Here is a 118,181-nt window from a genome sequence, read left to right as displayed (position 1 = left end):
TCTTTTGGTAGAAATCCTTGTGTGATTTGACATCAGCTGCAGAGTTTGTTTTACACTTTGTGCTGCTCAGTGTCTTGCGACAATTTTTTTGTGTCCCTTAGATTTTCCATGGGTAAAATACTGTGGAAAAACTTACATGGTGATCAGCTGTATTCTATAGCATGAGGTTATCTAATATGTTGCAAGTTTTTTCTATAAAACCATTGTTTACTTAAGCTTGAGTGACAGTGGTTGGTATATAGCTTTTACCAGTGTCCAGAGCACTTTGAGTTATTTTCTCTTAACCTCTAACTTATACTGAAACTCTTTTATGCTATAGAGCTGTGTGACAAATTGCTTTTGGGGTGGGTTTTGCTTTGAAGTTCAGCTGAAATATTCTCTTGAAACTTGCTTATGATGGCATTTGTCTTAATTGTGGTTCTAGTGACTTTAATTCCCTGCAAAGTCATCAAATAATGTAGAAAACATGCATGCTGCTCTCTTTTTCATTACTTGTATGCTTAGGCACAGTGTAAGACTTCAATAAAAATTTCATGGTAGTCTTTTTAATGATTTAGGGTTATTTTTTGTCTTGTTTAACACTGGCTATTATATGTATGTGGCCTGGTTGCAATATTCCAGAAAAATGTCTAAATCATTTTATTAGGCTACAGTCTAGAATCAATGTGACAAAAAGGAACCAAAACAGATTTTTGTAAGCTAAATACCTACATCCATCATTTACTGTTCTATAAAGAAATTTATGCATTAAACCCTTGAACCTACCCTAACCATTCACTGGGTTACACTGACAGACCAGAACAAGTCTCTAAACCCTGAAACTCTATTGCTGTGTATTGTTTCAGTACTGCCTTGGCCCTTTCCCTGTTAATGTCATCAAAATGGGGGAAGAGACTTAAGGTGATTGTTTCCCCTGTTGGAAAGGAAATTACTGTAGTCCTTTAGTAACAACATACCCTAATGAAATAGAAAAAATCTTACTGCCTTAATGGTGTCAGGGGGTTGCCAGGGAGTGGGGTGTGTTTTCAGAAGGCTGTCATGTTTACTGCCTTGAATTTGGCCATTTTAAAATGTAACAGTGACACAGTATTTGAACAGAAACCAAATAGGAAAGCCATTGATCAGCAAGTCCAAAACACTTGCTTTTAAATTAGTGTAAAATTGGAGATTCAAACCGCTGTGAATAACTACATATTTGGACTGGCCTAAGGAAGTGTTCCTCTGTGTAAAAGAGTGGAGCTGATGTGAAATCTGTACTGTGGGAGAGCTGAGGCTTTAAACAAATACTGGGCTGGATGCTGGACAAGTAATGCTCAAGTTAAGGTTCACTGAAACAGCAGAACTTCTCCGTTACCCATCTTCCCCTGTTAAATACACAACTTGATATTTTAAAACTAAGTGGAAAAAAAAACACCTTTAACCAGTTGTTAAATATACGTGAAGTCCAAGGAAGTAGAAGACTTTCTTTTTGAATTTTCTATAAGATTGCTTGCTTATTAAACTTGGTTTTATTTTGTATACTTTAAAAAAGATTCTAGTGAATGCTAGTTGTCTCTAGACCTTTTAGAAGTTTAACTTTTAAGAGCATAAATAGTTGCCTTATGCAAAATTATCCAGGTCCAACCCTGCAGCCTCTGCACTGACTGTAAGTAATAAAGGCAATTCCTTTGCAGAATTATTCAGATGAAAGCATCTGCAGAGCAACTCTGTAATAAAACATTACTTTTAACTTATTACAACATGGGGCATACACACAAACTCACTTCCCTTTGCTTGAAGAATGACACAGTTGTCAGAGAATAATCAATTTTACTAATATTTACAATAAAAACCATTTACACTATCTCTGTGAAAAATAATGCCATTTTAAGACTGGCACAGATGTTTTCCATTATCAAAGAGGAAGCTAATGTAAACTTTTTTTTGCCTCAAAGACTTCATAAAGTCATTTAAATGTTTAAAAAAAAGTCTCTTTAAAAAGTCTACTTTACACAACACTAACAAATCAGCACGCATGCAAACCTGTTTAAACCGGACCAGCAGTGCTTGAATTAACCCTTAAAAATAAAAAATCACATGAAGGGAGAAGGTGAAGGTAACTTTAGCTACATGAAAATTCCTTTGGTTATTACCGCTCAATAAGCCTGAACTCTGCTAGCAATGGCAGATGGTCAGAAGAGTTATTTTCATTGGGCAGACCATTAACAGTCCAGAGATCTTTCTCTGTTAGAAGTGCCAGCCTACCAAGAAGCTTCAGACCTCCATGAAAAGAATCCACTGCTCCTAATATTAAAAAAAAAAAGAAAAGAAACATTCATCAGTGTGGACTAAATGTTAAAATAAAAGTCACATTCATACATATTCAGAAAGAAGAAAACACAACAAAAATAATCTGAAGTGGTTACCATTCCATGCAAAATCACCAATAAGGTGTTTTGGAAATTCTTTCAGTTTATTACTGTACCCTCACAAGAGGACTTACTTATAACCAGTAGAGCTCAAAGTACTCCAAAAGATACTGCCCCTCCATTTTGCAGAAGGAGGAATGGAGGTAGAAAGGGAAAGGGATTGATTTGTCCATTGTAACTTCCCTGAAAAAGCCTCATACAATCCAGTCTTAGACTCCAGCATAACAGCATGGTTAAACAGAGCTGACATTTGCAAAATGAAGGATCTTTTGAGAGTCTCCATTTCACATAACATTTTATTTCTGTATCCTCAAGCATACAATTCTCCAGCAGGCAGCAGATATTTTCACTGCTGAGGATGAAAGTCTTCTGGTATCTCCCTTCCGAACTGCCCATGGTAAGAAATGGATCTCTCTCTGGTGTTTCCTGCCACTTTCAATAATGGCAAAAAGACCAACAAACAAACCCAAACACCCCGAAAACTCCCCCCCAAATATCAAAAGCACCACATTTTTCATGGAAGAGGGGAAGATGACTGACAGCCTTGTTATTATTACACATTACTATTACAATATACTTAAAATGTGTCATCAAAAAAACCAAAATCTATCAGCAGCAAGAATTAATAAGCTTTTTTTTGAGTCAAGTAAAGGAATTCCATTAAGAATAAGATCCGGCAGTGACGTGTCAACAAACTCAGGCTTCTTAAGCTGTCTCTTTGAGGAAGTCGACTATTCAGCAGCCCTAGCTATTGCTTTCAGAGTGCAGAGAGAATACTGAAGGGCTGACTGCTTTTCAGGTACAGCACAAACAGCAGCTCCAACTTTGACAGAAAAAAAAAGTCTGTGTGAAAATGATCAGCAAATTTAGATCCTTCTGACTGGACCTTTTTAGGTACTGTCTTAACAGTAGGGGTATTTAAAGGATTATCCAGCAACTGTTAAACTCCTCAGATAGTTCAACATCTTCACTGCTTAGCCAACTGCCAGCTTTCCAGGCCTTTAACAGCCCAGCAGCTGTTTACTACTGCTTTGAAGAAAAGCCTTTTCGCTGCAAAGATGCCTCAATAGCTCCAGAGCACGTCTGCCCAGCTCTTGAGCCAAGTTTATCATTTGGCACAGCACCCGAATGTCTATAAAGCAGCAGTTTGGTGCTACAGACAGCTTGGTCTGCGTGCAGCAATTAATTTCAGCTCAGGGCACTCTGCAACCAGCAAAATCGAATCCCGAAGAAGCCAGGTAGGTACTGAACCCTGCTTTCACAGCAAGTCCAAAATTCTGGACTAAGCATAACACAAACCAAAGCATCAAAACTCTTCCAAAAGAAAAAAAAAAAAAAAAAAACACCTTTAGTGGGAAAAAAGTGACCAGCCAGCCTCAGACCACATCTAAGTCACTTCTTCTGACTTTGGACCACTTTCCATGATGGACATCCAATGACAGTCATCAGACAACTGAAAATCCAAACTGAGAACTAATGAATAAGAACTACACTAGTTTACGTTACTCCGAGAACTCAAGTTTGCTCCTCTTCTATGCTCTGACATGGGGTGAAAGATCTATTTGAAAAACCATGCAGGAAGAAAGAAGTGCTATAGCTCTGCTGGGCCACTGGTACTGAAACAAAATCTATGGGCATGTGAATTAGGATTCCGTTTTGCAAGATGCTGCACTGAAACCACACAGCACTCAAGTCACACAATCCAGGCTGAGTTTAGACACTTGTCATCCAGCTTTTCAGAACTTTTATTTCTGTGTTTTAAAGCTTTTGTATTTGTTACTTTACACTAACACAGCATTTGTTGTGCATGTTAAGACAAATGAGACTTTTGTCTATTGACTCAATGAATTTTAACAGCCTAGACTCAAGGTGAGAGAGATGAAGGTGGTATTTTCATTTCAGATACTGAAATGAATGTTAATTTATAAACATCAGTTGCAACCTACACCGGGAGCAGGAGCGGAACCCAGCTTTCTTTGCTCTGAGTTCTGCAAAGCCATTTATTTATCTCGTAGTGCTGCACTGTGCAATGTTCTTTGACAATGGCATAAAACACACAGCTAAGTATAACGTGGAAGGTCTGTTTTCTTTTTTGTAACATGGAAAGCCTCACATGGAAAGTCTGCTCAGGAATATCCATGGTAAGAACACAAAAGCAATCAAGGACGGTACTGTTACTACCCATGAACAAATACACCCGCAGAGGCACCGTGTCTTTCTTGCACCATCTGGCGAGTTTCAGCCGCAACTGCAACGGGAGAGGGACAACTGGGCATGTGCCAGTGTCTGCTCTCAGAGGAAAGACACATGAGGTCATTTGCTGGACAGACATTACATCAAATCTATCTTAAAAGTGATTTTCTAAGAAATCGTTCATTAATAAACTTTAATGCACATCATAAATTGCTATTTTGCCACTGAGATCCTGCATGAGTTACTGACACCAGTATTTCCTAGGTGCTACTTACGTTGCTGCTTTTCTGTAGCCTCGGCTCTTGGTCTCTAAGCTAAGATGGCAACTACAGGAATGTTTAGCAAGTTGAAAGAGTTTGCCCTGTGTGGGACTCTACGTCCAGCTGTGGTAAGTTTACAAGGCCAGACACATTTCTCTGGTAATTTCTAAAAGGTAAAAGTTTTTTGCTTCAAAACAACACCACAAACCTGAGATACTTGATACAGATCAAATTGTTCCTGTGTTTCCCTTAGAACAGGATCTGGAAGTTTCCTTTTAGCATTTCTTAAAAAAAAAAAAAAGATGGTTTCTTTACCTGGCTGGGTAGCATCATCATCATTTGCTGCAGAATAGAAAATATAATCCACTGTGACTGCACTTCGGGAGTGACAAGTTGTTACTTCTGGCATCCCAGTTTCAGGGAAGTAGTGAGAATACACTGAAGACAACTTAAAATGGTGCTGCAATTTTGAAGACAACCTAAACAGCGTCAAAGAGAAACATTTCATTTTCTTGCATTTCCTAGAAAGAACAAGCAATGAAGAAACACCAAACAGTTCCTAGTTCAAACAAAATCATCATCTGGATATGTAGGTTATACAACCTTAAGCAATCAATCCCACTACCTTCTGCATTAGGGGCCCAAACCTCTGAAGGTAAAATGAAAGCAGCTTTTTTCAAGTAAATGGCAGACACCTAAAAGCCTATCAAAACTGGATTAACTCCATCCACACTTTTTTAAGATTTCACACGAGCTCATTGTGCTATCTCTCCCTGAAACATGGGTAGAAGTATCTATGAGAATAGCTTACATGAAAGAGACTAACTCAACTCATCTAACTGGGCCCTTCAGCATTCAGAGAAATTAATTTTTTTTTCCTAAACAAAGCTATCAGGTGTTTTTACATTAGGCTATGCTGATCTTCTTCTACTCAGGCTCCCATTTTGTGTCTCCCCATCACCTGTCAGACTACTCCAGTTCATCCCACCTCATCTCACCTGTTTTTGTAATCCTGAAAACAAAAGACACAACTGCATCTTTTAGCAAATCACCATTCCCTCAGCTGTACCTGCCTTGCCCTGCATGGGCTGCATTTTAAACCTAATCTGCAATATGCTCTGGTTGAAACCAAGTTTTTTTTTTTTTCTTTTTTAAAAATCAGTGTGTCACCTGCCTGGGTCACAGTGAGTACAATACAGAGGGGTAGTAATTTCTGCTCTGGAAATTGATGGGGAATAAGCTCCTCTCTTCCATTGATTCTGCTACTATAGGGTATCCATTGCAGCTTCCATGGGTTTCTGCTTCCTGTATTTGGAGGAACATTTTCATCCACAGTTAGCAGAAGCACAGCGTTCCTGAGTCATCACAGCCTGCCCTAACTGCCTGACACCAGTCAGCAGCAAACACAGGCTGGGAGTAACGACTGTAATGGTGATGCATATAAGAATACAGGTCACTGGAGAACATCCCAATTTTCAACAGTCCTGCAGCTCACAACCTAGCCAACAATCATTGCATCCACACTAGGCAAACCACATACAACACACTTTTCTTCTGTGTGCTTTCCTTACTATTTCTTAGAAACTTCTACAATGCTTAGCAGTTAATTTTAGTTGTGCTGATAGAGGAAGACCCTCTACCTGTTTTATAGCTACTGCCTGGAAATTTGTCATGATCTGTATACCCACTGCTTACCCTTGTCCCTTCCCAGCTGTCTTCTTTCTAAGCCAAGAGCACCCAAGTCCATTTAATCACTCTTCAGATCAAAGCTATTCCCTAACTTTGATCAGCCTTGTTATTTCATGTTCTTTTTAAGATGAAGCAAAAAAACCTGCAAGCAGTCTTCAACATGTGGCATGCTATGGATTTACACTGTAGCAGAGGGTTTCCTGGATTACCTTCTTTTCTCAGAAATGCCATTACTTACCTTTTCTATTACCAGGGGTTTTAAGGTGACTACCAGTAGTGGTACCGAGACCTCATTTCTGATCAGAAGAAACAGCTAACTTGGAGCCTGACATCACACATACACAGTTACGGTAGCTTCCTCCTTCTGTGCCTTATTTTAAATACTTATACCAGTTTGGTAAATGCAAATATATTCTTCCTTTCAAAAAGCAGCCATATATTTCTTCAAAACAGTCTAGTGATGGCTTCTTCCTTCAGTTTAACTGGCAATTATTTTATCTGAATAGGAATCATACTACCAAACCAATAATTACATTAAAGATCCCTCTTCCATACCCTCTCCCCCCAAACAAACAAACAAAAAACCACACTACAAGTTTTTGGGACTCCAAAAACTTCAGTTCTCCCACAGAACTCCTGGCCTTTCCGGTTCCCTATTTTATCCAAATGTCACACTGTATTACAGGATTTAATTAGCATCTGTAAACCAGCATCTCAAGAACAGGAGAGAGAGAAGCGTACCAACACAAGCAGCAAGACAACACTCCTCTAAAAGCAAACAAACAAAACCAACCATGACTACATGATTTACGCATCTGGACTGCAGTTCACCACTTTCCTACGATGTGATTACAGAGCAAGCTGAGATGTCCTGCTTATGCCAAGAAGTGACAAAAATATCAGATGCATTCTTTTGAGAAGCAGACAGAAAATACCCTCTAACCAGCACTGATACCTCTTCTCTGCATTCTGAAATAATACTTGCAAGTTCCTGTCAGGACACACACTGATTATTTTGCCAGATGGACAGATTGAGTTGGGTGAGCATCTTGTATCCATGTCTGGAATCAGATACAAGTTTGGCCTAAAAACAAAACCCAAACGACACCCCTCACCCCAAAAACTAAGAACCAGTCCATGGTTTCCATTTCTTCCCCCCCACAACACGTACTTTTCAGATGCTCTTACAATCTCCTTGGTATTGTTCAATTTTGCTTCTTCCATTTTTTCTCCTGCAAAACAAAAATACATTCAATTTACATTTAAAGAATAGGATGTAGGTGAGACCAGTATTGAAAAGCTACAGAATAATACAGCCACCTGTTATATCTCTAAGTACACTTATTTCTTGCAGCAAGCAAGATAAAATTCACGAAGCTGGATTAATTATTCTGTTCCATTACTAAGAGTCCCTTCAAAGAATCTTTCAAGGTACATCCCGTTCATTTCAAATTATTTTGTTTGTCACAGAAAAAAGGTGGATGAGAGATGTGATAACACTCAGCAAGGAACCACTTGCTTTTCCCCTTTGTTCCATGAAGTTCTCTCGCTGTAATACATCAGCACTGGTGCAGAACGTAGGCTGACGCTACACACGTGCTGCTGCATTCCTCTCTCTCTGCCTATTCACAGCACAACTGCCTGTACTGACACAAACACAGCAGTTTAATTATTATGGATCAGCTCCCGAATAGTATTTCTGTGTCTTCTAAAAGATTCAAATCTGCAAATACTTCTGTGAACAAATAACTTCACACTCTAACAAGCCCACCAATGAATTTTTTGCAAGCTCTCAAGGCTCATTTTTCCCCTCTACTAGAAATGATCTGTTTTTCAGTGCTACCTGCAGGATGTTTTCAAAGGACCACAAAATTCATCAACCCAAAAACTGACCTGCATTTTCTTCTTTTTGTTGCTGTTTTATCTCATATACACAGTTCTGTGAAATACCTAATTTTTTTGGCCAAATTGGAATAGATAAGATTCTTTGTCCCCTTGGAAACTGTTCTTGTCCAGAAACCTAAGAAAGACAACAAGCTTTTTTTCATATAGAAATCTGGTTAAAAAACATTGAAATGAATGGAAAAATTCTGTAAATTTTAAATTTTTACACAAAATTCAGCCTCCTAGAATAAATCTTTTATAATGGTTTGTCAAGTCTCTATAAAAATACCAAACTCTCCTTATGTACACTTCTTTTGTTAACTCTTATCAAACTTTTTGCAGATATCTAAATTTCCAAGACAGTTCTTGTGACACAAAGCTGAGAAACTACCAAGAGCACTTCTAGCAACGTAACAGGACCGAGTATAAACATCTCCCTAGCAGACACTTACTTCATCTTCATGATGCTTATTCTTCTCGGTGCAAGTAAAGTCAAAGAGGGGCTAGAAACAACAACCCACTAGCAACAAACAAAAGCTCCTGTCTTCCTATTGTCTCACTGTACGTACTCCAATTACTTTCTATTAAATAGCTTTCGACATATCCAACAGCTACATACAAGAATTTACAAAGAAAACCATATAACCTGACACAGTTTATGTTCAGCATCTAATCATAGTTTTAATTTTACAGTTATTCTAACCACTGTAATTCACGGTTCATCCAAAACAGAAGTCATCTTTCCAGAGAGAACACAGTACATATTTGATTAAGTACTTATTTTATCCTATTTAAAGACCAGGACACTTAGAAACAGTGATACAATCATCTTGTGGATAACTGCCTTTTGAGAACAATTAATTTGCTTGGCAAATTCTTCTCGCATGCTGAAATGAAACAGACAGCATTCTGTAAGGCACAGCTAACAGACCCAGGCTTAATTCACAGTAACTTTTGCTTTAAAGGCTTTGTGAAGGGCACCAAGATTGATACTGCAATGTTAATAATCACAAATCCAGCTATCATATTCTAGCGTCACTTAAATATTTCTCTTTAATCGCATTAACCTTTTTTTTTAAATGAGAAACGAAAAGCACAGCTTACCTTCCCTATAGCAAGTCCTTCATAATTTAACTTTCCTTCCTTTATAAATCTGTACAGTGGAGAACCAGGAACAGAATTGAAGTCACCACAGATGATAATTGGACAGAAGGTACCGTCCTTCTGAGGGGCCACACTAGCAATCTCTGCCAAGAGCATTGCAAGCTGGGTCAGTTTGATGTCCCCTCTCCGTGGGTTATACAACAGATGTGTATTGGCTATACAGATGGCAGCATTAGTTTTACACTGAAATTTAGGCTGCAAAAGCAACACCAGTCCCACATTGTCCCTGTCCAAGAGTGGAATATCATGGCGAAAAAATTCCACGGGGTTTGATGAGATCAGGCTAAATTTGGAAGTTTTGAAGCAAATAGCACAGCCATCAGGTTTTCTCCCAGTCCTCATTTTATACTCACAGTGATACCCTGCAAGAAAGGCAATTAAAAACATAAAATGCCATTGTATAAATACAGGTAAGTTAAAAAAAAAATTAGAAAGACTTCATGCTACTTTTCTCCCACAGCAGTGAAGACCCAGTCTATTTCTACCAAAGATAAGGGATGTCCACTGTGTTTCTTCAACGTCCGTCATGGACTTCTGAGGTAAAATTCTCAGTTGCTTTACCAAGGGAAGCAGTTTCCCCAAGACAGGAAACACTTCAACATTACCTGCCCAAAATAAAGTTCAGCTAAAAATGTAAAGAAGTTTATGTAAAGGTATTTATCTTGTGTTCTTTAAATGAGAAATTATTTAATGTCACTAACAATTCATATATGAAGAGGTATCCTTAACATTCATTTTATTCCTTCTCTGTATGCTAAGAAGCAACTTCTTAAGAAAGGCTTCAAAATATGATTCAGGACGGAAAGTGTACACAAAGCTTTGTCCTAACTTCAGTTTAAAGAAACAACTACAGTAAATTTGGTCTAATGCCTTTTGCAATGTATAAGCATCAAAATAGTTTAAAATACCGATCATGTTCTTCTCTGCTCATGTGGAAAAACAAAACGAAACAAGAAACAAACAAAAAACACAAACAAACAAAAAAGAAAAAATCTAAACCCCAAGCCCCATAAAAGTAGACTTGTGTATTGAAGTTTTTTTTCTGAATGTTACTATAACGGTTTAAAAATACTAGCAGTGAGGTCTTCCAACCAAAAGCAATAATCACTGTAAGTCATAAATCACTGTCTAAAATGATTCATAGACCATCAAATGCTTAAACATATTTACACAATTATGCAATTATCCAGTTAGCAGCAATAGGCAAGCTTGCAACAGGAAAACTGAGACACCTATCAAATGACAGAACTGGAGTTCACGTAAGTCCGCCTGAAAATAGTAATTTTCCAAGTTCTTTACTCTATGCAGAGCTGAAACTCAGATTTTAATGAGACCTTATCTGTGTAAGAAAGAACTAAACATCTTGCCGCAATACTTTTTTTTTTTTTTAAACACTTCTCTGCCCAGCACATGCCATATAAATTCATGAAGTACAGCCCCATAAAGCGGAGTTGACCGAACGCTCCCTTGCCCACAGGAGCCTGGCCTTGCATTGCTATTCCACATTCCAAGCTGATTTAAGTCAGGGCTGCCATTACTCTGCCTTCTTTACATGCACTTGGTTCTGGGAGCTAGACTACCAAGACATAAAGAAAAAATAAATAAAAAAAAATCAGCCCAGGCTCCTCCTGGCATCAGACAAGTACCAGTGCCAGGAAGGGAGTGGGGCCCTGGGACTGGGTGCAAATAAAACTTCAATGAGTTTAAACCACCATAGAATGACATCCCTATCAGCATGTCCCTTGCCACCGATTCCTATGACAGAGTGACAAGACACTGCTAGTTAGGCTGACCGACAGTACTAGTATAAAAACTAACGAACATAAACTGACCACGGATAAAATTTACTGCTGATACTGCAAGGTTGCAAGCTGGAAGAAACGAATACTTGGGAAAAGCTATCCAACAGGAATACTGATAGAAAACACTATGGTAGTTTCAAGAGAGTGCTTGATGAAAATATAAAAGGAGGTATATAACATTTTTGCATATAAAGGCTGGAGACATGTTTCTATCATCTAAGAGATTTGGGGAGGTGGAGGGCAGTATCAGAAGGAAAAAAAAAACAAAGTGTACTGGTCATAAGAATTTCAACATACCCAGGGATTCCAAACTTGACTTGATCTCTTTTCTATAGTGGTCTTCTTGGACTTCTTGTAAACAAAGTACCTAAGGCAAAAGTTTACAATTAAAAGATGTCAGTAGGTCAAAGTGTTAATTCATCCCTTTGTTGGCAGTCTTTATAGGCTTAAACAAAAAAAATATGTCAGATATAATAAAAAAATATTTCAGACCCTTCTAGGGGCTGTGAGCAGCTGCCTGCTGTGACTCAGTGCAGGCAATACAAGGTGTCACCTCCATCCCAGTCTTGTGTTGTGTGGCTCTGCAGGCCTTAGCACCTACCCCGGACCGCTCTTTGCCAGAGGGGCTGGCTTTCGCTCCAACCCTTCCTCCTGGAGAAGTCTGTTACCGCTGCTAGCACCAGGCAGATCCCCACCAGAGCCCCTCCTGAAGAGGACTTTCATCTCCAGCTTCCTGCCTACACACTCACACAATTGCATTTTCCACGTGGTACAACAAAGCAGCTTTTTGGTGGCTTCTCTAACACAATTACTTCAATTTGCTCAGCACTGTTTTCTGACACGAACAGGTTGAACTCTATCACCAAACTTTCATTGGCCTGAACAATGACTGAAGCAAAGTTTGACTTGACTTCCTGATTAACAATAAGCACTGAGCGTGCTTAAAACAAACAAAAACACCCATGACCAGCCAACCAAGAACATGTAAAGCCCTACAAGACAAGGTATTTTTTCAAACCCTGCTGTAAGCAGAAGTTCAGAGGTATGTCTCAGTAGTGAAGAGCAGTAAGCCTGTTCACAAGTCAAATGGTGCAGAATACCAGGTGAAGAGAGAAAATAACAACCACAAAGAATACTTCTGGATCAGAGTCTCACTTGAAATAGGTACTACTAACAGCTGCATCTTTCTCACAACCTCCAACAGTAATCTCAAGAAAACAGCAGTTTCGTCACTCAAGACCTCACACAATCAGAAAAGTAAACACAACATTTGAGTCTGCCTGCCTGCCAAACCAAGGATTCCCACCCAACAGCAAGTTCTCTATTACCTGGTCTAACAAACAGCTCTAAAGGATGAGCAGCCAGGTTTTAGAAATGGACTTTTGATTTACTGAAGATGGACACTTGATGTTACCACTATCTAAACAAATCTGAAGTCAAAGTCACACACCTGAAAGACAGAAAATGCCAGTCCTGGCGATTGCCTTAATTTCACCCTGCTGTGTGCACACATACTACTAATTCCTTCCACAAAAGCCTGGTATCCAAGATTAAGTATTTGCCAGTAATGACCAACTGTTTGTGTCCTTTGCACTAAATAACTTCAGGTACAGTTGAAGACACAGACTTCAATTCGAGGTTCAGAAGCTGAGACTATCATAGAGAAAAGGTGCCCTATTCTACTCGACAGCTGTCATTACATGTGTTGAAGACATGACAAGACCAAATAGACCTTTGGCCTCTGAAAGTGTAGTTGCTTGTACGTTCAGTGCCTTATTTATGTGAAAGTTTTGTTTTTTAAAAAAAATTACACCGTATGAACAGAACATCAAAGTCATGTCAAAAAGGCCATTCTAGGTGTAAGATAGGGGAAAAAAAGCAATCATGAGTAATATATACTCTAGAGTTTGCCTTTGCTGCAAGTTTGGATCACGCGGAATACACTAATTGTGTACGCATAAAGCAGAACCACTGTTAAGCATGAGATAACTAAAAGCTCAGTTCGATCCACTAGACAACCCACCTACTAAAAGAAAATACAACAGAAGTTTGCTGCCTCATTTCATCAGCTCTTACTAACATTCGCACGCTCGTTTTGTACTCACATCCGCATCCAGCTGTTTGATTTCTTGCAGAATGTTGGGAAATCTGTACGTCCAGATTAACAAGCGTTGCCTGCAGTGTTTGTACAGGTGGGAGTTATCTTCTAACAAATTCTGCGAGAGGATATTGTAGGACATGACTGTAAAATCAAATTTTGCTTCACATTCTCTATTGCTTTGGTCAGTTTCTTTATTTTCAAAGACCTTCATTGTTTTACTGTGCTGACAGAAATATTCCCAGTGCCTTTTGATGGTTCCTGTTAAAAACACATGCAGCAGAAAACAAGTTATGTAATACACCATATGACTTCTTACCGCTATTGGAAATCATTCTACTGACAACTATTTGCCTGTGAGATTACTTAAGCAATTCTCAAAGCTCATTTGATTAGCAGTGATTCAGACCCTCCATTTAAGATAAACTTTATATAAGCATCAGTAAAAAACACACCAGAAAACTATTACATGCTCTCGATTTCAAATGACTTTGAAATTAGGAAACTGGCATGTTCTAAGGAGATCACTGCTGTCCTACCACACCATCTTGCTTGTTGGAGCCTGTCAAACCAGTAAGCCAAAGCCAGACTCTGACGCAGGCTTATGCTACTGCCTCCCCAGTGGACATGGGGTATGGCAGCCTGGGGCACACCCTCAGAACAGCATACATGCTTCTTCATCTATTTTGTACCAAAACAGGTACCAAAGTTGATTTTCCTCAGTGAGGTTAAGAAATTTTAAGAAATTATAAGCCTCAGAATTAACAAAGACTTCTGAAAAGGCTTTGCCTTTCTGCCATACCTAGTTTAGTATCTATTATTTGTGTATGAAAGTTTATAAGAATATCTGCCCCTCATTAAGTGTCCAATTGTTTTTCAGGTATGTATTTGTCCATTTAAAAAGATTGTGATCAAAGATGCCTTTCAGCTATGTGCCAGCTCATCCAAGAGAGTGCCAAGGCCCAGTTATCTGTGTTATCGACAAACAGCAGACTGCAGCAAGAGCTGTTAGTATCTGCCCTACCTGGGTAGTAGATTTCAGCACTGTGCTCACATTATTCAGGACTTTATCCACTATTTGCAAGAACAGCAAAATACTGTTTTTATAGTGGGAGAGAAGCCACACTGCTCCTCAGTGAGTGCCTTTAATTACCATCACCTTACAATGTGTGAATGAAAGATAACTAGGATGGGCCACAATGCCCACCACTCTCTCAGATAAAAAGGTAAGTCAAGACATGCTTGCTGGGGGGAGGGTGTTTAAGGCAGGACTCAGCAGTAATGACATGGAGCAGCCTCCCTTCCTTCAGCTCCTGATAATGGATGACTTTTCTAATTCTTCAGGAAGGAATTCTTCACGTTTATGGATATTTGTGTCCAAAAAGTCCTTTAGGATCCTGATGGCATCTGTTGTCCTTTTCAGGCACAATACAACTTCTTTTACTTTGCTATGCAAGTAATTTATTTAAGAGGGCTGCAATCTTGATGGTGCCCCTCCGTTTGTTTCACAGTTGCCAAAACTGTTAATACCCTAAACACTTAGTGAAACATTTGATGTCATGTGTAATAAGTTAACACAGACACTTCCAAGTTCCATGAAAGTGGATTATTGAGTTGGGTAGGTGTATTTGTGCTTCACATTTGCTGTTTGCTCTGCCACCAAGTACAGTATACCTTTCTTTCTGACAGGCTGTTTGACATCACAGAATAAAGCAATTTACTGACAGCATTACAGAACTGTAACATTAAGACAGATGTTTTCTTGGGAGAGGTGCCAAGAAAAATAGTAACTCAAAAGTTGCAAGAAATATTGCGTCTAACAAGTTAAGTTCATAGTAATATAAATAAGCAAGCAAAACAGACAAAGAGCTTTTTTTTTTTTTTTTTTTTACCTTTCTTGCTGCTATCACTTTTTTCATTCTGTGCTACAGAAAGACACAATGCTTCCTTCTGATTAGCTAAGTTTGCTTCTTCCTCAGGAGTTGGAGTATCATGCTGACCACTAAGTCTTCTCTTCTTTGTCAGTGGCTCTTCTCCCTCAGATTTCATACTGGGGTTCGGTAGATGAAAACAAGAACTTTGTGCAAAGTTATCAAGCTGCCAATTGGAGTTCTGAAATTGCCTCCAAGGTCCAAAAAATGGAGGGAACCTCCAGTTTGCTGAGAAGTCAACTGGAACAGGAAGAGGAAACGAGGCCCGAGGATAATGTCCGGCCCATCTCATGCAGGTGGAAACTGGGCCATTCGAAGTGAATACCTGAGAACTATTCAAGTGGGCAATCCAGTCTCTGCCCAGCCTCTGCATGTGACGGGGCAGCATGGAGTGTCTACCAGAGAAAGCATAAGGTTTATTACTTAAATGCAACTAAATCTGCATGTAGAAGACTGTAGATGCAAGTCACCCTGATCATGACATATGAAAAGTAATCTTTCTCTACAAGTTAACTCATTTTCCTATGAGTTCTAACTCACCTACACAGGATAAGAATCTTATTTTTAGATACCAATTATATGTTATGACCTTTTATGTAGCATTACACATGTAACTGGCAAATGTGTAAATCATTCAGGTAGAAGTTGAAGTTTCTAAAGGGGAAGTTTACAAACTGATCTTGTCTTCTTTTTCCCCTTCAGCATAACAAATGTAATTTAAATTTTCAAACTCTCCATCTTAATAACTATCCACAATTTATTCCCTGCCTTGTTAAATTCAATATCACATCTTTCAAGTGCTCAGCAGAATGATCTTTACAAAAGATCATTTCTGCATGCTGTTTTAACTTTATTATTAGGTTATCTGAAAAGAATCAGAAAACTGCTTTGAGCAAGTTTCTGACTTCCTGAAAGAGTCACAAACTTGGCTCCAGCCACAAAGCCAACAAGACAGGGAAACAGAGGGTACTAACGCTCTCCCCCTTTCTGGCACCAGCGTATACAGTAACTTTTACTACATGAATGCTTAATGTTTGCTTTCTAGGTGAGAAAGTCGCAGCTTAACGATTGACGCCACGAAGATAAAATGTTTGTTCCCCACCCACTCCGGAAGAAAAGTCTTAGTGTCAACAAAAACGTAGGAAGCTAAGTGACATCAGTCTGTCTCAGCTTCCTCATTGTTTGAGCAACAACACATATTTTGATGTTATGAGCTGAAGACATCAAAGCTCGATGTGCCTGAAGTCAGAACCCGCTGCCTGTCATTCAGCCTAGCAAATAAACTTAAATACAACTCTGCAAAACCAGCTTGTTCTGAAATAGTTTTCACCGTGATGCGCTAGAAGTAGCTCCTTTGTCACACAAGTGAAATACCGCCCCAAAGCACCGCAGCGTTACGATGCAGCCCTAGAGCAAGAGCCGTCCCTCCTTTGAGGATAACTCCTGGAACTCTTGCTTCACAAAGATTTCTGAAAGACTTCGTTCTAAGGGAAGCCTTTGTCAAAGCACGGCCGCAGACGGACTTCCGCAGCGAGCTGCGACCGGCGGAGCGAAACACCTTCCATTACTCCCTCCGGCCGCTGCCCTGCATGCCGCCGGCTGTTTACAGCAAAGGACCGCCACCGCCGGGCCTCCGAGGTTTTAGGGCTGCTCGCGAACGGGCAGCTTCACCGGCGCCAGCCCCCAGCCCCGGGGCGGCTGCCGGGAGGCAGGGAAGGAGGGAGGCCGGCTCCCCGCGCACCACAGCGCCCAGGCGGCTCCTGGGCCCGGCGAAGGCCCGCAGCGCCCCGCGACCCCGACCCCCGCCCGCATCCCTTTACCTCCCAGCGGGCCGGGGCCCCGCTGGCGGCTCCGCGCAGCCCCGGTGCCCCCCGAAGGGGTCAGCCCAGGACGGAGCCAGCTCCGCCCGGCGCCGCCGTGCTCCCTGCCTGCCCTTACCCGGCACGGCAGGCGGCGGCCAGGCCGCGCCCCGCGCCCCGCTCGCCCCTGGGACTTGTAGTCGGAGGGCGGCCATCTTGGCTCCGGGGCGCTGAAGCCGGGCCGCCATCTTGGGCCGGGCGCCATGTTGTGCCCCGAGGGATGGGTTGTTGGCTGCCTCGCTTCTCACTTTCGGCCTTTTTTTATTTTTTTAAAAGCAGATGTAACGCTCTTTTTATGCTGCTTTTTCCATACACTGTCTTCTCTGTGGGATGCTGTCTTTAGCACGTGTTCCCCATGGCCTCAAGCATCTTGAGGAAGAGCTGCAGGTTGTTTCAAGGTGCCACTCGCTGTTTGCAGAAAAATAAAAGCCACTCACCCAAGACTGTATTTTAACATTCCTGTTTAAAATGCTCCACATGTAAGCGAGTGTTGCTCTGTGGTGGTAGAGAGTCCCAATCTTGTGAAAGAAGTGGAAGCCTGCCTGCCCTGGCAGCCCTGCAGATGCACACGTAGCTACCAGCCGCATAAACCACCAGGTCTGCTTCTGCCAGCGTTGCACGAATACGGAGTTAAATGCATTCTGGAGGTCTTCTGAGGACAGAGCACATGCTGGCTCTGTTTACTGTAAGAAAATATAGCACAAAGCATATGAAATATGATAGTGCTGCATAAGGCAGATGTTGTACAGGAACTGTAATCCAGCAAAATACTGTTTCTCTGCATTCCTTTTTTTTCATACAAGTGACTTTAAGTAAGCAATAATTTTAAGCTTTTCCCAGGACTGGTAGGGAACACTTAAACTGGAATAATGTGATTACGTTACGAGTATTATGTTAGGCAATGTGTCTGATTCACTTTGGGTTTTTATTCTTGAACACAGCTTACTTAATGGCAAAAGGTAAAGATTTTCTGTTAGTTTCTTCACAAGGTAGTAAGGGAGTGAAGCTACTAGCTCTGTAATTTGTCAGCAGTAAAAGAACTCTCAACTGTTATTTTCCATACATACATTATTTCTGTAATTTGTTCTTTTCTGTATTTTTGAAGTATTCTTACTTCTTGGATATATTTATAAGACAGAAGACAGTAACCCATAGCTTCAGCACCAAAAACTGCTCTTATTTTTAGGAGCAGTGGGAATCTTCCTGTAGAATGTAGTTATTCTCTCCATTTTGACAACCAATGCTGTATAAGGCACCCAGGTTACTCTGTCGCTTTGAAAGTTTTTGCATAATAATAATCTCAGTAGCGAGGCTAGAAAAGGGGAAAGGGTGAAACTTTTTTTCTTTTTAAGACAAGACTTTAAAAAGACAAAGATATGTTGGTAAGCATAAAATTAACTGTGAAAACACAAAATAGAAGATAACTAAAAGATTAACCTATTCATGTGATACAAATTGTTTCTCTTCTGAATTTTGCAATTATTTTTTGCTTTGCCCTAGGTTAAGTCTTAATAAACCAGTAACACTTAATTACAGATTACTCTTCTCTACTTATTATTTTGTATATCTAGGTCAGCCATCCTATGTTAAGAGTTATTCTTCAAAATAGGTATCTCCAAGTTCTCTGATTTGTAACTAGAAGCCAAGTTTTTCATGAGTCATTTGAGCTTTTGAAACGCCCTAGTGAATGGAGGCTACTGACTCACTGAGGGATGTTTTGATTGATTATGCTGAATACAAGAACAGCCTTGGTGGTTCAGCTCAGTGGTCTGCAGAGCTCAGTTTCCTGCTTTCTAAAGGTGGATAGCAGGAGATGCCTAAAGATGTGCAGAGACCGGGCAAATTTCAGCTGAATACTCCTGCATCTAGTTGTTTTGAGCTTAGCAGATTTCCTAAGACTGATGTGTTTGTCATGTAAGTATCTCTCAGTGACTCCCTCCCCCAAGTACTCGAACTTGGAAACTTTTTGCATTGACAACACCCTTTGACAAGTCCTGCAATTCTAGCCCTCGTTATGTGACAAATGATTTTTTAAGTTGTTATTTTTTAACCTCATTACTACTAGCTTCACTGGCCTTTAAAGAGACACTGAACAGTCCATTCCCATCCATCTTCTCCAAGCCAAACACGATTTCATGGACCACTATAATATCCCCTCATGTTATTTCTTCTTCCATGCCAGAAATTTCCAAACTACTGCATTGTTCCAAACGAAGAGGCTATTCTGTAGATCTGATCATATTTACTGTCTTTCTCCTGAGGTTTTCCAGTTCTAATATATGTATATTCTCTGGTAGATAAAGGAGATGGAAACTGTACAAAATATGTAAAGCTTGTTTCAGACATGGAGTTAAACAGCTGCAACATACACTTCTGTCTTCTCAACTCCTAGTGGTTCTTCTCCATTTCTCCTCCCACCAAATTGCTAACTTTTGAATTTTGAGTTAGCTATTAAAATTTAAATGAGATCTATTATATCATTCATTAGGGATTAATCAATGATGACTTCTATTCCACTGATTTCTGCTTGTAGCATTAAAACTTCAAAGCTACCACGTCTTATATTATAAGCAAGTGCTGCTTCATAAGCAAGTTTATACTGGAATTGGTTGTCTAATCATGTAGTATTAAGTATTGCACTGGAAGGTTGTATGAACTGCATGTACCAAATACGTGCATAGTATATCATGTTGGAAATTGTTTCCACATTTCCTTGTGTAAGCCTATTTTCAACCAGCTTTGGTTTTTGGATGTGGTGCCACCACAAATGTGATCTGAGTAGCCACAAGTTTCCTACAGCTAAAATTAGAGAAGATGAGAGTAATAAAGTATCCTCTGACATCATTCTAACCCCTTCATTTCAGATTTAAAGAAAACTCAGAGTATTTCCATCACTTGTACATTAAAAGTACTCCAAACAGAGGATCTCTTTTTGGAATGTCTCTTTCAATGAAACTTCAATTTCACTGAAAGGATTATGTTTCACTGTAAGAATTGTTTCCTCTCTTCCCCATTCCTTAAGAAAATGTTCCCTGTGTAAAGCAGACAAAACCAAGCAATTCTCAGAGATAAAAACAATAAAGAATCTTTCTAGTAACTTGATAGCTGGGAATGCCAAAGTAATCCAAAGAAAATCAAGAGACAGGATGTTGTAAAACTCACATTTGTTTTGTTTCTGCCCTATGAGTTGTTAGGAACAGTCACTGTATTCTCCCACAGAAAAAATGACCTTCCTCTGGGATTGCGCTTTTCAAAGATGAAGCTGTATGTGGATACTAGAACACTTCTATTTGGAGACGGACCTGAATTTGCTAGACTTTTCGGGGTTTCACATGGAAAACCACTGTCAAATGAGCTGTTTTTTCTGTCAGACCAGTCCAAGGAGAGGAACTGCTGGTCCACTTGTGCCTGTTTCTCTGACTCTGTGCGTTTGCAGGACCTACTTGCCTCTGGTACTCAGGCTGGAATTCCCATTGTAATAAGAATGAAGTCAGGGCAATGTCCAAATTAAGAGTAAGAGTACTCTTGTAATTGCTAGTAATAAGGATGAGGTGAAACTATGTCAGTACTTCCAAACAGTGAAATGCTGAAACTGCTCACTCAAAGGTGAGCTTCCAGAATGGTGCTTCCAGATCTGCAGAGGTGAATCTGATCTGGAACTCAGGATTAATATGAAGGAAACACCTTCACATTAATCCTTTCAAAGGAAACACCTGCTTACTATTAGTTTCATGACAAGAGTCTCTAATATTTTACAAAGAAAGCCAGTTAAATACTTCTCTTTATGTCAAAGGTCTGCATGAGATCAGATATTAATAACCTGTTAATGAGTAGCTTTTTTTTTAATAGCAGACTATTAAATGAATGAAAATACTGTGATAAAAACAAATCTTAACAGTTCAAATAACCTCAATTGCGATCTGTATTTGTATAGATCTACACTGGTACAGATGCCACTGCAGCCAAGTAGCTGAAGGTTCAATCCATGGAAGGAGAACATCTCACAGCACGAATTGCTCCTTTGGATTGCGGCAATATGCCTCTCTCCCTGAAGAGTTATATGAGACCTCTATGTGCACAAGAGCCCTGCTACAAAGAGAAGTCCAAGTACTGTTTAGAAATCTGGAGAAGAGAGGAAACATAAAGCAATGTGATTTAGAATCACAGAATCATAAAGTTTGGAAAAGCCCTTTAAGATCATCCAGTCCAACCATCCCCCTACCACCAATGTCACCCACTAAACCATGTCCCTAAGCACCACGTCCAACCTCTCCTTAAAAACCCCCAGGGACGGTGAATCTACCACCTCCCTGGGCAACCCATTCCAATGCCTGACTGCTCTTTCTGAGAAGAAATGCCTCCTAATTTCTAACCTAAACCTCCCCTGGCGCAACTTGAGGCCATTCCCTCTACTCCTTTCACTGGTTACCTGTGAGAAGAGGCCGACCCCCAGCTCCCCACACCTTCCTTTCAGGTAGTTGCAGAGAGCAATGAGGTCTCCCCTGAGCTTCCTCTTCTCCAGACCAAACACCCCCAGTACCCTCAGCCGCTCCTCACAGGACTTGTGCTCCAGGCCCTTCACCAGCTTCGGGGCAGCACATGTGAACCCCCCCAGCCACCCGCGGAAGCGGCACACCCCATCCCGGGCTCCCCATGCTGCGAATCCGCCGCAGCCCTGCCCAGAGGCACCCCCGCGGGACCGGCCCTTGGGGGCGGCCACCGCACGCAGCCCCCGGCACCCCCCTGGCGATGCCGCGGGGCCGGGGCTGGGCGGAGCTCCCCGCGGCGGCGGCGGGGCGGGCCCGGCCGGGCCGGGGCGTGTCGGGGCGTTCCTGGGCGCCGCTTCCGTCGCTGTCGGGGCCCGGCTCTGCCCGGCCCGGCCCGGCCCGGCTCTGCGGGCAGCATGCTGAGCCCGCGGGAGCGCGGCGGGGACCTGGCCCGCTTCTACACGGTGACCGAGCCGCGGCGGCACCCCCGCGGGCACACCGTCTACAAGGTCACGGCGCGGGTGAGTCAGCCGCGGCCCGGCCCCGGTCCCCTCCGCTCCGTGCCGGCCGCCGCTGCCGCCCTTCCCCTCGTCCTCCTCCGGCCCCGGGATCCTGCTTCCCTCCTTCCCGTGCTGCCTCTTCCTTGGGCGTTCCTTCTTCTTCTTCTTCTTCTTCTTCTTCTTCTTTTTTTTTTTTTTTTTAACTATTAAATCTGCGGTTGCGTGCGGATTGGAGCGCTTGGCAGGGCTGCTGGCAGGTCCCTGCGGGCCTCGGGCTGGGCAAGGTGTGGTGGAAAATCCCCCTCGGGGGGAGGCAGGAGGGAGCGAAATGGGAGGCGTCGCTTAGCTGGGCTTCATCAGCCTCTGCCAGCGGCCTCACATGGCTTGTCGTCCCCCCAAACACGCCTTGGAGTTCATTTCCTTTCCTGTTCGTTGCAGGGCGCGCATGGATAGCTTAAAAAGAAGCGTCTCTTTTCTTCTTTCTTCCTTTTTTTTTTTTTTCCTTCTTCTCCCCAAGATCTCCTTGGAGAGGTGGCAGCTGAATGGCTCTGCCTCGCTGTCAGCTCTCGAGGAGAAATCAGTGAGCAGCGGATGTGCACCCAGCGCGCCCACACTGGGCACAGCTGTTTGACCCGAGGGATATCGGGACAGCCCCGTCTGCAGGGCTGCGGGTGTCTGGTCTCTGGTCTTTGGCCCTGTTTGGGTAGAAGAGGGTACGGGGGAATGAGAGAGGCCTTGTGGGAGAAGAAGGAAAGCTGAAGCAAATAACCAGATTTTGAGAGAGCTGGCTTGGTGCTCGTTCTGCCAAAGGCTCTTTCTGTTCCTCTGGGGAAGCTTCTTGCCTTCTTTTCTCCTCCATTTCCCTACTTAAGCCAGAAAGGGAGGGGGAGTAAGTGAATACTCTGGGATAGCTGCAAGAGAAGTGGGAGTTCAGGTCGCAGATTTGGTGGGATATACTGAGAGCATCAGAAAGGCTTTGTTTGAATGACCTGTGATCCCAAAGTTACTGCAGCTGCAGATGTTCTGCCTGCGAGATCAGTGTGTTCATATGTATCCCTTCCCTTAACTCAATTTTTCACTTTGTGAAATTAAAAATCCATTTGTTTTTACCTTTTTTTTTTCCCCGAACATTTACAAGCCCACCAAACACAAATATGGCACGTTTCAAACATTCTTTTTAGTCAAATGAAATGTAGTTTTTGTTAAGAGCTAGAAAAAGGTTATTTTTCCCTGGGAGATTTTAATCTAAAAGGGAGAGATTAGACTGTTCAGCACTTGCAGTTAGGGATGATGCAGTAGAGAGCCTCTTGATGAGGATTAAGGGGATGGAAAGCAAAGCAGATGTCGTGGGTGACTGCTATCAACTGCCCACTCCAGATGATAGCATGGATGAGCTGTTCTATAGGCAATTAGGGGAAATCTTGGGATCGGTTACCTTGTCCTTATGGGAGTTTTCAACTTCCCAGGGAGTTTTCAACTTCCCAGACACAAATTGGGAATATTGTACTGCTGTGACATGCAAGTCTGGGGAATTCCTAAAGCATGTTGACAGCAATGTCCTGTCACAAGTACTGAGCAAGCCAACTAGGAAAGGTGCCCTCTTAGATCTGTTTTTTGAGAATAAGGAAGGCCTTGTGGGAGAGGTGATGTTAGGGAGCTCTTTTGACCATGCTGATTGTGAAATCGTTGAGTTCAAAATTTTTGGTGTAATAAGAAAAAAAGGTCAGCAGATTTGCCACCCTGGATTTTAAGAGAGCAAACTTTAAGGTATTCAGGGAGCTAGCAGTGTTCCCAGGGAATCAGCTTTAGAGGGTTTAGGGGTCCATGAGAGCTCCTTGCTTTTCAAGAACCACCTTCTACAATCCCATTGTGTCACAGGTCAAGCGAGTGGGACAGAAGATCGGCTTGGCTGAACAGGAAACTAGGACAGAAAAAGAAAATAGATGATCTCTGGAAGCAAGGTCTGGCTTCACAGGGAGAGTACAGAGCTGCAGTTCGTATCTGTAGGCAGAAAGCAAGAAAAGCTGGTAGTGGCCGCTGTAGTGTCAGACAACAAAGAAGGCCTTTTTATATATGTCAACAGCAAGAGAAGGCCAAAGGAAAACATTGGACTGATACTTGGCGAAGATGGTCACCTAGCAAATAGGAGTGAGGAAAAGGTGGAGGCATTTAATGCCTTTTTTGCCTCAGTTTTTAATATTAATAATAGATCTTGGATTGCCTGGTCCTCAGCATTGACAATCCATGACTTGGGTTGCAATGACTTTCCATTTGTGGTCACAGAAATTGTAAGGGGCCAGTTGTATGAATGTTCATAAATCCTTGGGGCTGACAGGATTCACCCCCAGAGACCTGCAGGAGTTGGTGAATGTTACAGCTGGAGCCCCCTCCACAATTTACCAAAGGTCGGGGCAGCCTGGGGAGGTCCCTGCTGACTAGCAGCAGCCAGCACTACACCCGTCTGCAAACTGGGCATGAGAGAAGGCTCAGGAAACCACAGAGCTGCCAGTCAAACTGACAGAGAGAAACGTGTTCAGACTTGGCTGGGCGATGAACTGGCTTGACGGTAGAGCTCCGAGGGTTGTAGTGACTGGGGCTGCGTCTGGCAGGGAGGTGCTGGGCTCTGCTCCTGGGAACTGATGGCAGGATGCATGGGAACGGCACGGAGCTGGGTTGGGGCGGGTCAGACTGGGCATGAGGAAACATTTATTTACCCTCAGGGTGGTCAGACGCTGGGACAGGCTTCCTAGAGAGGTGGTTGATGCCCCACGCCTGTCAGTGTTCAAGAGGCAGTGGGGCAGCGCCCTCAGTAACATGCTTCAACTTTTGGGCAGCCCTGAGGTGGCCAGGCACTTGGACTTGATGGTCTTTGAAGGTCCCTTCCAACTGAACTGCTCTAATTCCAATATTGAAAAGGTTTTCCTGAGGTAAAGACAAGAGAAACAGTGCCTTCAGGTGCTTCTGCAGAAGGTCACGATGGGCTGAGTGTGTGTTTTGTTTCTTTTTTAATGTTGGATTCTGTCAGTGCAATAGGGAGTAATAGGAATGAGCCGAGACTTCTGCTTATTTTACTCTAATGACCTTGTTCTTATTGGCTGAAGATAGTTAAGATGCTCTACAGATACTTTGGTATCTGTAGAACTGTTCAGGAGCAAGTTGTGGCACGCAACATGTGGCTGCGTGTACCGTACCAGGCCGCGCAGTTCAGAACTGGGGAGTGTGCTGACTGTGAGGGGTTTTCTACAGAGCAAGGGCCTGATGGGTTTGTGAACTGTCCAAATTAAACCAAGTTAACCAGAGATCATTAGTTCTTCAGTGTGTTTGGATGTCTGAAGTCCTCAAAGTGCAAAAATCTCTCTTTTATGCGGCAGAGCATGTGTTGGGTTCACAAATGTAGAAGTATGAATAGCTTTTGTCTCAGTAGGGCTCTATCTGGTAATCCGTTATGTAGTACTTGGAGTGAGGATTTGGAGTGTTAGAAACTGAACAGAATGATTCACAAATAATTCAATGAACATATCTGCTGCCCTCCCCTTTCCTCCCCTCCTGTTCCTCCCTCCTGTTCCTGCCGCAATCTGGCTCCACGGTCGGTATCACAGCGCTACAGCTGCGTTGGCTGAACTGATGCGCAGCGACTTTGGGGGATCGCCAGGAAAAAAAGTGAGGTGGATCTTCCCCTTGCACTGAATACCCTTCGGACGGAGGCCTAGGTACTCAGCATGTGTTAGTGGAGATTTCTGGTCCTTTCAGGGGCATGCAATTGGATACTTTGTGAAACTGCATTAAGTTAAAGGAGCTTTCTGTTCCAATGTTAGGATGGGTTAATTATGAAAGAGAAAACCACTTGTTTAGTGTATCCTAAGTGATGGGCACAGTCACCAATGCTATGGGGACAGAGAGGTTCCTTAGGGATCCTTGGCAGAAGGATGCTACTAAGTTGTAATTATAATTGTGAGCTTTATTATTTCACAGGGTTTTATGACCAGTGTAGCTTAAGGTTCCTCGATGTTTGTTCTAATCACGCAGGACCTTCAAGGCTGGTGAGGAGCAGGAAAGGGGGACTGATACATGACCGGCTTCCCTACAGATAATGGCCATTTACTTTACAAAATGGCACTGGTTATGCTAACCATGTTATCCTGCGTTAGGAGCAGGGGATACTGGTCACGGCTACCCGTGCAGTCCCTTCTGAGTGCTAAGGTCTATCCTTATTGCAGATTTTTCTGAAAGCTTTTTGTTTAGGAGTCTACTTTAATAAAAAAAAAAAGTCAATCTGTTCTGTGGTTTTTGCAAGGCATGTATTCTGCAGAAACTGACTGTGCATGAGTATTTACAGAGAATATGTATTTTATTTACTTGTAAACAGTGAAATACTTGGAGTGTAGACAAGATTAAATGAAAATTGGCCTTTTTATACCCATTCCCAAAGGCTAAAAAACAGAAAGAGAAATCAGCAAGTCCTGATGCCAAGAGTATTGTTTGAATGATATCTGAGAATGTAAACTACTAATAGAAGTTCAGATAATTTGGAGGATTACAATTATTAATGATAATTAAAATTCTAATGAGTTACATTTGGCTATCTGCAGGAATAGGATAATCTGAAATACTTTGCTCAGTGGTGGGGTATGAGATCCTTGTAGGATCTCTGTTTTCACATCATAATGCAGTAGTTATGCATTGCTCAGCTCATTGGTAGGTATCCTAATGATATTTTTTAAATAGATGAAAGTTGCTTGCAGTAGAGATTCGCAGGAGCTGATTGCATTGATCCTTTTGGGAGGACTGAAAAAATACGCTGAAAATCTGGGGCATAGTAAGATGTTTGCCAAGTCTTTAGGTTGGTTATAGGTTGGATTGAAGGGGAAGACCTCTTTTGGGGTTGACCTTCAGAAAAGGATATGAAGAACAAAGTAGGACAACACATAAATTATTACATACTGACTTAAAGTTGGCATGGCTGGTAGATATAGAAGGCAATGTAACATTAGAACAAGTGTGAAACAGGGCCTCTGGGTTTTATTCCAGATTCTTACTAACTGGCTGGGTAATTACTCATCTCTCTGGGTCTCCTTCTGCCCATCTGGTAACTTACCTAGCTGCCAGAACTGTTGTAAGGCTTTAACTAAAGGTGAACTGCAAAACAAAACAGTTGGTGTGTGCCCTTTGGTGTTCTTTTGTGATGTGTAGCCATGCCTGTGCTACCTTCTTTCTCCAGCTCTACAGGTTTGTTACATCGAATACACCAGCGATTGGAAAAGAAGGGTCGAAATATTTCACAAAGCGTACACGTGAACTGTCTGGTAGTGAGTGAGGGAGCAACAGCCCCAAGGTTAACATTCGATAAAGCTGCCAAACGTGAGGTTACTCACAGATTTCCTCAGTGAGGAAAAGTTGAGGGAGGTTTTGACATTGTAGGCCGTGCTATAAGAAGAGGTCTTACTGTGCAATGTGGGGGAAAAAAAAATTAGAATTGTGAAGGAAAAAGCCTTAGGTCTTTTGGGACCTTCTCTTTTCTGTCTTGTTTCCTCTGAAATGTGTGAAAGCTTACAATGGTCTGCATAGTAAGCTGGTCTTATGCAATCTGTGAGGCTTCAGCAAGGATTCTTGAAAAATGGAAGAGGGGGAGTGAACAGTATGTTGTTGTCACTTAGCGAGGAGTGGGTGTAGGTTCATTGACTTCCCTCTTGGACCAAGAGCTTGAGTGATGCTTGCAGTCCAGTGGGTTGGGATTTTAGCCTGTGGGGTGCGAGTCGTGCAAACTCCTTGCACTTGCCTATCTGTGTCACCCATTCACAATACTAATCGTTTTGTGGGGTGTGAGTGTGTGGATAGTCTTAGTTTGGAATGAGAGTGCCCTATTTAGCTAACAGTAGCCTAATTATTTTGTTAAACAGCTTTGGTAGAATTATAGTGAAGGATGTACTGACTTACACAAGATAATTGCAGTTATGAATTAAAGATGCCTGGTTGTGATTGATTGTGCGGATACGCTCTTATTGCTGTTTATAAACCCAATACAGAACTTGGATTACAAAGGCTTTTGCGATCGATATTTATTTAAAGAAAAAAATAATCCTGACAAAATACATTTTTTTTTTTTTTTTTACGGTGTGTAGCCAAGCCTTGTTTTCGCTGCAATTTTCCTCCAGACAAAGTCATTTATAATTAATTAGGCAGAGAGTGTTTAAGTAGAAACAAACACACAAGGACAGAGTCCGTCGCGTGCGCACGTCGATGGCTGTAAGTAAAGTGAAAATCCTGTCTTAATAAATTCAAAGCCTTACACCTCACAACGAGGCTGTGCATAATGTGTATTAAGCCAGGAATAGCCTTGATTAATTCTGCTTATTGGGAGTAATGTGACCCCAATATGAATTAACAGGAAAAGACTGGGAAGATGATGGGGGTGTGTGCTGTGTGGCTTTGTTCTGTGGGATGCCTTCTGTGCCATTTTGCCTAGCACGTGCATCTGTATTTCTGGTAACAGCAACTGTCTCTGCTGCTGAAACTCCTTACACTGTTGTATTTGGATATTAAACTTCTCTGAAACTAAATGAAAACACTTTTGAGTGCAAGGAGGAATATGCAACTGTTTGCCTTCTTCCAGATTTTTCTCCTCAGCAACAAATTATTGCGTGAATCAGTTTGGAATAGTGAATCCAAGCACTGAACAGTTTTTGTTTTGCCTTTCAGATTGTTTCAAGAAAAAATCCAGAGGATGTCCAGGAGGTAACAGTTTAAACTTGTGCAAATGTCTGTTTGTGTATTGCGTTATGCCTTTTGAAGTATCTTTGATGCAATTTAGCAATTTCTGTGTATTTTGTCATCCTAATTGAGCATACTTTTTTTTTTTTTTGTATGTTTCCATCTGTCTTTTGCTTTCATAGTCGAAAACAGTAGTGAGTGTAACATGTTGCAATTCTGCCCTTAGTGATGAATCCAGACTTGAAACAAAGTCTTAGGGAGTAAAGTGTCTTTTGATGACAAAATGGCTTTGAAAACTTTGCAAGCTCTTTTCTCAGGGCTGGAATTGGCAAATTGATGGCTACTTAACTCCTACCAGTACAATTAGAGATCCGTCCGCAATCCAAGTCTTAGGTCTCAGCTGTAGGTGTTATTCTCCTCTTTAACCAATACTTCACGGAAAAGCCTACATCATTACTGTCTATTAGTGAGCAGGGAAAATGGAGGAGCATAGGAGTAGTTGAGAGAGGTTAGACTGCAAGTCGTATATTAATCCTGCCTCTCTGAGGCTCCTTAAGTATTTTCCCATGATGTACTTTGATAAAACTTTTGAATTGCTTGCTCTTTGCCTCTTCCAAAAAGGCTCTGAATAAGGGTCTGCTATTCTTGTGCCTCTTTAAAGCCTCAAAAGACTGTTAGAAACCATTTTATTGAGACAAAAAATGCATCATGCTTTTCTTTCTTGGTTGTTTTCAGATTAAAAATCTATTTTTTTTCCGCTTGATTTCTTCTGGACTAATGACTTGACATTGTTCATACTATATTATACTATGTACATGCGTTATCTTCCTTCAAAAGCACAACCTTTTGGCTTTTCAGACATTGAGTAACATATGCATATGTTGAATTTCTGGTGCAGTCTCGTACCACAGTTGAGGAGAACCTGGATAGTTGATGAAAGAAGAGCCCATAAGTGAATTCATTGCATCTCTGTATGGTCAAACATGAGTTACTGATTAGTGGCTTGGCAGAGGTGAGAATTGCCTACTACACCTAATACCCCTTTGTTGCATCCTTCTTTGAAATCTTGAGGATCAGACAAGCATGAACATTCGTGCTTTTGCCACTTTTTTTTTTTAATCTATAGGAGATTAAAGTAGTTTATCCGAATCAGACATAATCACGGACCTAGTTTTAGACCTGCATTATTGTAGCTTGTAGCTTGGTGTTCACCTTTTCCAGGGAGACTCCTGGACTGAGCCCACCCATGAACACACTCTGCCATTACCTTAATCTTCGTTTGTGGGAAAAACACTTTATAGCAGCCGTTGATGAGCCGTTCCTCAGAAAAAATATATTGTGCCTTTCAGCCAGTGTATTGCATGAATATATATTAATTAGTTTTGAAAAAATAGCAGAAGTTTAGTCCTTTAGTCCTTGCTTTAGTTTGTAGGTGTAGATGTAGGATGCCTTGCAGGATTCCACATACTCTAGTCAGCAAGGAGAGGTAAATGTGCCATGAACTTGTTGATGAATGTCCTTTTTCCACACTTCACTGCATTCAAATTAATTACTTGCATGCGATAGCATGGTAGCTGTGGTGTTGTGATTCTGTTATAAGCAATCATCTGAACAGCAATACCCCAGGCAGTAGTTGCTGTAAGGATGAATTATAATAAGAAAACAACATACATTGGGAGCTTTTCTGTTACACTTGCTTCCTATGACAGCAAAAGAATTGTGGGCAGTCTTTGAGAGAAAAAGAGTATGCTCCTAATCTGCTCCCAAGAAAATAAATTGACTTCAGTTTTCCAAAACTGCTCAATTAGAAATTCAACAGACAAAATTTTGTACGTACACCAACCCTCTTGCTTTACAATCTGTTTCGTGCAACCCTTTCCCCTAGCTGTACAGAACCACGTGGCTGTGCCTGCCTGCTCGCGCAGAGGCCAATTTAATGGCACTGCTGCGATGCTACTACACGCGTTGCAGATGTGCAACTATACGTAAGGCTGTGTACTGTAACCTCAGTTCTACTCACCAGTTTTCTGTCACGTCTGTTAACTGCACTTCAGAGTACAATCCTTTAATACACGATCTCTCCCGCTACAGCCAATTACAATTCAAGATACCCCCAACTGTTCTTGCTGGGACAGGAAGGAAGATAACCTTGTAAGGGCTTTCTTCTCAAAAGGATGAAGTTAACGTGAAGTTGTGTGTGGAGGAGTTAATAGATACCAAAAGGCTAGTGGCCTTCATTTCAATTTCCTTGCTTCTGAGCGTTGATGGTGGCAACGTGGCATGCGAGGCAATTGTAGCCAGGACAATTGTGGTTTTTTTCTTTTTTCCCCTCCCTCCCCTATACTCATTCACAGAGGAGAAAGGGTTGTTCGTTGTGGAACACGGGAATTGGATGAGTTAAGAGAGATCTACTGGCTCTAGCTATGACAAGCACCTTATTGCGCTGCAATTCCAGCATGTGTTTTATGATATACTTGCTGTGCTTTGTTGGGCCTGGAAGTATAATGTGTCCTTCCTCCAAATCTGACTTCTAATGAGTATGTTAGAGTGGGAGCTTTGCTATCTTTGCTCAGCTGCATGCGTGCAAAGGCATGATCTCCATGAGCTTGTGAAAGGTTTCAGGATGACCTTCATTCCTTTGCTTTGTAAGCTGTTTGTGGGTATGTTTTCTCCTCTTGGCTACTGAGAGATCGCTTGCAGCAGCAGACAAATAATACTTTTTAGTGGAACAGAATCTCATGCTCTTATTTTTTGTCAGCTTTTCACATTGTCTCTGAGTACTGACAATACAGTAACTTGATGTTTTGAGACTTTGCTCTCTAATGCAATTTTATGTTTTATATGCACGCTGTTTAAGAAGTACTAATCATCATTTTCTGGATATTGGCATAGATGAAAGTACAGTATTGGAAAATTATTGTTTCTGAAATCAAAATCACTAGTTGGCCTTTTTGAGAGATTCTGGTTTTTCCTACCGTGCCTGTGGAACTCCATCAAATACTAGCTGTAACCAGTCCTGGATGCTTGTGCACGGTAGGTGGGGCTGAGTCAGGACTGCTGCTTTCTGCATAGCAGAGTTGATAAGTTGGGTGGAGTGTTGCCATATTAAAGCTTTCAATATCCTCTCTGACAGTCCTGTTACCTTATACTTGCATCCTTCTGTAGATAGGACTTGCATCCACTGACAACTGGAAGGCTTCTGACCAAAGTGCTAACAAAACCATCCAACCAAAAAAATAGTACTCTAAAATGAAACCTTTTGCTTATCTCTAAGTCTGATTTCCTTGAAAAAAGTAGTTCTACAATTATGATTGCTCATGAGAATGCAACTGGTTAAATCATTCAGTGAAATATTTGGAATATTTTAAATAGTATTTAGTTGTATTAACGTAGTTGAGACATTTGACTGATGGAATCAACTTTTGAATTCATTAAAATCCTTTTTTTTCCCTTTCTACACTAATCACTGTACATTAGTGTTGAGCGTTATGATGGCTCAGTGGGTCTAACCAACAACAAAGCCACAATATAAAATGCCTTTGTATTTTCTTTTTTTTTTTTTTTTTCTCATCCTGATAGCAAACCTGTTAGCAATCAAGTGTAAATTTTGCTGCTCAGTTCTTTTCCTGGCCTGATTTTCCTGCTGGGTTCTCCTTCCTTGAATGGAAGGATACAGAGAATGGGATGGAAGAAGGATAAGGTAGATACCTGACTGGGAGGAACCTGCCTGGGAGATGACTACTTCTTTCTGAAAAGGATAAATTAGCAAAATCTGGTGTAATGAATGCTCTCCTTGCATTTCTGAAGTCAGAGATTTTGTCTAGATTACAAAAGGGAACATATTCAATTTTTGATGAGAATTATTATTAATAAACAATTTTACATGGGGGCTTGCATTTGCACATGATCAGCAGTTTACATGGGCACATAGATTATGAGCTAATTTGCAGTTCTAGGTGCTTCATGCTCTGCCTGTAAGAATTCCTCTGTCCATAAGACTCCATAAGAATCCTTTACCTGTACTGATTTCTCTTTCCTCTTTTTCTCTTTTGCTGTTGTGTCTCTCCCCAGTACCTGCAGCTGCGCCAAGCACAGCATGTTGTTGAGTGTTGGATAGTGAAATGCTCCTATTCGGCTCCTTTCCTCCTCTCTTACTGGTTCCCTGTGTAGCTCTGGATTGCATTGTGGATGAAACAAGGCTGCTTTTGCCCTCTGTATTTCCTTCATTCAGCTTTTACTTAATATTTCGTCTGTACACTGTAGTCTTGTTAGACAAAATGAGGGTTGGGGACAGATAATGAACCAATGTAATTTTTTTTTATGGTTGTTACACTTGGCATTTTAGATTGTATATTTTTGTCGAACATATAAACTATGAAGATAGCAGTCTGATTTGCTTAACAACATATTTGTGACGTGAACAATGAACGTATGTGAACGTAGTTGTGATGACCATCACTAATACTCCCCCCCTCTTTCTCTGCTTCAGATAGTCGTTTGGAAGAGATACAGTGACTTTAAGAAACTGCACAAAGAACTCTGGCAAATTCATAAAAACCTATGCAGACACACAGAACTCTTTCCACCTTTTGCCAAAGCCATAGTGTTTGGTAAGCATGGTTTCCTCCTGAATTGCTGAAATTCGTTGATAACTCAATATCCATAAGTACATCCTGTTTTGCGGCTGCATGGAGAAATATTTTCGATGTGCTTTTAGTGCTCAACTTTTTGCCTTGTTGTGAATGTCTTACCAGTAGGTATGCTGGTGTCACAGCTTGATGTTTTTATTAATCGTTTAACAGGACGTTCTTGCTGCTTCCATGTTAGAGATGTAAGCTCAAACATTTATTGACGTATATGTTCTGTATCTGTAAAACATACATTCCCTGTTTTCAGGAATATATTGTCTGTATTAGCTTTGTGAACAACGCTTGAACAATGAACAAAGATTTTCATATATAAGCTGTCTACTTATCGATGAGTTATAGTAAGGTGCCAAGTAGTTGTTGAAGAAAGTGTTTTTTATTTTAGAAATTAGATTATAATTATCAGTTGTGTCTAGCTACACTTTTGAGATTGGTTTTACGTATAGCCATTAGTTATTTCACCAAAACCAACACATAAGATGATTGTGACTCTGCGTGAGAAGTATATGGTGAAAAATAATTAGCCAAAAAACTCTCTCATTTTATCCTGAAGTTTGTCGTCATGAATAGATAAAGGTGGACTTTCAGCAAAGTGGTGTGACTCTATATTAAAAAACCTCCTGAGTGTTAATGCTTAAAAGAAAATTAAAATTTAATATCACTTACGTAACATTGTTTGCATTTTGGGCCTTATGTTAGTATTACTGGATAAGTAACATCTTGAGCTATGCAGAGCTCTGAAATACATTGAGAAGGTTTCCTACAAACATGAAATCGACATCTTCTCAAAGTCTGTGTGTGTTTTTGTTTGTTTCCAGTGTCCTTCCTTAGGTCATTTTTTGTTTTAAGCATGTGCCTTTCACTGATTTTTAAGCTTTTTTTTTTGTGTAATGAGTTGTGTGTTTTTTAACATTTTTTGTTCATCCAGTGTGCATTTTGTACTTTTCTTGGTGTTTTTCATGTTCCCCTCCCCCCCACCCCCAGCATTTAATCTGTGTGTTTGTTTTTCAAATTTTTTTTCGTATGCATCTAGAGTACTTTTTTTGCGCATTTTCTCCCTGTGTACAATTTAACATTTTTGGCATCTATCTAGCATGTCTTTCTGTGTATTCTTGCATGTATAGCATTTTTCAGTTGGGTGCGCTCTTTTTTTTTTTTCTCTGATGTGTGTTTTTTGGCACTCCAGCAGGTTTTTAAGCAGCCAGCATGCATGTGTGGCATGTTTCCACATTTTCGAAGGGCAGTGTTTTTAGGCGTGTATCTAGCACATGCTTTTGCACGTTTTTTCCATTTCACGAGTTACTGTGTTTTAGCATCCAGCATGCATTTGGCATTTTTGGCATGAATATAGTCCATGTTTTTGTCCAGTTTTCCAGATGTAGCATGTTTTCGTGTGCATCTAGTGTGTTTCTGCATTTTTTGATATTAACATTTTTTTGCATGCATTTGACACATGCTTTTTTGTCCTTAGTGCTTTTTTCCATATTTTTCTTCATTTTCAGTTCTTTTTGTATTGCGTGTTTTTTGTTTTTATTTTTTTTTACACTTTCTCAGTAAATGTCAAAAAAGCAAATAAACAACAAAAAGCCCACAAGTCTCTGTTACTTTGAGATAGTCGAGCCTGTCAGTTTGCAAAGTTCCCGAACTGAGGTTGTTTTGTCCCACCGTTTTGTGTGACAGCACTGTGGCACTGTCCTGCGCTATGGCATTGTAATGGTGTTTCCTGGCAGCCCTCCTTTGCCTCAAGTGCTAGAGAAGCAGTGTGAAAATCCCATTGAAGCAAAACCTCAGCCTGGAAAGCACAATATTCCCCATAGTTTCAGGATTTCGAATTCTGCCAGACTTCTAGTTTTTGCTACTTAGTGGTACTATATTCTTGATGACTGCTGCATGTAGGCATGGCATTGAGATCTTTTAAAGAATATACTGACATAGTCAACATGAAGTTAGCTTATAACCTAGGTCCAATTTGCCCTGTCAGCTTTGGGGGGTGCTCAGACTTAACCTCTTGTTGTGTGAGAAGGCAAGGACGCTGAACTCTGGTGTAGACTTTGTGGTTCTCTGCGCAGAGCTGTGTAAAATTCTTACATTAAATTGTCTTCCACATCAATTACGTTGTACCCAGCTATCGTGAAGTTCTACTTTTGCTCATTTATGAAGTTGGAAGTGGAATAAGTTTCAGTGCTAAGTCAGAACTTGTGCGCTAATGGTTAAATAGAGACCGTATTATTTCATCTTGAGATGATTTTGTCTGCTTTATAAAGAAGAGTGCTCATTGGACAAGTTATTTACAAGCCAATATTTATTTGCAAAGCGTAACTTAATTTCAAGTAGAAGATATGGTAGCTGGTCATAAGCGAGAGAGAGGGGCAAAAATAAGAAAACTGGGGTTCAAGAGAGTACACACTTCTAATGTCTTAATTAATTTTAAATTGTCAGAAATGTAAACTTGCTAGCTGTTAGTGTACTACCTCTGTAAGCCAGGGAAAAATTGAGTGAAATCCCCTTTAAAAGATGTTCTTCTTTTGGATGGGATGAACAGAAGTGACCACAATGTATGTTGTAAGAGAAGGAAATCTACAGAAATATTCAATGTAGTTACTGACAAAAGGCTCACTGAAATTAGTAACATACTAAACACCTCACTACCTCTGAATGAAGAATACCGGAAAAAGAAAGTAATGTAAAAAAAAAAAAATGTATATAGTGGAAAGGAACAGAAATGTCTGACTCTTCTTCAATTTAAGAAGATTTTAAATTTTTAAATTTTAAATTTTAAAAATTCAATTTTAAATTTAATTTAGGAAGAGTTTATTTAAATAATCTTTATTTAAAGAGTAAAATGTTCCTGTTAATCTGTACATCTCACTTCTACACATAATAGGTGCTGTTTTATTTTCATGTAAAGCATTTATCTTAAGTTCTAATATTTCTTGTACTAGAGGAAAAATGGAAATTTAGTAGATTCTGAGTTTTTGACAAACTAGTTTTCAGTTTTGCTCAGTTAATGGTGGGCTGCAAGGTCTACCTCTATTAAGATCTTTATTTTTCAGGGTGCTTTAACGAAGCATTTCTGCAGTGTTTCTGTGGTGATGTTCAAGTTGTCCCTGTTTTTAAACTAGTTACTTATTAGCATTGCTAGTAGTTGCTGTCAACATAATTCTATTTTTTTTTTAAAGTACATATGTTTTAAATAATGTATAAATATCATTTTGTGGACAGTATACAAGCGAGCACTATTAGTTCTGACAGTTGAACTTGTACTAGAAGTGTTAAACCTGAGCAGAATCTCCAGTGCAGCATTCAGAGTTTCAGGACATGGTGTGGAGAACTGAGAAATATTTTGAAAACGAATATGCTATGCTGCTATATTTGGTACAACCAAGGATGTGCCACGTCTGCAGAACTGAGTTGCCGTGCATGTTTTACACTACAGCTCTTGAAGATTATAACGTGCAAATGCATGTATTCTTGTGCTGTTATAATAGAGCTGCTTACATCAAAGCAGGAAACTTGTTATGGGTGGGGAAAACCAAATAATTCTACTTCTTCTGTGCTTCTCTTGAACCTTTTCCACCCATCTTATGGAGGCGACATAATGACCTTGAGCATGGGAATCTCAAACAGATCTGGCTGCTAAAACTTCTCTGAATTGTTACGCTATTATGATAACCATTTGTGAGAAGGGATTACTCTCATTCCCCAATATGCATCAAAAGAATTTCTTCAGTATTTTCAAACTACTTTTTTTGTTAGCAACTTTAAGTATGTCCATATTTTGGGTATACATGGCATTTTACCAAAATACTGGTAAGTCTGTACTTAGTGTTTCTTGTATAACAACTGCACAGAAGTGCTTGGATATTAAAATAAATAAAATACTCCTCCCCTTTCTGAATTTATTTGACAAAAAGAAGAAAAAAAAAAACACAAATACTGATAATGTTTGTTAGCAGTGAGTCAGAAAGATCATTCGGGTTATAGTAAACTCAGGTAATGACCTTTTGGGCTTGAAAATACCAAATGAAGGAGCGTATTTAAGAATGAGGTGTCGTGTGCAGCTGGAAGTCTTTTGAGAAACTGAAACAGGAACACAAACCTTGCTAGGTGTTTTGTTCTACAAATCTGCTCCAGAAACAATGGTGGATTCCCTTTCTGGGAATTTGCATTCGGTTTCTGTGTGAGTAAGAAATTCTAGATGGATCATTGCTGGAGCAATAGCCTAATTGTGTTCAGCATTTTTGGTATGCTGAGGTTGTGCTTGAGATTTCCTAAAACTCTGTAAAGACATGATCCCTCTAATGAAGTTTTCATTTGCCTAAGAGATATAAAGAATAGTGGAAGTAACATTGATTTAGATGTGGGAAGACTTCATGGTTGAAATGTTCAACAAGTCAGATGGGTTTCTAAGTACCTTTGAAAATCTGGACAAGAAGGGGGAGATTAATCCAAGTGTTGAGCAACAGAAGATTGCTTGGGAGTAGGAGAAAAGGAGATGGGAAGGAGTTAGGCAGGGGTGGCTGGGAATGAAACTGCCGCAGAGATGACGATCTGTGAACAAACCAGTGCTGAGTAACATTGTCCCTTCCTGTGAAGTTCTGTAGTTCTGTAACTGGTGGTCCTCATAGTGGATCATGATGAGATGGAAAATGTGACAGTGAATAATATTTCAATGGCTCTGTCCAAACATTAATTTTTTTTCTTATTTGTGTTAGCTCAGCTTACTGTCAGAAAGTCAAATGTCTTGCTCATGTGGCTAGCATCAGCTATATTTGAGAGGGAAGGTGGCTGCAAACATAATTATATTTCTGCAAAGTATGTGAAACAGAAGATGAGGAAGAAGAAAAATTTGTTATTGGTTTCAGTGAAGGAGTAGGAGGGAGAGAGGAGAGATCCCTGGGAAGCCAGGAACAATATCTTGTATACAACCTGTGCAAGTCATTCATTTTGTAAGTTTCTGACATTGTTAGCTGCTTGTTTCTTTGTAATCGATTTTCTGTTGCATTACATCAGTGCTGGTGTTATTTTGTAGATGAATTTAACTGATCTGTGTTGTGCTTTATTGAGGAAAGTTGTTTCTTCATGCTGTGTTGTTCTGCCTGCAACGAAGCAAAGGCCAAAATGCGCCTGCAGTGTTGCTGTGAAGATACATGAAGCAAAATGAGCAGTTTAATATAGCCAGATTTCAGTATTGCCACTGAGTGTGGTAGCATTGCCTTTGCCTTCTTTCTGCTTGCTTGTTGCCCACTCTTTTGTATGTCTGCTAAGGTTTGTACAGCTGAATGGCCAGGGTGAACAAACCACGGAGCTGATCCAGCTGAAAATTAGCCCAGCAATGTCTTTCCTTTAATTTCATGGAAAAATAACCTTAAAAAGCTTTGTTTGTGATCTTCTGAGTATGTATGTGTCTTTCTAGTTTTTTCTTTTTTTTTTCCTTTTTTTTTCTTTTTTTTTTCTGTTACCAAATGGGTAGGAGCTATTTACTTGAAGAATTTCTGCTTTGATACTTTCTTCTGGGACTATTTTTTTTTGCTTGATCTGAGTATAAATGACTTTTGCTTCCGTATTCATTGTATCTTTTTGTCCTCTTCAAAGGTGAATGCCACGGTGCTGTTACAGGTGATTCTTATTTTTCTGGTCATGCTGTTACAACAATACAGTTTCTTAAACTTGTCTTCCCAGTCCTTTTTTTCCCCTCTTTATAGCTGTTTCAACTATCTGTTCTATTCTCCTCCAATTATTATGGTTAACCTCTGTCCTTTTCCTTTTGTAAACTCGTAACTGTTTCAACAACAAAGTGATGTTGATATGAAAAGCTAAAAGAAGTTGTGTGCAATTGTGAAGAATGTGGTTTTAAGGTAGTAATGCAAGGGTTCTTTCTCCTGAGAAGCAATTCTCTGAGGTGAGCTGCGGGATTGTTTTTTAAATACACATGTATTTTCTAATTGGCATGTCTTGGGTGCTGGGTAAGGAAAAGGAAAGGACCATACATTGCAGTGAATGAGCTGCCTCCCAGCCCTGATTACCTCCCGAATCCAGGGGGAGATGAGACCCTGTCTGCGTGGAGCTACTTCAGAGGGAAGTTTCAGTGCCTGGTGGCTTCACTGTCTCCCCTGCGACCTGTCTCCGTAAATGGCACCTTGGGATTGATTATCTGTTTGGGGGCTTTTAGCAACACTTCTACTTTCTGCTCATGTCGTGCATTGTTCTTGAGAATCCGTGAAGAATGCTCAGCACCTTACAGGATTTGGGCCGTAATCAAGGCTGACACTGACTGGCGTATTGTCAAATTGTGCACGTATCATTGCTTGTTAGATAACACTGGACATCCGTTAGTGTCTCTTGGCTAATCAAGAGTGTTGCCTCACATATTCTTACGATGAGAGGGTGAAAGATTCTTGTCGTAGCTGCCAGCTTTCATCATCTGAGTGGATTGCAGAAGACGGTACTCTAGGGATAATGGAGAACAGGAAGTTTGAAGATTTGCTATGTTCTCCTGAAGCGTTGGAATGACTTTCATAGACTCAGGGAATTGTCTCCAGAAGGTTGCTTTTGTCTCTTTAATTTATTTATTCGTCGTTGGTGGTTATTATTGCTAGTTACTTCTAAAACTGTCAATCCACGTGTCTGTTTCAGGGCGATTTGATGAAACCGTGATTGAAGAAAGAAGGCAATGTGCTGAAGATTTGCTGCAGTTTTCTGCTAATATCCCTGCTCTCTATAACAGCAAACAGCTTGAAGAGTTTTTTAAGGTTTGTTAGTATTTGTAGGAGTATTTGCTTCTTATTGATGTGAATAAAGTACAATGCTGATTCTGCTTTACTTTATAAGCTACAGAGTTACCACAAGCTGATCTGATGCGCTTTGTGAAGTGACTGGGAGTTTTCCATTCACTCGAGAAATCTAGCTTAAAAAAAAAAAGAGGCATATCACACCTATGAGTTGGGAAGTTTTGTGGGAACTTTGGGTGAAGGGATTTGAAATATTTGCTTACTGAATGATGAGCAAAACCAGTGATGTGAAATACAGATGTTCTGGGGAAGTAATAAAAATATTGTTACTATTTCTGTATTTTATGCAGTTGTTTATAGTTTCAAACTACTGAAGACTGAGTAGACTCTTTTCTTGGCCTGTTAGGGACTGAGGTCCATGACAACAAATTTGGTATATGACTTGTCAAATGTGCTGCTTGTACAGAGATGTGAGAACCGTTCACCAGAATATGGTTTAGAACAATAAGTTGATCCAGACTTCCTTTTCATTACATCTGAAGGAGTTTGTTTTCAGTAGTTCCTTCAAACCTCTTTATTTTCAGTATGTCGCTAGCGTGCTCTGACATTCTGCAAACATAAGCATAAATTTACTTGTAAGCACCATAATAACTCCCTCAAATTAAGGAAGTGCTCGTCTGTTTGAGACTGGGATGCGAGTGTATTGATGTGTTTAGTGTATTTAAATGGTAAATGTGAAAGCAAAATTACAGAAAAGCATACAAATTCTCACTTGTTTTCATGATACAGTTATTGCAGAACCCTTTAAAATGCTTAAGATAATTTTCATTAAGCTTTGGCAGCAACAATGAGTAGGAGACCGAAGTAGAATATTTTACTCTTCAGTTTGTTTGCATGTGCACTTTTTTGGTTCTTTGGAAATATTTCTGTTTTGTGCTTTTTGAGTACTTTGTTCAGAGCTCACTTGCCATCCTTTGCTTAATAAAAGTATTAGTTTTAGCCTTCCACTGGACCTTCTCTGGCTTTGTAAGGCAATGAACAAACCTAGAAAGGCATTCATTTTTACAGGAGCAAATATATCTACGAGGGGAATTATGCAAGTGTAATAACTTAAGCTCATGTGCTAGCTGATGTTGTGTCATTTTCCTGTAAGAATGCCTTAGGTTTTGATCAGTCACCAACTCAGCCAGTGTCCTTCAGCTGTGCTCAGGAGTGGTTTTGTTCTGTTTCAGATTTCTGTGCGAATAGCCATGGAGAGGTAGACTTGGACAATGAGGTCTTAGAGACAGCTGAGACAGCTGAAGGGAATACCGTGTGTATCTATGGGCTAGCTAACAAGAGAATGTGCTGGGCTAGTTCAAGACTCATTAGAAATGCGTGTTTATAACTCTGCCTTGGAAATGGTGCAGTTTCTAATGAAATTGCATGGAAGGTGTGTTGCTGAGAAGTGAAACAGAAATTAAAAAAACAATGACAACAACAATGAACATTCAGGTGTTTTCTTCTGAAATTAATTATTCTTACTTTATTTACCTCTAAAGTCTTTCAGGTTTGGGAGGGACTAATATCACCCTTATATGCCAGCCCTGGCCTTATCGTCCTTGTTTGTCCTCTCTTGACTATAACTGAACTCACCATGCTGGGTGGGCCATTGATCTAATCCACCAACGATCCTGCACGAAGGACCTGTTGGCTTAGGGAACACCGTGGAAGAGCACAGACTGAGTCACAAGAGAGCAGGAGCATCACTGTTCACGCCATGAAAGCTCTGGGCTTTGCAGGCAGACATGCTGCAGACTGTATGGTTCAGGACTCTTGTTATTCACCACAGAAGCTGCAGTAGGCTGACTGTTCTGATATCTAAATAGTCAGTGGCAAGCAAACACGGCCTGAACAAAAGCCCTTGTTTTGCTTTGGTTCTTTACAGGGAGTGCATTGTGAATTTTATGGCTGAAAATGTATGGGGTTTGGCTGCGAGGATTTGGTCAGGCTTAGTTTCACTCCTTGAAATCTGTGAGAAATTATACCAGCTCTTTGTGTAGTTGTCAAATAGGGCAGAGTAGCACTGGGATTAAACCCCAGGCTAATTGTGCAGGTATGTATAGTTTAATTAAATGCATTAACTATAAAGTAATGGAGCATATACCGATTAGGAAAGTTAGTTTTAAGTATCGCTGCCATATAGTGAGACGTTCCATAGAGCAGAGTAGCTCAATAATTCCTTTCCTTCTTTCTTTTTAGGGTGGAGAGGTTCATGATGGGTCTGAACTGATTGGTCCTGTAGAGCCTGCGTCCGACTCTCTGACTGACAACCTGTCTGACTGCAGCTCTGAGGGTTTGCTTTCTTCTGTCGTGTAACCTTATACCATGATCTGTTTTAAAGCAGCACGTAAATGACGGATGTATATCTGTAGGAGCACTGATGTCTAATTTCTGTTTGCCTGTTGTGACAGAAATGCCAGAACTGGGATGAAAAAAAGAGAAACTGGGCTCAGCAGAGTTCTGTCTGCTCTGCTGGAAGTTTGCTTCTAACAGGAAAATTTCTGGGAATTTGTCTAGTCCATTTTGGAAGTGCTCTGTTGCTCAAAAAGAACTAAAAGACGGGAGATTTAGATTAGATATTTGGAAGAAATTCTTCACTCAGAGGGTGGTGAGGCACTGGAACAGGTTGCCCAGAGAAGCTGTGGATGCCCCATCCCTGGAAGGGTTCAAGGTCAGGTTGGATGAGGCTTTGGGCAACCTGATCTAGTAGGAGGCATCCCTGTCCATGGCAGGAGTTTGGAACTAGGTGACCTTTAAGGTCCCTTCCAACCCAAGCCTTTCTGTGATTCTAGGAATCCTTTTGTTTAAATGTGTGTGATCCTGCCTGCTTCCAAAAGGTTGGATAAACAGTCTGGTAGCATTCATGACTAATCATGCCTCAAGTCTCTAGCTGTAAAAATTTGCAGGGAATTTTAAAGTCATTATGAGATCGATCAATAAGTGCAAAGATGACAGTCTGAATTTGCCCAGAGCGTGAAAATTAGGTCTAAGATTTACTAACTACTGCATTCATTAGAGAGGGTTCTCATTCAGCCATTCATGCTCTGGATATCACTAGGCTTTCACTGCTTAGAAGAATCCAGAAGAGATGTAGTACTGTATTTTAAAAATTTCAGTATATCTTCTGGATTGACATATGTTAATGGAGAATGCTAAAACCTACTGCAGGGCTTGGGGTGGTAAGCAAGTTGTTTAAGTCTCTTACAAAAGCTGCCACCTCTTTTTTTTTTTTTCCTTTTGCTGTAAGGAACTCCCTGTTCTTGAAGTCTGAGACATTGTGTATTAGAACCAGTGTGGGCTATGTTCATCTGAAAACTGGAAATCCTTCCTCTAGCTTGTTACTGTTTTCTGGTTGTGTTAAGCCAGTGGAGGATTTGTCCCTTTTCTTGAGATTGCATTTACTTAGCACATCGTAGAGATACACATGCTGGCTTGGATACCAGATATAATTTTAGTGGCACTTCACTCTTGCTAAAAAGTGTAGCTGTAAGATAGGGTCAGGTCACTCAGCCCAAATAAACAGCATGTCAGGGCTTCTTCTTGCCTGCCTGGGGAGTCTGAGCTAGCCTGAGTGTCTCTGCATACAATCACCTGCAAGAACCATGCAAACTTTTAGATATTTCTGTATGCCTGAATTATCTTTGGGGTCCTTGTGAATTCTAAGAAATTCTTTCGCATCCTAATGGATTTTTCTTTGGAACTGTTTTACACCAATGTATAATTATGCAATATTATACAAACACTTCTAAAGATTATTTAGGAGGGTTTTCTTTCTTAACTACTACAGTTCTGTCTTCTTTCTGGCACAGAGCTTGCTTTGGTAAAACTCTGCTTGAATAACAAGAGCTACTTGTTTTTCCTAATAGTGGTTTGTTTTTTTATTGCTAGAAGACTCCAGGTTGTCAGAGACAACCACTTGTTGTCTCTGGCAGAGACCTGCCACTGGAATCTCTTGATGCCAACAACTATGTGCTTAGTTATGTGATACGTTCTATGTGTGCAGGGAGTTTTGCATTGTATTTTGTAGCGTCTTCTCTTAGTTAATGAACTAATGCACCTGCAATACTTTGTTCTGTGAGGGAAAAGTATAGAGCTGTTTCATTACAGGAGGTAGTTATCATATATACAGGTAACTAGTTTTACAGTGGCACTATTTCTGTGAAATATAACAGTCCAGTTTTGACAATGCACCCATTTTATGCTGTGTCTTGTAAAAGAAAAACCGCTCTGAAAATGTTTAACGTGAATGTTTCTATTCTTTATTCAGAAGAGCCTCATTTGTAGCAGAAGAAAAACACTTCCTTTAAATGGGAACACTTTTTTCTTCTTTTCAATATTTTTATAAAGTAGAAAAATTCTTTGATAGACATCCTCTGAATTGGCTGGAGTGCTTTAGGGGATACTCGCAGCAGCTATGAGCACAGGGTTTCCAGGTGCAGAATGTGACTTTGTGGAGTTTTCTAAAAACTCGTATGCCTTGCAATTCATATTTTCTTACTTTTTAAACTAAATTTTGGCAAGGGGAGCTAGGGAGAGAAAGTAACAGCTGTCATTAAGGCCTCTAGATGGCAGTGGCAATACTCATCTCTGAGTCCTCTGCTCTCCTCAAGGCATCCTGCCTGCATCTAATTGTTCCAAGTCTGATTATCATTAACTGTGACTAGTTCTCCGTTAGTTTTTGTGGGCCTACGAGGGCCTCCATGTGGGCACTGTTCCTCCAGGCTGTTGTATTGAGGAGGGGCTGGTGTTTGCTTAGCAGGGTCTGGTGTTTGCTCATAAGGGTCTGTTGTGTTTTTTCACTTTTACCTGTTCTTTCCAGGCAAAGTTCACTCTGCCGAAGGCCTGCACATTAATGGTAGAAGCAGCAAACTGATGGTAGAAGAAATATTTTTGTACCAAAATAAGCAATAAATATCTTGGTTCTAAAGCAGTTTTGTAGTTACTGCTTTTACAGGAATGTGTGCTCCTCAAGAGGCCAGATCACCCAGGCTTTCCACCAGTTTTGGGAAACTGCATTTACTCCCAATCTACCCATAAAATTGCACAAGGCAGAGACAAGTACAGGAGTTTATGCTGAATTTTAGCATCATGATACTCATGTAGTCTTCCTGACGAACAGTTGTTGTCTTCCTTTCTGTATACTTGGGATAATGTTCATACATCCAACTTCTCCAAATTTTTTCTACACTAGTTACCACGTTCTTTAAAGAAATCCCCTGGGACGCTCATCTTTTTCTTTTTTCCTTTTCCTTTTGTTTTGCCATGTTCATGTTTTCTTTTCAGAAATAAGCAGATACGGTTCAGACTCTTCCTACTCCTCAGGCTGATTGGAAGCTCTATGACTGTGCCTTTTGTGGTGCCAGACCTGGGCTTTAAACCCTGCCCCTAAGCAAAGTTTATTAGCTCAGGCTCTGTGCCATGCTAGCTGTGTTCATACAGCTTCTGGTCAAGTTGGCTGTAGGAGCAGAACAAATGTGATTTTGTTTGGGCTGTAGGGAGGGGAACTTGGGTCTGCCTGAAATCTGCTGTGTAGATGTGTTCTAACTCATATAGTCTGGGTGGCCAGCACAGCCTTCCCACAAATGCCCAGCTTTCCTGTTCATTCGCTCCATCTGCAGCCTTTGTCCATCAGTCAGCTCTGCTTGCACCTATGTATTCCCTAGCTAGTGATTTGTCTTCACTGAAGAAAAATATTTGACTCTTCTTAAATGTTATTTCATAAATTCAGAGTCCTCAGCACCCAAATCTGACATTGCTGTCCCTAAATCGGGCAGGTGAACACCTAGTTATTCATACCCTAATTAATCTTGTCTTCCTCTGACCATTCTGTTGTGAGGCTACCTTCTTTATTACAGCTTTTGGGACTACACTGGCAGTTTTCTTCTCTACATGGACACTTGGCTTTATGTTCCTCTCCTGAAAAGATCAGGAGCATTGTCTTGTGTGCACCTTCTCCCCTACTCTCAAGTAGTCTTGATCACTGAGTGTCATTGTGCCTTGATTTTTCAGACAAAGTGAGTGACTGGTAACGTTCTTCTTCCTGCCTTTTTTCCTCTCACTCAAGTTAAAATGCTTAGCTTTAGAAAAACAACGTTTCTACAGTGCTTGACAATATGTATGCTTTTTTTCTACTCTTCCATGAATTGTAACCCCTTCCTCTAACTCTAGAGTTGCAAAATTAAAATAAAAGTTTGAGCTAGGTGCCTTTGAGTCAGCTCCTTGCTGCTACACATGCTTCTTGAAGATGCCAGAATACTTTACCTCACAGTGTGCTTAAACTTTTGACTCTATTGATAATAGAGAAGAAAACAAGACACCAGGTTTTAGCTCAGAATTTACTTTCACTGTGTGTACAAACAGCTAAATGCCTTGACCTTGTTGCCTGTTTTATTGCTTCAGTGTGTACATGTGCCAAGGTGATAAAACAAACTGCTACTTGATATCCAGGTGGCACTGCCAAATTCATGGCTCACTCCATATGTCTCATGCAGAGTACTGTTCTGAAATGACATTTTTTGAGACTGAAACCTGGCCTTTTTTTTTTTCTTGGTGAGTAGGTTTAGGTCCCAGCTTTGAAGGCTCTTCTGTTATGTCTTGTTAGCTCTAAATCATCATAACAGCGAGAGGTAGGGATTAAAGTGCTACTGCTGTTGAAATTAGGTGAGTTGGAGTGCTGAGGTTTGAATTAGCCATCCTAAGCAAACACCTGTGTTCTGTTTTTAACCTCAGAGGCAACCAGGAATGGCAAGTCTAATACTGCTGTCAGTTTTAATAGTGTTACCAAATGGATATCCCTGATAGCCAGTCCAAGAGCAATTTCATATTATGTACTTTTACCTGTAGTAGGGTCATATCCTTTCATTTTGATGGCAAGTGGACATCTAATCCATTGAGCAAAGGGATATCAAACATTTCTGTCGTTCTTGTCCTTTTCAGTTCGGAAGGATTTAAGTGGGCTCGATGATGTGACACTTACAAGCCAATCGGAATGTGGAGGTGAGATCTGGAAGTTGTTTCCGTTACATTTGTGGAATTCGAATTATTGAAAAGTCATAGGTATGAATGAACACTTTGTGGATGATGATTCGTACAGAGAGATGATGTACATGTAAAATATACTTGCAATTTGTTCCCAAATAACCCTGCTAAGTTTCTGTAGGTTGAAATTACTGAAGGTCAGCTTGCAGAAAGTATATATGCTCTTAGCTTATGGCAAATGTAAAATAAAATGTGCTAGCTTAAATTTCAGTGAAAGAGGTGTAAGCTAATTTGTTTTACCACATTAGCAATGAAAGAATAGTATACATGGTAGCCATGAATTAGAGTGCTGCATGATGCATAAGCTGACAGCAACTCTGTGTGAATTCAAGCTCCTAATTGAATAATTTTGGGATGCTTCATCTTACTGATTTAAAAGAGTATGTTGGGATATCTTGCAACAGTAATCTGGCTCCCGCTGATTGACTTTTCTAATAGCACTCACACAGGGAGGTTTAGTTTTGTAATTTCCTGGAGCCCAGCAGTGAGCAGGCTTTGAAGGTTTACGTTGGGTGTTAGATGTTTCTCTCTTCATTCCCAGTATTAAAATGAAGAAGAGTTGCTCTGCAGAGTTTGTAGATAACTTTAAAAGACGGGCTTCTCTGGGTATTCAAAAGCCATTTTTAACACAGCTGTACATATAGAGAATTTCTGTGCTCAAAGTCTTAGGAATCTGGCTAAGTGAAAAGACAGCTAATATCTTTGGATGAGATAAAGAATTTTGAAGGTTCCTGTGGCATATAAGAAGTGTAGAGTAATGAATGTCTTCCTGATCATGCTTTCAGGCTTCTCCAGTGACAGTGACCTGATCTCTCTGACAGTTGATGTAGACTCTCTTGCTGAGTTAGATGATGGAATGGCATCCAACCAAAGTTCTCCCAGTAGAGCTGTTGGCTTTTGCCTTTCTTCTGAGCCCCCAGTACAAAGCACGGTGGCATCTGAGCAGGAGTGGACCAAACCCGAAGGAGAGAAGGAAAGCCATAGTCTGTTTACTGGAAGCTTAAAACCCAAATCTGGCAAACAAGATTACTTGGAGAAAGCAGGCGAGTTGATAAAGCTGGCCTTGAAGAAGGAGGAGGAAGAAGATTATGAATCTGCCTTCAGCTTTTATAGGAAGGGTGTTGATCTGCTTCTGGAAGGTGTACAAGGTATGGATCTTCCCATTAGGTTGCCTTACCTTTGGTTATGGGCATTTGATTATGGAATTTCCTTGGTGACATCTGCTTACTGTGTTGCAAAGAGGTGATATGAAATGCGGAACGATGCGTGCATGGCTTTCATGCTGCTGTGCATACAAGAGAGAGAGAAGTCTTTCTCTTTAAGACTAGATGCTAATTTAGGGTCTCATCTTCCAAGTGCCACATATCTCCTCTTCTAAAATTACAGCACAACCTCCGACTTGCAGGTAAGTAACAAAGTGCTCCACTTTTGTCTCTTTCCTTTTTATTACCTAGGCATTAATTAATACGTGGCACTTGCAGCACTGTTGAAACATTATTTAATTTACATGGTTAAGTGAGGATTAATTATGCCCATTTTACGCATGGGGAGAGGCTGACTCAGGTTAACTTTCCAATCACAACAGGATTAGAACTATTCTTGGCATACGGCCTCTTGCTCCTTCCACTTAACTGTTCTCCTTTTTCTAGGTAAAAGATGCATAAAAACTTGCATGCCTACCCTGCTGGAGGAGAGCAGGAGTTTTTTCAAAAGACACTCTGGTGTGTCAATATGTTGACACAGCAAAAACTGTTGCTAACTGACCAGTTGCAACTCCTAGTAAATTTCGATGGCCTCTTCTGGTACCTTGTCAGTCAGAAAACATTTTTTTTCCCTTCCCATCTATAGTTTTTGAGAATCTAGAGTGATAACCTCACGTATTTGCATTTTGTCCATCAACAGCTTAAAACTATAAAGCACAGGAGAAGAATTGTTCTTTCCTGGAGTGAATTCAGGGTCTGTGTATTGTGCTTCTGTCCCACCCAGATTAAATGAGTAAGATTAGAATGGTGGCTTTGTTCAACAGCATACGGCACATAAACATTCTGCTGCTTCAGAGCCGAACTTCAATGCTAATGTACCAAAACACGTGCAAGTAGAAGCCTTTGCTGCATCTCAGTATGATGCACAGCAGTGGTCCAGATCCTGCAAATGGCTCTAGGAATGGAAGTTACCGGCTGATCTGCTTTAATGAGGGCAGGCAGAAAATATTGGATAGGTTACTGATGAAGGCTAGAGGGTGTGGGGTAGGATTTGTGCATAGCCTTTGCTTAAAGTGTCTTTTTCCTTTTTGGCAAAAGTAAATCCACCTCTGTCTCATGTCCCAGTGATGTCAGTCGGGTTGCTGCTTTGCTGCTTGTTGTGGCTTTTCAATAGCATCCTATTTTTCCTTGTCTGTGTTATCAAAATGCTTTCCATTTTTGATGACAAATGTGCTGGCAGTCCTTCGTTGGAGAGCCTAGCTACTCTTTCTTTACTAACACCCTTTTTCTATAGACTCGTGTGCCATTCAGTTATGGTCTTCTGAGGAATATTCTGCTTTGTCATAACCACTTCTGTCTTCCAGCTGTGATGCACAGCCGCCATGATGCAGTTTCCAACCGTTGGTTTGAGCTGCAGCTGCAGAAAGCTTTATTAAACTGTTGCAAACTGTTAGGGCATGAATATAAGCCAGGTTATCGCACATAGGTTGGGCTGTGGTAACTGTGCCCATGTGCTGGAGCCGTGGCAGCGGTTAAATGTGTTGGCTTTGAATCCATGATAATCCTTATAGCAGTGTTGACATTTAAGTTGTGAAAGTTTGTACTTGCATGCACTGTAGGTAACTTGCTTAGCTGAGTGTGATAACTCGTTAAAATAGTGGGCTGAGCTTTTGACTTACATTTGCTAATGTTTCCTGCAAGGACTTTTGCTTCTCTGCTTTGGCCTAGTAACGTACCCAGCTACCTCGGAGGACTGTTCTTTCTTTTGTTCTGCCCGCTTGTATCCAGGCCTTTTCCAGGCTAGGAAAAAAGTACAGCACAGGGGAGAGAGTAATGGGAGTGAATTCAGTGTGCATCTTATCCCTTGAGAACAGAAACGTGCACAGGCTGGTTCCTAGTAGTATTCTCATCTTTCTCCTTTCTCTGTGTTACCCTGCATGGCTGTTGAAGTGGAGAGGAAATGAGTGGTCATCCTCTGCTGGGTGCTCTTCCCAAGTTTGAGTAGATCCAACTCATCCTGTGTCCTGTTCTCTTTGGAGCTCCTGCAAACTGACGGGGAAACCCTCATGTCTTCTTTATAATGACAGGACTGATTCAAATGGTGTTCCTAAAAACACGTGCCTTTTAAGCATATATGAAGACAGTTTAAAAAACAAACACAACAAAAACCAACCAACCAAAAACCCCAGGAGTAATGATCTGTATCACACTTCTTAATTTGAGGGTGGTATGTTTAACACGGATATGTGAATGCAACATACAGTGAACAATAAAAAAAACACCTTACCCTAGTCGTTTCAGCTACTTAAACACCTCTGGTTATGTATTTTACATAGATAATAACATGCCTGTTTCAAAGATAAGGACGGTGCAGTTGTTTCCAAATGCCAGTGGTTTTCTGTCATTGAATATTTTCAGCCTTTTTTTTTCTAAATTAGCCTTTGTAATTTCTGAAAGTGAAACACAGCATTCATATATGCTTAGACACCACTCTGAAATGACTTTACCTTTCAGCGTAGAGCCGTTGCAAGTGTAGCCTTTCCTTAGAATGGGCTGGAAGTGGCTTTTGCATGTAAAATGGCAATACATATTTTTGCCACGTGGTGGCACCAAGAAAATAGAAATTGACACTTAAAAATTGGAATTTGAAAATGTAACTGATGTACCAGGGAGGAAAAAAAAACAACACGTCCATCCTCTGTCTGAAACTTCTCTGAGAATTACCTTGGAAGCGTAATGCCTCCATAGGTCGGCTAGGCATATTCGAAAGATAAGGATCTCTCTGTTGCCAGCCGCTCCTTTGGGCTTGGTACAAGAAGATCTACTTACTTCTTAAAGGCTGCCTTATCAAAACCGTGTATGAGTAATTTATTGCTGCAAGTTAATAGACTTGTGTTGTTTAGTTTGGAGTAGCTGGCTTCCATAAGGGCAGCTGCGGCACACTTGAGTGTTACGAACCTGACGACTTCTGCTCTGAGTTGGCGTGCTAAATGCTGGACGAGGCAAGGTGTTGCCCAGGCTTACACCAAAGAAATGTTCATCTTGACTTCATTTGCAGCTGTGCACATATTCTCACAGCAGTACGATGCTGTTTTGCTGTGCAAGTTGCATTTATATTGTCTTCTGCTAGCCTCTTGTGGAGGTTTAGTACTAAATCTTTTAATGTCCTATTTACAGTCCTGCCAAAAAGCTGGATGCACGTCACTTGGGGAATGAAGGCAGTCTGCGCTCTGAGAGTCTGTTGTGTGAATTGGACTCTGGACATCTGCTCTACAAATGCCTTGGGCCTGGTTCTGCTCCGCGTATGCATTCAATGCTAAACATGTTTACCAATGGGAAGAAGGAAAGCAAGTTCTTGGAATGGCAGCAGAGCCCTCAGCCTCCCACAGAACCACCTGTACCTCTTGCACCTTCCCATTTCATTTCTGCCACACTCCCTCACATCCAGTGAGAGGGAATGGCTACCATCGTTTCCTTTCTCCTGTAAATTCTGATGCCCCTTCTGTGTTTTCCGGCTGTTGCAGTGTGCAGGATTTTGGTGCTTTTGAAAAGCAGATCTGTGAAGGTTGTGTAAGTTGGTTAAGCAATTGTCCGGAAGCTGAAACCTTCAGGAACTCTTCCATTCTAAAAAGAATCTTCATTCTTTTTAACTGTCCTAGAAGATAAATATAGTAGTTGATAGAAACTTTAGTTCACAATTCTAGCTGTTCCTTTGTTCGGTTAGCATGTCAGAGCACTTTGAGGTCAATGCGTTGCTTCAGGCCTGGTGATGGAAAAAATGCACTAATCAATAGCAAGCCACCTCCTTCTGCGCTGGAAATCAGCTGTGTTTTATGCAAAGTTAGTGCTTTCCCTGACTTTAATGTAGAACAGTTTATGTTAAGAAAAAATTGATTAGGAGGCTGAAATTATGGAAAGGGATTTTTGTAGTAAAGGAGGGAGTCCTGCTTGTGTAAACTGCTCTTCTTTCTCTAACCACTCTCAAATTGTATCCATTAAGGAACTCGGCAGTCTGAGCCATGTGATAAAAACATATTTAATGCTATTGCATATTGCTGCTTCGTTTCAGCCACTTCAAGCTCATGATGAAGCACGAACACTTCAGACTATGGACAGAAGCACTTTGGCAATGTGGTCTGTCTCATTTGTGTAGAAAAGTACAGAATCTGTTCTGTGCGGATCAGCAAACGAATGTGTTAATTCCCAGTCCGTTACATACAAGGCTCTGTATTAGGTATTAACATCTGAAGGCACATGATCCCTTTGCTCTCATAGATTTGGGGTGTTTGTATTCACATGTGTAGCAGTTGTGGCTGGGCACAGTGAATAATTATTTATTTTAGGGGCTGGTTCAGCTAGGCAATGTGGACCTTGTTGCATGAAGTATGTGGTGCCTCTAAAATCAGCTTTGCAGCCACGAGCGTGTTTTCCAGGTATTTGTGTTTTGTGTTGGGTGTCTCTAGCTTCTAGATAAGCTGGTGGTGTCTTTGAAAGCAGCCTGCGAATGTTCATTTCACACGGCTCTGTGCTATTTTAATGTTTATCCAGTAAACAGAGCTGAAACAAAAATTACACAAATTACTGAACCCTTGATACAATGACTTTGACTTTTAACCCAGAAATACATATACAATGAAATAGTGGGAATACTTTGGACAACCAGCTGATATTTCTGGATATACTGAAAACAAACCAACTTGTATCTAATTACTGGGATTATGATGGGCTATCATTTGAGCCTGTGATGGAGCCAGGGATGCAAACAGGAGCATGCTTGAGAGAATGCCAAAGAGACACTGCTTTATGAAAAGGGGAAGAAGAGCCATGGCTGTTCCACGAGCTTGCTTCTGGCTTCCGGGCTGAAAGCACCTCTGCTTGTTTGTTGAATGGTACTTAGGGAGCCAACTTCTGTTAGAACACTGTCGCTCTGTGATATTCCTTTCCCTTGTTAAGTCCTTTGAGAGTAACGATCTCTATGCAGTTTTTGAGCTACGTGGTGGCTGTGCCAGATCAGAGCAACGTCTTTGAGGAAACAGTAGACCTGTTTTCTAAGAGGTGTCAGGGTGTGTTGGTTGGGCATCAGGCAAATTAAAATCAGGATCTTGGTGCTTGGGGGTTCAAGACCCTGTTGGAGAGATCAAGAACAGTTTGGTTCCATGAGACAAAGAGGCCTGGAGGTAATGACACATCAGGATAAATCGGGGTGTGAGCTGTCTGCAGGGAAACACTTAGAGTTGTGCCGGGCCCTGCACCTTGGGTTCGTGTCAGCATTACACAATTGGAATTCTTCCCCAGCTGATCTTAGACCTCTGTGCTCGTATGGTCTATCATCACTGTCACCTTATTCCTTGTTATAATTTTATGCTTTTGCTGAACCAGTCAAGACAAAGACTTCCTCCTGCAGTTCCTTCCAGCAGAGCTGGAAACCATCTCTGTTTCCTGCTATGGGGCTGTGAGGGTGCTATAGGACCATTTGGTTTCACATGCATCATGCGCATGCTTGACATCACAGCTTCTGTTTTGGAAGGTCAGTTGTTTGTAGTAGGACTTGTCACCTGACAAGCAGCCAGATTAAGAAGGAATATTGAAAATATTGTGGTTTGCTTTAAAAAAAAAAAAAAAAAAAGTTATCACATTGTGTTTCCAGTGATGCTGAAATCCTTGCAAATGTGGGCCACGAACTGTTCATAACTGACGTGCTGGCTTCTAAGCCTGTTGCTGACTGTACAGAGCTTCAGAGGAGATTAGTGCTATAGGATCTGTAACTGTGGAGTAGACATTGGGTGAATCATCCTGAGTGAAGTTATTTCATACGCAAAAATACCGGGGTTAGACACCTCATCGTGGCTAAGCAGTAAAATATGGCATCTGCTGGTAAAGTATGGTGAAGTCCAGTAATGTATTATTACAGCCAGGTTCAGCTATGTAAAGGAATACTTCAAGGTCCATTTAAACTCCAAGACTTCTCAGCACATAAAGCTGAAAAAGATCTGGGGCTTAGTGACTTCTGCAGGGCTTAGAACCTTACAGTACGTGTGGGGGGGAATCGTGGCATGAACCATAAGCCAACGTGTAGGGCATGATAAAGAGATGACTTCGAATGCAGTTGCTTAGCATTGCATTGTTAAAGAGCGAATAAATCTGTGGCAAGGTGGAATATAAAAATCTGTTCTTTCTTCCCTCTTTTGGGGGGACAGCTAGCAGCGTTGGCTTGATGTTGAGCTGACCTTTCCAAGATTTCTGAGTCTGTCCTCATAGCAGCTCCTTGCCAGGTTGCTGCTTGTGCCCAGCCTCTTTGACAGACATCTCTTCCTGCCTACACAGCCTTTTATCTCGGCTGTTGTTAGCCAGCACTTAGCTGCAGCTATGTGCGTTAATCTTTTTTTGACTCATGCCGCGTGGGGTTTTTTACCTCCCATCAGAAGACCTGGTAGGGTTGCCACGCTTCCTCCAGCACACAGTGTAGACAAAACAGACTGATCTAGGTTACAGTACTGCTTCTGTCCAGGTGGGAAAACTGAAGTCTCTGACTGCAGAATTAAATGTCTCTGGCCATGTGGGTGAATTAAGGCAAATTACTAACTGGAATAGAAAAATCGCATAGGTACATTTGAAGGCATGGTGCTGTATGATAATCAGGCTCTATTTTTTTTTTCCAAAGAATTCTTGTATATTCAGCTTCTGTCTTCTCATATCTTCTTTTCCTCCTGTCCTCTTTTCCCTTCCAGTATCTTAAAATAGCCCATCTAGCTTCAGAGCTGTGTAGAAGGACTAGTATAAGTTTGATCTCTACAGGGCTCGCTGCTGGCTCTTATGTTTTAGAGATTCAGGCTGTCAGTGATCTCTCATGGATAGATACTATTTCCCATAGTACTATATAAAAGCACACACGAATTACTTTTAATACATATATATGAGTACTATTAGACTGTCAGGATTGATGAATCTTATAGTTGTTTTTTCATCTGGCTTTTCCAATTTCTGCAATACTTTATTCTTCAAACTGCAGTAACTTCTCACTTGAAGGGGTAGGCGTCTGCGTGCCTAGGCTTCCTCTGCTCTGAAGCAGGGAGTGTTTGTGATTGCTAATGCAAAGTTGGACCAGTTCTTTTATTTAAGAAGGAAGAGTATGGAGAAGTTTGAAAATCTTTTCCTCTCTTCTGCGGTGCTGGCCTGTGTAATTTCTTTCACTGCTCTGACCGTCCGAGTGCTCTTCTATTTCTGTGCTCCTTGTGTGGGAGGACCGGCTGCTGCTGTCACCATTTTGTTTCCCCCTCCGTGCTAGGATGCCGTTGCTTGCCCTTCTGTCTTGCACCAGTCACAGTTTTGTGTGTTTTTTTTCCTTATTCTTATGCACTTTTACAGAAAAGTGTTCAAGGGTATTTTTCACATCGTGAAGTCTTGCTTTGGAGAAATGCGTTACATTTGAAGTTTGTAAAAAAGTTTTAGCAGATGGATGGGAAATTCGTTTTATTTTTTTCCAGTTAGTCACACATGCATGTGAAAAGCTACAATCTTGTGTGTTTAACGGGAGATTTTCTGGATAAACAGATGTTTGTTGATTAGCATTTCTGCAAAGTTACTCTCTTATGATGAGTGTTACCAACTCTTAGTTACTGGTCACTCAAGAAGATTTCATCTGCACCATTATTCTATGTAATCTTAATGTTTGCACATATGCCAACGTTTTCTTTCCAGAACGGTATTTACCCAGACATTTCCATCACTGGTGTGTAGCCTTAGGTTTGCTACAGGGAATAGAATTGGTAACTTCACGGGGAGTGAAGATCTCTAAGTGTCTCAAGCAACGTGCATTAAAGGAGTCATACAAAATACAGACATAATAGTTATGAGCATGCCAGAAAATTGGAAGAAGGAGTCTTGGTGTTCACACGTTGTCAAGCAGATGTGCTTTAGCATTGTGAGGTTTTATTTTCAGGTTGCTTTTCTTCTTGGTTTCTAGAGTACAGTACTGTCCTGAATCTTCAGAAAGCAAGGAAGAATAGTTCTGATAAATAAGATGCATCCTAACCATCTCTATCAAAATGTTTGGAAAAATGAGGAAAAATCACTTCAGTCTGTTTTACCATAATGGGTTTAGTCTTGGTCTTATTATTTTTAATTTTTACAGTCTTTTTTTCAGCAGCAGAATTTGGCCACCACCCCAGAGTAACTCACCACGAATATCATATATAGCATATTAGAAATTATGAGCCAGTGGGCTTATTTCATCATTCCAAATTGCCACCTGCAGCTAAAATCTATAGCATCTTTTCTTGATGCTGAAGGGTCCATCTACCCCAGCACCAGCCACATTTCTCTTAAGTAATTGCTTGAAAATTAAAGGTTACCTTGTCTCCTCTGAAAGTTTGGAGACTTGTTCCCAAGTCAGCAGCTGTTCCTGTTCCTGAAATAAATTTCGGGGTTTTAAACTGTGTCCAAAGTGGTCACAAATCTGTGCTGGATTATGAGTCGCATTGTCACTTACAGTGTGCCTGAGCTTTTGTTTGGCTAATATGGACAAAGGAGTCTGCTTCACATGATGTAAGAAGTGTTTGCCCTAAGAAGAACAGAGGTCCTCTTGAACCAATTAGGCAAAAATAACAGCTGGGCTACCCACTAATAAGGAAGGTGCTGCTAAACCTCTTTTCATTGTGAGAAGAAATAAATCTTTTAAGGCTTACTCCCTTGCATTTTTATAGAGAGCAATTCTTTGAAAAATTCAGCGATCCAGCTGGGTGATATGTGCAGGAAGACTGTGAAGAAGATAAAGAAACTTTTAAAAATAAAAAATGGTATTATAGCTATTAGATTTGGCAATTATAAATGTTTCATTGAAGATTTCACTATTTAGGGAAAGTTTTACTGTTAAAATTGTTAAGTACGTGGAGTTTGGGGTTAGCACAACAGGCAGTCTCCCACAAGTTCCTTGTAGCCTGTTCTGCAAGAGGACATTCCTTCCTGGAGCAAATCGCTTCTGATACCTTCTTAAACAAAGGCAGCCCGCGTATATTTTTAGTAAGTCTGAGAAAAAAGCAGGAAGATTTGGAATATGGAGGTAACAGAAGATTGGGACAGGTAATGCTAACTTTTTAGTTGTACCTCTTCTGTGGAAATATGCAGATCCTGGTCTAGCAGCTAGTTAGATTGGGAATGCGCTGATGTTTTCCTGATGGATCATCTCTTTCTGAGAAAATTTGTAATGCTTGGTGGAGGATGATATGGAGGAGGTCAGACATGAAGGCAAGAATATCTAGAATTCCTAGGTGGGTATTATATACTGTGACTTACTGAATGTGTGATATTGTATACATTAATGGCAAATAATGTGTAGTGCTGTTTTTGCTACCATCCAGTAAGATAAGCATCTTCCCCATGACTTCCATCCTGGACCTGTGGAGAAGACTAGTTAATGACCAGAGCAAGCCTGAGAGCACTTCTATGCATCTGCCATGTGCTGTGTTAGTACCCTAGATTGTTTGGGGGAAAAGGACAGGTTTCTCCGTGTTCCTTATCTCCCAGATTTTTTTTTAAACTTTGAGTTTATAGGTTATAAACCCCTTTCCATAGCTTTTTGCTATTAACACCTGAACATAAGTCACTTAGCTATATGACAGAATCACAGAAGGTCTGATACCTGAGTAAACAGTGAGCTGAGCTGAACGCTTAACCAACACTTCAACATTAACCAGTCTTTCAAAGGTATATATTCTTCTGAGGAGCCATGAGGTATGGGCAAGAAAACTGCCTGCAACGTTGCTGGTTTCCCAGCTGCTGCTGCTGCTCTGTACATATTCTGTAGAAATGGTGCTTCTCTGTATTTTGCATTCAAATCAACGGGCTACGGGGAAAATAAGCCTGCAAGTCGCAGCTGAACTCAGTGGCACAATTATTCTGATATATGTGGTTTTCCTCTATCAAACCCTCAAGATCATTTGAATGTTGTTAGGAGCGTCTGTTTTTGTAAATATATTGTTGCTGAGCTGTCCTTAGAAATAAAAATTAAAGAACAAATTTTAAGTCATTGGCTGCTGTCCTAATGTTCTGGCTACTGTTAGTTTGGTCAGCGGGTGGCCTGGTCAGCCTTTCCAAAGCCAATTTTCATTTTAAGATATTTTTATTTCTTTGAAATAGGCAAAGCCTTTGGAAAATGAGGGAGCAGGCTGCGTGTGCTTGTGTAGATGAAGGCTTATATGTGTGACAAAGTAGCTGTAGAGTTTTTATATTCTGTTTGCAGTAATAGTAAACAGAGCATCTAAAATAACCACTTGCACATTGCAACAAACACATCATCATTTGCTTAAAAAGAGTTATAATTACAGTTGACGAAGCATGGACACCATAAAAAATGCATTAGTTTGGCTTGACACATTAATTACCTGTTTTTGCAGATGTTTTTATATATTGTTGTGTGAACAGTTTACAAAATAATTACAGGAAAGTCATATGGAAAATAAACTAAGTGGGTGGTTTCTCGCCTTAATATTTTCATTCATGTGAATCTGTGTGAGGCACAGCTGCTCCGTAGCAAATGCAGAGGGAGAGAGAGGGGGAGCGATGAGGAATCTTGAGGGGTTTTTATTCTAAGGTCTCTATGGTCAGCGTCGCTGCACTTTCATATCGTGCTTTAGCAGCGTAGTTTTTAAACATGTAAAATGACATTGCTGATTTAATCCCAGTGATCAGGAGGGGGTAAAAGCTTTGATCCTGATCAGATGAAACATAAATCTTCTAGTATCTAGGAAAATAAATGAAAAATCAATATTATTTTAAGCAGGATGATCTTTTATGAGCAGTTGTAAAGATTCATCAAAGGCTTTGACACAGTTTAAACGTTTCCTGTTTGCTGCCATTTAAAGAAAAATGCCTTTCAAGTTATAAATTGTAATTAAAGAGAGATACCTCTTTAGGTTATTGTGGACTAACCGCAGAATGAAAATAGGAACTCAATCTGCTCACGCAATGTTGAAATCAAAAGGTCTTCACTAGAAATAAATTTGCTTGTCCTTTTAAGAATACGCATTCTGTGTAACTTTAAAAATACTATCTCATAATGAAATGCAATATTGCATTTATGAAAAAAATAGGCATAGTCTGCACCACAGCTTTAACATCTATCAAATATAAGGATTTTTTCCAGCAATGATTTGATTTTAAGCGAAGAGTTCTATGGCTTGAAATTTGGCATAAATGCTAAAGATTATTTTTAGTTTAATGATATTTTTATTATTATTAATCACCTTGTGTTTAAGACTTCTAAAGTAACATATTCTTTATATATATATATATATATATATATATTTTAGATTTATATCCTGTATTTCTTTACAGATTTTTGTGAGGTATTAGCTGTTTAAATGGGAAACTGTACTGGAATCTTTTTTTTTTTTTTTTTTTTTTTTTTTACATTTTATGGGTTAAACTAATATTAAAACAAATAAAAATCCTAATTCTGTAAATCCAGTTCACCTACTTCCACTCAAATATCCACCTTGTTACAGAATGCAGAGGTGGAACTGATAATGATCTTATTCCTGAATGAGATACAAGAACTTGTTGAGTAATTGTTGTTTTGTGAATCCGCACCCTCTTTTATGGCTGAAGATTTTAATGACCGAACAGTTTGTAAATATTTTTTAACAAATTATTCAGGAAGGAAAACTAGAAGGAAAACTGAAATTAATGTCTTGTGAAAGTAGGGAGAACAAAGACAGCTCTAAGGGGACATCCTATCTTGTTTGCGTTAATTACTGTAAAATTACTGAAGCATTGAAAAAAGGCAATAAACATCCAAACTAAATACACATAACTAACAATTAAGCAGTAAGCTTGACTTTTATGATAGCCTTAGACATTAGCCTAGCAGTTTTCTACCAGTCTGCTTGAAGAAAATGCTGGCTGAAGAGCTTAATGTTGCCGTGCAGATGATTTTTCCCTGAGCAACTACCACACTGTGTGTCTTAGAGAACATGGGCGATTACCAGTGATTGCAAGAAAGTTTTATGGTGCCATAAGATTAAATGTAACGATGAAAGCAAGAGTGTTAGTCATATTTCAAGAAATTGCAACACACGTTATTTAGAAAACAAACAAACAAAGCTCTGTGCATCTATTTCCCTCTTGCTAAAGCCAAACCCAAGTTCTAACAATTGAGTTTTAATTTTTTTTTTTCTCAATAGGAATAATACTGGTAGTCTGATCTAGGGGAATTTCACCAGATGTGTCCTACCAACTGTGGAGGCTGATGGGAGAGGTGCTGGACCCAATTAAAAAAATAATAAAGTCTGCTCTCTCTTTACAATGAGAGAAATGTCTCAGAAATTGGTGCATATCTGTAACCTTGTAAGCTGAAAGTGCACTGAATTTGTGGCTGTCCAGCTTTCTCCCAAACCAAGTGTAGTCTCAAGTATTTATGGAGAAAGGCTCTGTATCTCTATCCAAGGAGGTAACAATCACTTTTCTGTCCTGCTGGGAGATGGATAATAAGATTTACTTTTAATAAGATCGCTTTCAGCAGAACTCAGAGTAGATCAGAAGCCCCTTCTACTCTGTTATTGATAATCTGTGTGGCAGTTCTGTGTGTTTAGGTAGTCGGTGATCATGGCAAGAAAATGAGGGGGAGTCTTTATTTTAACAGGGTCAAAATGACTGATAAAGCAAGAGCAGTGTGGAAAAGAGCCTCTGCCTTGTTCACACTCTGATTCTAAGGATTGTTTAAAGCAAGAGCAATGATTCCACTCAGAGTACCATGTTCATCTCTGCAGTGTAAGAAAGAGATTGACCTTGTCCAGAGGAGGGCCATGAAGATGATCAGGGGGCTGGAGCACCTCTCCTATGAAGACAGGCTGAGCGAGTTGGGATTATTTAGTCTAGAGAAGAGCAGGCTTCAGGGAGAACTTGTAGTGGCCTTCCAGTACCTAAAGGAGGCCTACAAGAAAGCTGGGGAGGGTCTTTGTCAGGGAGTGGAGTGATAGGACAAGGGGTAATGGTTTTAAACTAAAAAATAAGGTAGGTTTATATTAGATGTTTGGAAAAAAATCTGTATTATGAAGGATCAGAGAGATTCCTCCTGCCATGGCCTGCCAGAGATCAGTGGCAGCAGTTCACCTCTTCTTTGGGTCCTACCAACAGTGAGGCTGCGTGCCAGTTTCCGAGAGGCTCATGCATGCACATGCATCCTCTGTAAGGATGTGGCTGACCACAAACAGACGGGCACAGGCAGAGGACGTTGCCATTGCAGACACCTGCATAACCACAGACGACATGACCAGACGGCTTTCTTTTCAACTATTGCTGTTCAGGAAAAGACCTACTGGGTGGGTCTCGATGGTAGCTGGTCCCAGGCCCATGGTCCATCTCTCAGACATTTTTTCCAGCTTGCCTGCTAGTGTAGCCTGAAGGTTGGTTGTACAATGGATGTGCAGAGAGTAACAAGCACACATGCAGAAAATGGGGAGAAAGAGAGTTTAGTAAGAAGGTAGGGCATACAGTGATGGTCAGGTACAGGGCCTCAGCCAGACGAGCTTGCTAACCAGCAGCCTGCTTACACAGGCAGCCAATGTAATTCCCATCTCTGCTTTGTCATGCTTGTCCCCTCCACCCCTACCTTGTCCCTCGCCTTTAGCCCTGACTCATAACATCTCACAATGAGTCTTGCACGTTCCCAAAATCCCCCCCATAAAACGTCCCACGTTAAGTTCTGTTTACAAGCCTTTATACAGTAAGTTCTTCTTCAGTCCCTCTCAGACATCCCATAATTTCACTCTTTTTTATAAGGCTAGTTCTTAATAGCCCACAATAATCCAGTTCCTTTCTTATCAGTCACCAAGTTTGTGGTTGCACTTCTTCAAGGTTACACTTGGTGGTTCTGCAATGGCCCATTGATCGGTGTCTTGTGAATTCTGGTCTTTGTTACAGTCTCTGTTATCTGCTGTTTGTTAGGGTTTGTGTGTTTGCATGTTTCATTTATTACCTCTCCTGTTTCTTGCCTTGTCTTTTATGTTGAGTAGCTGTTAGTCAGATATCCTTGCAGTTCCTTGCCCCGTTTGAGGGTCAGTTGGTGAAGGGTGCTGATTTGCACCTTAGGGTTCAGAAGCCTGTCAGAGCCAAGGCCGTGTTTCTGTAGGTCTTGGACAGCCTCAGTTCTTTCCTTTTTGCTTGGCGATTGACTTTTTTTTCCCATCAAAAATTGAGTCTCTTATAACAATATACTGCTCATGATGAGAATGCCTGAACATAAACTGTAAGATTTAGAGTGAACATAGATTTTGTGCAGTACCACGGGATTTTCCCCTCTTGCAAAAGTTTGAGTAGTTTAGCTGAACATCCATTGGGTTGTCTATCTGGGAAGTGAAGTAGTTGGTGTAAGTTGTTCTTCCTTTCTTCCTGTGTCACCCCAAGCCAACAGCAAAGGAGCAGCTAGCATCAGAAAGTTGTGAGCAAGAGTTCTTGATGTCTCTCATGTTGCCTTCTGGCTATTATAGCATTTCTGTCTTCCCTTTATACTTAACGAATCCCATATTAGAAACATTGGACAAAAACCCCCAGCCCAGCAAGTTTTTTTGTTGTTCCTTTGTAAACTCCTTATCATGTTTTCTGTAATTGAGTTTTTTTGGGGTACAACATGGAGATCAGTGGTTTGTTTCAGTTCACTCTTACGTTACAATAGGAACATATTACTAGATCACATGAAAATGAGGTATTTTTTTTTAATTTAACTTAGTCTGTTACAAGGTTTAAATTGTTATTTTTGTAGAACTCTCAGATCATATTACTTGCATTCTGTGAGATGCATATTTGTAGTTTTGATTATGAATAACCCAAAGTAAATCAAAAAGGTAGAATCAAAGCAGTCGTGCTTTGATTACTTAGTACCTCTCTCTGTAGAAAAAATAACTTTCTTTTTTTTTTTTCCATTGAGGTGAGTCAAGTCCAACTCGTCGAGAAGCAGTGAAAAGGAAGACAGCAGAATACCTTATGCGTGCTGAAAAAATTTCCAGTCTCTACCATAAATCCTCTGAAGATGCATCTGTTTCTATGGTAGGCTTTAATTTCTTGTTTTCTGAACCACAATTTGATATAATTAAATTGTTCTGTCTTTTAGCAAAGCATATTCAAGCTGGAGGTTCAAAAACTATTTGGAATATCTCTGTTTCAGGAGGCCTGAGGAGTATTTTGATGTTACGCTTCTGTTAAGTTGCCATTATTTTCTGGTTCTTGTTGGTTTCATTTCACAGCATTATGGAGAGTTCTTGACTTAATCCAGACCTGTTTCTTTTAGCACACTTTCCTTCTACTCCATAGTTGATGATGTGAATATTTTAATTATGCTAAAGAATGTGAAGGTTTAAAAAAAAAGCCAAACAAACCATCAACCCTAAACCGTTTCTAGAATATAATATTTATTTTTACTTTCTCATGGTAATATTGCTCATTCCTGGAGGGAGCAGAAAGGCTGTAGGTTTCTTTAGCCTAACACATAATGGTGTATCAGAACTGAGCTTAAGTTCATGAGGTTGTCGGGGCAGGGATTAGAAATAAATACTTAATTGGGCAAAGGTTCTTCCTGATTCCTTCAAATATCTCCTGGTTGTGCTTCAGTGATTAGTAGCTTCTTTATTTGTGTGGAGTTTCAGGAGTAATTCCTACCGTCTTAAGCAGAAACACCCTTATCTGTACTCATACTAAAGATAAATAAAGCTTGTTTCAAGACACCCTCAATAAATTTCTACTTTGCCCTTCCCCAACCAGTTCCATCAGGACTTATCTTTCTTACTTTAGATCTTTACTGCAGTCATGCTAAACTGTGTGCCATTGTTAGTTGACTGCCTTATTGTAGTAAATACAAAAGTTACCAACTTCCCATCTCTCTACATTTGTATCAATTAGGGACAAAAGGCCCAGAAAATCATTGCTCCTTAGGCTGCGCAGATCCAAAAAGGCTTTAAGGAGACCACAGCTACTCAAGTGTGAAGCCTTATAAAATCCAACTGCCTAATAAATAAGTTAAAAAAGCAAAATCACTGATTTTGAAGGGTAGCTTTCTCTGTATTGAGAGCCCACAAGTACATTTTTTTTGAGGATGTTCCAAATGAGATATATTTTGTGAGATTTGGAGTCTTGCTGCTGCTGTGAATTGTACTTTGAACAATTTAGTATTTTGGACTGATACGAACTCCTACTAGGTAGTCTTTCGTTGGGTCAAACACTCCTGAAAGTGGGGGAAGAATCTATACTGTTTGAAAACCTCAGTATGTTTGGAAACTGTAGAACAAGGAAAAAAAAATCCAAAGCACAACCTATTTTTACCTTTTCATAAGTTTAAAAACTAATTGCAGTTGGAAAGGAGGAAGAAATAGGTTGCATTTCTGTGTGTGGGCTTGAGAGGTATTTCTTTTCTTATGCTGTACTGAATAAGCTAAATGCCGCCTTTGCAGATCCAAAGGAAAGCAGAATTAATTGGGATAAAACAAAAGAAAAAAAAAGTGATGAGACTTTTTCTTCCATGTTGAAACTCCATATTGACAAGTTAGGGCAAATCTGACTTTGCACATGCAAAATGTAACAACTGTCTTACTCTCCTTTTTACAGTAAAAACCATGCTTCCGTCATGTGGCTTTGTTTTCCCTGTGGCTGTAGATGTATTTTAGTTCCATTTATTTGCTGCTCTTCATAACACAGAAACTTGAATTCTGGTGGTGGAGAACAGCTTGTCTCTGAGTTTATAGCTGAAAATTAATTGGAAGAAAGACTTACCTCCCAAAGTTACTGTAAGGGTCATGATAGGAGCCACTAAGAACTGGCATGTTTTATGCTTTGGCTTTCAGGAAAGGAAAGTGTCTTAAGGAAAGTGAGGAATGTGACTCTTCCTGCAAGGTGTTTACAGATCAAACTGGAATTCTTGCACCTTATTTGCTGCTTATCCTTTATACCCCCAAGATAGTTTGTTTTGTTTTTTATGTGAATTATTCCGTCCCTTGCAGACAGTGATGAGTGCACTGATATGACCTGCATCTACGTGCAGTGTGATTCTTGGAAGATACTCGCTAGTAGAAAAAAGCAGATATTTGGTGTACATCTCCTAAAAAATTAAGTCTATAGTGTAGAAGATTAGTGCGTGTGCTCCTTGCACCTCCATGCTAGCTTGGTGTTCTTCTAACTGCCATTTGCATGCCTTTGGTCACGCTGGGGCAAGGCTGCTCTGTTACTGGTAGCACCTCTTGCTGTTCTAAGTCATGTTGACTGACACAACCTCTTGTTCAAATGCTGGTGCTTGGGCAGGGTACCTGTGCAGATGTACAAAGCCGCCTTTGCCCACTTGAAAAAAAAAAAAAAAAAAGACCTCTGAAAAGAGGTCTCTCATCACTTCATCCTTGTTGGAGTGATACTGAAGTCTTTGAGAAGAACAACTGCATTAGTAATATACGAAGCCTTTATTAGAAGTATGGCCAGTTTGAACTGTACCACTGAAAGTGGTTCGTAAGAAAATGATGGACAAATACTGTATCCTGGCAGTGCTTGTGCCTGTGTTATGATGGGCAGAGTGTGATTTTGTTATGGGAAGCATGGTTCAGCACTGGTAACTTCATGGGATGTGAGGGTGCTGAAACTGTCTGCACCTTGGAGGAAGAGGTCTGGCTAGTAAACAAGAGTAAACCTTTAAGCCAGCGTTCTTATTCATGACTATCCACATTCATGATTTGGAACTAGATTATCCTTAAGGTCCCTTCCAACCCAAGCTGTTCTATGATTCTGTGACCTGATGTTACAACGCAGAACCACTTTGTCACCCATGGCTGGTGTAGAAAGCTTTGTGTTTCCTATTGTGCCCTTAAAAGGAACAATCACAGTGATTGGCACCACCTAGGCTCACCTTGCCTTCTTAGACATGACGTTTTACTTCTTTCTCATCAACCAGACCAGAGAAATGTCCAGCAAGGAAAGAGGTAAGCTCAGAAGTGTAGTTCATTTATTGTCCTGCACCTCTCAGCCTCTCATAACTCCCAAAAGCTGTCTGCTAGTCATGTGCTTTACCATATGAAGCAGTCTCAAAAGACTATGTACGAAAAACATACCCCATGCCACCTATTTACTATTTACCATCTGAACACCAAGTGGCAGTGAGCAAAAGGCGCTTCTGTCCAGGCCTCGGGCAGAAGGAAGCAAGGTATTCTGCTGTGGCCTGAAATACCAGGCTCTTGCCTCTTTGAAGATGAGATTTCACTAGAGCCAAAGGCCCAGCATTTCAGAACTGCAAAGAAAAAATTAACTTTGATGCCATGGAAACCAAACAAAGAACTATTATAGTTTGCTACTTTTCTTGCCTCAGCAAAAAGCCAACAGTGTAGCCCTCAAGGATAGCATCCTTAGCAACCACCCTGCTGCTGTCAAGTCTGAGTGGTGAAGAGAGAAACGTAAGAGGACGTGTTTGAAGAACTCTTGGTGCTGTTAAAAAAAAGGTTATGGGCAGAGGGCATAAGGATGGATGGAAGATTTCTTAAGGCTGAGAAGCAGTACAGGAAACTGACTCAACCGTGCCTGACCATGAACTGGGAACTCACTTGACAAGGTTTTGTAAACATTCAGAAAAAGCCTTGCTGTGACCTGTAGGAGTGGGAGATGTGGAGGCAGCTTCTGGAGATTGTAAACAGGCATGTGGACCTTATGGAAAAACAAGCTGATGCGAAGGCTCTTCCACCTCTGGCACAGCACAGCAGCCTCAAGGGCCTTCTTGACGACAAATACTCAAGAATGTTGTGTGATGGCTACAGCAGGCCATTTTGCAGATTCTCAAGCTGTATTTTTCTCCTCTGCTCCCTGATGATTAGCAGCTCTGGGGGGAGCCACCTCCAAGCCCAAGTGACAGAGAGCTTGCTGCAACAGCCTTTGGGTCACATTGGGTTGGCTGACCATCAGAAAGTTTCAGCCTCGTGTAGCTGTCAGCTGCAAGGCCCAGCATGGCTATGCGTAGCCTATGGGTCTGTTTTAACTTTATTGGTGTTTTTATAATGCGTATCTTCCTCACTCTTTGAAACTATTTCTAGTTCTACTTATGCCCAACTTTTTGTATTTGGAATCGTCTCTTTTTGCACTGTTACCAAAGTTGTTGTTTTTTAAAATGTCAAATATTTTCATTTTTCAAAGCGGTTTAGCTAAGAGAGTAACATGCAAGCCTGATGCCTAAACAGGAAAAGCAGTCTTCATCCTTCACAGTTTTCATAAGATATTGTACTTCCTAAAATTCTCTTTAAATGTGCATGAAAATTGCATAAAGTGTAAAGAAAATACACTGCTGTAGTTCTGCGAGATGCAAGTTTAACGTAAAACAGGAATTCAGTCTCGAGGATCATGCTGCGTTCCTATCAGCTGCTGATTCCAGATGTGTATGACCCCAGCTGTGTCTCAGCTTCATGGAAGATACAGTCCCAGATCCGTGGTCACTGGGGACCTTCTGAAGCACACCATAATCCAGTCTCTGTTCAGATGCATGCAGAAATGCAACCTGTTTTTCACCTGGTAGAGTCGGGACGTTTTGCCAGCCCAGGAGAGCTGGAAGCTCTTACACACTCATCACGTGGAGCCTCGCACCTCAGGCCAGCAGTATCTGCTTCAAAACAAAGAATCTCCTTGCTGAAGTCAGGGCTCTGGCCGTGCCACAGGGGATAGTTACTGAAGTCATCAGACAGTGACCTCTGCGTGGCGAGAGGAGATCTCATTCTGATGCGCAGCTCGGAGCTGGGCTTTATACTGGTGTTCATGAAAGTGCTCTTTTTTTATCCTGAAATTCTGTGCTGACTGCTGTCAAAGGTGGAGGAATCAGCGGTAGAATCAAATCCCATCAAATGGTGTTTCTGGCACCAGGCTAGGGATAGTGCTGTTGCCTTCTCAGAGGTTGATGTGAGAGGCTCTTCTTGTTTGCCTGGCCGGCGGTGCACTCCTTTCTCCCCCTGCTCTTGTGTCTGCCTGCAGTGAAGCCAAAGTTGAGGCAAGAGTTATTGCCATGCTTCATTGCGTAGCTTCCAAAAACAGAGCCTTTTGAAGGCAAGTGATGGCCACAAATTGCTGTGCCTTTGCAATGGCCAGCATCAAAAGCAGCATCATCCTTTTCCATTTAAAATTAGTGCAGGCTTACCAAAAGGTGATGGTGGGAAAAGGACTGTAGGAATTGGTGGCATTGATCCCGAGTCAGGTAACTCCAGGTGGCTTCTACTGTGCAGCTTAGAGTGTAGTCTGGGAATAGTTTCAAAACACACAGGGCTTTGCAGCAGGAGAGAGGATCCTGGAATACCTGAGCAGTATGCTGAGAATTTGGGCAGGTTGCTGAAGCAGCAGGTTGCTGTCCTTCTGCAGGTATAGGTGGTAGTCTGACTCTTTAGAACATAAGTGCCTTATTTCTAAAGGCAAACTAAGCCTTTGACTTCTGTTAGCCTCCTTCCTGTATGTTTTCTTTATTCCTCTGGTTTTGACAAATAAGCTGTCCTTTAGTTATTTTTCTTATCACTGTCTACTTCATGGAGAAGCTACTGGGAACTGTGGAGACGTGGATGTGATTGTTAATCATTTCAAGGTGAGAAGCAACTCTAGAGTGCATATAGGAAGAAAAGCACGTGGATGCAGTATTTACTGACCATCATCGGTGATATTTTAGACAAAGACCCAAAATATGTAGTGTTTTAATTCAGGGTCTACAGACATGATGGGTGTGGACTTCTGATTTTATAGCATAATTAGACAAGGATTAACTTCTGTAAAGATGTGTGAACTTAATTAATTCATGGTTAAAATGTTATGCTTAAGAGAAAACTTTAGAAGCATGATTATTAAGGACTGTTAAAAAAGTAAGAGCATGCAGATAGAAGGGAAAATCTTTTATAGTAGTCTAGAGGATTTGAGAATATTCTCTTTCATTAAACATGTTCCTTAGAATGCTTTTGAAATCTTGTCATGAATAAACTCTGAGTTAGCACAATTCTTTGTTTCAAAGCAAATATTTCGCTAATGCAGAAAAATTGCATACTTAAAATACAATCCAACAAAAGAGCATCCTCCCACCCCATTGTCTAGTAGCTCACTGGTATGTGGGACCTAAATTAAGTCTGGAGAAAACACTTCACGTAGAATTATTTTCCTCTTCATACTAAAAGCTTTAGTGATTTGTAGAAACTGGGCTGTTTTCTCTTAACTGATGTTGGTACTCTTATTCAGCAGTGTCTACATGACAAAAAAAAAATAAATTTATAAGACCTGGTCAGGTAGATTAAGATTAATACTAAACTCTTTTAAACATTGAGCCCAGCAGGTGAAGAAAAAGAAAAACACACTTTTCTCCATACTATTTGAACACGTGTTTTTCACCCTTTCCGTTGAATTTCACAGGCAATGCTAAAATAAGAGCTGATTTAGGGAAAGAATTTGGAGGGAGAGAAGATGGCTGACTGACAACTTGAAGGGGTCTGGTTTTACGGAGAACTTTAGGGAGGTGCTCTGGACTCTGAAGATAGTGCAGTGGAGATATTGGAGGGAAAACGTAATTGGAGGGAATGGAATTACCTGGCTTTAGGGTCTTCAGTTTTTCTGCAAGTTTCAGATCATTTTGGGGAAATTTCTTTTTTTTTTTTTTTTTTTTTTTTTCTTTTCCCCTATGATTAAGCTCCCATTTTATCCACAATGTAGTTGCTTACCAGCAGTTTCCCTTTATGGTATGTTTGTTAATGAGGTCTAAGGCTGCTGACAAATGAGATAAAAAAAAAAAAAAAAAAAAAAAAAAAAAAAAAAAATGAGATAAGCAGCTTTTGATTTTTAGGAAAAAAAAAAAAAAAAGAGTTTCACCTTCCTCTTCCTTTACCTTTGTTCATAAGAAGGGGAGTTGAGGAGGCCAGGTTATGCTTAAAAAGAGTTTGGTGATCAACAGCGTTGCAGATGAAGTTATCTTACTTGTGAGGAAGGGATTCTGGTCTGTCGTTCTGGTAGAAGCTGTGTGATGAATTTTTGGAGGAGGATCTAATGAATTCTCTCAGTTTGCACCTAGGAACTTCTGAAAATGTTTGTTAACATGCCAGAGGTAAATGTGATGCTTAGAAAGTTGATTGTTGTCCCAGAAGACATCCAGTTGAACCACTGTTCTCTCTGACATGCAAACTGAATATGCCCTGAGAAATTAGAAAACATAGCATGGACAAAAATTTATGCATATTAACTACTTCAACAGTTAGCACCTGCCAATTCTCTTGCTATCGTGTTAATTTCTAGGCTAATAGTATGTAGCTAGCTACCTTTTTCTAAGGCAGTTTTAGGAATCATTTCTGTTGTGCACCTTGCTATTAAGAGGATTTTATAAAGCTCACCAGAGAACAAGAGAATCCTGTTTATAATTCCGTATTTTATGTTCTTCAAACTTAAAAAGCCTCTAATTTGCTTTCTCCTCTTCAGTGATCTCTGAATTATTTTGTATCCAGAATACCTATGAGGCTTTGATTGATTATTGGGATGGGGTAAGAATTCAGCAATCGATTGCCAGGTTCCATTAAGCATAGAAAGTATAAAAACTCATTATTTTTTCTTTTTAAAAATTTTGTTTTCAATGTTATCTCAGTTTTATTTACTTGCAAGTTGTTTTTCTCCCCAGTAAGGACAAACAGAAAACTTCTCCTTTCATCTTCACTCTCTCTGATTTATGATAAATTTAGTTTCCTTCGGCCTGGCATTTGCTTCAGCAGGCAGTCTTCCTTCAAGTACCACCCTGATTGATGTATAATCTTTGATATCTTCCATTAGCCTCCAGGATCACTAAGTTCAAGGCCCTCTTGGAACCTAAGGAGCCCTGCCGAGGAACTGAAGGCCTTCAGAGTCCTTGGGGTGATTGACAAGGTAATTCTTCAGTGTCTCTTCAAGAGTTCAGTCATAAATCGACTGCATGCTGACATTTTGTCTTTGAAGCTGTGGATCTTAAGGATATGAAACAAAAGGGGAAAATGACTCAAATGCATCTGCACTTTAAAATAACAAAAGTAGAAGAAAAAAGGCTTTTATCTAAGCAATTCATGTAAGGTCATGCAAAATATATTTGAGCTAAAGGATAAGGTACATGTTTGGTGGCATTCGATAGGATGAAGTCATGGTTACAGTGCTGGGGTAAGGATGAGTTGATGTGTTTTCAGTTGAATAAACTGGTGGATATTTGAAATACGGAAAGGTAAGAATTCTCACTTTTGAACTATCACTTGAAATGGGGCTGGAACGATGACAACTGTTTGTTCTCCTTCTCTGAGAACGTGGAATTGAAATCCCTAGCCGAGACACAGATTCAGCAATGAAGCCATGATTCTTTTTGACTCATGCAAATAATCTCCCAAGATCCCAGGGTAATAGCCCTCTGTAAACAGTAAAGAACCATACAGATTTTTTGCAAGCCTAATTAAGAGACCAGAAGAATTGCTGCATTGTTTTGATAATGCTGATTAGTTATCACCTTACCAAATTCTTCTGAGGTGATGCATTATTCAGCAGTGTGGCAGTGGCTAATGTAGACTGTAAAGGCTCAGTTTCTTCTTCCTGTGCCAATTCCCTTGTGCCTTTTGATAGTTCCTCATGTAGTCTCTGGTTTGTGCATGGTGTACTGATGCAATTTATCAATTTATGCATTTTGTAACTTGCATCGGAAAAATTAGATGATCTCTTAAGGTCTGTATTTCTCCTCATTAGACTGAACCTAGCTATTGGGACTGTTTTTTGTTTTTCTTTGCCTGTTTTGTTGTAATTATGTGGATAAGTTGATAACTTCTCTTCAGAGAGCTATATGCAGTAGGCGTTATGGTTGTTTTCGTAGCACAAGGATTTCTTTCAGCCTTGACTTCATATTCATTGTATCTTCTTTCCTCTCTCTGAGTACAGACTTTAGCCTGTTTTGCTCTATAAATGTGTCAAAGAGACAGGTTTGAAAAGAACTCCGATCTGTTTGATTAGTAGCCACCAACTAATTGGCCACGGTAGGCATGGACTTTGTGAATTAGTCTGACAAGGCGAGGCTGCAGAAAGTGTTGGAAATGAACTGAGAGAGACCTTTTCAGTACCTTCATTCTGATATAGATACCAGGAGCAGCAACTGGAGAAGACGCTTGATTAGAGTCAAGGTTTTGGAGTCCCTGGCATTATCAGATCTCCTACATCCCTCTCAGCACAGTTCTATTAATTGTCTCAAGTGTGAGCTGGATGTACCCAGATCTTTGAGGCAGTGTTGGGAAGAATTGGGGTTCTGGCGATGACAGAAATACAAGATCTTCGTGTTGGAGATGTGTGCAAGGAGTGGTCTGAGAGAACAGGCCTGTGTGTACAGCTGGTATGCTTGTGTGTAAACAGTATTATAGGGGTCCGAGTTAATGTGTAATTGCCATGTGGAAAAAGCAGCAGTATTCCTTCAGGTGTCTTTGTACTCTGCATACCTGCTTCCAGATTATCCTTATTACACACTTAGTCTTGTCTTTTATCTTACTTGTTTCTAAGTATTCATCAAGCAGTGACGCAAATGAAAAGGTGCTGTAAGTACAAATGTTCGGCGTCTGTGAACATGAAGCACAGGTGCACACGTATCCATGTGACAGAGATGATGTCCCTGCCTTTGGTTTAAGACACCATCTCGCTTTATTCCTCACCGTCGCTTTTTTTGCCTCCATCTCTGCTTGTATATACTCTGTAAAGCTCATGTCATGGAGAAATCCAAACTGGTGGTTAAGTTTCTGATGCAGGTATCCCTGCTGGGCCCAAGTGTGTGGCCTAGAGTGTTTATTCTTGAAAATGGATTCTGATTTTCAGAGCCAGAGTTGAAGATGCCACGCTTCCTGCTTTTGGGCCCAAGTGTATAACTGACTCAGCATCAAGCAGAGTTTTGCCTGAAAATAGTCTTCTCCTGTCCTAACCCTGAGGCGTCTTTGTTGGTTTCAGCAGAAAGTGAGTGTGTGGATAGTGAGGAGCCACTAACATTTTACTGCTGTCTTGCATAGTCCTGTGCAAGACTGGCCTAAACGCAGGGAATTGTGAGTGGTGGTGTCTGGTTCGCAGTCGTTCTCCCACTGCCACTTGAGGCCCAGGCTGGTGTCTGCCTGTGGCAGTGCTGACTCGAGAAAACCAGCTGTTAACCTTCGTTCCGTCAAATGCTGAAAGGTTCAGTGCCTTGCCTCAGAGTAATGTCAGTCTTTGTTCTTCTTTTGAAGCCACTTGAAGTGTTTTGAATTGGCTTCCTGTTCACAGATAAAATGCTTGTTGCTACCTGAAAGGTTGGATTTTCCAAACTCTTTTAGACTAGGCAAAATTATTAGACGTTTAATTTTAGTCTGGTTTATTGCTGATGGCCCATCTTTATCTCTCAATCTGTCTTTCTACCTTCCTTGTCACCTGAATAATTTTTTTCCTGGGTTGACCCTTTTCCTGCTGAAGCTGAGAGAATTAGAGATCTTAGCATTATTAAACTCTGAAAAGTGTTGTGAAAATTCATAGCAGAGCTCCCATATCAGTGCTTTGCCTCTCACCCTTTGCTTCTGCTCTTGTACAAAGGCTGTGGTACAAATCCAACTGCTTTAATAGAACCAAGAGGCCGTACACCGGTGCTTGAAGAAACCAGGTTTCTTAAATGCTGCTGTGTTTGCTCACTTCATGGTGTCAACGGTTGACTAGATGGTGTTTGCAGGTATTTTATGTGTTTATTATGGGAAGGGTCTACCTGTGGATAGGTTTCTTAAAGTTAGAGGCTTAATTAGTTCCGAATATGGCTTTTGTCCTGCGAAGTTGTGGGCTTTAAGCTCCGTTGCTGATTGGCAAGCATAGCTGTTGTTAATATTAGCAGACGTATCACACTGAAAACAGGCTGATATCTAAATATTTTAGCTATTGTTACCAGCAACCAAGAAAGATCAATTATTTTATCAGTTCATGTGCCTTAAAGTAGAAAGCTTCCTTTTTTTTGGAATACCAAAGATTTTTGCTTTCAAAATTTGTCTAATTAAAAAGCCAGGTTGCAGATTCTGTGCTGAGTTTCTGCCCTAGGCAAATCTTTCCTTTGAAGCTACAACTGGCCCCCGAAGAAACTACTTTGTTATGGTGCTGCTGGATACCTTAACAATGCTGTTTCAAGCCCAATTTCTTATTCTTTAGAACCTTCTGTTATTTAGATTCATTCAATTTAAAGATTCATCTTGAAAGCTGAGTACATTAAGTAATAACTATGCCTCTGTAACCAATGACTGTCTTTTATGTCTTTTCTGTCTCCTCCCCTGGACCCCCATCAAGCCACATTGTCTGTATTGGCACCGATGTGACTGTGATCAGTCTTCCACAGATGTCTGCACATTTGAGCTTGTTGTTCAATACACTGTTTGTTAAGCTTCATTATACGAGCCGAAACCTGGTAAAGATAAAATACTCTCATCGGTGCCTTGGCTAACATTATTTTGGGAGTTTCTGAGGGGGATTCTATAAGTAAATAACTTTTTTTTTTTTTCTGAAGAACTGGAAGCATTTCTGTTAGTCTTCAGTATAGGTTTTTTTTCTTTTTTCTTGTGGCTGTCATGCTATCCTGAGAAGTCATAACTGATGCTAATACACTAGGATGAACTGACCTTAGAAATATGCAGAACAACCAAATCAGTGTTATTAATGATTTAGAAAGTGTGGTTACTGCGTGTCTACTTGACCAGTGAACATGCAAAAAACAAAAGTATAAAAAATCTGTGGAGTTCACATGCATGATCTGCAGACCCATGGTTGAATCAAACAGCTTGTGGTTAGTTGTAATAGAGTTTAATCAGAGAGTAGGAGAAATGGACTCTTTTTATGGCAGTGTGTGCTGTGCATTAATATTTTAGATTGTGGTAGCTGTGTCCTTTTAGTGTTTAAAAACATAAATATTCAGCATTTTATTTTGTGGTGAGTTTAAAGAATGTTGCAGTTGTGAAATGGAGTTGACCATAGCAGATGGTTTCTCTCACCTGGCTCTCAAGTGCATGTTGCCAAGCTTGTTTAGATCGTCTTAGGGATTTGAATGAGAGGCTGTGTGTACATAAGAGGTGGGGGGGGAAAGAAGCTGTAATAAGCAGCATGATCAAGTACAGATATTCATTCTTGTTTCATTACTATGCTTAGAAAAAGAGAAACTGGCTGAAAAATGTTATAATGAATTCAACTGACTAGCAAGTTTTCTTCATCCAGACACCACATAATGGAAAATAGCAGTGACAAAAATGGTTAAAAATTTGAAACTAGTAATAATAGTAACTATTAATATAAATAAAGACATTTTCAGGGGCTTGTTTTAGGTTGTGTTAACCCTTTAATTTCCTAAGTAACTTGCTAAATCCTACAAAACCAAATCAACTACAGAATCGTCATCAAAAATGATTTCTTGATTTCTCACCGCCCTTTTCCTATTGCTGGAGGATTACTCCTAAGCTACAGCGAGGCTCAAACCCCAAGTAAACAGGCTTGCTCAACTCTAAAACTGAATGAATGAACAAATAAATAAATAATTGCGGTCTGAACTATATGTATCTTCTGGTTTCCAGAAACAAATCATTTATAGAGATATTTTCTTCTAAAATTAAATAACTTTGCCTTCTAAACTAAAATTAAATAACTTTGTCTTCCTAAATATTACCAAGTTTGCTTGGTTCATAATAGGTGCCAGGCATTACTCTGATGCTGAGGGGCATTTCATATTGTAAACTGTATTCTCTGCTGTAACGTGCCAGATATGTTCTCTAGCTTAATATTTCACTGTTTGTCATTTCTCGACCGGGTTTTAGTTTGCCATAAGATAGTGAGCTTTCCTTTCTGTTATAACCAACTGAAAGTATTTAAAAACTTGAATTTGAATGTATGCTGCTTCCAGAGTATTTGCGTTATTTAAAGCTGCACCATTTGTCTTTTAAGTACACTATTATTGCAAGTCGTAGAATATACAAACCGTTAAGTTCCTTAGAATAATGATTTGAAAGGAGGAATAATTGCAAACTGAAGATAATTCATATTGCACAGGTACAAGGATAAGCAATAATCACATTTTTCATACATATTAGCCAAATGTAATCTCTTTTTATAACGACAGAGGGAGACGAGCTAGAGTCCGGGTGGTGTAATCTGAAAACTGACGAGAATAAATCTGTGTTAAGTAGATCTTTTAATCCTGGTAGCCTTGACAGCCAGCGCAGCTGAAGAGAGCAGGGGGAATTGCACGCCTGCTTCTGTCTCATCACCACAACTGCACCCTGAGCATGGCAGTCAGCTGTGTGCCTGCCCCAGCTAAGGTTTTTGTGAAGTCCCAAGTACTCGTTCTAGGATCAGGTCACCAACTTGTCTCATTCCTGGTTGTCTATCATTACCTGCAATAGGGATTTTCCTTCCAACTGGTGCAAGGACAATATGGTGGGTGGTCATCTGATCCCTCTTTGAGTTTTAGGACTTTTGCTAGAGAATCTACCCTGTGATGAGATTGAATTTGTTTAAGAAGTAAGGACCAGAATCAATAGATGACCCACTGACATTACATGATGAGTCTTCAGCAGAGAATAGCAATTCAATCACAAAATAGAGCTATTCTTTCAAAACAATTTCTCAGCTGTGGTGTATCTTCAAACCCTTCAGGTATCTGGTACTGTAGTAAGGGATAGTAACTTACTGCAATAAGTTCTATTTTATTTGATCAGGCATGAGCTATTTTTCAACCTGTGTTAGTGAACCTAAAGCCACGTTATTGTAAGCGATCATGTTTTGAGGTGTTTATTTTGATCAGTGTTAAATGTTGCTCAAATAAATAGAGCAGCACAGCCATGTTCTGTGCCGTGTCCTGGAAGTGTGGAGTCTGTAAAAACATCAATATTAGATACTGGCTGGGGCGGAAGGGGAAAAAACAGAAAAGAAAGGGGGACTGGGAAAGCAAATGACTGCAGTGTGTTAGAGCACTGCATTTATATGAAAGCCACCTGCAGGAGAGCGGCACATTGAGAGCCGTCCTTAGTTCTTGCGGTAGTGTCCAATGCGACCTTGGTTGGGTGCTCGGTAGGGTGACTGATGGTTCACCACGCTCTTTTTTCGTGGTGACTTGCCTGTTGCCTGCCTCTGGGTTTGTGATTCCCCTTATGCTGACTTCTGCAGTATTCCTTCAGTCTCTTATCTCAGGGCTTTGATGCATATGTTCTGAAGGTGGCCACCGTGACTTTGGGTGGCAGCAGATGGTAAACCTTCAGGCTGCCACCGGCTATACTGGTGTTAAGTTGGAAACTTAACGTTTGATGAGGAATCAGTAGTGCATATGAAAGAGCTTTTACTGCAGAAATATCTTTTAATTAAAAAAAATTAGCATACTGAAACATTTGCTAATTTCTGTGCATTTAAAGGATCCTAAAATGAACTGTTTTCTTAAAGCTAGTCTGTCATTATTTACCAGGCAGGTTTTATTTTATTTTTCTCCAATTAATTGTACCTACTGTATTGAATTGAATTGAATTTATTTTCCACTAAGCTGTTGGATACACTGTAAATCAAATCTAAGAAGCTAATTTTTTTAAGTAGCTGCTGTCAGCATCAGAATTAACCCTTGACTTTAAAAAAAAAACAACCCCCCAATAAAAACAAAACAAAACAAGCAAACAAACAAAAAACAAAAAACCCCAAACCCCAAGTAGAAAATTGCATTTGGCGTCGCATAGGGATGTTGCGATCTGCCAGTTGACTGAGATGCTGCCATGCAACATTGTTGTGTTCACCTGTATTTTAGGTTGTGCCTGAGAGCTTGACTGCTTGTACGAAATAGGGATAAGTGGTGAAGACACTTATTTGCACTATATATTTGTGACAAGCGTTAACTGCCTGTCAGTATTTTTAGCGACTTTGATCTTGTCATCAACACACAACAATAGGGAAAAATGAATAAGCAACAGTGGTGCTGCAAAAGCCAGTGTGATACGTAGACTGTTACCGTGTTTGTACATTAGTACTACAAATAGGATTTTGTTTCGTCTCCTTTTGTGTCACTGCCTAGTTGCTCAGTGCCCAGGAATGCCCTGCTGTGCATTTTTCTACCTCCCCTCTGAGAGAGGATGCTGAATGTTGCAGTTGACAGCTTATTGTTTTGAGGTATTAAATATTACAAGTTACACAGTAGTTGTCACCAGCAAAACAGCCTCCATCAGCTTATTGCAAGCCAGGAGCAGCCCGCTCTAATACAAGCATCTCTGTCTGATTTGCTCTGGGGAGGGATAGACTTACGCAGCGGGGAACGTTATGTGGCATTCTGTTTTGTCCTGGTATGTCGTTCTGGTAGAGGGTTGTCACTTTGCATTTTAAAAAGGAACCTTAGGAAAAGAATTGAAAAACTTGCAAGTACTCCCTTTTGCAGTGAGAGAGGTGTGAAGGTGAAATGACTTGTTCAGGTAGCCTGGCTGTTCAGAACCTGGCTGGAAAATATGAGGTGAGGAGAATGAATTGGCATTTGGGTCACTAGCAGAGTTACTGTTGTGCACTTCTGCACAACCTGGGTAACGTGTCCAAGAGCTGCTCACCTTTCTTTGCTCTGTTTGTGTGACAAAAAGTCAAGCAAATGTATTTGTGAAAGTCTCTTAGTTTCTTTCCTGGTCTTACCCCTTCCTGAAATGTCAGTGTTCTGATCAGGGATTTATTCAGTTGTGTATTCCTTTAATTATATGCGTGAGTCTTGTTAGACCACCTTTTTGTAATATGCATGCTGGCTGCCTCTCTTACAAATACATTTTGGTTTTAGTGGGCCCTTGCAAAGTCCACAGTCTGCCAGGGTCAAATAGCAGCGAAAAGTTCCTTTTGTGGTTCTTCCTGGCCTGCTTGAAATCCCCTGTGAAGGAAACAGTCTCGTGGAAAAGTAGGTATTGAATCAGCAAAGAAATAATTTTCCATTGAATGAACTGGAGCTGTGGCTTTTCGTCACTGGGGAAAAGTTAAGATGCTCGATGGGGAAGCTGGTTGGTAGGACTGGTTAGTCCACCTAGGTAGTTAACCTCAAAGGCACCCAAATATTATTTGTTATTACAGCTGTTATAAAACGGTAGCTGCTACTTTCATTTTGATGCAGTAATACAACAACAGATGAAGGCAGTCCTAAAGGGACCTGTTATCTGCTTTATTCCCGTTAGTGGTAGTCGTTCTATATGTCATCGTATAGGGCTTGGGCTCGGTAATCTGTTCTGTTACACCATATGCTAATACAGTGCTGATAAGCAAGTGTGAAAAATGAAAGGGAGGAATACATTAATTGTATTTGTGCAATAAGGTATGCTATCAAAGGTAATTATTGCATGACAGTTTTAGTTACAGCAGTTGTTTTATCATGAAATAAAAGATGGCTTTAGGAGCCTTTTATTGGAAAGACAATTGTATCAAATTAGTACCAAATTAGATTTTTGCCTTTATAAAGGTGAGCAAACCCATGAGCAGTTTTTAAATTGGTGTCTTCTACTCTACAAATGAACAAATCCTGTTTGAGGGTTAAAGAAGCTATTATTCTGTCCTTTATGCTGACAGCTTCATTACTGATTGGCCTACTGTTGGTATTAAAAAAATGTTTGGCTCCTTATGATCTTTGTGCATGCAACTATAATATTAATACAGACCACAGAACTGTTCATTAAGAAATGACTTTAAACGAGGTTGATGCTTGTAAATCTGGAGAGATACAGATGTTAAATGCTGTCATTCCTTTTCCTGTAGAGCCTTATGGCTAATAATTTCCAAGTGGCTAAAGCTCTTGTTAGCAAGAGTGCTGGTGTGTTAAGAATGGCCCTATAAATAACTTTAAGAACTGAAGTTGAAGGTGCTTCTTTTAAAGACTATTGTTAACTAAACATTATTGCCAAACAGATGGAAAGCATTCACCAGCCTGATGTTTTTAGGTCTAATTATATTATCGCCAGTCCTGGTACGGCTCAGTTGAAGAGGTGTATCCAGAGGCCAATTTATAATCATTTAGCCAACACCTGTTTGGGAGATATTGACAGTCAAAGGGCACATTTAAAAAAAAAATCACATATGTTCTTGTATTTATTGCCTCAATGTGAACAGTGTCTAGTTACAAACAAACTTGGGACAAGAAAAAAGTGACTGTAAACATGTAATTGTTTTGAACCGTTTTTATCTGTCTTTTGGCACCTCTTGCAAAGTGGCTTTTATTTTTCTCTTTTGGTTTTCTTTATTGTTTGTATATCTTTTTATTGTCATGCCTTTTTGATTAAGCAAGGATAACAAAAAACAGTTTTGTGGTTATCGTTTATTCAGCTGGTTTCTACTGTTTCTGGAAGACCCAAGTACGAGACCTGAAGAATTGTTTGGAGAAACTCAGTGGCCTAGGGGCTTATGCCATTGACATGGAAACTTCTTGTCATTCCTTTCTCAAAAACCATCAGCAATTGCAACTTCTGATGATATTTTTTCACTAGAAGGTAGAGGATGGCTTTTAATACTGGGTGCAACCCTAGTAGAAGAGGAAGTCTTTGAGATGGAGAAATAGCTCTTGCTTTATTTCTTTTGGTGAAATTTGGCAAAAGCGACGGTGAGAAAAAACTCCAACTCGCTTCCTCTTGCTTGAGGTGCTCAGGAGTCCAACGGGGAGAGAACAAGGACAGCATTTTGAATGTGGCCATCCCAAAGAGCAGCGCTTTCCCTGCTGCAGCCACTGCTTTGGGAAAGCCTGCACGGTGCTGCCCGCAACCTCCCCTCCTTGGCCTTATGCACATCTTTACCTCTCACCTTGCCGTGGGCACAGCATGTGCCAGCTCTTTTGGTGGTTCCCCTTGGTGTAGAGAAGGTCAGCAGGTGAACTTGGTTGGCATCAGCCTTCAAGAGACAGTGGGCACAGCTCCCTCATTGCCCCACGTAGTGGAGGTAAGGGAGAGTGAGTGCTGTGCTGTCCTGCAGCTGACGAACCCAGCACCGTGTTGCCCTGACGCATCACTCCCCTGCAAGATGTCTTTTTGGCTGTGAGCTGACTTGTACCTCTTAAGCGGAGTTGCTGCGTCTTGTCTATGGACCTCCAAGTGTAGTAACCCCAGTGCTGCATTTTCAATCCTTTAGGTGTTTAATTTTGCAGCCTAAATATTTTGTTGTAACTGAATCTGACTATTTGTACTTGGAGCTTATGATGTCTATTGTAAATAAACAGTGGGTGCCTATCTTGTTCTTGTTTCTCCAGGAGGATTGGTCTTGTGCTTGAACTTGTTTTTGTGGCTGGCTTGCAGCTGGTGCTTTTCAAGTACATCTGTGTTCTTGGAGTTTACAAACAATCCTAAGCACAATGATTTGAAGACAGAGATGCAGAGAGTTCCAGCTCCCTGAAGATGTAGTTTCCCAAATATATATACTTATATAATTTTTGTTTGTTTTGTTTTCAGCACATAAACAAACAGAGCTTGCTAAGAGGCAAGACATAGCTTAGTGTTCCTGTCGTCACTGTGCTGTGCTTAAAGTGCTTTCAGCAGAGGTAATATGCTCTTGGCAGAGATGTTCTCTGCAGCTGTAGGTGTTTTCCTTTCTGCAGCGAACCTGTCCACTCTTTTTTCCCTAACTGAAGACTTGTTTTTGCTGTCACCTTAATACTGGTTTACAGACAGGAAAGGAACTTCTTTGCAACTTGTTTCCGTTGTGGCTTATGAATGTTGCAAAACGAAAAGGGCAGTTGAGGAATGAGACAGCAGTGGCTGTATATAGTTCGTAAAACATTTTCATGTGGCTTGGGCGTGTGCCTGGTCAGCTTTTAGGTTAGCTTCCTGGAAAGAAGGTATGTAGCTCCTCTCTCTCAAAAAAAAAAAAAAAAAAAAAAAAAAAAAAGGCAAAGAAAACCAAAAACCATTTGGTAACCTGCTAGAAAGAAAAACCTTCGGTGGATAGAAAGCCTAATGGGGGGAAAAATATGGAAGGTAGGTACGGTGAGTTGGAAAAAAAGTAAATAAATCGGGATTTAAATGAAGTAACATAGGAAACTAATGCTGTGTGAAGGTTACTTTTTGTGTTTTATTTTGTCGCTGCTGTTGCATTTCTGTAATTTGGATTCTGGTTATAAAGTACTTTTATCAGTTCAGGATTCATTCTTTAAGTTAGCTGATTGGGAATCAGGTGACAATCTGGTAGTTCTCTAGAGATCTATATCCTCAATTTTCCTTTAAAAGAAAAAGACTGGTTAACAAATGTATGCTGCAGGGCTTTAATTTTTTTTAAAATCAGAACTTACATCACATCCTTTGCAAGACTATTCAACATTAAGTTTAAGAATCTCATATTGTTATGTTACTCATGAATCTTAAATATTTCTCTGAATGCTTTTTCCTTAGGTTTTGCTTGTAATGGACACGAGAACACAGCAGACTTTTATACTGAAGGTGAGTAAAGTCTTATTACTTCTCTTAACAGTCTGGCCTCCTAATTTATACCACCACACAAAGATCAGTGCATCTAATGTGCGGAGTTATCTCTGTGGTATATTACTATGTTAATACATAGATCCCTCTTAAGGGCACTGGAATTCTTTTTCTCAGTATTCGGTTGCTTTCCATTCCTTTCTTTGTATAACTTCTCTAGTGCTCATATGTGCTGGTTTACTCAACTTGAATTGCTGCTGGTAATTGAGGGTAATACCTCAGCAGGCTTTGGTGAAGAATCACAGTTTCAATGTGGTCCTTAAAAGATCTCTAAAACCCTGCTGACTCAGAGCATATACGTGCTGCTGATTAAAGAAGTTAAAATAAAAATTCTTCTTAGCCCCAGTACATCCACATCTTCATCATGTCTGGGCTTCCCTTAGTTGAAGAATATGACATCGACCAAAGGAGATTCCAGATGAAATGGATGACTGTTCTTATCCAAAATTGCTTTTCTATGGTTTACATCAATAGGCTCTGAAAAATGACTGTAATGCTACTAAACTATTAAAGTAATGAATCGTTAATTGTTTGTAATAATTTTTTTTACATTACTCTTTCTTTTTTCAGAAAATGCTCAGATCAAGATCCCAACATGCTTGGAGCATCTGTGATGCTGAGAATTAGTTTAGTCTGAGTCTTGTTATTGGGGCTATTGAAATGAATGACTCTGCTGATAGGAGGAAGGGCTAAGAAAACGATGTACCAGACACGGAGCTATAATTATTTGTTAATATTTTGTAACTTTGCTTCAGGTCTGGCTTACAACCCTGCCTTAACTTTGTGCATTTGGCCTCTGAAATGATTTGTCTTAAGTATATGTAGGGTACAGAAAACCTGTTTGTTCCTCAGAGAGGATTATTTGTGAATATTGTATCTTGGAACCTCACTTTATCTGCTGGCAGATAGGGTAACATTGAATTTCCCATTTAACTTCTTATGTTTATCAATATTGTAATAGGTCACACTATTGACATAATTTTTTTTTTTCCTTTCTCGCCTCCCTTTCTCCCTCCCACATCAATTTTTTCACTTCTGGCAACTTCATCTCTGTGCTACCTCCCAAAAATCATTACCTCTCAAGGAGACTAATCCCTTCCTTTCCTTTTTGTTGTGGTTGTTGTTGCTGTCTTTACTAAAGTACAATGGAAATGTGAGGATTACCTGTAAGTCTAGGGCATTCTTTTGTCTTTAGAACTTGAATTGAATTTTTTAATAGTGTCTTTTGGTCACACACAAAAATAAATTTTTTAAAAAAGGTCACAGGGAAATAACTGAGTGTCATCCTGATGACTTAGTTTGAGAGAGATTCTAATAAAAACATTGACCCATGTAATTGATTTTAATGGCAGCTTTGTGCCATCTTCTGTTCTCTGGAAATGCGCCAGATGCCATCAGCACAGCCTCGGGGGACCGAGGGGCATAGAGCAGCAGATGAGTGGTTTCTCTGAAGCCCAGAGTAACTCGGATAGATTAGTTTGGTTGATAAACACAGAGCACAGCAGGCTCCAAAGGCAACTGAGGGTACAACTGACCTTTTTGTTCTCTGTCAGGGTCTAAGGAAAAGTAGTGAGTACAGCAGGAGCAGAACGACCATCATCCCCCGCTGTGTGCCCAACATGGTGTGTCTGCACAAGTACATCATCTCCGAGGAGTCTGTCTTTCTCGTGTTACAGCATGCAGAAGGTTTGTCTCTTGTTTAAGTATATTGCTGAAGAGTCAAAGGTTTAGGCTTTTAATCAATGGTACATTTCAGTGTCAAATTAATCTTTTATATCTCTAATTAAAATATTTTTACTATGCCTAAGAGGTGTCATGTAAGACACCCCACACCCTCCCTCCTCCTTTTTCCCCTCATTTTGTGGTGGATTTGATTCCTGTTTCAAATAGCCTCGAATCTTGATGGGTTACTTAAATTGTAGTGATAATGAAAGCTTCCAACTGTTTATTTTCTACAGGAGAGTGAGTGCTTCGACTGCAACAAATATCTGTAGTGTTTACAGTCATCTCTGAGAAATAGTCTTTGGCTAAGTCTTTTGTGAACTTTGGCTAGTAAAGCGTTTAGTATCTTATAGTTAAAATGACAAGTATTCCCACAAGAGTTTAATAGCTCTGCTTAAAAAAAAAAAAGGAGCATTTGCCTATTGGTTAATATCACGTAGTTATTCTGATCTGGGTTTTTAAGAAAATAGCTAGTGGCATCACGTAGGAGTTCAAAGCAGAACCACAGAGTTGTGCCTTCAAACTATTTATGAAATTCCTGTTAAATGTTAAAACAGGGAACAGGTGGCAAAAAATAATTATGTCTTGATTTTTTCCTCTAACACCTGGATTTAAATATTCCCCAAATGTAATTACCCATATTTATTTAGAGTGAGTGCAGAATATAAATTTGGGGTTTGCTAATAGTTCTCTTTTTAGGAAATGTTAATAATTCAGTCAGAATGGATTATTGGAAGGAACTAAGCTAACTGATAGAGAAGATAATTTTATTACATTGAATATTATTTCTTTTATTCCTAATAACTTAGATTTTGCCTTTTTCTTGAACAATTTGTGTCACATGAGGCCAGTTAACTTTACCTATACAACACGAATGATTTTTTTCTGCTATGTGTGACATGGTTTTGCCATGGGCAGTGAGGCATGAAGAAATGCCTCACATTACAGTACTGTCTGATGGTGATCTCGGAGGGTTACGGTGCAGCTCTGTACAATGCTACTTTTCTTGAGGTGTGTGTAATTCAGGCAAAAAATTTAAAAGCTATCACCTGAAATGCAATCTCCACTTAAACTGGTATGGTTTGTTTTGAGAAGTAATAGTTAAACAAAAACCAGACCCTTGTCTGATACCAACAGATCTTAAGGCTAGCATAATCAAAGAATTGGAGACCAGATACAATACAAATTAGAAAATACTGTTCCTGATATTTCTGCAATGTCTGAAGACCTGGAGTTTTCCTCTTCTCTTTGGGAAGAATGTCCCTTCTCAAGACAGATGGAAAACTGGGTATAGTAGTAGTGAAATGTGGTGATGTAGTGGTCAGATGGAGAGAACAGAAATTTTAAGAAAGGCTTAATTTAATTTGACTGGTTAACAAAGGTAGTTTCCTGAAAGTGATAGTTTTATTGTGATGACAGTGATAAAAATGGAGACATTGCCTGGTCAGAGCCCTTCCATTTAAGAACAGAAACCTCAGCTTAACATTTGGCATGGATGGGGTGTTTTCTTTAAGAAGGAATGACTCTCTTCTAGTCATCTTTGACATGGTCACAAATCCAGTGAGAAGTGCTTGGCTTTAATCTCCTGCTCTTACCAACCCTGGCTGTAACAGACGTTTTGAGTTCTGTCAGGAAGGATCTTAAATTTACCAAGAGCCTGGTAAATCAGGTTTGTGTAACTTAGAGCCTTATGCAAAACCCAGTGACGTTTGTTTGATCTGCCAGCGGCAGAGGTGGTGTCTGTGAAGCATTCTCATGTTGGCTGGCCAGTCAGCAAACACACCCTTGGAGGCAGCGACAGCTCATGTTGCATTTCTCCCAGCTGTGGGACAAATGCATGCAAGCAGGAGACGTGGGAGGGAGGTGGGTTATTTTGAGGTGGAGCTGGGGGAGGGGGCACGTATGGGATATGAGTACTTGCTGAAAGGGGAGCTGAGGGTAGCGAATGTGGGAAGAAACAGGGAGGATGCTGGGGAGGAGCTGTAGGGACCATAAGGGATTTCGATGTGTGTGAGGGCTGTTGCTGATGGTACATGATGCATGGGTTCTCTTGACTTGGATGCTTATGGGTGTAAGTTATAAACTGCAAAGAGTTTCGCCTCGTTTTCAGAGGGTCTTTTAATGTTTTGTTACAGATATTATGTATTTACTAAGAGCCTATTTCCTGTTTATAGTAAATCTTAATCGCATTATTAATTTCAGCCTAAACCATTGGGTTTTGCGTGGAATTCTGAAAGTTTGACTCCAAACTTTTGCTCAAAATGAAAACTTTTTTTTCCAGTAAGTCATATTGCAGTTACATGCTCAGATCGGTGAGCGAGGTCTTGGGTCCTCTAACAGGCTTCTGTCCTGGCTGCAGTTGGAGGCTTCGAGGGTGTCTTAGAAGCATGAAAGTCCATAAAGTTATCTTGTAGCTTTGTTGGAAAGCACTTGCCAAATTCTAGTGTGGTAGAGAGCCAATCTGATGTTAATAAGGCCTCGCTTCTTCTTGGCACTAACAACTCCAGAAATTTTAGAAACAGATGCTTCAAAAATAGGCTGGGGGGCTTCCATGGGACATCAAAGTTTAAGTGGCTGTTAGAAGCTGTCAAATCTCTTTAAGCATAAATAAGCTGGAGTTCCTATCAATCTGGAGAGCACTCAAGAAACTTCATGCTGAAGAGGCTTGCTGCACACAGGAATTGAAAGAAAACAACGTGGTAGTGTTCTGGCTTGCAAAGCTGCAGATTTGTTGTTAGGAAAGGAGGTAGTACTCCCTATAAAGACGAGAGAGAGGGAGATCAGAAAAGGTAGGAAAGGTGATCTGGTCCTTGGCAAGGGGCTTTTTCAGGAGGCTGCTTTGAAATAAAAGCTTTTGCTTGAAGTACGTTGTGAAGTGGGAGCTTTGCCTAAACTATCAAACTTCATAGCAGAGATTCACCAGCAGCAGTGGAAGCAGCCCTATAGATAAAACTGGTGTTTGTAGCTATTGTCATGTTAGAGATTAGGTTGAGGTGAGCTTCCAGTTCCTATATATGCTGCAACCCCTCTGTGGCTGCCATTGGGATGCTGTGAAATATTATTATTGTATCATGATAATTCCTGCATGTCTGGTTCCCTTTTGGCCTAGAAACTGTGCAAACATAATTATATGTTGTCATTGTATATTAATATGATGAAGTTTAGCAGTAGCTGTCTTTATTGAAAAGAAGGACAGTGATTCTAAGAAAACCGTAAGGCTGTTCTTTTTCCAGCAGGAATATTAATTCACATGAAGTGCATAACTTATGATTGGTACTCCTGGCCATAAACAAATTTTTATGCAGTGATGTAGAGAGTTTGGCCAGGTTTTGGAGAATAATTCAAGCAGATGTTTTTTGGTAATCTGTTTTTCCTTCTTTATCCGATCACAATGATTTGGAATCCCAGGTTGTTCGCTTTGACTTAGTTTGGGCTTTCCTTAATACAGTGATTACCACATTTTTAGCTGCATTCCACTTCTGCGGGAATTGGAATATATAGTCCTTCAGAGCAACATCATGGGCCAAGCTAGCAAAAGCCAATGATTTGTTTTGGAATATGGCCATTTAGCCAGTCTTTAGGGTGTGGAGCTGAAATGGTAAGTGACTGAGTACTGAGTGAGAAAACATCCAACAGGTTATGACTTTTTTTTCATGTGAGCTAGAACAAAAGCATGGTTAGGAGACTGAATTTGCTGATCTGTTAGATTTCCTTTTATCTTATGATGTGTACAGTATAGTCTCTGTATCTCCTTCTCTTTGATGTGCCTCCTTCTAAGTCCTATTATTAGCAACAAAAAAGTAGAAGTGTTTGAAAGAATATTAAAAAAAAAAAAAAACAACACCTTACAAAATTCCTATCCAGCTTCCTCACTTGGCCACTTTATTTTGAAATGTCCTCTTGATTTTTCTTTTTGGAACATTAATATTTTAGATTCTGCCTCTTGAAGGACAGATATAACGTCCAGAGTATTGGAAGTACGATGAAGTAAGGCACTTCTAATAAGTAATTTTACATGAAATAACTGAAGAAGAATGTGGAGCTTTGATTTTTTGCCTTTTTTTTTTTTTGTGATAATAAAACCAGAAGGAGTAAGCTAGACTGGTTGCAGAGCCAATTTGTGGTTAAAGAAAAATTTTTTTAATAATTAATTATGTTAATACTGTGCTTCTGAAATTGTACTAAATACTAATAAACTTTAGCTTAAAATCATAGCTTTTATGGTTGTTTAGTATGTTAGACTATTTGACAGTGACCGAAGCTTACTTGTTTAGATTGATTTCTGTAATTTTAGTTTTTATAGATTCCTGATACTATATTAGCATGGCTTGCTAATGGGTTTTCTTGATCTTACACAACACATGGGGAGAGGGGGAAAGATTATTAGTATGTCATTCATAAAGGCATAATTATATACCCAGATACGAATATCACTCTTGTTTGACCCTGAATTGGACATTTTCAAAAAGGAATAAAATTGTTGTTTTTCACTATAAAACACAATTATTGAATAGCATTTATTTATGTAGCTCCACTTGACCAGGAGGCCAGTCTTGAAATGTGTGTGTAAACATATTTGGACATAATCAATTTTTTTTTGTATTTACTTGCATTTAACTCCAAATTAGAGTTGCAGCAAGTAGTTATTTTCACTGTGATTTCTCAGTCCAAGTGACTATTAATGAGCAACTTCTTTCTTAAAAAGGTAAGATAATAACAGGCTTACTAATAGGAAAATGAGTCATTGTTGCAGTTCTGTTTTCACAGGTAGACAGTTGTGAATTTCTCAATCCTGTAGGGATAAAGAGATATTTTTTGTCTTGTGTAAATTCTAGGTTTGCTGAAAGCATTTGAAATCGAACATTTTTAAAAACACAGTCTGAACCTCTTGACTTTTCCATTGAGTTTTCTGCAGGGTTTTGAAGGACTGATCTCAATGTGTCTGTTTTCCTTCCTTAGTCCTTCTTGAGTCTATTCCTTTCTTAAGCTACACTAAAACTTTGAGTAGAGGCCAAGATCTGGAGGAGACTGCATGAAATCTTGCATGAAGTCAGGTGAAGGAAGCAGAAAACCAGAGCTGTCCCAAGAGCAGCTTGACCTGTCTACAGGTGAAAAACAAAGTTGTGCTGAGGAGAATTCTTACACTTTTCATACCGTCAGACAGTTCAGACCCATCCTACCTTAATAAAGGGTGTGAAACATTTAGGTTGGTGAGAGCCCTTCAGATGTGACATGCAGAATCCTACCTGGTATCCAGTAGTGACACAGAAAAAAATGTGATGGTAGACCGCAGAAACAAGGTACTGAGCTTTCTGGATCCTTGGGTCTAAGCCCAACCCAGGCCTCCATTAAAAATAATTTCCTTACTACTGAGGAAGAAATACCATGGTAATATTAGCATTTAAAGCCATGCTTGGAAGTTGAGATGCTGTTGTGCCAGGCACTGAACAATGCTGCAGAAATGTAACATGGATCTTTGTGGGTCATGTTCTGGGAGCACCCTTTGAAAGCTGAGATTTGTGTTTTCAGAAGAAATTTGTGAAGCGGTGCTGTGATAATAAATACTAGTAATACGAAGGTGGAAATGTTTAGTATTTGCTTGTACTAGTAAGTATAATGCAGGTGGGATGGGGAGATATAATGTGCCATATTAAATGCAGCAGGGGGGTGGTTGTCAAATGAGATTTTATTGTTCAGTGTGAAAAGGCCCTGAGTTATTCCTTGCCTAATTAATAAACTGGGCAAAGTCATTTTGCAAGCATTGTTTTCTCAAAATAATTTAATTGAAATTTTAAAGAAAATTAATTGTCATAAAAATACTATTCCATCAGAATCTTGGGGTAAAATTAAACTGTTGTGTTGCTTCTTTTATGATGGATGGAAGTGTGGAAAAGAGAATGTCTTTCACACGTATATAAAAACGTGTGTTTTCTGTGTCTTTCTCTTTTTTCTCCTCTGTGGTATTTTGTTTCCTGCCATTCCTTAGCAAAAGCGTGGATACAGGTGAAAACATAAGCTTAGAAAAAGAATTGCTGACTATGGGATGAACAACTTACATTTTTACCAAACGAATTTAAGAACAGTAACTCAGAGGCTGCAGGGTTCAGAAGGCACGGCAGCGCCCTGCCTCTGCCCCTGCCCTGCTGACCAGCCGTGTAACGTCTCGTGTTGAAGGCAAGTGGTGTGAGTACGAGTCTGCACGGATGCCCTGCCTCTCACAGCAGCAAGGTCCTGCTCGTCAGGACCAGGGCCCTTGGCTCTCACCGATGCAGGGCGGCCGAGCAAGCTGGGAGTGCGTCGGTGCCCCAGGAGGCTGCCTGCTCGCGGCACTGGCAGCAGCCGAGGGCTCTGCAGAGAGCTTTCCCTGAGCTGTGCCTTGCTCCTGTGGCATGGCACGTTTGTAGGTGTCTTCAGGTAAGTAGCTGAAGTGTGTATGCAGTACAGCAGCCCTGATCACTTCTCTGGGAGCACCGCTTCAGTTTGTTCCTGTTCATCTTCCTGGCATCCTTTCTTGCCTTCTTCTGGAAGGTGGCAAGGGTCATCTTGACCCACGAGGTCCGTTTGTAGCTTGCAGGCAGAAAGTGGGTGAATCAATAGATCTTAAACTGTCATCTTTACCACTGGACTCAAGCTGTTAGAGTTCCCTCTTGATATTTTTAATATGCCTACTTTCAGTGAGATTTTTTTTTTCATTTCAAAAACAAGTCTTGTCTTAGCCAGGGGGATGGAGAGCAAGAAAACTCCACATTGTATTATTCAAATGCATTTTTAAAGTATCAAGGTTTTTCTGCCTTTGATAACTTATTTTTTGAAATACCTGGAAATATATAAAACCTGTTTCTAGGCAATGAAAAATACTTTCTTCTTTTGTTGTACTTTTTGGAGGAATTTTGCCTGATAAGGAGAGTGCTTAAAAATAACTACTAAAGAGTCTATTTTGGAAAAAAACATAATATAAAACTCTGTTTTACCCAAAGAAGTTTAAAAAAAAAAAAAAGAAAAAGAAAAAAAAAGGAAGAAAAAAAGATGCCCAGTGGGCTGGATACTTATTCTTTTCTTCTACAAAGGTTTTGTTTGAGCTGTACTTCCCAGCGTTTCTGTACAGTCTTATAAATTAAAATGTCTTGACTTTGCATTTTTCCTTAAGTTATCGAAGGTGGCTTTCTAGCTTCTTAAAGTCAAATTCTTTGGCTCGTGCAAGAGATACAGTAACTTCTTGATTTGTTTTGTGCAGCGTATGTATTGTAATCTGTAATCTTTCTTAAAAATGTGTGGTATTGGAAACAGAGTCCTATTCTGTATTTTTATATATTTAATGATTACGTTTGGAACTGTAATTTTTTTTTTTAGAATTTTTGATATGAAGGAACTGGTTTGCCACTGTAACTTAAAATATTCGTAAATCATTGCGTAATGCATAAAGACCTTTCTTGAGGCCTGAAGTTATAGGAAGAAAATCATCCGTATTTAACTAAAAAGTAATTTAAAAAAATATATTTTTTTTCTCTTTTCAAAGAGAAACAGATCCTTAAAATATCCTACTAATATGTGGTGATTTTCTTCCCCTTACCAAACTCACTGATCAGTAGTTTTTAGTCTGTCTTCCCTAACATCGCTCATGAGCTGGGAACTGAGATTCAGTACAGATTCACTGAGATTCAGTGAGATTCTGGTTATGGGCACTAAACCATTTGATCTTTCCTAGTTGTTGCTTTCTTTTGAGACAGCAGATGGAGAGTAGTCACCACCATGCAACTTGAGACAGACTCTGAAATGAGACTTTACTGAAGTTTTTTTTTTTTTTTTTTTTTTTAAAAAGCTTAATCTCAGATGCAGCTATTTAAATATTTATGTATTAATACAAATCTGCTTGAAAAGCAAGTCGTGGTCCCTGTAATTATTTTCTACTGAGGCAGCAGATAGAACTTGCTCTATGGGCTTAAGGGGGTGGTATATTCTGTCAGTGTGGGTTATTTTCCTGTATCATAGTGAAACTGATTATGTCTTGAGTGATATTAAGAGATTTCCCCCTTCTCTTTTCTTGCAGGAGGAAAACTGTGGTCTTATGTCAGTAAGTTCTTAAACAGAAGCCCTGAAGAGAGCTTTGAAATCCCTGAACCCCAAACATGCAGTTCAACTAAAATTCACCTGGAGCGGCCAACGCCTAGTCCTAAAGAAATCGGTAGCAGCACTGATTCCAGAGAAAGCTATGGGGAGCACATGCTGAAGGTGATCCCGCTGAAGAGCAGCCTAACGCCGAGCTCTCAGGACGACAGCAGCAACCAGGAAGATGGCCAGGAGAGTTCCAAGTGGATGGACTCAGCATCCAGCTCAGAAGAAGAGTGCACTACTAGTTATTTAACGTTATGCAATGAATATGGGCAAGAAAAAATTGATTCTGGCTCTTTAAATGAGGAACCTGTGGTTAAACTGGAGAACGAAGGTCTGAATACCAAAGAGAGAAGTTCCTCGCAGAAACGCACTGTTGTTGGCAGTGATAGCTTCAGCTCTCAGATTCCATCTCAGGAACTAAAGCTTTTCATTGACGATGCTGAATCAGAAATACCCAGTCCTACTAGGATATTGGACTCGCTAACTAAATCAAAGAACAGCCCCATGGAACTCTTCAGAATAGACAGCAAAGATAGCGCTAGTGAGCTTCTGGGCCTTGATTTTGGAGAAAAATTGTATAACCTGAAATCAGAACCTTTGAAGCCATTGTTTCCTGTTTCAGGTCATGACAGAAGCTTGGATGCCCTGGAGAGCAAAATGGCTGTGAAAGCTCATGACACCATAAGCAGGGGTTCAAACGACTCTGTGCCAGTTATCTCCTTTAAGGATGCTGCTTCTGATGATGTAAGTAGTGTTGATGAAGGAAGGCCTGATCTTCTGATAAACTTACCTGGCATGTCTGATGAAACAGAGGAGGCGGCAGTGTCAAGGCCAGCAAAGTTTACAAAAACCGATATGGACATCTTGGAAGTAAAATTATTAGAAACGCCCGATGTCTTACAATTAAATAATTCCGCAGAGCAATGCAAAGCATTTGATCAAGAGCCAGATCATGTGGCACCAGAACTGGGTGATCCTTCCCACGGGGAAGTGAATGGACAAAGCGGTGTCACGCAGGGAGCTCTTGGGACCCTCTGTACTTCTGACCAAGAGGTAGGTAGTTCAGAAGATGGGGCTCTATTGCAAGGGCTTGGAGCCTGCTCCTTAAAAGTGGCAAGCAAAGAAGAAAGTTTGTTTGTTTCCAACCTGCTCTCAGGTGCTCAAGATGTTAGCTCGGATGGAGATACGATAAGAAATGAAGCAGTGTTGCTGTTTTCTGATCAAACTGAAGACGTTGGGAAAGAGGAAGCGAACCTGGCTTTGTTACCAGCATCTGAAAGCGAAAAGACAGCACCAAAGGGGGAAGACGAAATAGCAGTAGCAGGGGAGAAGGAAATACATCAAATTTTTCAGGACCTCGACGAAAGATTAGCGATAACCTCCAGGTTTTACATCCCAGAGGACTGCATTCAAAGATGGGCGGCTGAAATGGTTGTAGCCCTTGATGCTTTACATAGAGAAGGAATTGTGTGCCGCGATTTGAACCCAAACAACATCTTATTGAATGATAGAGGTCAGGAACTTTTGCAAATGCATTTCTTTTTATTCGCTGTTGCTTCCAATTAACTGAGTAGGCGTTTTATCTTGTAATTAGTATCTTCATTTCCTGTCTAGAGCTTCATTATCAGTGCAGCAAATTCACCCCCAGTAATAGCTTCTAGTACTTAATGATGCCATTATTCTTAATGATACTGTTTTTAGCTACAAAAGGAGTAATTACAGTTCACTTCTGCAGAAAATGGAAGGGAAAAATGTTTTGATTTCTCCTGTCGTTTTGTTTTTAGGACACATTCAGCTAACGTATTTTAGCAGGTGGAGGGAGGTTGAAGATTCCTGTGACAACGATGCCATAGAGAGAATGTACTGTGCCCCAGGTTAGAGCAATCACCTACAATGTTTCACTTGGAAAGTAGATAAGCAGCTTTCGTTTTCTCACGGAGCCTCTATAACACAGAGCTCAAGATCATGCAATATCTGCTAGAATTTCTTTTCTTTTTACCGAATGTCTTAAAAAGCCAAGAGGGTTTGTAACTGCTTTATTGCTAACTGTGTTGTTGTTTGCTAGAGCATTTCTGTAAAGTGTAATTGCATTGAATGACTTGTTTAAGCACATTTAAGGAATGTTCTGTTTTCTTTCAGTTGTTTGTTATGTGTGAGTACATCCTGATAACTGAAAAGAGCAAATAAGGAAAAGGGCGGACTGAAAAGGCAACACTATGAACTTTAAAAATACAAAAGTTTATTCATGCAAAGAGTATGGGAGAAAAACATATAGCAGTTTGAAATATACAACCCTAATAGGCTCAGAGATGCCTCTGACATTTTTGATGAGCTGCAGAGGGCTTTGAAATAGTTTAGAGAGCTCTTTTCTTTAGAACTGCTTTCATCAATCATGAGGGTGATAAAATCAATATCTCTTGGGTTTTTATAGTGAGGATGGCACTTGAAACTGAGACCTCCCTTTTTTCCTCTTTCCAATTTATTTTCTGATATTATAGTCATCTGATGGTTGTGACAGCCAAAAATCGGATATTTTACTTGTAACTTCGTATTTTAAAAGTTTCATAGCTGGGTTAAAGAAACTACTTTTAGAGTTGAAATAACTACAGGGAGGCTATTCAGATTTTTAGTTTGTCTTTTTGATTCTAAATTTGAAATGCCAATGTACTCTTTCGGCTGAGTGCACGGTCTGATTCGGCTTTGCAAGTTGGCATGCAGGTAGTTCTCAAGCTCAAAGTCTGCGAATATGCTTGAAAAAAAAAAGCTGAAGATAAGAGTCATCAACAGTAAAAGACAAAAGTTCTGAACTTAGTTTGGCATCAGGTGTTTATTCTGTGACTTGGTTCCCCCTGACTGAAATACAGTAAGGGACTGCTTTCTGTGAATACAGGTGGCAGGATCTCAACAAAAAATTGTATTCCAGCCTCTTGAGATTAATAGTAAATAAAATCTTTGCTATCCAGGTGCGAGTTAAAAGGGAAATGGCAGGTATTACAGAGAAACAGAAAACAAATGCTTTATTATCAAAGCAAAACCAGCACCTTTGCTCTACTGTCACCCCACTTTAATTTAAGAACAGGAAAACTGGGGAATCCCTGCTTTTTGAGCCTCACAGCACTTCTTGTGGTTGTGGAATAGAAGCGTGCCCTGGTTGCCAACATGTGCTCTGTTGTGATAGAAGGAGGCATTTTCCTGCCTCCCTACCTCAGCCTCGTTCAGAGCTCTCCCCAGTTGAGCAGTAGTAAGGATGGAAGCGCAGCCTTTTCCCACCCTGTCACCATTAATGAGCTGTGAAAGTCAAAGCTTAATTTTTCTGTGTTTTAATGAGGATCCAAAGAGAAGCTTTTTTCTTTTTTTTGCCCCCTAAGCCCCAACCAGCCAACTCCTGCAGTAATTAAGTGTTTAGGGAGCAGTTGAAATAATATTTAGAACTCCCCATATGCAAGAATAAAGTTTTCTGCACCATCATTATTTCCACCTCACAGCACAGGTGTGGTATCCATCTGGGTTTTTCTTGGTTAAGTTGCCCTCTCCTCTCTGCCCTACCCCAAACTGGAGTTTGCTTTGTGTGTCTGTAACTGTGAGCTGCAGGGTGATTTGCAAGTGCAAATATTAGGTAGACGCAAGACAGCTGAACTGATACTGCTCTGAGTCTTACCTTTCGTATTTCTTGATCTTAGCGTTATTTGTTCAGAGTGTACTCAGATTTTAGTGTAGCTATTTCATGATAATTTTTGCATAGTAGAGTAGTACTTGCAATAACTTAGCAGTGCAAAATATATTTCGGAGCCATTTTTGTTTTGTATAAAGGTTTACCATGCATACCTTAAATAACGTGTATAGCTGAGGCCACGGTAACTTTCTTAGGGTTACTGCTGCTGCAAAGTCTTGCCCTAAAACATTTGATCAGTATTAATAAAAATAATCCCATTAGTGGGCTTTCTTTAGGAACACTCCAACGTTACAGGAAAACAGGCCTTACTTGGATGATCGTTTTTCCCTTTGAGAAGTGTGTGGTGTCCCTGGAGTCCGTCTCTCCCTCTCCTTTATCATGACAATTGCTCCTCAAGCAGCTTCCTGGTTAACCATTTTGAAATGGTAGTTGTGTTTCAATTCAGGATGCTAAGGTAAATTGGCGAGTTTGTGTTTTTTTTTTTTAATTCTTTTTCAATTGCTCTTTAGAATTGATCAGAAATGTTTCTCACAGCTTGCTTTTTTCCTGCTGAAGAAAAGGCTGCAATTTTGTAGAGATGAACTAGTGATCTTCATGAAATTTAATCAGGTCTTATGATTTATTTATTTATTTCTTCATAATACAACACAGCGACTAAATAAAGTGACTCAAAGTGAGTCTTTACCTTGTTTTGAATGTTCCTGGTGTGTCCGGTGTTGTGGGCTGTGTTGCCATACCTCTGGGTACTTGACCTCTCCTTTTCACTTCTAACTGGAAGATGCAGTGAAACTTGGCTTGGCAAATTTTGTCTGCGTGTGTTTAGCTTGGTGTGTGTTTTCATCTGAGCTCAGGACAGAGTAGGTTTTGGATATGGTAAGTTTATATGTAACATACTTTCAATTTTTTGTTATTTTAATGCTCTCGTTAAAAGTATGCAAAAAAGGGAAGATGTCTTTGCCAAAGCGCTATCTGTTAGGGTCTGGTGTTACAGTCTGAGAACAGGTCTGCATTGGTTTTTGAGGAGCAAATTTCATAGGTAGAAAAAGGAGAGAGTGAATGTGGAAGTTAAATAGATTGCAGGATATATTCAATTTAAAATAGGTAGGAAATTGTATTGCAGAGTTATGTGAAAGATATAAAAATGTACTTGAAACCATTTTATCTTTTTAATTGGTAAGGTTTTAGGTGTTACTCTTTTACAAGTTATATAATGTGCTTAGCGGTGAAGTGTCTGAGGGTGTATTTGAATTTTAAGTTGCTTTATTGGTTGGAGGAAAATATGGGATCTAAATTCTACAATTCATATATCAGAATCTAATTTCTGGAGGGGCTAGGGGTAGTAACATATTGATGTTGAAGCTCTTCAGACTCAGGGGAGGGGAGAAGTCCAGCTGTGTGCTGGGGTTTGCTTACAGGACCCTAGGAGTTTGTGTTTGAGGTTTTCATACCCAAGCGTGTAACTGTGTATTAAAGCAAAGGAAGGTGGTGTCGGTACAGAAGCAGCGATCAGATCCTTTCCACGGTGGATAGCGAGGGCTTGCTCAGCTCCTGTTATCCTATGAAAAACGGAGAGTTGTTGACTGCATGCATATAAGAGGGATTATGCAATATATGTATAAAGTAACAGAATAAATCCAACCATTATAAATGGAGAAGTGTCAGAAAGATGGGGGACGGAATAGTTTAAATAGCTGCGTGCTGTTTCCTGCTGACAGTATGCTTCATTCTGTTTGAAATAGCAATTGTCGTTTTATATCGTGCGTAAATTAAAAGCAGGAATAAATCTTCGGCAAGAAGCTGCACTTGTGCACTGGTGACGGCAGGTGGCATTGTACCATTAATGGATGTTGCTGTGGCTCTTGCTGCCTCTAATTTGCCTCACTTCGCTGAAGGGCTGGAGGCTGAAGGCGAGGTTTATTTGCAAGGATTTGCATACAAGGGTTGTACTTACAAGCTCGGAGTTGTAGAGTGTTGTAGTGCCGTTGAATCTTGGTAAAACGGGCTAAGTCTTTTTACTCCCGCATATTTCTACTTAAAAAACTAGTTGATGCTGAAGCAACTACTGGAACAACAAAGCTGCAGATGCTTGAAAGTAGAGCCCGTGCTATACTTTGATTAATGGCCAAACTAAATCTTTGCTGTTCACCTATGATAAGTCAAGTGTTGTTTCTATAAACCACCAGGGAAATGGCGGATTATAAATCATCCCCTATAAACTCAACACCACTTCAAGTAAAACTATGGGGGTTTTGGCCAAGAATAACCTGTTTGCTTTTAAAGAAGAAATTAAGCACTTGTCACTTGAGATTTTCTGCCGTGTTAATACGGTTAAGGTGACTAATGTGAGGCTCACATGTTTTGTTGTGCTTTCTTTGGTTTTTACTTTTCTCTATAGTAATTTTGTTTTCTGGGTGTTTTAAAGTGTGCGAAGCAGCTGATGTCTGAATACAAAGTTATTAGCAGATCAGACGAGAATGATTCACTTCTGTTTAAATAGCCCTTTGCTCTCAGTGCCCCCTGAGAACTCTTATCACATATTTGTCCAAAAAACCCCACAAAAACTAACAAAAAAATCCCTCACGTTATCCACCTGCCCGGTGGCTGATAGTATCAGCAGCGTATCTCTTTATCTCTTGGTTAATGTGCCTTGGTATTCTGAAGGGGGGAAAATTCCAGTAACAGATTCAATTTACACGGACAGAAACTTGAGCAAATGCCAACCTAGCAGGGGGGCCATTATTCTGCACTATAAATAAGTTTAAAAAAGAAACAAACGCACACACAAACCTGTGAATCAACATGTTTTGGTCTAATTGAGGGAAAAGCAAGATAGATGAATTTTGAAATGCAAATGATCGCCTTCTGTTATTTAAGTATCGGTTTTGCAATCTTTGTGATCCTAAATACAAAATGTTGTTACCTTTTAAGCAGAGTAACAATTATTTTCCATTCTTGATAGTGTGAGTTTTAAAATAAAATGGGTAACTTTTCTTTTTAGAAAGCCCCTCCATAGTGTGCTTAATACTTATGAGAAAGACAAGATCGTCTAAAGCCACAGGCTAGTCGGGTCTGTTTCCAGCTAAAACAGATTAAGCTGAGGATTTACATGTAAAGAGAAATCTTTCAGGTACTTTTTCAAGCTAACCTGTAAAGCAGGATGTCGTAGAAGTGGCTTGCTGGTCTAACGTAACATGTAAATACAGTGTATGAATGAGGTGTTTTATTTACACTCTCTAAGCTCTCTTTCCAGCACCGGGGATAAGTTCTGTCGTATCCCTATGGAGTTATCAGAGGATGAGATTTCAGAACTGTGCTCTCGTCGGAGTCTTTTTTTCTTTCTTGTCCACACCGTGGGTTTTCTCCACGCTGCATTTACTAAAATCTGGAGACTTGCTTATTGAGATCGGGAAGCTTAGCTTTGTAGGAAATAGAAGTAGGAAACTGGCCATCAGTAATGCATTGTATTACTCTCATGCTTTCAGAAGCTGTGTGCTATAATCAAGCCTTACTGACGTAAACTAGCCTTCACAGAAGCCTGCATATAAATATATGTTATATTTGGTTTTATCTAACCTGATACTAATTGTACACAATGCAAAATGTAACCAAAAGAAGGCTTTCTAGGTAAACGATTTTGCCCCAAAACAGACCAAAATGTTTCAGTGTGCAGCCTGATTTTCATGCTCCCAAATAAAGATGTAACTTCTACTTGTAGACGATTGAAAATACAGATGTGAAGTGCAGCTGATAACCTAAAGCATATGGCATTAAAATAAAAATTGCTGGATGCTATTATTAGCCTGTGTGCTATAATTTTTATTTTCTGCACAGGACAAAAATGGTCTGCCTCTATTTACCAAACAGATATTTGATGCTGGAAAACCTGCATATTATGTGCGTGTGTTTTTCAGTAGAAATTTGCAGGCACTCATTAAATTCTGCTATTTTGTATTATAGTCATTTAATTTGGAGTAGATTGTTTAAGAAGCAAAATAACGGCGGTGGATTAAAGTGCCATTGACCGTGAGAGGTGTCGAGGGGTGGGTTGATCTCATGGCTATAGTGTAAGACTGGACTTCCTCAATTTTGTTTCTGACTGTTATAGCTTTTTGTGTGACATTAATGTTTCAGGACGATCCTAAAAAGGAAAGGAAGAACAGGGCTTTTGAATGGGCAAAAGTGTAGAAGGACAGGCCAGCTTGATTTTAAAAGCACTGGCAATAAGAAAGGGGACTGAACATTAACATGAAACTACACGGCTGGTGTGAATAACGAGAAAAGGTCTGAAGCTGCAGAAAAAGTAGTGATTATTGTGAAGCTGGGAGTAACAATTGTACAACCGTTTGGAGGTGTACAGCTCTCCAAAGGCACCTGAGTGTCCCGCAGAAAACACTAACAGCTGACTGCTCCCGAAATAGCAGGATGGCATAAGCCTGGAGTAGGTAATTAAAAGCAGAGGTTTGGAGGGAGTAGCAGGTATTTTCTGAAAATAATGTGGTGTGCCTGGGCACTCAGGCATGTTGCAAGTACACTGCGTGTTTTAGGCGAAGTACCTGATCTTGTGGTTTTTGCAGACTCTCTAACTAGAGTAAGCAGCGAGATGTAGTGAAGCTGTAGAAGAATCTGGTAATTCAGTCTGGCTGGTGTAAAAGGCAGTTAATAACTCTGCAAGAAACTAATTCACCTATTTGTGGTTTCTTTTCTTTTTCCATTTTTCTTTTAAATAATGCAGCTGAAACTTGTAGATAGTATAGAAGACGCCTTTTGAAAATCAACAGAGATAGCTGAAGGGTTAAATGGGTGTTTGCTTTCTTTTGATAACAGAGCAGTAAAAGGTTTCTTTGTCTCTATCGTCACCTGATTATTTTAGAGGAAGTTTTAATTCCATCTTGCGTTGCTAAAAGGAAGAAAAAATATAGTTGCCTCTATTTTTTTTTTCTGTTAGTGACATGAGGAAATTTCTTCCAAAGAGGAACATAGAAGCTCATATGTTATTGAGTACCTTTAAGATGAAGCTTCCTATTTTCATACTTCATTTGATCTTAGCAGATGTTCATTGGACTTGCCTCACTACTTTATTGTTTAAAGACCATGATAAACTTTTTATACTTAACTGTAGATGGTTCAATACTGTGTTTTATAAATTGCTAAAGCATTTTAGGCAAAGCATTATGAGTGGATTGCTTGTGTGATGTATTATGTAGTGACTGTACCTCATATCTTGGCTGACTGAATCTGCATAGAGTGAATTAGCTTGGACTCATTTTACTTGGTTCTCTGCAAATGCTTCTTTACATTTATAGATATTAAAATAAGATAAAATAGTAAGCTTTTAAAATTAAATGAGTGTAAGGTAAATAGAATTTCCGAAGGGACTCTAATGTTTTTTTGTGCAATGCTGTTTATCTTAATGGCAGCAGAAGGGGAAAACGTGTCTGATGCTTTCAGGATGTTAGACAGGTCCATTTCCTCCTTAATGGTTTCAGACACCTGATGGCAGTTCAGATGGGTGTCCTTGTTTTCAGATCAGTGCAGAGACGATGCTTGAAGCTCTGCTGTTTCTGCTAGAAAGGCAGAGTGAGGGAGAGGGATGCCTCCGGTTTTGAAATTCTTATCAATCCACTAAGAGTCAAATGCTCCCTTCTTAATTCCAGGAAAGCCATCTCAATGCAAAGCCCACCCTGATTCTCACGTGTTCAGAAGCAGTACTTCCACACTGAGCCTATTTTCTTGTGAGCTGCTTTCAGCTGTTTTTCCTAATTCAGATGTATTTTTCCTAATTCAGATGTATTTTTTGGATGCTACAATTTATCCTACAAAGTTTGATTGACTTTTTCTTTCTGATCATTTGCAAGTGACCTGGTCTCAGTGGCACAGTGAATTTCCAAGTCCACCTGACTAGGTTTAAGCCTGGCTTCTTTTATTTTAACTAGTATGGGGTCATCAGGAGCCCTGGAAGAAACCATACCTGGGAGAAAATGCTTGAGGTGTGGTAGTAAAAGCCTTTGAAGTCCTTTAGTATGAAAGGGTGTATTTCAGCTTAAGGTCCTGTAGGAAGAATGAGTAAATCAGTCTTGGTATTAATAACATCATCAAGGATGTGTGTTCAAAAGAGGTGAAGTTCTGCTTTTCTTCTTTAGGACTGGCACTTCTCTTTAAAAATACAGCACGTTGTCAGCTACAGATCCCGTATCAGGAAGTAAGGTGTTGCTGTGTATAATGCAAATATTGAGATAAGTATGGAAACCATAAAGAAATGGCCTTTCGGTTGAGTCCAGCTGCTCAGAAGGACAGTGCTGGGAAGAGAAGCTGTTTACCTGTGCCATCTGTCTCTCTCTGAATCTGATAGCATTTTACAAATCTCCTTCCCTTCAGTTACCCCAACTGCTGCTGTTGATAGTGTTTCTGTGCTGGAATTTAGTTTTGTGATTCACATGCGCCAGTTGGTGCTAGCTATCGTGTGGGCATGCACTGGGAAAGGAAAAGAAAGAAGCTTTTCCTTGTAATGAAGTTACAATAAAGTTGGAAGAGCTACTGATTTTTTTTCACCCTACTTTTTCTTTCTCCAATTTCAAAGGATTCTTTTTTGTATTTGTAAATATGAATATTTTTTTCTGCAAATTTTATATTGCCAGTCCTGGAAACCTCAACACCATGCACGTGTGCGCGCGTGTTTATGTTTGTACAAATGTGGATAAGGTCCTTGATTTCAAGGTTCATGAAGTAAAGAACTGGCACAAATATCCCCACGTTATTCACTTAGGCTTATGGGTCGCTACCATTTATTGTCTAAATTACTTTGCTGATGGATTGAGATGAAAATGTTTTCTTAGTGAAGGCAGATATTGTAGTTCAGATTTATGGCAATATTAAAGCTTTAAAAAAAGCATATGCCCTGCGTGGTATATTACATTAGCTAGCTACTCTGTATCACTTGAAAGCACTTCATAATCTATAGTTTCTAAATTTTCCCATGATGTGTAGTCAAGATAAAATGCAGTAATATTGATGTGATATCCTGAACTTATTACGATCGGTGTACTGCATCAGAAGTAATGTGACCTGTTCGAAGTAAGGGAATGTAAACAACACATGTTTATCTGTAGTATTCACATGGATTTTTTTTTATTTTTATGTTTTAAGGAAAGCATTAGTATTAGTCCAAAGTAAGGAAACTGTGGGACCTAGGGAAAGCAGCAGGACAGCAGGCAGTGGACAGTGGGAAGAAAAGTGGAGCTTATATTTCGTTTTTTGTAAAAAAGGATATTTAGATCTTCCCCTCAGCTGAATTCTCCATTTTCTCCTCTGTGTTGGTTTAGATGACTTATCAGACAATTTCTGCTCTGTGCATGAGAACCCAGTCAGAGCCTTTCCATATGGAGAGGACTATGCACAGCTCGACTCTTCTCATTTTATCCCATCTGTGTTGTTTTGCTCATGGACAACAGTGGTGGAAGAGTTCAGTGCTCTTTTTGTAAGAGTTCTGCAGTGACGTTTGTTTTGGCTTGTTGTATACTGGAAGTGCTCTTACAGTAGTAAGTCTTAGTCTAGGATTAAAGACACCCAGGAAGGAAAACTCCCCTCTAAAGATGCCTAAAGTTTTTGTCTTTTAGATTTTATTTTTTTTTTCATATTATCCTGTGTCTGAATGTATATCATTGTGATTTCCTAGCACTAAATGTTGCAGTCAGACTGGAAAGGCATTTCTGTTCAATAGGTTTTACTGAGAGATGCTGTGGAAACTTTTTGCCAGCTGTTTCATGTGGAAAGGCCTGAGTTTTTTTAGAGGACATTTATCAAGAAGGTCTCTCTTTCTAAAATAAAGCAAAATTAAATTGTAAGAATAGATTTTGATTTTTACACAAGTTGTCTCAATTTACCTTGAGATTATCTAGATCCCTGTGATCTTAAAACGATTTAAAAATGCAAGTAATTATACCAGTACAGTTGCTCATGTTGGTGCTGTTAGATCTTTGTAAAAGTTTCTCTGTACTGATAGAAATAGTAGTCTATAAGGAGTGGAATGAATTCTAACGTGTGCCACCCTTACAGTTAATCTGTTGGGCATTCAAATGCCATTAACTGAGGAGAAAAAAAAAAGGAAAAATAATTTTTCAATGTATATCACATACACTGAATGTGATACGAAAATTTTACCTAAAGAAACAATGTCAGAGCCATCCTCCTATGCTCTTGCAGCAGCAAACCCTGCATAGTCCTTTAAGGTGCTGAGCATCTTCCCCAAGGGGGCAGCCCTCTGCAAGCCCCTGTGCTCTCTGGGGAAGGTCTGGGTCTGGCGTGTTCCTTTCCCTGACACTAGAGTCTGACTCATCTGTGCTTCTCCTTGGCCATGCGCACGCTAGGCTCCATAAAATGATGAGCAAGATTTTTCTAACGTGCCACAATGCTTTTCACAGCAACAGCTATGTGACTATATGCTAATTGTTGTCCTCTGCTGGGAATCTGGTGTGTCTTTTGCCACCAAAGCTATTTTAGTGCAGCTTCTGCATTTTTGACAGTCAAAATGAAGACTTCATTGCAATCTGTTTTTCTGCCTGATTTAGAGCAGACTGTGCAATGTGTTTGTATTCAATAATTTTTGTAGTTTAAAGCCTGAGTCAGTGAAGGCCAAGTTTGCTGCATGCATCGTGCTGTTGAACACATGAATGTGGATGGCAATGGCTTTTACAAGTCCTTACCTCTCCGCTGTCTCTTGTGCATGGACAGCAATAAGATGGCACTGGATTCTTGCTGGGTGCTAGGGAAAACAAATTTTTGCTCCTAGGTAGCTGAAGTGAGTTTAGGCTGAGCTGGAGCAGCACAGTTGCTAGCTGTAACTAGGCTTTATGAAGCAGATTTAGCATCTCCAACTAGTTCCCAAGGGATGAGAGGCTATTGTGAAAAGCCTACCATGATGATCTCAGCAAAGAGTGCCGGTTATCCTTGAGATGAATCCTGCTCTCCAAGACAAAATTAAAGCATGCACTGGACTATTATAACGTCTCTTGTGCTGCTTTTGTGGATGCCTCAGGTCAAACTTGCCAGTCCAGCTCTTCTTACCAGGGTAAATTCTCTAAATGTGTTTTGCTTTGCCATCTGTCACTGTCCCGTTTTAGTCCAGTGTAGCAGAATCCTCACTATAGTTCCTACAAGTCTTGAAAATGCCTGTGTGTGCAAGGAAAAAGCAAATTATGCATGAAATGTATAGTGCTGCTGTGTTTGAACAATGCAATCTGTAGGTGGCTAAAGGGCTAACTAAATTGCAGGCGTAATGAAAGCTCTGTGGTATTTAGTATATGTTCTGTCAGCATTAAACAGTCACCTTGTAAATATATGTTAATTTTGAAGGTGTAACTGACCTTTTTAATATTAATTGAAATGTCTCGTGTTTAGAGGTTGGAGCTATCCTAGAAGAGACAGAAGCCTGTGACTGGTGGAGCCTGGGTGCCATTCTTTTTGAACTCCTCACTGGGAAGGTAGGGCTGGGGTCAAGTTACTTTATAAAACTGATGTGATGACCAGTAGTTTCTCACAAGTGGTGTGCCCAATTGTGATTTCCTTGCGTGTTGAACCTGGATGTGCTTTGCAGACATGAGTCGCCTAGTTCTGCTAGGTCCTCACGGGACCAGAGATAGTAAACATGCTCAAGCTTCAGCAGAGTAATTCAATAAAGCTGTATTGAGCTCAGGGTTGTAAAGAATAACCAAAAGCCATGTTGCCCTCTGAACCACAGGAAAATCAAAATTGTCTAACATTCCGTCTGAACATTATTTTTTTTCCCTAACTTTTTTCCCTTTCCTGTTAGTTTCAGAGGTATTCTTTGGTACAGTATAGAAGCCATGTGTCACAGTGACACACGAACTCAAGCTTGAGCAGACTCTCTTGGTGAATTGCTTTCATTATGAGATATCAGGCTGATGTGATGATGCAACATGATCTAGTATGGAAGCAGGAAGCTGGAAGACGTCACCACCCCTTGGGAATGCCATTTTCAGTACTCCAAGGTTGGCCAAATCAAACCAGTGATTGATTGCTCGTGCAGTTCCACATGAGGAAAAGTGAGGTTCACCAAACCCCAAAACTTTTTAAGTTTGAGCAGTAGAGCAAGAGCACCGTGGTGTAAATGTTCTATAAGCATGTCTCCAGGGGGATGTAGTACCTATAGACACTCCTTCCAGAATCAATACTTCAGACTAGGAAGCACTGAACTTTTGGCTGTTTGTGTTAATTTATATGTATACTAGAAGATAATCCAGTACTACATTTTCTGAATCAATAAATGGATCTGACTTGTTTTTCTTTTTTTTTCCCAGACTCTGGTTGAGTGCCATCCATCAGGAATAAACACACACACTTCTTTGAGTATACCAGACCATGTATCAAAGGAGGCCAGATCACTGATTCAGCAGGTAATTGAGGGGGAAATTCATTTTCAATGGGTACACAAGCAATCTGGACAAATACTTGCATACTTGAGCTGTTCTGGTGAAGTAAATGTAAGAACAGAAGGCTGCTGAAAGGAATGTGGATGAGTCTTTTGTCAGCACTGATGATTTTTGTCCTGCTGTCTTGTTGCTTCTGGAAACTTTGACTTCTGTCTCTGTAGAAAACCAGAGTGCTTTGCCATTTCTCTGAAGAACGTGTTTGGTCAGTGCTGAGTGCTTTGGAAACACCTGTCAGTGATACTTGACCATTTTTGGAATCCTGTCCTAACTGTTAATGGAAACATTTGTGATGAACTAAATTAAACTAAAAAATATTGAAGCCAATTCAGCAAGATAGCTCTAAGTACCATGAAACCTGTAACACACTAATTAGAAATGATGACCTTGTTGTGGCTGAAAATCTGTTGCTGTTCTCCAGGAAACCTTCTGGGTGATATTTGTTGAGAAAAGTACTTCCAAATGTGAATAGTATGAATTTTATAAGAAGATATCTGGTAGGTTTGACAAAAGGCCAAGTGGGATACTTCTCAAAATACAGACAACCTTCCAGAGTGATTTACTGTGTAATTTCAAACTAATGGGAATAGTATTGAGTGCTACTTTTAGTTTACTGTTAGGTAGTAATGGCTGAGAAAATAAACTTGTATGTACAGGGTCTTGAATATCAGAACACTCTCTCTCTTCCGCTAGTTAATTTTGACCTAACTGTGGAAGTGAAGCCTGGATCTGACCTACTCCACTTGAGCAGAATAAGTAACGTGTATGAACTATGGAGTTCAGCATTGAATGAAGAGTGTCTGGCTAGTGAATACATCAGTAATGACATCACTTTAGATATAGGCCTGAACAGAGCAGAATGGAAAAAGTAGTTTTTCAAGAAAATTAAGGAAGGACGTTTTGGAAATGCAGCAAGTCAAAAGACCCAGTGACAGATTGATTTCTTTGCCATTACTGTGAAGCGATTAATGGAAGTGCAAGCAGAAGTTTGGACCTCCAATTTTGACTAGGTGGCATGCAGTGAAAGCACTTTCACATGCATCTGTGTGTTTCTGGCAAGGGCAGGGAGGGAAGTGACTACAGAAAAATCCCATTTTTGTATAATCTGCATATATATTTTTAGATGGTAGCAAATTGTTGCCCTCACTCACAGGTGCTACATGACTTAAATGGATAAGGAAAAGCAAAACCACACTTGATGAAGGGAATTCTTCCCATCTAGAAGAGTAGAAGTGAAGACAAACTAAGTCATTCAGTCCACTTTTCCCTGCCACTACAGGATTGCTCTTTGTTGTGGACTAACGTATTGCCTGTTTTCAAATATGCCAACCTAAGTGGCAAATATATCTCTGCCACTTGCAGATGTATTACAAGGCTGTATCTGTTCAGAGAACAGGCACCCCAGTGCCCGTTCAGTTAAGCCTTCTAGTACAGGCCGGTGACTTGTCAGGTGGAGGTTCAGCTATATGAGCTAGTAAATCACATTTTTGTTGTGTGACTATCCAAGGAAGCTGCCATTCATTGTTGAGGAAGCCTTGTCAGGAAAAGGAAGAAAGCTCTCTTGGCATGGATAGCAATTTGTCATTGCGACTTTCCTTCCCCCCACTGCCAAGGGTAAACAGGTCAAAGCATCACAGAATAACTCTGGGTTCAGTGTTCAGCTACACAGAAAACTGTCAGACATCTCCTGCTGTGGCTTCCAGTGCAGGTGACTTCATTGTTAACACCTCCTTCATTTAACCATTTTTCTAAGAAAACAGAGATCTTTGTATTTCTGGCGCTCTTCTGAAAAATAGGGTTGTTATTTTTTTATGTTGGTTTGGCATTTTGCACCCAAGATTTATTTTTTTTTTTTCAGGCACATCCAGGCTTTACTACCAAGAAAATATGCAGTGTGACTTTTAAATAGGTATCTCTTGCAGTTTGTGATGCATCTGCTTTCTAAGATTAAAGTTCTCCTGAAAAGACAGACTGCAGAAAGTGCCTGTGCTTACTTTCCCCCTGCTGGTGCTTTTTATAGCAAAGGCAGAGGGACACTGGCTGCATCTGTTTCTGCTGCCTTGTGGAAGATCTCAGAGCAGCACTATTCCCTGTCACTGAGCTACCTTTATTATGTGGCATTATGATTGCAAATAGCAGAGCTATCTTAGAATGTGTAAATTCATATGTTTATGGATGTAGACTCACTTAGATGTTGAGTGCATCGAGATATGAATACACATTGTTCCAAGTGACAACTGGGAGAAGTTATCCCATTAGCTGTTGCAGAAAGAGCAAGAAAGAAACCCTGCCTTTGTACTGGGTGTAATTGAATAGAGTATAAACAATTCTCTAAAACTGCAAAATATTTTTTGTGTGTCTTTATTAGTCTCTTTGGAGTATTACCTCTGCATTCCCTTTTATATGGATTGGTATCTTTAAACAGATGTAAATATTGTGATTTCCTTTTCACATGAATTCAGCATGTGATGTACAAATAAAAAGCAAGAGAGGTGCTGAATCTTAGGAAATTTCCATGAAGCTATTACACTTTTTTTTCCCCCCACTGGAGTTTTGATTTCTCAGTTTTAATCCATTTGTAGAACTCTTTAAAAACTTTTTTAGGAAATAGAGAACGGGCTGTAATATCCTGGTATTTTAGGACCAACTCACAACTTATGAAATGGAAAGTTACAGACCAATGTCCCTGATGTAGCCTGAATGCAGTGGTGTGGGCAAAAGTTAATGTGAAGCAAATGCAGTGTCCAGAGTTCTACAGATGTAGTCTCTGGCTGCTGTTCTCTTTTTAAAAACGAGGTTGTGCTTAAAACGAAGTCCCAATGTGCAGTGCTTCAGGGTATTGCCTGCTGTGATCAGTAGTCTCTGAAGACTGTGTCACTGAGACTCAAGGAAAGGAGAGTCTAGCATTTACTGGATTTTAGGAATTTCAAGTATGCTTCACACTCTTAAAAGTAACTCTCAGAGCAGGAAAACGGTAGGATGTCCCTTACCTTAGACCTTTATGGAACTTTTAAGCAGTTGTTTTTGTTCTTACTCACTGAAACATATATATATATTTCTTTTTATATCAAGCTTTTGCAGTTTAATCCTGCGGAGCGTCTTGGTGCTGGCGTTGCTGGTGTTGAAGACATCAAATCTCATCCATTTTTTGCCCTCATAGAATGGGCAGACCTGGTGAGATGAGAGATGCGTGTTCCCTCTGAACAAACTCAGGTCAAGTGGACAGGTTTCTCTGGCACAGAAGTACCCTGACTTGCTTCCTTCGGACGTCCCAGCTCATTTGGACATTATGACTAAGGATGCCGGACCAATCATGCCAAAAGCAAACACTTTTTAACAGGAATCACTGATTGTACAGGGTGCTAGCTTATTTTTATGGCAACTGGCTGCTACGTGTGTGTAAATCTTTTCACCAAAGGGTGATTTGTGATGAAACTGCTGGGTAGCATGTTTAGCACTGCCAGCTTGTCAACTAAGTAGAGACAGGAATGCCCTCCTGGTGCTTTGTCTGGTGACGGAAGTGTCTATAGAGTGTGCCAGTTGAAAATATCTTTTATACTGTCAGTAGACCATTTCGCTATGCTAAGTGCAGCTGTGGCGGGGCAGGGGGAGGAAGGAACAAATAATTTATTAATGGTATATGCTGAATAAAATACTAAAATGCTTTATGCAAAACTTGACACATTAAAAATAATATATCCATTAAAAATTAAGAAAGCTGTTGCATAATACTGTGGAATGTGTCTTGAAAATGGCATATCACTTCAAACCGTGGAAAGAGCATATAAAAGGCAAATAATCCTGTCAAATGTTGTACTTTGTTGGCTGGCAATGTCTGTTTAAAACTCTTGACTCCGTTATATTTGACGAGCTACATGTTAAAGTCACTACAGTAAGGGAGATCTTTTCCTCAGTCAGATAACTGCTGCTTTTGCAATCTAATAAGGAGCAAGAAAACATAATGCTAAATAAATATATGGATTAAAAAAGGAGAAAATCTTCTCTCGTCATTGCAGCCACCACTCATCACTTAATGAACTTCACTTCCTCTAAGTGTCCTATTTTTAACTGTTTCTTCAGGAAAAAGCCTTTCTGCTCATGCTCTTCTGCTTGAGGAAGCTTCCGAACTCTTCTGTTTGTTTGTTAATAGTCTTAATAAATCAAAGAGAGCCTTCACCCACTCTGCTGCTTGAACAGGAAGAAGCCTGGGATTTGCTCATGCCAAATGACTAAGTGACATCTCTTAGCAAACCCTAGTGGGTAAGACTTGGGAGCGAGCCAATGAGCTGACCTGTTTGTTTGTTAGGAAGGTCTGGAGAATGGGAAAAGAAGACGAGACACGCAGAATATTTTGCTGTACACTGCTGTTGCTGCTAAGCAGCCACGCTTGTGCGGGTTCCTGATGTACAAATACTGTGCACTGTGATGCTTGTATGGATTATGAATCTGTACTCTTTCCTAAATGCTCTCTTTGCTGTCTGTCTTTTTTTTTTTTTTTTTTTTTTTTGGCTCTCTAACTTCTTTCCAGCTTTATCCGGAGAACAAAGGCCAAACTCCTTTGGGAAAATGAGGTGACAGCAATGATTATTGAACTTACAATTCCAAAAAGAAAAAAAAAAAAAGTATTCTTCCATTTGTATTTTAGCAGTGTATTTTATGGGCACTCCCCAAAGTGCATCTGCACAGTCTCCATCTGTTAGACACCAGGTCGGTGTATTCAAATAAAGTGGAAAAGGAAAATGCTTCACTTAAACAAAGGAAATCTGGAAACTTTTTTTCTTCCTTTTAAAATTATTCCACTCCCCTCTTTTTTTTGTTTCTTCCCTTTCTTGTGATCACCAGGCCAGCAGAGGGGCTGTAACAACACCGCAGGTTGTAACCAGGTCACTAGTATCACTGCCTACGGAGTGCTGTCCAAGATTACCTCACTCTCAGAAACTGTGTTTCAACCTACCACCCTCTGGCTTCATAACAGGAACTCCCTCAGGTGAGCCACAGGAACAACTTCCTGCACCGAGCGGGTAGGAAATCTCTACTGCGGACACCAAGCTGATACAGAGCTTCCTTCCAGCACTGCCCCGGCTGTGACTCTGGAGAGGGCTCGTTGCTCAAGGGACACCTCCCTTCCCTCTGCCACCTGACTCCATCCCTGGGGCTCTCTAGCTGCTAGCATCACCTGATAGTGTTGTCGCTTGTGTTCATCTGTCCCACTGCATTTGCCTGGCAGTAACTGTAAAAATAAAATAAAATTTTCATGTTACCTCAAAACGTTTTCTTGTTCAGGTTGAGCCAGCATGTTGGTTTTGAGTAAAGGCAGTACAATCTAGGACAGAAGGACAAGCAGCAGCAGGAGAACACTATATACCAGCAGAAACCAAATGACCAGTGACTCTAACTGCTTTGATTTAGTTAATGACACAGAAATATTTCTTTTTCAAGTGCAACATTAAGTAGAGAGGAAATCTTAGATCACAGAGATCAGAAGAAACAGGACATTTGGCAAGACATCTTGCCATAAATACACCTTTGCTATACCACTGTTTTTTCATAACCTTACCATTGCCTCAAATAATGGATTTGCTAAAGAAAGCAGTCTGGTGTTAACTGCACATAAGAAAATCTTGTTTCTATCCTTTTTTCTTTGTTTTTTTCTTTAACCTGCATTATATGTTATATTGACGTTTACACATATTCCTCTATTTCCTCTGTACTTCTTCCTTTGAACAACGCTTTTTGACTTGGAAAATATTCAGGATTATCTTCTTTCTGGTGCCTCCTATGAAGCCCTGTGGTGCACTTTTCTGTTTTGCTGACCGTTAAGTAGTGCAATGTCCATTGCACCTTCTGTGACACCTAATGGCTGATAGCAAAACAAACCTGCAATTTTGTTCACAGGAGTTATTGAGTCTATGTAAAACGCAGCCAAATAAGCTTATAGATTTTCCTAATCTCCTCTGAGTGTTTAGGTAAAGTAGGTAACACACTTGGGACGTCTCAAAGTGATAATTCATTGCACACTGTTGAACCACTCTTAATCTTTTTGTTGTCCTCTAAAATGCAGAGAAAAAATATATGAAGGCTCTCTGACCTTCTCTTCTTTCTTCTTCTCTGACCACTTCTTTTTTTCTGATCTTGTCCTCTCTATCTCCAGCCTCCTATTCACTGACCTTCTTTGACCTCCCATGACCATCATTTCTCCGACCTTTTCCTCTCCCCTCCACTCCTGTCTTCATTTTGAAATCTTGTACATGCTCTTCAACAATCTCTGGCCTGCTGTGACCTTCTCTGACCCTCCTTGACCTTCTCTGCTTTTCTTGGCTCTTCTCTGACCTTCTCTTCTTTTGTCTTCGTGGATTTCTTCATTCTAACCTTCTCTTCTCCTCTTTGTCCTTCACTGGTCGTCTCCTCTCTGCTCTGCTCTTTTTCCCTGTGTTGTGTGACCTTCTCTTCACTGACCTTTGACACCTGCAACCATTTTTTCTTTGACCTCTTCTCCTCTGCTGCCATTTTCTTAAAAAAAAAAAATCATCTCTCTCTCTGCTGTGCTCATCTCTGTTCTTCCCTTGTTTTCTCTTCTTTGAGAAGAGTGTCTGGCCTGTTCTGACATCCTCTGAGTGCTCATGAGCCTCTCTCTGACCCTCTTTACCTTCTTTCCACCTTTGAGCTTCTTCAACAGTCTTTGAGCTCCTCCCGATCTTCTCTGACCTCATTTGTATTGAGTAGAGTTGCTGTGAGGCAACCTCAGGAAGGAATTGCCTCTCATGAAATACAAGGGGCATAACTTTGTTTGCTTTTAATGGCTGTATTCACAGCTTCCGTGCTTGTTGCCCAGCTCCTATATCTCCTGTGAAAATCACCTCCCAGACAGCAGTTATTGTCATGCTGACTCCCTGCACCCCTCGGGATGCTGAGTTGGCAGGGTTATCTGCTCTGGAACATCTCCTCGGCTCTCTTCTCCATTTCTAAACCTGCTCGTTGGTGCGTCCCCGCAGCGAAGGGCACTGGGATGAAGAAGGCTGGGGAGGTCAGCCTTCTCTAAATGAAGCGCTCAGCATAACAACACATGGGGAAGTGCGAAGTAAACCTCTGCGGGCTTTTTTTGAGCACGCTGTCATTTGTTTTCTCAAGGACACGAAGTAGGAAGCCAGAGAAACAGAAACTTCCTCTCTGGCGAGATTTATGGCAGTGATTTAAGCAATAAAAATGAAAAAGTGCACTTGTTGATTTCTTCGTGTCTGTGCTTTCTGCGCGTGCTTTGTTGTGGGGGGCTGAATGCAGCCGCTCCTAGGCCGCTGCTATGTGTGAGGAGGCCTCCAGGCCAGGCCCCAGCGGGTGTCGGTGAGAGGCCCCACCACTGCCCTCGGCCACCACCGAGCTCCCCGAGGCCTGTAACTTCTGTCAGATACACACAGGGGCCTTGTGGGGCCCGGCTGCAGAGGAGAGGTTTGGCAAGGGGCAGCACAGCCAGCTCCCGGGAGGGGGGAATGGGGCTTGCTAAAAGGTGCTGTGCAGCTGCTGCTGGTGGTGCGGAGCCATCTCCTGTGGCATCCCTAACCCAAAGTGCGAGGTGTCCCCAAGGAACCCCAAAATTCTGGGGCAGAAGTGGTGGATGCAGTGAAATCCCGTTTACTGCTGCTGCAGAGCAGAGAGGGGCTAATCCAGGCTAAGCAGAGAGGTTGCTCCAGACTCCCAGCAGCAGGTGACAGCTTAATGCACTGCCTCAACAGGACCTTGCTGCCTCTTGGCCGACCAGAGGCTCTCCTTCTCCAAAGGCAGCTTTGTCCCCATCTTCTTGGCCCAGGGACCCAGCAGGAGGGATTAGAGCTGCTGCCGGAGGGCTGCGGTGGCACCAGGATGGGCAGGAGGGCTGGGGATGTGCGTGCTGCTGGGCAGCAGGGAGCTAGCATCCTCTTGGGAAGGCTGTAGGCGGTTGCCTTGATGCTTCACTGCCAAGATCCTAAGTTTGGCAAGTCTGGGAAAAGTCCTTCTGGGGGCAATAAAGTAGATAAGCCAACTGGCAAGCGTCGGAGCGGGGTAAAGATGGGCCAGCTAGGGAAGGAGCAGATGTTGCAGGGGTCAGCAGTCCTCAGCAAAGCCTTGCTAGCCTTGTTCTGTGCCTGGGAGACAGAGCCGTTTTGCCACGGCATGATCTCACCACAGCAGCCGGGTGGTGATGAAGGACAGAGCTGTGAATCAAAATAGGTGCAGTGTGGCCGGACAAAAGGAGAGCGGATCTGCTGGCTGCGATGCCGACAGCTCCTCCTGTGCCGCGGGGAGCGTGGCTGAAGCGGGGGCTGGAGGCAGCAGGCGAGGTGCCTGGGGGCCTCACTGGTGTGGAGCTGGGTCCTGCCTGTATGCTGCCGTGCCCCACCAGTGAAGATATATCCCAAGCAAAGAAACTCTGGTTTTCTTCTACCACCTGCTCGGTTTTATCTCCTCCACCGCTGAACTCCTCTGCGCCCTATTCTACCAGTTTCTCACACACCCGTCCCTCAGCTGAGCCATTTCTCACTGAGGTATTTTCTAGATTTGCCCAGCTCCCTCAGTCCATGTCCTGTGTTGCATCCCTCAGCCCTGGCCACAGGTTTTCTCACACTTCCTGTGCCTCTGCTTCTGAAATGCCATCCCAGAATGCCGGGACCTGGAATTGGATTATTAGATGCAGCTGTTATCCCCACGTAACGATGAAACCAAAGAGAGGATTGCTCCCACAGTATGAAAATGCCATGGTTGTAAAAGGGTTAGGAAATTGCTTACTGCAGCAGCGTGTGAGTAATGAGTTTTATGGTGCCCGGCATGGTGGTGGGACAGCAGAGAAGAAACCTCCATGAGAGGGGATGGTGCTGCATGGTGATTTAGGGCTCACTGCTGGCTGGCGGTGCTCCATGCACGGTCCTGCCTGAGCACTGTGCTCTGGCATTTGCCAGCTCATAATCTTCCTTTATGAACCAGGCATGGAGAAGAGCTACTTCAGCATTGTGGACCGTGAGCCAAGTGGCATATATCCTTTCTCCGGACTTTTTTTAACCTCCCTCCCTGCTGCTCTGCCTCCTTCTTTTCCAGCCTCAGCCCTGAGGGGAACTCAGACCTCAGGGAAGTCCTCCAAGCCCAGGCCCTGTTTCCTCATGGTGTCCTGCAAGCCGAGTGAAGTGAGAGGTGAACTCTGTGAGCATGGCCTGGGTGGCTCTGGCTCCTCACAGGTGCTCTGTGGCACTGAGGAGAATTCTGAGAGGATCGGCCATACAGCGTAATGTGTTGCACAGTGTGAAATCCCGGCCCTCTTCACATGGCTGGGAGACTTTGCGGTGGTCAGGAGTTTACCCTTGAATTACAGAGAGGCCAATTCCATGAAAACAGGTATTAAGAACATATTTGCTTTCTTACTTCAGGCATACACACCTCGTTTCGGACTCAGTGCTAAAGAAATAAGCTAATGCTTTATATGAAGGCCTGAGGTTGTGGCTAATGTGGCCACCTCACAGCTGCCCCAAGCCAGGCTGAGCTCTGGAGCTCTTCTCCCTCAGCCCTGGTGGGGCCCCGGGTTGCTGTGGGAGCCTGGACAAGTTGCCCGCCCCATAAGAGAGGGGGGTGCTCTGTAGGGTGCTGGAGGTGTGGGGCAGGCAGTGCGTGCCCCATGCCTTGAGGCCGAGAAGCCTGTGATAAGCAGCGCTGCGCCTTCCCCGTTGGTGTGACCGGAGAGCTGAGGGCAGAGGAAGGCAGGCGTCTGGTTTCCTCCTTATTTCTTTTCATACATAACCCCTTGTCCTTGCACCCTGGGCTCCGACAGCATTGGGAATATGCAGGTTTGGTTCCCCTCCATTCCCCAAAATGTATTGCTTTGCTGAACAATAGGTTTTTGTCTAAATCATCACCAGTGAGACTGTCAGGAGAGGCCTCCCTCTCCCCCTCCCGCTCTCCTCCTTTTGTCTCCTTCAGTTGCCGGGGTAGGGATCCGCCGCCAAATGCAGACGGTGGCTGCTTTTCCAGGCCCCAGATGCCAACGCGTGGCAGCATCTGGCCGCTTGGCAGGCGCAGGGCAGCTGTGCTGTGCCGTGCCGTGCCGTGCCGTGCCAGCCACGGTGCTGCTTCTATGGGCACATGGGCCCCACCAAGGAAGATGGGTAAGGGTGACACCTGTGAAGGGACGGGGATTATTGGGCACCGCAGCCGCCATCGGAAGCAGCGCCATCTCCCGACCCTGTTTTTTTGTCCTGTTTGGTGGCGTCTCGTGTAACCTTACCTCCTTGTGCTGAGAGCATTTCACGTGCCTTAAGGCATGGAGCTCCTTGAAAGAGAAATACAAATCACTAGAAATGTAGAGATAAAACCCTCTCCTTGGAGGCCATGTGTTTGGCATGGGAAACGCATGATAACAGCTTGCTTTAGAAAGGTGACATTTCCACTGAAGGCTGAATAATAAAAAATGCATTCTAAAAGCCGAGCTTTCCCCTGTCTTCTGATATATTAGACTTTTGTGATGAAGACAGCTTCTGGGACTGGGGAATCTGCTGCTTCCTTGAAACACATGCGTGGGAGCTCTCCCCAGCCCTAATGGGTGTCACATGTGGCTCGGGCTGCATTGATGTGGCAAGCTCTATTAAAGGGATCATTGGTAGCTGCTTGCGAGCTGTGAATCAAAGCTGCTTTTCCCCAGCTTTGTTTTAGCTCCGGCTCGCACACCTAGACAGACTTGCCTAGGGTTAACTCTCTTTTAATATGAAGATGGATAGAAAAGATTCGGAAACGCTTTCTTTATTTTCTACTTTTAATTCAGACCTTGCTGGTGAAGGACTCCGGAGGGATGGGGAGGGAGGAAGCAGCTTACAGAGCCCTCCGAGAGTGGTGCTGAGCCTGTGCTGTGGTGTTCTCATGAGGGGAACGGCTTCACTGGCAGGCAGCTACTCGGCTCCTGACACCGTGCAGTACTTGCCGCAGACAGGCGTAAATGCCGAGACTGTGTTGACAAATGCCTCGTCAGTGCAAGATAGTTAAACCTGCTTGTTTAATCATTTGTGCGCTGTTACGGCTGGGGCTTTCAATCAAGTAAGCTGCTGCTTCTGAATACGGTGCATACAAAGGCTGCAGATGCTCAGAGCTGCTTCACGTGGGATGTTCAGGATGCCCTTTTTATTCAGATCCTCTTAGAAATATAGTACCCTATCTTTTATTATG

General features: G+C 40.7%; 2 protein-coding genes across 9 annotated transcripts; one reads left to right on the top strand and one right to left on the bottom strand.

Moving 5' to 3' along the window:
* Positions 1 to 1,795: 1,795 nt before the first annotated feature.
* ANGEL2 (angel homolog 2) lies at positions 1,796 to 21,850 on the bottom strand. 3 transcript variants are annotated; one of them, XM_035558459.2, is made up of 10 exons: positions 21,718 to 21,850; positions 17,726 to 17,971; positions 15,391 to 15,824; positions 13,506 to 13,759; positions 11,698 to 11,767; positions 9,539 to 9,960; positions 8,444 to 8,570; positions 7,722 to 7,782; positions 5,177 to 5,340; positions 1,800 to 2,283 (listed from the first exon to the last, which is right to left on the bottom strand). In XM_035558459.2, the coding sequence occupies exons 2-10, from the start codon at positions 17,743 to 17,745 to the stop codon at positions 2,129 to 2,131; spliced, it is 1,707 nt and encodes a 568-aa protein (XP_035414352.1). In that variant the 5' UTR covers positions 17,746 to 17,971; positions 21,718 to 21,850; the 3' UTR covers positions 1,800 to 2,128. The 3 variants fall into 3 exon arrangements, with proteins under 3 accessions (XP_035414344.1, XP_035414352.1, XP_035414360.1); XM_035558451.2 differs by lacking the exons at positions 17,726 to 17,971; positions 21,718 to 21,850 and adding an exon at positions 17,250 to 17,586 and having other exon boundaries at positions 1,796 to 2,283; XM_035558467.2 differs by lacking the exons at positions 17,726 to 17,971; positions 21,718 to 21,850 and adding an exon at positions 17,368 to 17,476.
* A 257-nt stretch (positions 21,851 to 22,107) lies between these two features.
* Positions 22,108 to 114,224, top strand: RPS6KC1 (ribosomal protein S6 kinase C1). Of its 6 annotated transcripts, none has more exons than XM_050709611.1 (17): positions 22,120 to 22,296; positions 28,972 to 29,007; positions 33,473 to 33,593; positions 40,266 to 40,381; positions 42,602 to 42,695; positions 47,339 to 47,398; positions 48,226 to 48,588; positions 63,563 to 63,681; positions 71,416 to 71,508; positions 82,974 to 83,021; positions 84,614 to 84,746; positions 92,830 to 94,407; positions 94,679 to 94,768; positions 105,961 to 106,043; positions 106,881 to 106,976; positions 111,852 to 111,996; positions 113,822 to 114,224. In XM_050709611.1, the coding sequence occupies exons 1-17, from the start codon at positions 22,192 to 22,194 to the stop codon at positions 113,857 to 113,859; spliced, it is 3,318 nt and encodes a 1,105-aa protein (XP_050565568.1). In that variant the 5' UTR covers positions 22,120 to 22,191; the 3' UTR covers positions 113,860 to 114,224. The 6 variants fall into 6 exon arrangements, with proteins under 6 accessions (XP_035413742.1, XP_050565569.1, XP_050565571.1 ...); XM_035557858.2 differs by adding an exon at positions 29,882 to 29,995 and having other exon boundaries at positions 22,250 to 22,296; positions 111,852 to 114,088; XM_035557849.2 differs by having other exon boundaries at positions 22,108 to 22,296; positions 110,082 to 114,088.
* Positions 114,225 to 118,181: the final 3,957 nt, after the last annotated feature.

This window comes from Cygnus atratus, chromosome 3 (assembly GCF_013377495.2).
Source record: "Cygnus atratus isolate AKBS03 ecotype Queensland, Australia chromosome 3, CAtr_DNAZoo_HiC_assembly, whole genome shotgun sequence".
NCBI classification, from domain to species: Eukaryota; Metazoa; Chordata; class Aves; order Anseriformes; family Anatidae; genus Cygnus; species Cygnus atratus.
Note: the sequence above shows the minus strand (reverse complement) of the source record. Positions and strands in the feature narration are given on the sequence as shown.

Excerpts from the sequence above, each read along its gene's own strand:
- ANGEL2 (XM_035558451.2), bottom strand. The coding sequence starts at position 17,476 with ATGGCGGCCCGGCTTCAGCGCCCCGGAGCCAAGATGGCCGCCCTCCGA. Across the intron at positions 9,961-11,697 it reads GTCAAGTTTGGAATCCCTGG|GGTATCACTGTGAGTATAAA; the intron begins GTATGTTGAAAT and ends CCTTTCTTGCAG. Across the intron at positions 2,284-5,176 it reads TGATGATGCTACCCAGCCAG|GAGCAGTGGATTCTTTTCAT; the intron begins GTAAAGAAACCA and ends TTTTAATATTAG.
- RPS6KC1 (XM_050709611.1), top strand. The coding sequence starts at position 22,192 with ATGCTGAGCCCGCGGGAGCGCGGCGGGGACCTGGCCCGCTTCTACACG. Across the intron at positions 29,008-33,472 it reads ATCCAGAGGATGTCCAGGAG|ATAGTCGTTTGGAAGAGATA; the intron begins GTAACAGTTTAA and ends TCTCTGCTTCAG. Across the intron at positions 106,044-106,880 it reads TTGAACTCCTCACTGGGAAG|ACTCTGGTTGAGTGCCATCC; the intron begins GTAGGGCTGGGG and ends TTTTTTTCCCAG.